This window comes from Melitaea cinxia, chromosome 20 (assembly GCF_905220565.1).
Source record: "Melitaea cinxia chromosome 20, ilMelCinx1.1, whole genome shotgun sequence".
Taxonomy (NCBI): Eukaryota; Metazoa; Arthropoda; class Insecta; order Lepidoptera; family Nymphalidae; genus Melitaea; species Melitaea cinxia.
Window position 1 is genome coordinate 9,258,116 of NC_059413.1, and position 144,179 is coordinate 9,402,294.

General features: G+C 33.3%; 2 protein-coding genes across 2 annotated transcripts; one reads left to right on the forward strand and one right to left on the reverse strand.

Moving 5' to 3' along the window:
* The first annotated feature begins 4,427 nt into the window (after positions 1–4,427).
* LOC123663472 (unconventional myosin-XVIIIa-like) lies at positions 4,428–111,887 on the forward strand. The gene is made up of 21 exons (XM_045598151.1): positions 4,428–4,436; positions 6,494–6,673; positions 15,611–16,828; positions 17,037–17,174; positions 88,979–89,161; positions 90,339–90,518; positions 91,601–91,725; positions 94,592–94,729; positions 94,992–95,135; positions 95,633–95,862; positions 96,388–96,535; positions 97,216–97,326; positions 97,696–97,825; positions 98,371–98,467; positions 100,136–100,259; positions 100,682–100,829; positions 102,003–102,103; positions 103,960–104,102; positions 109,718–109,893; positions 110,981–111,066; positions 111,484–111,887. The coding sequence occupies exons 2-21, from the start codon at positions 6,506–6,508 to the stop codon at positions 111,716–111,718; spliced, it is 4,023 nt and encodes a 1,340-aa protein (XP_045454107.1). The 5' UTR covers positions 4,428–4,436; positions 6,494–6,505; the 3' UTR covers positions 111,719–111,887.
* Positions 29,967–32,698, reverse strand: LOC123663473. Its single transcript, XM_045598152.1, has 3 exons — positions 32,436–32,698; positions 31,248–31,513; positions 29,967–31,157 (listed from the first exon to the last, which is right to left on the reverse strand). Exons 1-3 carry the CDS (start codon positions 32,596–32,598, stop codon positions 30,693–30,695), a joined length of 894 nt encoding a protein of 297 aa, XP_045454108.1. The 5' UTR covers positions 32,599–32,698; the 3' UTR covers positions 29,967–30,692.
* Positions 111,888–144,179: the final 32,292 nt, after the last annotated feature.

A 144,179-nucleotide genomic window follows, 5' to 3' on the forward strand; every position in this document is an offset into this window, starting at 1 on the left:
CCTCCATCGAGTGACGATAACCGTAATCAAGAGTCGCCACTGTCACCTAAATCGAGCGACAGCAGCTCATGCTACTCAGTCAAACTCTACGTAAAAGGGGAAAGTAGACAAACTACGCTCTAAACTTAAGATGTTTGAAGAACTTTACAATAATCTCAGTCATAACTAATCACTACACATAAATACCACAGCCATGTACCATCGACGTTATCACAACCAAAACTATAGACGTACTCTACTTCCACAACAAGTTACAACCAAGCTTTCAGAAATCTCCGAGTGAATACCTCTAACACCACGGCTCTCTAGCCGAAGAGCAAACACATTACTCTCTCACAACGGTCTCCATAGACCACGATCTCCGCCAGAGTTAAACGCACATCGCACACCCACGGACTACGACTACGAGATAACTACTGGTACGGTCAAACACATTACGGTCGATAAAGTCATTCACTCAAGTTTCTTAAGCTTCATTATCAACAAAATCTTAAATTACATCAATTTCGCCTGGTACATGACCTACTGGTATTTTCCCTAACCTATCGTCAGTAAATTTGTAGGTACGTTCTAATTTTGTCTGATTGACCTCTTCGTTTTGAATTAAGACCAAGTCACCAATGTCAAACTTTAAAATTTTAGCCTTAATTTTTTTAAATCTAATTTGTGGTAACTCGCACTCGTTTCTATGTTCCTAGCCACTTACTCTGCTATAAAAAGCAAAGAGAACCTATCTGGCACCGCGTTAGAGTTCATTTCTTCACTAGTAGTATAGGACTCACAAACAGAAACCGACTGGGGCAAATGATGTTAGCTTCTATTAGCTCTCTAATCTTAGAACGCACTATCTACCTTTCATCTGGACTGAGCCTGTAAGACGTTAAACAGTACGGTAAACATTACGATTCGTATCATGAAATCTTATTATTAGTTTACTAGATGTGACACGCGTGTGGGGTAAACAATCAATAAAAGCGTGAACAAATTCCTTAAGCAAGGACAGCAGAGATTCATTACTCAGAATACCTATGTCGATATCGTCAAGATTGTACAAGAGTCCCGGTTCGTAAGTACAGGTAGCAACAGATTTTTATTTTGCGATATTAAAAAAAACGACTCAGTAATGCTAATTGTACACCTTGTTTTGAAATTTCTCGACCAATGATTACGTCATATTTGAAACAATCATCGGGCAATCACATGAAGTAGAATCGTTAAACGACTACCACTAATCAACACGTCACAAAGGACTTGTTCAGTACAATCTTCATTAGCATAACCTACAGCCTGTAAATGAATAATCGCCCTATGAAGTTACGGCCAACAGTTTGTCTAACAAGATAACATTCGGCACTGGAATCAAAATAAAAATAGTACGACTCACAAGATTGTTGTAATTTTACACAAACGCCTACCACTGTACAGACATCCACGCGTCGCTCTGCTACAGCGCCGCCGGGATCGCCGCGACGCTGAAACTCATCACGACGCTCACGACCGTTGTGACAACCACGGCTATTGCGGCGACACTCACGAATGGGGTTGCGACTACCGCGGGGGCTCGATACTACGATCACGCTCACAATCTGACATTGTAACTGAATCGAAACAAAAACAGAATCGTAAAATCAATCGCTACACAATTACCTACGTATCGCGTATTAAAACAAAACTAAATTCAACAAATAACCGGTAAATCGAATAACGTAATCGAACACTGAACAAAAACCACTTACACACCGATAAGAATACAACAAAACGACCGAAAAGAACTAAAATATCGATGTACCCACCAATCACCACAAAATATTGCAACTAACTCGCACACTCGCTAAAAACAGATGTATTGTCAGGGGGTAGGCCTATAACTTCATATATTTTCTGAATAATAGCTTCCATACCGGAAGCGAAGAGAGACATTTGTTCGTTCAATGTAACTAACTAAATTAATTAAATTTTGAAAGTGGGGTTGGATCTGATCCCGCTTCTGATGTCAGAGATTAAGAAGAAGGAGGTATACTTTTCGGCTTGAAGGTATATTTCTCTTTCTCATCGTATCAGAGTACTCACTCAGTCTACTGTGGGCATAAGTGGGTAATGTAGACACAAGTAAACACAATTAATGATATCACCAAATTATTATAACACAGGAATCAGTTAACAGAAAGGTAACGCAGTACGGAAGGCGGGTAGTTATTAGTTAAGGGGGCGAAGACTAACTTCTTAGCATTCGATGGATTCACGGTTCACCGTGCGGGTACCGAGTCCATCGTGTGGCAGAGGGAGTAACTCAGAGCAGTGCCTAGGACTTGCGACCCAGGTGTAGGTTTAAGGAGATCTCCTTTGGGATACGTATCAACGCTCACCTTCACTGCTCGAGTTATCCGCCATAATATGTAACAATTAATTCGTATGCACAAATTAATTATCGAATGAGTCTAGGTTAAGGTACTAGCAGGATACAACTAGGGTATCGTGCCAAGCCAGAGCCAAGACTGCCTTAGCCGAGGTAACACCGTTCGTTTTATACACGTCAGAACAATTCGAGTAATATAATAAATGAGGGTAGGTGACTATCGAACGATGTGCTAGGTGGCGCGTCGATCACCCCACTACTCTAACGGCTAATAATTGACAACTGACATAATCTGAATACACCCAAGTCAAACACTTGACGTTCCGTATTCATACTCTGCGACATATATATAAATATATTTAATGTATATTGTTTTCTAATGTTTACGCGAATTTTACTCATTTAATAAAATCTTATCTATCTCTATCTCGGATACTTTACAGCAACCATGGTCACGGGGGGCCTCCCGTGACCATGGTTGCTGTAAAGTATCCGAAACGTCGGGAATCAAAAGTTAACAATAAACCGCGATAAAATCCGAAAAAAGTGTTTTATTAAATATTTAATGTATGTTCGGAGATAACTTCGTCGTTTAAGAACCGATTTTGATAATGCTTTTTTTGTTGGAAAGGAGATATCATAAGTGTGGTACCGTGATTAGGAACCCAGGATCTGATGATGGGATCCCAGAGAAATCGAGGGAAACCCTCGAAAATCCGCATAACTTTTTACTGGGTGTACCGATTTTGATAATTTCTAATTTAATCGAAAGCCGATGTTTATCATGTGGTCACATTTAAATTTCATCGAGATCTGATTACATCTTTTGGAGTAATTTTTGATAATGCGTATTTACTTGACTATTTTTTCGTCTACCTACGTTATACTTATTACTTGTCGATGTAATTGAAATCGGTTCTTTTTTCGTTTGCCAGCAAACACATTTATAAATAATATAATTCTAGAACATAAAAATTTATATAATAATGAGAATTAGCAAATTTATTAAACATAAATAATAATTATTGTAAAATAATTATTTATTATGTTTGTAGGAATAAGTAGACATCACTATATATCTTTAATCTTATGCACCTGGATGCAAAACAATAACGACTAAGGTGACTCATACTGTGTGTCAACTTAATACAATTTCTCTTGAAAATAAAGACCCTATCCCTCTCAATTACAAGTATGACTTGTTACACAAAGGAATTATGTTTGTCCGAGTCATTAGAAACAAGGTCTGCGTATATCGTGCCTCATCAAATGCGTTTGGCGTCGTCGAGTCTGGAACGCGCGCTATCCAGGTCGATGCCCAGTGACCGTAATATGCTTCACAATTATCATACAAGACACGTACATCTATAAAAGTATTTATCCAGTACCTATAAAGGCATTTTAACTGATGTAACGTGGTGGAGTGAATGTTCCATTTATAGTTCAAACATAAGGAGTGCACATGTCTTATCAGCTGCAGTTAAGACAAATAATGAATGTATAAATTGTTTAGGGTTTTACGTGAATTTAATAAAACTATACGTACAATGCATATGTACACACAAATAATACAACAGTATCTTAAACCGCAGGAAAAAAAACAATACTTTCGAATGTCTGCCAATATCAGGAGTCCATATAGCTCGTCAGGCTATTCATCCACGGAAAGTTGCACTTACGTCAGAAGAAAGGACTCCAAAACAGAAACTGTTGACGTCGGTATTACTAAACGTACCATTGTTTGGAAAAACATATGTTAAGAGCTTGTATTACAAGTTACATTCGCTTGAATATTTTTTGTAGATGATCTCAAAGCTTGCATAGTAAGTAACATACGATTGTAATACAATGTATATTGGTCATTTGCATTCACGGTTGTATTCGTTCAATTCAAAGCACATAGAATTGTAGAATGCGAAGACAGTTATTTTACTTCAGTATGGCTTCGGAGTAATAACGGTTCATCTATTGTGATAGTTTTTGATAAGTTTGATTTGAGTTTATTTAGTGAGTTTTTTATTGGTTATTTAGTTTCCGATAATTCGGCATTATTGCAGAGGCCATGGTCACTGGTCCAACGGTACGGTTTTTTATATTTACATAAATCACATACAAATACAAATAAAGTAAGCAACTTTTAATGCCTGTGTTTTAGGAAACGGTCGGCTCATAAAAATACATTTTTTCCTTTTGTGTATATATAATACCCGGATTCGGTGCTGAAGCCCACGACCCCCGGAGCAGAAAGCAGGGTCACGGCAAGTTACATAATAGGGGCAGTCAAGCATTGTTTCATTACTGTTGTAAGAAGCTACTACACTCAGCGGCACATACTGGGCAGCAACTTTTTGCAGTTCCTTCAAAGTTTTATGTGAATTTTTAATTTCTTTACTAAACCTGTCAACCGATTTGTAATTTAGTCCATTAAGTCTTGGATTACCTTCTGGAATGTTTTGCCACTCCTAAACAGCAGCAGTTTTTAGCTCTTTTATGTTTGTAGGAGATACGACTCCGAATCCGTTTTTTGAGGCTGTACCATACATTCGATCAGTTTCAGGTCAGAATCCCAAGATGGACACGGTAATCGCTGAATATTGTCTTTATCAAAGTAACCGGCAACAACTCTCGCGGCAGTTACACAAGATACGTAGATGGTACGATAGAAATGATACATGTTACTAGGACGCTTAATGCATACTTTTAAGCGTTCATCGAAATCGAACATCTCTGTACGAGCGTTGAAACCAATACCACACCAGACCATTATCGAGCGACCCACGTAGCTCTCTGTTTCAACCTCAAAACATTCAGCAAACCTTTCAGCGCGCCATCTATGTACACGATGATGTCCATTAAGACCTCGCAAAGCAGTAAAATTGATTCTTCAGAGAGAGAACTACCTTCCATAGTTCCGAAGTCCCATTTGAATTTTCTTGAGCAAACCTAAGTCTCGCTATTTGTAAGCCACGGTCAATTCTGGGTCTTGAACTGGTTAAAATAATCTCAGGTCCCTTTCTGCTAACCTTTTTCTTAAGGTTCTTAGGCTCACACTTATGTTTCGTACTTCTAACAAGCTGCTACGATCCTCAGAAAACGTAGCGGACCGATTTTGAAGTTTGAAAATTCGTTTTAACGATTATGTCTCTCTGATGTACTTCTTCTGCGACTTTCGGTGACCTTCTTGTGACCAATGCGACGCTGGCACGCTGACCCAGCACCCGCAAGTATCACAGACATGGCTGTTCCAACTGCATCCAATGGCATTTTTTAATGTCAACGAAGTCACGGCAGCCTAACACCTTGACTTTAATCAAAGAAATGGTATCGCAGCACTTTAAAATAATGTTATCATTCTTGCAGAGCGTGCAGCTAGTCTATGTCGAATTTTGACCAAATTCGTTATTGTTGAATAAAACCTACAAAAGTAGTAGTTTTAGATGAGTGGACGATTACTTGTGCCTCTGAGTGTATTATGCTTACTACTAAATGCTTGCTGTACATTTGCGAGCAAAATCAATCATGCATGTATATAAATAGTCGGTCACCTTGAACTTTTTGATACAGGTTTGAAGCAATTGCCATTTGGCCTTCGTCATTCTTGTCCCGTTTCGTATTCCATCTACGATTTAGATTGTGACTCAGCGTTTAGTAGTAAATTGACTAAATATTTAAATCTTTACACGGTTAAATCAGAACGTAATTATTTTTCGTTTTTCTAATTTACACTTTAAATAGCGCTAAGATTAGCGCACTTGAGAAATTACGTAAATCGGTAGAAGGTGGTTAGAGGTTTAATTCAGCGTTAGAACCCTTATTACAACTTCTTTGTTTATCTTTAAAAACTGTAATACGCTAGATATTAAATACCTGTATCTTTTGGAAGATTGTAAGATATGTACATTAAATATCAATGAAGCATTATTATTTATTATTTATTTATTTATTTATTTCAATCATAACTTACAACTATCATTACAGGTACTACCCAATTCGATAGTGAAGCAAACATAAATTAACTTAAATAACAAATAACATATATCTGATTTAGTTCCAATTTTTCTTAGGAGGGGAGTCTAGTACTAGATTGTTAGTCGGCTGTTATAGATGAAATAATTAATTTAGTTTTTTTTGTTCCAGTTCAAACTCATCATGTTTAACTTCATTAAAAAGTCCGCCGTATTAACCGGTGACTCTGGTGGTTATGAGGAAAGAGATGGCGAAAAAGAAAGAAGAAAAAAGGAGAAGAAGGAGAGAAAGGAGAGAGAGAAAAGGGAGCGAATAGCTGCCGGTCTCGAGGAACCACTTAGACTGGAAGAGGTATTATATACGTTTTTTTATTAAATATTACTAGTCAGAAATCATCCAAAACCTATATTTAGGTAAACTTATTGTTTTTAAATAATTCATAATTTAATATTTGTGATAAAGTTGAGTAACCTAATAATCACGTTTATAATTTACTCATAGAAGGTGACCGAAATATTGTACCAAGTTATGTTCCATTCTTAACAGTAACTTAGACTAGTTTTTTAGTGGAATGGTAAAAGAAATTTCTCGAAGTGTCTGGTGACGAAATCACGACCAAAAATTGGTAATAAATTAAGAAAGACTTTTGTACCTAAAACATGACGATATAATCGCAGAGCATTATTTTTTTTTTTTCAATTAGTCATGCAGTTTCTCAACATATTATAAAATTAATTTTTTCCAAATTTTGTATTCTACATGTCATTCTCTAAGTTGTAATTTGCCATTGACTTTGCCGGCGATGAAGCCCTTTCTTACTACAGCAGACTTTATTGCGTAGGGATTAACAGAACTGAAACCTTACAAAATACGTTCTTTCATTAGATAGCTCAAAAGAATTCGCATAAAGGTTATAGGTATGTACTATCATTATAAAAAGAAGAAAGATTTATTTGTTGTACGTCTGTGGTCGAATAACTCTGAATTTAATTACATAATTCATAATTTTTTCGCTAAGCTAAGCTATTAAATCAGTTATGTTATTCAGAAATAATTCATAAAATATACATATATGACATAAAATGATATGAAAATAATATAAAAAAATCGCTTTCATACGCTTTAAAAAATCCGCTTATTTCAAAATGTAACGCGAGTGAATTTATCATGATTGTCTTTTATCTATGAAAAAAATTGTAGGTAGGTACCGTGGACGAATTTCTTATATTATTTTAAGTATCTGTTAGTATTACAAGTATCCAATTCAAAATATGCTACTCTTTTTTAATAAAAAAATATATTTATAACAAAAAAAAAATCGGTTAAAAATTTTGCTGACGCAGACAACATCGAGGGCGACAGCTAGTAGTATACTGAAGGTTAACCAATTAAATGAATATTGGGGTCGTCTGTCACGAGTCTAAGGACTATAGTTTTTATTTTTATTAATTACTGACAACTGTAAAACTTCTAACATTAGATACGTTATGGACAAACTAGTTCTTTAAATGTTAACCAAGGCGTTCCACGGTTATTATGTTGCGGTTAGACAGCTACTTGTATGTTCTATAAAAATTTAAAAGTTTACAACGAAACTGTTTCAAGGCTTAAGTTGCAGAAAAATGTTATGTGCTTATTAAGTGTTATTATGAAGTTTTATGTAATCATATGTTTTATTTATATGACGATGGGTTGACGCACTGGTTACTACAACGGACTTTTATAAATATACCTCTAATATAATGTGTTTTACATACGCACATATAGACTACGGTCATCTCTTCCCAATATAAGCAAGTTAATGCTAGCGTTAAACATGACAGACGACTGATTTAGCTACATTTTTTTTGGTAAATAAATACATATACTTCTCCTAGACTCGGGGCGAGAATTGAATCCAACAACTAACCAGACAACCCTCAGAACAGAAAGTAGTCACTACACGTCATTCGATCTCTGCTTATGACAAATTAATGTTTGTGTCTTGCGTTTGTCGCGGTATGATCTTTGTTGTTGTTGTATGTTGTGTTTACTGACCCCTATCACAGGACTCTCATCCTGATAGACGCAGTTTAGTATGGAGCGTTTAAAACAGCTAAACATGTAAGATTACACAGAATTATGTTTACTAGAGACGATGGAGATAGTGCGTATTTTTTTTTTGCAGAAAACGTCGAAGAAAATAACCTGTCATGATTCAGTTGAGTTGCATTTGTAGTTAATGCACATACATTTATCTCGACTAGTCAAACATGTTGTATGCAACCATGGTCGTTCTTATCTACACGAGTCTGTCACTTTAGCTTAAGATATCTCTAAGCTTAATCACCATTCTTTGACAGTAAATTGCAATTATTAACTTTCATATTATAATGTAAAATGTCATGCTTTTATAAATGAATAACCGCATAGTACACACATAAGGCGATAATTATTAATGCGATACATTTGTAAAGATTTTTTTTTACATGTAACTATACTTTTAAGTATTTGGAATTAATTTACGATTGAATATATACGATTTTATTTTATTACCAAGATGTTTTAAATGTTTTCTCACAATTTTTACGGACCCCAGTAAGATGAAATCATTTACACACACGAAACAAATACCACGGAAAACATATCTATGGCGTACATAATCCGTTATTATAATAAAGTTAATAGAAACCGCAACTACTAGTACAACAACAATTTGTTGTGATCACTGCCTCAACCCGTGGGTAAATCATTAAAAAAAATTTAAACTCTTACTTAAGTGTCTACACATATAAGTTTAACTTAATTCAAGTAACATCGAACTTACTGTTACTTAACTGTCTATTGCAGTAACATCTTTAATTGACGTCGTTGAATGATTTTAGTTGCAGCTTACCTATGTATATTTTCTTCACATGCATTTCTACATCACAAAATTGTCAAGGTTTATTAGTCACGGTTAGTAATAAAATTGTTGAAATCAGTTGCTATTGCAATAATATTTTGCTACTAACGCAAATTGTCAAATCATGACAGAAACAGTGTGATCAATTCTCGAATTATCCTTTATGTTTTTAATAGTCAACATTTGTATTCTCTATGTCAAGTTCCTTGCACATAAATTAAGAAAAATCTTTTATATCTTCGTCTTCGTAATAGCTTTCAATATTGTATATGAGATGTACTAGATCATAGACACTTAAGAGATGTCAACAGTTTGTCCTTTAAGTTGTTTATATAATTATTCAATAAATGAAACCACAAAATTTCATATTTCATGTGCAATCTATATCTATACAAATAAATAAAATTGAAGTGTCTGTTTGTAATATTAAAATAACCCCTTTTTACTAAATGCATATGGATGTATAGACGGCTATACCTAAATAACATTTTTTACATATTTTGTCTGTCTGTCTGTCTGTTTGTTTGTTTGTACCGGCTAATCTCTGAAACGGCTGGACCGATTTTGACGAGACAATCACTGGTAGGTAGCTGAAGTAATAAGGAGTAACTTAGGCTACTTTTATTTTAGATTTTTTTAACTCTAACACTGAATAATAACAATGTCTTTGAAATTCTACGCGAACGAAGTCGCGGGCACAGCTAGTTAAAAATAAATTTAGTTTATTATTTACTATCGATATGTATATATATATATATATATATATATTATGTATCTTAATATATTATATAAATCTCGTGTCACAATGTTTGTCCTCAATGGACTCCTAAACTACTTAACCGATTTTAGTCAAATTTGCACACCGTGTGCAGTTTGATCCAACTTAAAAGATAGGCTATATTTTATTTTGATATATTATGTTATTATTATATTTCAGAAAAAAATAAGGTGATACGAAGTTCGCCAAGTCAGCAAGTATATATATATATATATTGCACTCTTTAATTTATTTTTAAGCTTTCCTTTTATATATTAATTGTTGTTTGTTGCTTTGTGCAATAAAGCTACGAGTATTTATTATAATTATTGTTAAAGCTAGATAACAATGGTAATTCAAAAAACTAGATTTGTTAATAATTAGTTGTTACCGGCGGGCATTTTATAAATTATTAAGGTAATAATGTAAGTACACATCTTTGAAACTTCACATTCGCAGTTCTTATTTAAGTAATTCAGTTCCTATTATAGTTTATGCTCTCCTTATGTATTATACATTCTGTTCAAATTTTCAATTGTTAATAACATACTTTTATTCATTCACTCAAATTCAAATACTAATATAGTAATTTTTTATTAGACATACTCTGGATGTAACTTGGTGTTAATATAGATTTTTACGTATTAATACATGAATTAAATTTCATTCATTAACTTTAGTTTGATTTGAATTTGATTTATTTTATATTACCTATTTGTAAAATAAAGCTAATAATTTACATCGCCATCTCATAAATTACAGTGCATCAATGTTACGCAATCTAAAAGATTCAAGAGATTATTTGAGTGAGAACTTTCACAATTTTTGTTCGTGAAGTTAAATATTTAAACTAAACTTTCTTCTTGAAAGATAATAATCGTATTATTCATATTATAATATAATTTTATCTCACTTCACAGACACTCTCGGCTTGTTATGATTTTATTGTTTTTAGTTTATTGTGCGACAGTTATAATGTTATCGATGTTCACAATACAATAAACGTAGATAATATCGTTCTTACTTTTGCAGCGTTGCGAAACGCATAGGTCAGTTCATAAGGTTGCAAAATACCATCTACTGGTATTCAAATATTTGTTTAAGATGTTGTTAATCCGTGTACGGTATTGTTCTCGAGGTCTTTTTAAGGATGCGACGAATGTTTGTTACATTAATCTGTTGAAAACATTAAGGATATCTTCGTTAATACGAATTTCGAATGTCAACGAAATCCTTTTCTATTAATACTCCAATATCATAAATTTAATGCGTATCGTTTTCGTTGTCCGACTTCCTACGTTTTTTTAAGGGGCACGGGTTACTACAGGCAAACCCTACTTCCTACAATGAGAAATTTTGGTACGAAGATAACTGGAGATAAAGTTTAGCTTATAGGTTAATTTATATCCCAACATTACCATTTAATCGGAAATTACGCGATTGAAACCGTGTATTACATACCTATATTGAAATGTTTTTAATGGATTCACTTAGATGAAGTTAGATTAAAGACACTCTTGATTAAAATCAAATATTATTTTCAGTATAAATTGACGAAATCCTCGAAGTGCGATTGACCTTGATGTAGTTTTATTTAAGTAACGATTAAAGGCTTAATCAAATTTTAACGTAATACATTTAATCATTAAAGTGGATTTATCGAGTATTGATTTGCTTATACTGTAGATATTACAAGAGCGATCCTCTGTAACTGGATCAATAATATCTTTATTGGCAATCGATAATAATAATCTTATCGTTTGTCGAGTGATTAATTTAATCGGTCGAGTTGAGATGTGTTGATTTATTTTTAAACATACTTGTAACAACAATGTAGATAAAATTGAAGTGATTGTGATTGTATCGTCTCAGTACCGCAACGTGATCTAAGTGATAGATATATAAATAACGCTGTTTAGAAATGCCACTTAGCATAATTCTACTATTTAGCTTTATAGGATTAGGTGCGACTAATACCTGTACAATTGTATTCCAGTTAGTAAATCGTTTGTTTTAAGTATTATAAATGATATTTATTTTATTTATTTCTAAGTGACCCGACACATACGTCATGTCATGTGAATTGTCAAAAGCCAAATTAGTTAAGCCATTCTCGAGTTTTGCGATTCGATTATAATTTTTTCTTATACAGAAATACAGATATTTAAAATTTTCATTATTATTTGGTCCGGTTACTGCATACGAAAAACATGTTTAATTTTGTCGCAGTATCGTCACTTCCTGCCATTTAATTATTCTAACTCATTGATATAGTGTTCGGTTTCACCGGATATGTCGTGAACTCTCCAGCATATGGGACGGCTAGGTGAAAATTTTCAAGTACGAACATTCGAACAGAGTAGAACGTCGCTTAGACCGAATATAAAATCATCACATCAAAAATTTCTATCTAGCGGGTACATCGTTCCATAGCTTAATTGGCTAGAGCGCCGACCCGGTCAGACGGATATGCAGGTTCCATCCCCGCTGGAACGGTCGATTTTTGATATGATAGTAGAAAATGTTTAGAGTAGAACGTATTTCATGTACTCGAATTATTCTGCATGACCGGAGTGTCAATGTTGAAATATCTAGTCCATTTCCACTGCAACTAATCTTGTTTACAATATATAGGATTTTGTTTATTTAATTAAGATATATTTTCGTTCGATCCGTCGAATTTAATCAAGTGTTTCTTTTTTCCAATTTATTTTAATGATAGATGTGTGTTTTTATCTGCGGAAAGAAACCATTTAATATCCGATTATCTCAAAATACCATAATATGTTTTAAACATAGAGTCTGTTTAGGTCACTTAAAAGTTTTTTCTTTATATTTAGTGTCTCTTGCACTGTCTGTCCGGCTACAACACAACTGTCTATTACGACAGTATTTCTCATGTGGTTTGACTGAGAGAAACCCCTTGTAGTGATAAGTCCGCATTTGCTATAAATCTTACAAATTGATACATCAATAAATATATGTTATAAAAATTTAACTGATCGCTGTCTGTACATGGAAGATATATGAGAAAAAATATTCATCACTTCAGCCTATGGCAGTCCACTGCTGGACATAGGCCACCCCAAGTTCGAGCCAGACATCCCGGTTTTCCGCAATCCTCATCAAGCCTACACCGGCAATCTTACGTAGATCGTCGGTCCAACGGGGAAAATATTACTGGGAGCTTTATGAATGTTAATATGAAAACAATGATTGTTAGAATTTTTGTCTGTTTGTCTGTGCGTTTGTGCACGCTAATCTCAAAAATGGCTTATCCGATTTAGATGTGGTTTTTACTAATATATTGTGGTAAGCTTCACTTAAAATTGTGCGTTTGTTTCATGTCAATTGGTTAATTAATAAAGAAAAGTTATGCCAATTTAAAGAATCACGTTGAACATGTAAATACCCAAAATACGGAGGAAGTCCTGGGCACAGTTCGAATAGCATGTAAAATTAGTTTTTACGTAGTAAGGACTTTATTTATTAAAATGAGAGTTTTGCTGTAACATAGGTGCTACTTATTAACTTTCACTGTAAAGGATATTGCTGTATTAAAATATTGCAAAAATTATGTTTTATTAAAAACGAAACACATAAGAGAGGCAGGATATTTAACCATCATTGACTGCAACATAATAATTATAGTTTATATGTGTTGCAGTCAAAACTCTTAACCAGTCAAAAGCACTATTGACTAGCAAAATCAGTCAGAAGTACTTTTGACCGTTTGCCTTAGTCAATAATACTTTTGACTAAAATAACAGTTAAAAGTACTTTTGCCCAATGGAGCTGGTTAAAAGTACTTTTGACTAAATGATTCTGTCAAAAGTGGTTTTGATTGGTTGTATCAGTCAAAACTCTTAAAATGTTAAGGTGGTCGATAAAAATAACGACAAACGCACATATAAACTTTTATATTATTCATTATTAGTGGAGAACGTGCTGATATTAGAACAAAAATGAGTGACTACGTGTGATGGAAGATATGAAAGATAGTAATTTCAATGTGATGACAAAAGAAAAATTTGAAAAAATTGCAATGGATGTGGAAGACGCGAAATTTAATGAAAAGGAAACATCATGACAGTACAGTAGACTACGCTTTAACACATTGAAGTTTGTGGTATAAAAAAATTAGTTACAAACACAGAACCTGTCAAATATTTTTGCCGGCTGAGGAAATCTACGACATTATTGATACTGCTCATATTTCTATAGGGCATGGTGGTTGCGATAGACTTAAGAATGAAACGGTAAAAAAGTACGCTAATGTTACAAAAGAAATGATTAATATATATTTATCAATGTGCGAAGTATGCCAAAGGAAGAAAAGCAAGAAAAGTATGGGTCAGGTTTAGAAACCGATCCTGCACACTGAAATGAACTGCCGCTGCCTAGTCGATCTGATTGACATGCAGTCGCAAGAAGATCGCGGGCATAAATTTATTATGGTTTATCAGGATCATTTGACTAAATTTATTTACATCTAACGAGTTAATAGTGCTTTTGACTGACGCTTTTTTGCAGTTAAAACTACTTTTGACGGAGAGCGTCAGTCAAAAGTATTTTTAACCGCGAATTTGCAGTCAAAAGTACTAATAACCAATAATTTTCAGTCAAAACCACTTTTGACCAACTTGTCCAGTCAAAAGTACTTTTGACTGATTTCGCTAGTCAATAGTACTTTTGACTGGTTAAGAGTTCTGACTGCAACATATGCATTTAATTCTTTGCTCATTTGATTGGTCTAAACATATTCAGAACGCGTCAACACAAATTGTCAGTTCCCATTTACGGTTCAATGATGGTTAAATACTTTTGCGTTGTGTAACGCTGTACATTCACAATTAAAAAAAATATTTATAAAGCATGACTAAGAAAAAATTATACACAGACAAAATATGAAAAACTACTTAATTTGATCCACGAGTCTTCATCAGAAAATCTCATATTTGTCTTTATCAAAGATTCTCATTTCAATCTCTGATTAATTAATTCGTAAATGAAGAGGGAAAGTGATAATGTGACGAAAGTGAATAAATATTGACTTTCTGTCGGTGGTAAGGCGTCAAGTATAAATTACAAGATGCTCAACAATTACATTGTCAAAGGATTCGATTTGAATGAAGAAACCGGTTGGAAATTGTTTTATGACTGCACTTTCATTAGCAGCGTGTCCGCTGTTAGTTTGCTCATCTTTTGGAATGCGGCTTACTGCAACGACAGGATCTTGACTTGTTTCGACACTGTTTATAACGTTATCTGTTTTGGCGAAATATTTGAAGTTTAGTATAAAGAATGCTAATATTTGCTGTTTGCGTAGCCACTTGTTTATACTTTGATTCACACTTTTATATAATCTCTGTGTGACAGTGGCATAATATGAATTTATTTGTAAACTATTCTCTTTTATTAAACGACACTACTGTCAACTGTTACTGTCGCAGGTTTTTAATTTATGCTAATGTTTAAAAGCTGGCAGTTTGAGCGAATCTCGAGAATATCGATTGCATAAATTATTTTTGCCTTAGAAAGCTTGTTTGATGAGTAGGTTGTATGATATACTAGTAGTAATAATTCTAAATTATTAAAACAAAACGAGTCATAACAGTTGATAATATTTATTTATTTTTTTCTACAGGTTCGAAGATCTCTGAAATTAAGAGGACGGCGTAAAGAAAAAGAAAAACTTCCTTCCGGTATTACGGCAGACTATACCGCCTCACTCTTCGCACATCTCGAGCAGGATTCCAATTATTCCAACTATCCGCTCATCTCTACCTCGGGGTCTAATTCCAATTTAAGTGATGAAAATAATCACTTATCGCCAGGGTATCCATCTCACGGTTGGACAAAGAAAGAAGGAGTATTACAATCTGATAGTTCAGAGACATCTCTGAATTCTTTAAACAATCCTAACAATATAAATAGTAGTCCTCGTCAAGCACCAAATCTACCTCCAATACCACCGCGTCCACCAAAACGTGGAATTCTAAAAGGTACTCGTTTAAGTAATACTAGTTCTAACTCTCAAGAAAGCAATGTCCAAAGCTCTGATACGGTCGACTATATCAATGGTCAAGATCCAAACGTACTTGCTCGGAATACTCAACAAAATGAAGTCATCTCTTACGGGATTCCACCTTCAAAAAGCACTTCCTCGAGTGATGATATGCAACACGTACAAAATTTCACCAAAAAAGTCATTCATAGTCCCGTCGAAAATCAGTACAAAAATTATAAAAATAATACAAATTCATCGATAAAAACACAAGATGTTGATGAGACGCCAAAGACAAATGGAAATAGTTATCTAGGTGTTACCTCTACGTCACCTAGTGCCGATTCTTTAACGGATACAACAACAAACTCCTCATTTGCTACTCCTCCATTTTCTACCTCTCCTGTTGGTGAATCTCAAGGTTTTCATAGGTGGTCCAGAACTAGCACTTTTGACGACGTTTATTTGCCGTTGCCTTCTCTAATGCCTCTTCATCTACCCAAACCTAGAGTATTGACTATTCAACGTCAAAAGGCTCCTAGAAACGATTTCGGATTCAGTCTTCGCAGAGCTATGATTCAAGAAAGAGTTTTCATTGGTGATATGAAAGAATTAATTGGACACGAAGAAAATAGAATACCCAACGGTGATAACAAATACGTTGGTAATAATGTCATTAGCAAATTAACTTACAAGGCCGTGATTTTGGCTGAGCCAGGTTCGTATCCAGGAGCCAGCGAAACTGGACTATTACCAGGAGATAGACTTATCGAAGTTAACGGAGATAATGTTGACGGAAAAAGTAGAGAAGAAGTAATAGATCTCATCAAGAGTAGTCAAGACTCTGTGACTGTTAAGGTTGGTATTGTCTTTGTAACTCTATATGCCATTATATAGAAATAATTAAACAAAATATGATACACGTTTAAAGACCTCGAATCTGTACTTCGAAATTACAAAACATACCTTATAAACTTTGTTTGTGCTCTAATTAGTAAATAATAGATTTACAATTAAGAATTTAAGATTTAAATCTTAATTTTTAAATTTTAATAAATATTGACAGGTGCAACCAATAGCAGAGCTATCCGAACTATCTCGAAGACGCGCTGCAGATGGAGGAGTCGAAGTGGAACTATCTGACAGCAATGTTAGGGGCGGAACGCTGAGCCGGTCTGGGAGTAGGCGGTTCACCAGCACTCAGGTATTTTTACTTTCATTTTAATATTGAGGTCATCTATATTCATAACAGTAGGAACTTTACAAAGATAGACAACAATTACCTTATTTATGTTTTTTGAAAACATTTCATTAAGTTGGATAATTTCAGGGAAGTATTTTTTGGAAGATTTCGAAAAATTTGATTTTATTTATGTCGCTACGTAAACGCGTGCTTAACTCAATTTCGTAATGTTAAATAGACGTATAGACATTATCTCTCTAACTGCGAATTGTGAATGAATATTTTTGCTTTAATTTTTTACTGAATATAAAATTAAAAATTAAACATTAAAAATGTCAATCATTTAATTTGATTTTTAGCCATAGTGAGATTCATTTTCTATTCAAATTTAGTTATTTTTGGTACCATTCTGAATATAATTTCTGTATAGCATTAATCACTGTACATCAGTGATCGCTTCAGACGACAGTATATCATTACAAAGTACGCCCACTTATCGAATTGCATCCATCTATTGCATACGTTCACATTACCTTTTACTGACGACAACGGTTAATTTAAAAATAATAGTTTATTGTTTGATTTATACGTGTTACTTAGTGTTCCATATCTGATTTTCTTTAACATAAGCCTAAAGATGAAAAATATTATGATTTATGAACTTGAATTTTCTTTCTCGTCTTTTATATTTATTTAGTGAATAACTCTTTAAATTTGTGTCTAAAACTGTTGCGCGTAAAACTGTCACATCACGTTACCGTGTAAAAGCTAGAGTGAGTTATCGGTATCAGTTATCGCATAGCATCAATTACGTCAAAACAATTTCGAATAGCGTCGTCTGACATCAACCGCAAGAACATGGCTGACCGGTATTATGCGTATGGCAGTAACTATCCGAGTTTCCGATAATGTTCGTAACAGCGCGGTGCACCGCATACCGTTTGTATTACGAGCAAAAGGTTTTTTTGGGTCGACTAACTGGCCTAACTGCATCTTATCATATTTGAAATGATAAATAAAAAAAAAATCTGTCCTTTTTAATATTGCTCTGTATCAGGTTCGACTGGAAAAAAAGTCGATTAAAGCCCAGTTTCAGTTCAATTTCGAGCATATAAAATTAATTTTTTAAATGACAATTTAAAATGAAGCACTTTTTAAGCCTACTTGAAAGTAATTTTTGGTTTAATATGGAATGTTAGAAACTTAGAGATGTCAAAATGCATAGTTTTTTTGTTTTCATTTTATCCATTTTACTTTCAAATTTTGTCACCGCTTTTTAGTATCCTAAGCTCTAAATGCCAGTAAGTTATTAAGTTTTTTTTTTGTGTAAAAGTGTTAAACGAAAATAAATGTGTTTCACATAAAATTATTAATCTTTGTTCCATATAACTGGAAATGTAACCGCACGCCCTGTAAGCTAATCAATTCTCAGGCCATCATGTGTGACGCTATGATTAAATATCAGATACTTGTTTACCTTTTGTCATATTAATTACGGGTATATGATATTCTTAATGCAGCTGATACTTTTATAGGTCACTTTAAAATCTCGAGGTAGTTGTCAAACCCAAATCCTTTAGACTTTCAGATGGTTTACATGATTACATCTATGTGTTTTTTTTTCCTCTAAATTACTACTTTTTATAGTTTTTATATGTTTTTTATAATTTTAGAATCAGAAACTTAAATAAGTATTTCTACATATTACTTCTATGTCTTCCGGTTTTGTTTTAAGTATATTTAACCATAATTAATGAACTAGTTAACTTTAAAAGGATATTACAAATCACTTAAAAGTTCATTTTAATTATCTTCTTCTTCTTCTCTATAATATAAAAATGAATCGCTGAATGTGTTGCTAAGCGCAAAACTCGAGAACGGTTGGACCGATTTCGCTAATTCTTTTTTTAAAATATTCCTTGAAGTACGAGGATGGTTCTTACGGAGAGAAAAATTCAAAAAAATAAAAAAAATAAAAAAAAATTAAAGAATCGACTGTTAGGCGATACGAAGTTCGCCGGGTCAGCTAGTATTCTATAAATTCGAAATCACGAAATTCTGCCGTATTCTGTAACACACACTGTTGCCCCTTAGGCGATAATTACGATCCCCATTGCGATATTACCGCCATTCGTCAATAAGAATACGTTTGCGTGGGCTCGTTCGACCTCCCAAGTTAAACTTAATCTTCGTAAATCTTACTGCACGTGACATGACTAATCACTTTTTTTAATTAAAAAGTTTTATACATTTCAAAAAATGTACTAATAAAATTAAGTGAAAATTTTATTACTATATGGAAAAAATCGTTTAAATAATATATTTTTCGATAATTTGTTGCGAGGATAATTAATTGTAAATAATATGGAGGTCCATGAATTAACAGATATTTATTTTTTTTCGTTATATAAGAGATAATACCGGTATTTGTTAAAAAATTATAGTGGGTACCTTCTTTAAATTGTATTTTTCAGTGTTTCTGTTTGGAACATATTAAATACCTTCATAGTAGGTCTTCTTAAACCTGGGCGATAGATCGGGGTATGTATCGTCCTCATTGCACGGTCCTGAGGAGGGAGGCGACCTTAGTGTTCGAGGGAGCCTCTCAGGAGTTACGAATCGCGTCGAGCTTGAAAGGCAACCGCTAGCGGTATCGCGGAAGTGCAACTGCGTCCCTGTGATTCCGCCCAGGCGTGTCGAAGGAACACCCCAAAGGTTTTAGTCCGTGCGACTCGGACATACCCTCCAGCTCCCCCGGGCTGTAGGCATCCGTTAGGGATTTGCTCTGGGTAAAAAAAAGGTCTTCTTAAACCTTTAGTAATGCATCACGACATAACTCTCCATTTTACCACCGAGTGCCTTGTTAGATATGATACCAGAACTCCTGCGTTCGTAATGTTCTATTCAAACCGTGCCGTCCGCTAGGGTTGAAACACTTTATACCCTCGTATATTGTGAAACTTAAGCCTTAAACATAACCTGCTATACAACTAAATGCAGTGTATGCTATTTTACACCGATTCTTCTATCCAGTAAAGTTTGTAGTTGATTGTTCAGTTAAATTTAGCGGAAAGTCGGTTTCAAGGCGGCTATTCTTCAGAGTTTCTTTGAAAGGATTCTTGGTTTTTCATATTTGTATTATAGTGTCGCTAAATACCAAACTAATTGCTGCCTTTAAGGGAAAGATTATTGGCAAAGTATAGAATAAACTATTAAAAATATAATTTAAATAATTGCACCTTCACTTAACGCTTGGTCATAAAATATGGTAACAACTCATAAAGTAATAGAATACATTTTTGCAAATGTCTATAAAATTTCGTGTTTATTTCATCGAAACCGGTTCGTTGTTGAAAGCAATGCGGACGAACCGTTAGTTTCTTCTTTTTGCTTAAAAAATGTTAAATATTAATCACGATGCTCAAGGTGGAACAAAAAATGTGTTAATTCGTCAGCAAAAAGATGACCCGTACTGACTCTTTTCTTTTTTATTCAATATTAATCTAACATTAATTTGAGATTAACTTAATGATTAATTTAGTAAAATATTTAAACGAAATAAAAATAAATATAAATAGAACATAGACTTAGAAGTTAGAACGTCGTTGATGCGTGTAAGAATTCTTATGATTTGAGACCAGAATTGTGGATCATAAACATTTTCTATTGTACAAACTTGTTGATATGAGGTTGTCAAACGCGTTAAATTTAATTAAGTAATTTGTCGTTATATGTGCGTAGATGTTTAGTATTCATGTTTATATTATTTACTACATGATCCGATGAACTTTGAACTTGATCATCTACATATATTTGTGAAAAATATGGTCAAAATTTTATTCAAAATTTTTATCTACATTAAATGAAACACTTTCTGAACGGACGTATATATATTGGACAACCAAGTGACAATTTTTTTTCGTCAACTGTTTCACAGCTAGGAACATTTTGTATAGGAAAATAAAATTATCGTTTTTAGTATTTTCCGCTACTTATTAGGTATTTATGTTTATCACCGCTTAAACCTTCCCTGAACTTCCACAAATATTTAGAGATCAAAATTAAATAGCCAAATCGGTCTAGCCATTCTCGGCTTAAATTAAGTCGATAAGAGAGAGACGTCTTGTCAAATCAGAGCTAGATAGTGATCAAACTAATTTGGTGTTTTTTACAAACAGTTTTTTTTTTTTTTTTTTTTTTTTAAATCTTTATTTATTTATAGAGGGTTTATTCATACACTGAATATGTCACCCTCATAGGGGCTTATATTAAACTTATCTACGCTTTATTACTAGTTTGTACAAGTTATACATCATTACAGCCTCTGCTGACAATGGATTGCTCAAAATCACATTACACAGACCCAAATCGAACAAGTTAATATTATATTTAATATAAAAATCCCACCTCTCCGACTCAACGCGAACACATTCGATCAGAACATGGTGTACGTCTTCAATTACATTACATTCTAAACATTTTGGGGTTGGAGACTTGCCAACTAAATATGCAAAACCATTTAGGGGAATGTGTCCAGATCGGAGTCGGAGAGCCACAACAAGATTATTTCTATTAATTTTTATGCCTGTGAACCATGGTGTATGAGGAAGTGACGGTTGAATAGTTTTATACCATATGCCCTTACTGAGTGACCTAGCATCAAAGTATTGCTTCCAGCTATCAGTACATCTTCTTTTAACTAAACTAAATAACTCACTGAAATATGGAAGAACCGAATGTGTTATACCATCTGAACATGCTTCGTTTGCAAGCCGGTCTACTTCCTCATTTCCAGGTATTCCTACATGTGAGGGAATCCATTGAAGTTTTAAAACTTTACCTGTAGACTGAATAATTTGAATGGATTTAATAATTTCATAAGCGATAGGTGCGCCTCGACATATAGTTGTACATTTCAAAATATGTTGAAGGGCACTTTTTGAATCAGACAAAATTACATAATTTTTCGGTTCTAATGAATCAATATATGCTATTGCTTTTGCTATCGCTGTTAATTCCATATGCATGATCGACACAAACTCCGAATTTATTTTAAATTTAGCTGACATCCCTGTTTGCAAATCGAAAAAAGCCATACCAGATACATTTTTTCCTTTACATCCGTCCGTATAAATTTTATAATAGTTTTTATATTTAATATTAACATAATTTACACATATATCTTTTAACACACAGGCATTATAACTTTTCTTAGAATTATCCACTCCAGTAATATTAAATTCAATTATATTGGTTAAATTCACATTGATGACCCAAGTATCTAACGAGAAACATTCTAAATTTAAACTTCTACAGAAACTAATAGATTTATACTGGTCGTGTGTAATTGCTAATAAGGGTTTCTTTTTACGTCTCCAAGATCTAGTTTGACAAACATGGCTTAATTCATTTAACAGTAATGAAAAATTGTTTTGTAAAAATGACATATGTTTAAACCAATATTTTCCAGCAAGAAATTGTCTCCTTACACTCAAGGGTTGAAGGCAAAGCTCATATTCCATTACATGAATGGGTGTAGTTTTTATAAAACCACCAATAATCCGCATAAATTGATTTTGTATACGGTCTAATTTGTTCAATTGAGTATTGCTACTGTTTGCATATAAGAAACTGCCATAATCCAAACGACTACGTACCACCGATAAATAAAGACATCTCAAATATGTTTGATGTACACCCCAACCGGAACCTACTAACACTTTAAACATTTTAAATATATTACAACATTTCTCTTTTATTTCATTTATATGCCTATTCCAGAGTAACGAGCGATCTAACCATAATCCCAAATATTTAATACAATCAACTTGCTGGAGAACTAATCCATCGACATATATATTTGCTATTTCATTTCTATTTTTTGTACTAAAAACACAAATTTTAGATTTGCTTGAAGATACCCAAAGTCCTAACTGTAAAGCGGAATTAACGAATTTTTCAATTTCTATTTGGAGTTGTTGCGTACCTCTCTCAACGTTCTCACAAGTTATATATAATGCAAAGTCGTCTGCATATTGGGATATAGCTATAGGATTATTATAAAAAAAATTTACATAGTTCGAGGGTCGCAATATTAAAAAGTAAGGGCGAGAAAGGATCTCCTTGAGCTAAACCGTTACTGGATCTTCTACTAATAAACTCATTATCTATATTAATTTTTAATAATCTATCATTTAAAAAATTCCACAAATACCGACACATTCTACTACCCACGTTCAAGTTATCCATCTTTTTTAAGAGTACCGATATATTGATGTTGTTATACGCATCCTTTAAGTCCAAAAAACAACCTATAGTGCTTAATCTTCTCGAGAAACCGATTTGAATAGCAGTAACGAGTAAAGACAAATTATCTAACGCGGAGCGACATTTCCGAAAACCAGTAGTTGATGATAATAGAAAGTTATTTTTTTCTATGAACCACATTAATCTTTTTATTAAAATGGCATGAAAAATTTTGCATATACAGGATATCATCGATATCGGTCTCAGCGACGAATCAGAATTCGGGTTTCTATCTGGTTTCGGTATGGCCACTATAGTTATCTCTTTCCATTGTTTAGGTACGAACCCACTAGAATAAAATAAATTATACAATTTTAAAAGGATTAATTTCGCGTTTAATGGAAGTTTTTTGATCATGGAATAAGATATATTGTCACTGCCCGGGGTAGTGTCCTTATTTTTGATGCAACTGTTTAGTTCATGAAGGGAAATCTCTGTTTCTAAAATAGAATTATGTGACGAAAAACTTGGCATAGCAGGAGATACATAGTCGGGTGCAAGATTTTTAAGAAGATTAATTACTTTATCCCTATTAACGTAATTACTTGGCATTCTTTTGCCCTTAAACCATCTCAATTTATACCACATTTCACTTTGGTTGGACGACTCGCTTAAAGAATCACAAAATGTGTGCCAAGATTCGTCTCTCGCTTTGCGAAAAGATCTTTGCGCTTCGCGAACTTTATCTCTCAAATTATCCAGATTTCGAGGTATAGGATTACGTCTCAACTTGGCTAAGGCTAATCTACGTTCTGCCACCTTTTTAGAAAGGGCAGCATTCCAGTATGGCAGAGGACGAAACTTACTAGTAGGATTTAAACTCGTTTTTATGTAAGGTATAAATGGTCTGCTGCTATGTTTAAAAATTTTGTAAAATTATCGTAACATATTTGTAGATTTCCATTAAAATTAAAGTCCATAAACAATGATTCCACGAAATTTGTATACGACTCCCAATCTGCTATTTTATAGTTACGCCGATGAACAATACTAGGTAAAACATTTATTTCGGAAGAAATTTTTATCAATAGGTGATCACTACCTAACGTTTCATTTATAGTGTTCCAGATAAGTTTTAAAAATATGTCGGTTGAAGCTAGAGATATATCAGGAGCAGACTGTTGGAGCGCGCCATTGACTAAACGTATCCGAGTTGGGCTACCATCGTTCAAGGGAGTAAATGGATGATCAATAAGTGCCTCAAAAATTTGCGACCCTCTTGTATCGGTTTTATTGGACCAATTCGTATGGTGACCATTAAAGTCGCCAAGAATAAGAGACTTTTTATTCAATTTACAAAACAGGTTTTCCCACATTCGTTGTGTTGTACAAGCCGAAGGAGGACAATATACTGATATAACATTATTAATTACATCACAATTAAATAATTTTATACCGACCATCTCTATAGAAGAATCCAAATCGTTAAGAACCATTTGTTCTGCTTTAATTGACCTGTGTACAAACAATGCAACACCTCCATAAGAATCAGACCTATCAGCTCGAAAAATATTGTAATCCTTAAGTTTTAAAATTGTATTCGAATCAAGCCACGTTTCACTAACAGCAGCAATATGTTCCTTTTCCTGAACAAGGATATTTTGAAATGACAATATCTTAGATTTGATGCTTTGAGCATTCCATTGAATGATGTTTAGTTTTAGATTTCTACTGTTTTTATCCATTGTTATTTACAAAAAAATCATAAACTAGCTTAAATAAAGATCTTTCCGATATATATTCTGTAGCTAACAATATTAACCATTCCAAACAACATTTCACTGACATGTATATTTTTTCCTGAATAGATATTTCCTTAATAAATATAATATCTTTTAATCTAGTAAAAAGTTCTTTAAATTTTACTTTGTTATCTGGTTGTTGTTCCTTTTCAGTTTCCATTGAATCTAATAAAATGTCGCCTGTAAATTCACTTCTCTCACTTTCTATATTTCTTCTTTTTTTAGTTCTTGAGTGTTTCGTTTTGTTGACAGTATTGTTTTCAGGTAAAATAATCGTATCATCAATTCTATGAAAATCAGCTTCAACTTTAAGGATTTCAGCATAAGTCGGCGTGTCATGCGTTTCTTTGTTTTTTTCGTTGCTATTTGATGGGTTATTATCAAATAACCTTCTTTCCGTATTAGATTCATTTTTTTTCATCGAAAATTTAAAAAAGTCAAATTCAGGTTTAGGTTCCACTACATCAGGGGTTGGAGGTACATAGACAGTAAGAGCTTTTTTGTATGTACAATTATATTCTGCCATTAATTCCCTTAATTTCTTCTCCTTTAAAAAAACTGGACACCGTTTTGATAGGGCCATATGATCGCCTTGACAGTTGATGCATTTAAACACTGTCCTTTCGCAATTGGCATGCATACCACCACATTTAGGGCAAACAATTTTAGTGTATGGGCATCTTTTGGCCATATGACCTAATTTCCAGCATTTCGAGCACTGAGAAACAGGAAATACGTAAGGGTTTACTTTTATTTTTAAACCATCTACAGAAACAGAAGAAGGTAAATAGCTACCTCTAAAACCCAAACGAACACACTCACTCGGAATCCACCCACTTTCACTTGAAGATCCACGTCGCTTAAGACGAAGAACGGATACTATTTCGACGTTATTTTGGCATGACAAATTTTGCGCTATCTCATCTTCTGACAATTCTAAGTCAACATTCTTAATGACACCGTATGAAATATCTTTTTCCATTGCTTTGTATATTCTCCAACCTTTATCAATAAAAACTTTACAATTTTTAATTTTCTCAACATTAATTTCATTTAATACATCCAAACGTATTTTATAGGGACTAATGTGTTTAACGTTTTCTATGCCAATAATATTATTTTCTTTTAGTAATTTTGCTATCGCGAATTGTTTCGGTAGAATTTCTGAGCTAGTGATATATACTTCAATTTTATCGATCGAAGCTTTTGCCTTTTTTTTCTTTCTAATTACTGTAGACCATACCTCTCTTTCATCCTCTATTCTCATTCTCTTTTCTGCCCTTAAATTTATCTCCTCTGTATTCTCCGACAAATATTCCATAATTCCGTCTTCTTGGTATAAGTTCTCATCCATTATTGGTAGCAAATCATTTACTGGACTACTACAAATCTCCGTTGTATTGATCGTGTCATTCTCATTAGTAACGTTTGTGTCCGGATTCATTGTAAACAACTATTATTTATTATCGCCGCTACGCACCGGCCGCCAGGTAGAAAACCCGACGATGACCCGGACCGCACGGCGATAACTATTATTATTCAATTCGTTTGTAAACAATTTAAACAAAAACACGACTACTTCACACGAATACCGTGAAATGACTGTTACAAACAGTTTGTCTGCATGTTTTGGAAGAAATAGATATATGATACATGTTACATGTATGTTCGCCAAATAGGATTTAGAATAACTTGGTAATCATTTTCCTTCATCCTCGATTTCCTTAAAAAAAGGCCTTTTTGCAGAGTATTTACAGGTTTTTCAATAAACCGTTATTACAAGCAGAGATATAGTTATTTAAACTTCCCTTTAATTCACCTAAGTTAATCATAAAAAGAGCGAAACTTAAAATTAAGCATTAGAAATTCGTTGAATAACCTTTCCGAGGTAAATAGCAGTGAAACGATCGGCCAGCGAACTTCACGCTATCTAGATGATAGGCTGTCTAGACGCCACGCCCCCAAACGTAAACATCCCTATTTAACTATACTATTTCGGTGCATTTACTAGCTACAAACTCATTTTTAAAGCAAAACGTATTTAATTGTTATAATATCCGATTGTTAAAATAGACGTTATAGTTTTATGGGCTATTAAATCACGCTACGATTGATAAGAACGATGCAAGTAATCAAATAAAAAAAAAACTGAAGATACTATAGTAATGAAATAATAGTAATGAAATGTCTACAAAAATATGATTTGAATATTTTTGTGAGGATCCATACTAAAAGAAAAAAATTATTTCCCATGGTATTTAAGTACATATCTACTTAAAGTTATCATAATATGTTATTGTATATGCCATTCAGCTTAATTAAAAGCTAGGGTTCTTCTTTTTGGTTCCCTTCATATAACGTTGCGTGATGTATTGCAAAGGAAATCTTTGAAAATCTCCCCCTCGTACTTTTTGTCAAAAATAAAGAAAGGTAAAATGTACCGGTTTTAAAACAATGCTATGTAGTTTCATTTTCGTATGAGTGTGCAGTAATAACCGCAGAAATAATTTACATCAATGCGATTCAATGGTTAGCTAATCAGACTAGTTAGACTAGACTTATTATGAGATATTTTTGTATATAAGTTTAGCTGGTACGTAATATTATAATAACGTCATTTTAAGAATAAGGCGTTAGAAATAGTACTACGTATATTTAATCCGCTAGAAATAACAAGCATAAAATAATGTGTAGTAATATCACGATTGTGGCGCGGCGGTGGACTCTGCCCAGCACACCCTCGAGGTGTGCCCGAGATGGGCGGCGCTGCGTCGCGATCTAACGACAGTCCTCGGAGGGGACTTGTCACTGCCGAGCGTCATCACCGCGATGCTCGGTGACGACGAGTCCTGGAAGGCGATGGTCTTCTTCTGCGAGACAGTAATGTCTCAGAAGGAGAATGACGAGCGGATGAGAGAGGAGGCCGCCGACGAGGCCTCCGTCCGCAGGCGACGAACGAGGGTGCGTAGGAGGTGCTACTTAATGCGCCTCCAGTAGCGCCCCTGTGCCCGTGTCGGGCCGGGTTGCTAGACATGGCGTCGTCGAGATTGTTCAGAGGTGAGCCGGACAGCCCCCATGGAGAAGTCTGGCCTTTTCGCCAAAGCCAGCCTGTCGCTGGAGGGATCCTGTAGCCTGTAGATCCGGGACCCTTCAATTATAGCGGCTGAAGACTCCCGCAGGGGTTTGGTCGGTATTGCACCCCCAAGTGCACATACGGTCTAGGACTGCCTACCCGGGCGTCCTGGATATCACCCGTAAATGGGTTCCCCTGCGATACAAAAAAAAGGCTTGTAGCTAATAATGATTTGTGATTTTTGTTATTAGAAAATACATTTCTGACTAATGTAGCCTGTGTTTTGCTGTTGTGGCAATGGTTTTTATCAAGATAAAAAGCATGGATTATATTTAGATAAACTAGAATAGTATTACAGTTGGATCTGTCAGCCTGCTGAGTGAATTAGCAGGTTAACAAATGAAGCACTTAAAAACGTAGCTTTTTTAGATATTAAACCTTTTTGATCGAACCTTTCGATTAAAATTCACATGTAATTGGTCTAACTCCGTTCAAAATGTTCACGTAAAACATTATGTATAAAATATTTTTCCAATGATTCGTCAGTTTCGTCCCATGAAAATAGTAATGTCCAATATGCCCCATGACATTACAATAGTCCTGAGGGGTCGCCAATGGAATCTTAATTAATAATTCCATAGCTTCCATAGCTTAATTGGCTAGAGCGCCGACACGGTACGTCGGAGACGCGGGTTCGAACCCCGCTGGAGCGGTCAATTTTTGATATGATATTCAAAATCTTAATTAATATTGATGTTTACTCCCCTCGTTACAAATTTTACTTTCTCAGCGAAAAGTCCTAGCAGTCTTGTTTATGTATGCTTTAAAGAAAATAAAAACATCTCATATATTTCTTTGCCATTTCTTAAATATTTATTTTCCTTCTAAATTTATTACTAAAATAAGTTAGATGTAAATTATCAAGAAAAAAATTCTGAATAATTCTTAAAGAATATACGAAACAAAAATATTTTTGAATGTTCAATATTTCAGACGTAATAAGATACTACTACTACTTTTAGACGCAGCGGTCACAGCACTGGATGTTGCGCTAACGGTCGCGGGTTCGATCCCCGCTTACGACAGACGTAATTCCGTCTGTTATAATATAATAGATGTTCGTCTTGGTCTGGGCGTTTGTGCATGTGTTTCTGGAATCCCGACACGGGAGAAAATTCTACTGGGGGTCGTTCTGTCCGAAGCGTTTATTTATATGTACTATAAATCTTACTTTATTATATTATGACTAACAGTACACGTGCGAATAATTCGCACTAAAAAAAATCACCGACCGTCAATCATGTTAACGTTGTTTCAAAATTAAAGCCGTCATATAATAATATATAATTTTATTAATAAATAATTTACAAAAACAAAATCAATAATAATTTTTTTAGTTGTGGATGCCGATAGAGCAAATAATTATCAATAAAATGATATATAATTTATATGGAATAATTGTGAGGTTTTTTCTAAAATGGGAGGCCAACATCTTAGCGTATTAATATATATATGATGATAATAAAATAAACCTTTATTATATATTGTTGTGTTGTAAAGAATTATACCAGCTTTTTGATACACAGTAAACAAAACATCCGTTTTCCTTCCTTAATTTATGACTAACGTACTGAATTGAGGGCAAGTGGCGCCAGACTTGTAAACGTGAGAAACTAAATAACTAAAATCCTATTTAGAATATTCTTTTAATAAGATTTATTTTCTTTATTCTTAACAATAGCAACAAATACACCGTAAACATGTATACTTTTCTTATTATTACCTTCTATTATTAAATGACGATTAAAACATAGGTGATCGCTTAGTATATATCACTGTGTTAATATAAACTCAAATTTATAAACAATAATGCAATTTTATCAATAGATAATTTGATTTCGTAACAACAAAGTTTATGTATATGTTGTCATATGTTCAACAAGACTCAATATTATTCTAATTTAGAATTAGTTAATGATACACTACAATAATATTTACAAAGAACAGTATCTGACCTTTTTTAATAGAATTTATATATATGTAATAAATAGATTTGATTGGAATGACCATAAATAATTTAAAACAGTCAGTCAAAGAAGTTAAGACAAAAAACTTTGCAATATATAAATTAATATAAATTGGCACAACCCCATGAGGAACTGTTTCGCAGTTGTTGATAGTTTCTCTTTTACATAAATTACTGTAAAATTTAACAACAGCGGAAAACTGCCTCTACATTGGACCCGTTTCACTGGTTGGTCTTTCTCAATGTTTTTCAATCAAAATCAAATGCTTTTTATCCAAATGCAGAATATATGTATCTTTGGTTGATTTTTCTTAATAAAGATTACTGGTTATTGTTACAAATAAAACTATAATCTATTTTATTTTAATTACATACTTTGTATGACAAACATATCACATCGAAATGTTTTGTACATTTTTGTCGAAACTCTGCATTTCATATTTGGCAATGACATTACAGACTTCCATTTTGACTTTAGGAATTAAATTAGGTTGCAATTTTTTAACGCTAGCAGCCATGCTTCGGAAGAACACATCAATTTCGTTAGTGCTCTCTTTTAATACTTTTTCAATTAATTTATCTATGACCTGTGATCTTTGTTCAGTACTTTTAGTATCATCTACACATTTTATTATTCTAGGTTCACTCATTACTATAGGTTTAGGTAGTATTTTTATAGGTGGTATATTTCTCGGCAGTGGCACTGACTTTTTTCGTCCAGCATTTTTCCTCCCAATTTTTTTCGGTGGGGCACCTTCTATTTCGTTCTCTGTTTCTAAATGAAGTTTTTTAGGAACGATTTTTATTATTTGTGGTTTTGCATCTGTTTCCTGGTGTGGGCCATCGACAAGAGTAATCTGAAATATAAAAAAATATTTGCATAAGAAATTATTATTCATACAACATAATATTGTAAGTTTAAACTATAAAATATTTAATATATGTACCTCATAATACTCTTGATTATCTGTTATAACATTATTTTGTTCAGTGATAACTTGCTCCTCGCCTACAGTATCACTTTCATCAAGTATTATGTCCGTCTTCTCTGGTCCTGCATCCACTTCTGACGATACTGATTCTAATAGTGGCATACTGTCTAAAAATAGTAGTTTTTCAAATATTGGCACCTTTGATCTGTGTATTGTGCCCATTCTTTTGCTTCGTGTATAGCCATCTCGAAGACCTCTCCATCTTTTCTTACATTCTTCAACTGGAATACCAATATAGGGTAAAGCTTTAGATTAGGTAAAACCGAATTTCGGGACCGTGGGGGGAAGGGGGGGGGGAGAGGGTGAGGAACGCTACCCCTGGTACCACTGCCACACCTCGGAACCCCATGGTTATGGAGATATCCATGGTTAATGTTTCGAGGTTAGAAGAAGAACTGCCCTCCCTCCGCGCCTCCGCGGCACAAAAAAAAACACTCTAGGGGTAGGACAGACCAAGACCACGTGGACAGTGGGGTGCTCCGATTCGGTTTTGGGTATTTTTCGAATTTCTAAACCTATATTCTAGCACGCAATGTTACTAATTTTATTAGAATATTATGTCTGACGCGTTATTTTGTTTAAAAGTGTCGATTTGTCACACAATGCAAACAGTACGAGCTCAAAGGTATTATAATAGCTTTAAATTCTTCTTCTAACCTCAAAACTTTTACCATGGATATCTCCATAACCATGGGGTTTTGAGGTGTGACAGTGTTACCTTGTAAAGATTCCCCTACACCCTCCACCACCTCCACACCCAAAAACCCCATAATTCGGTTTTTCTAATTCAGTTTTACCTAATCTAGGTCTTAGCCCCAATATAGCATTGTAAATGAGAATACAATAAAAGATGATAAATAAAAAACTTATTTTGTATTTTTATATATATGGGTTCATCCTAGTAGATAAAGAATATATAGCAGTAAAAGAATTTAATACAATTAACAAAATTAATTTAAATCTATTTATCAAATAAAATGTTAATATATTTTACAAGTATAGTAAACAGATTTAAAATATAAAATGAGCTGATTCTGTGCTTTTAATTTTGTTTAAGTGTTCCTACAAAAATAATTTACGACTGCAAATCTGCAGTTAGTATCTGCAGCACAGGGTTAAGCAATATACAAGTTCCAACCTTACCTGGCTTAAACAGTTCTTTTGCTATTTCTTGCCAAGTCTTTTCACGTGTTAAAATGTTTTTCCGTGAGGGATCCAACCAACAGTACAAATGTCCATGTGGTTGCACTAATTCGATAAGTTTTTCATCCTCCTCTGTTGTCCATCCTGCAGCGTTTAATGGCATTTTCAATACTATAAATTGTAGCTTGCGTCACAAAATCAAAACAAAATGTCGCCTGCCTATCACAAGTGAAAATAGTCGCGCTGCGCAGCACGACGTCATAAACTACGCTAGGTAATTGCTATAGTTTCTCATGTTTCAATGTCCTCGTTTTCTGATTGGTCAATAGGTGTATTGACGTATTAAAACATTTGTCGATCTCAGAGCCATCTGTCGTAGAACTTCTGAAGCTATTATTGGTTACTGCCCTCTAGTGTGGTATTGCTGTAACAACTTATTACTAATCTTTTCTTGCTAAAGTAATACTATTAGACAATAGATGTCGCTTGACTTCAACTGCTTTATTTATCATAATGCTTACAGTTAAAAAACTATGTTAGACCAGTGACAGACTGGTGAAAATTCCAAATAAAAAACGATGATATATATATAGGAAGTTATTGTAAACTATTGTGTTGAAACAGGGATTCCAAAATTTTCATAAAATTTTTATCTGTTTCCTCAGTGTTCCTGTTCCAGTTCCTGTTGTCATCCAGATAGCCCAGATAGATCTTTCTGGAATCCAAATAGCCCAGATAAAAACAGATAAAAATGTATAAGGGGTAAAATTTGGAACCGAGTTATTTTATACAAAAAATTCTCAAGTTCGATCCGCTTATTTTTTGCCTGAATTTAACATCGATCCTTAAAATGAAAAATGAGCAAACAAACATAATTAACGAATCCGAAGGGTATTGATGTACCTCTAGTGAGACTCCTCGCTCGCTGTGCGTCCTACTTTCGAGGACCACTTCGGGTGCTTCCAGGTACAACCAGTGTTGTGTGAATACTGGTTAACTATCACTATGCTAGACAAACTGAAAATGTTGATAACGACTAAGATCCATTTATACCTATCCAAATTTATTTTGGGATCTATGTTTGTACTTTGTTGTCTGAAATTTATTTTGACGTTATTTCCGTGAGTAATAGCATAAAGTTGCCTAATGACAATATTGATCTATCGTATCTTCTCTTTGAACATCAAAGGTAGTTTAAAATGGTAAGATGATATTACACGATGATTTCATCATGATTGCTTGTACTAAATTTTAGTGTTTGAACTATTTTCATAATAAGTGTATGAAATGATAAAAAATGTTTCTTATACATACCTAACTACTTTTTTTTATTAAAATCAATGTTATAATTAAAGAAAGTCCGAATTCCATATTTTTGACTGACTTTAAAAAAAAGGTCTAAGTATCTTTTTCGATTTTTTGTTCTTGTTGAAGGGGAAGTATATAAAATTTATTTCAAAAGAGAGCCGATATAAACAGGTAATAATTTGATGACGAACTCTGGAGATATGGTAGAACTATGGTTGTCAGTAAATTTAATAGGACTTGTTGCAGCAACCTACTTTATCTTTGTAAGTAAATAAAAACAGACCGATTCCACAAAATTATATAAGTATATACCTTCTATAATATCAAAAAGTATATTTACATTTATGTAATTTTTTCTTATTTGCTTTATACATAATTATGCCTGTTAATTTACTATACGTTCCGCTGTATCGAATTTAGGGAAGTGATCAATGACGTGTGTTTCCGTTGCAAAGCTATACTTTTTGTTAGTACCTAATACCCAAACTTTAACAGAGTTGTAACTTACTCAAAAATCACTATATTTTTAATGACTGAAGATAAATTATTGTATGATTAGTATAGAGAAACTAGACTACTTCTAAAGCATTCTTTTGTTTCAACTATTTGTTAATTAAATGCGCCTCGCAATTATACCCGCGTAATTTCCGATTCCATAGACAGATATTGGGATTAAAAGTAGCCTAGTGTAAAGTAGCTTATGTTAGTTTCGTTCTTTTTTATATTGTTTGAAAGTTTATTTATTTACACTTTTTTGTACCCCACGACAAAAAGTAACACAAAAATAATAAAGTTCTATTAGTTGCAATAGGCGGCCTCATCGCTAAAGTAGCGATTTCTTCCAGGCAACCTTTGGGCAGAGGACTAGAATCGATTGTTAGTGGGGATAGGGGCGCAAAATATGTACTATCAGACCTAAACATAAGTACGTATTATATATATTCTTACATACACATATACATACAAATACACCTACATAAATAGATACATATACACACGTATACAAATACCTACATAAACACATAATTATATCAAAAGAAAAATACATAAAATAATATAAATAATAAAAAATAAAAATAAAATATTATGATGACAAGTACATTGCCTTGGTTAACCTCTTGAGTGATTCCAATGTTTGAGCTCGTCGTATAGATAACGGCAACGAATTCCAAAGGCGACAGGCTTCAACAGTGAAAGATTTAGAGTAAAAGGATGAAGAATGATTTGGAATCTTTAGGATGAGGTTATTATCACAGCGGAGAGATCTTATAGCTAGTTTGCTATAATATAAGATCGCTCGTTGTACTACTACTGAACTGCACTAAATCATCCGTAAACATATCACTGCTGAGTAAAGGTTCTATTGCAGGTGATATACTTTATTAGTAGTGTATAATCAATTTGAATAAAATGGCCATTGAGAAGCTTCCTCGATCTCTCCTATTATTAACTGGAATAATTGTACGAAAGATTTTATCTTACAAGAGATTATAAAAGTATACGTCAAAATGTCAAGGCTTCGATTGACATTATAAATCTTTACAAATAAATAAAATTGGAGTGTTTATTTATAATATTAAAATAACCGGTTTTTACTAAATGCATATGGATTTATACACGGTACAGATACCAAAATAACATTTTTTACCATATTTGTCTGTCATTCTGTCTGTCTGTTCAGTCTAATCTCTGAAAAGGCTGGACCGATTTTGACGGGAATTTTACTGGCAGATAGCTGATGTAATAAGGAATAACTTAGGCTACTTTTATTTTAGTTTTTTTATAACTCTTAATTATTGAACAATAACTATTTTTTAAATGCCACACGGATGAAGTCGCGGGCACATATTTTTTTTTAAAGTAGACTATAAATAAGAATTGAATTCATATCTAAGATTTTATTTTTGTGTTACCCACATTAGGAATTCTAAACATTTTTGAATATCATATCAAAAATTGACCGCTCCAGCGGGGTTCGAACCCGCGTCTCCGACGTACCGTGTCGGCGCTCTAGCCAATTAAGCTATGGAACGATACACCCGCTCGAGCGAAATTTTCGATATGATAATTTTAAATTACGGTTTAAGCGAACCGTGGCGCCGTCTATAGTGAGCTCTTTACAGAAACCCGTAACTATTCAAAGTTTCATATTACAATGAAAATCTTTGACAGGAGACGACACCGTGCTATTTTTAATATCTAAGATTTTATTTTTGTGTTACCCACATTAGGAATTCTAAACATTTTTGAATATCATATCAAAAATTGACCGCTCCAGCGGGGTTCACGCCACGCCAGCGCCACGGTTCGCTTAAACCGTAATTTAAAATTATCATATCGAAAATTTCGCTCGAGCGGGTGTATCGTTCCATAGCTTAATTGGCTAGAGCGCCGACACGGTACGTCGGAGACGCGGGTTCGAACCCCGCTGGAGCGGTCAATTTTTGATATGATATTCAAAAATGTTTAGAATTCCTAATGTGGGTAACACAAAAATAAAATCTTAGATATTAAAAATAGCACGGTGTCGTCTCCTGTCAAAGATTTTCATTGTAATATGAAACTTTGAATAGTTACGGGTTTCTGTAAAGAGCTCACTATAGACGGCGCCACGGTTCGCTTAAACCGTAATTTAAAATTATCATATCGAAAATTTCGCTCGAGCGGGTGTATCGTTCCATAGCTTAATTGGCTAGAGCGCCGACACGGTACGTCGGAGACGCGGGTTCGAACCCCGCTGGAGCGGTCAATTTTTGATATGATATTCAAAAATTGAATTCATGTTTTAGCATCGCTTATTCATGTTTTAAGCTTCGCTCTGATTGGTATTTATAACTATATTTTTTTTTCCAAGTTAAATTTTTTCTATCGTTGATATCTGATATAATATACTGAATTATAACTAAAGTCTATTACTAAATATAAATTTAGTAATACAATAATATTTATTTATCCTTTATTGCACACTTACAATAAAAACATTAAAAAGAAAAGAGAAAAAAACATACTGAATAAAGTGCAAAGGCGGTCTTATCACTGACAGTGATTTCTTACATTCAATTCAACCCGTCTATAAAGGAAGCATTTGTAAAATATAACAGGCACGCGGTGTAATTTAAAACAATATACTATATATAACATTCATATGTACAATACACCAAAAACTATATTTACATATACATAAACGTACACACATACACCACACACATACATTACATATACATAGATATATATTTACATAATAATATGCGTAAAAAATAACTACATAGATATATAATACATTATCAATAAGAAGTTACGGCGTTCTTTTATTTTAAGCTAGTTAAGCTGTACTCGATAATCTGAGATAAGATCGTACTTTCTTAAGCCAAATATGAATCTGATGATCATGTTTTGAAGGCGTTCAAGTTTATTAAGGAGTGTTTCAGACAGGTCAGAATAGCAGATAATTAAGAATAGGGAAAAGAAGGGCGTGGGCAAGTGATATCTTTGTTTTTATGGGCAAGAAATTTTTTCACTTTCTCAATGTGCCGATTGCAGCATATATTTTGCGACTGATTTCAGCAACTTGAGGTTCCCAAGAAAGTGTGCTGTCTAGAATAAGGTCTAGATTTTTAATACTGCTATGAAATTCTAATTTCGAGCCACCAAAACAGACAGGAGGAAGATTGGAAACATTCACTTTGGATATTTGTATAGAATTACCTATTACGAAAATTTGCGACTTACTAGACTTTATCGACAGTCCATACGAATTAATTACCCATGTCGTTTTTGTCTCTCTATATTTATATTTATTTATATTGTGAATAAGTAAGAAACAGACAACAAATATTTGAACAGAATTACCAGTATTCTCAAGCGCGAATTCTAAATCGACACAGTAATTTATATCGGCTATACCGACATGAGAGCTGACAGATTAATCGGCGTTACCGTCGCTACCACAATTGTTTCAAATTGACCACCATTATCGTACAAGCGAAGCGGTTTGACTCCTTGACGTATTTATGTATTTTACAAACTATAAAGTGAATGCCGGCTGTTTAATTGAACCCAGGAACATAATGCTATCTTATCTTATAATTAATAATTTAAAAGGTTTTTTTTTAATGAGAAAATTATAAAAAAATGTTACTTATTAAAATGACAATTGGTAAAAGTAAGTTCAAAAGTGTGAGTAGTTTTTTAACCGACTTCCAAAAAAGGAGGAGGTTCTCAATTCGACTGTATATTTTTTTTTTTTTTTATGTATGTTACATCAGATCTTTTGACCGGGTGGACCGATTTCGACAAATTTTCTTTTAATCGAAAGATGGTGTGTGCCAATTGGTCCCATTTAAATTTATTTGAGATCTAACAACTACTTTTCGAGTTATATCTAATAATGCGTTTTTAGTTGATGCTTTTTTCGTCGACCTACGTTGTATTATACCGCATAACTTTCTACTGCATGTACCGATTTTGATAATTCTTTTTTTGTTGGAAAGGGGATATCCCTAGTTTGATACCATGATAAGGAAACCAGGATCTGATGATGGGGTCCCAGAGAAATCGAGGGAAACTCTCGAAAATCCGCAATAACTTTTTACTGGGTGTACCGATTTTGATAATTTTTAATTTAATCGAAAGCTAATATTTATCATATGGTCACATATAAATTTTATCGAGATCCGATTACTAGTTTTTGAGTAATCTTTGAAAACGCGTAGTTACTTGACGATTTTTTCGTCGATCTACGTTGTATTACTTGTCGATGTAATTGAAGTCGGTTTTTTTTCGTTTGCGAGCAAACACAATTATTTATTAATTGATCATGTTATAGAATTGAATCCTATCTAATATGATGCATTTTAATAGAAATCTTTTTTGAGTTAAATTTATTAAAAAAAAAAAAAAAAAACTATTAAAATGACCGTTGGAAAAAGCCAATTTAATTTTTTTTTATGTAAAATAATCAAACATTTTTTTTTATATAGCTGCAACAATTAGCGTTTAATAAATATACAAGGAAGTATCATTATAAATCTTAGATCGAATCAAAACGGAATAAAATCTCAAGACGCAGTAAACACTAAACACAAAACTGAGCAGTTCAAAATCGTATCGCGTTCTCTGCGCACGCGCACGTCGGTTTCCCGCGTTAAATCGAATCAAGAATTCCAACTCCGTAACTAAATACGAACTTGAAATGTGTGTGTTGTGAAAATATTGTGTTTTCTTTGGAACCTTGGTGCAAATCGACGATACTTTGTTGAAATTACTAATGTATGTCCGTTGTATTTAAGGTTTCTTAAATACAATACATAGTATCAGAGTTAAAAATTATTATTGTGTCATTTTGATTTGTTTTAACGAATTTAGTTTAAAAAAAGCGTTATTTAAAGTTCAGATAAACGGTTTTAAACGGAATAGTAAGCTTAGAATTAGAATAAAAACAACCTACGAGCATGATAGTCTTCAAATCACAACAAATCGCTTCCATATTTTATTTTCTTACCTTTGGTATGTTTTACCTTAACTGTGATAACAATGTTTTATAACGATGTAGTAATAGATAACTTATGTAATTCAAACAAGGATCATTCTTATCTCGCGCTGTGTAATCATCAAGATGATTCGGACGAGCTACATTAAACGTTAGTTAGTTTTAATGTCACCGACAAACAAAAAGCAATTACTCCATTGAAACATTGAATGTTAGAATGTCCAGAACGTAAGTTTGTTTCTATAAAAGGCACTGGAATTATCCGCGGCGACTGGTGACTATTTTAGTATCGCTTGTGGTATAGAGATGGGACGTTTGATCTTCCGGTGCAAGACGATATTGCAGATTGATTGCTTTTCCAAATTAGAATTTAGTGTCAGCTGACAATTTTATGTTGCTTCAGTTTATAACCGATTTTTTTTTCAAGCAGAATTAAGATTTCGAATCACCGGTAGCTTAATATTAATAAAAGTAAATTATTAAAGAATAATATGATCATAGTTTTTAAAATGACGACTCATAGGCCTACTTGAATAAAAAAAAAATGATTTTTTAGCTGTTATCTGTTATTATAACTAAAATAAAGTGATAAAATAGGGATACTAGTGATATAATATGATCATTTTTATAATCTTAAAATTCTCAATCAAAATTTACTTCTAAATGAAACCGATACTGGTTAATATCTGATATAATAATAATCAATACACGTGAATAAAATAATTCGATGTAGGTGATTATTATCGATTCGACTTAAAGCGGGTCGCCCATCCCTAATGATGGCAAATGTTACGTGTCTGAGGATGAATGCGTTGTATTAATGCTGCGGGAATTTCGATTGTCCTGTATTAAGTTTTAGTTTAGAACGCTTCGAACTCAATGCACTGTCTGCGGTATGTGATGGATACGACGTGTATTTATAAGTAAAATATAGACAAAGAAAACATTAATTGATTTTTGACTGATTCAGCCTATAACGTGCCACTGCTGGTCCTAGGCCTCTTTCTCTATTAAGAAGGATGATTTATGTTAAGGAAAGTGTAATTGTTTAATATGTGCACGTTAAGCTGTCGGTCCCGGTTGTTATCATGTACAACACCTGATAGCGATCGTTACTCATAGCAGGGAAAAATATCCGCCAACCCGCATTGGAGCAGCGTGGTGGATTAAGCTCTGATCCTTCTCCTTCACGGGGAAAGATGCCTATGCCCAGTAGTGGGATATTACAGGCTGAAGGGTATGTCGACGCTTTGGCGCAGCGGTCATAGCACGCGGGTTTGATCCCCGCTCACAACAGACATTTGTATTGGCCATATAGATGTTTTTTTTTTTTAATTTCTCGCTTGTTTGTGTGAAGTCGTTGTGGAAGAAAAAGTAAAAAAAAAATAGAAACAAAGAAAACAGATATGATGAAAGTAATTAATAAAAAAACGGGTGTGCTTTAGACCACATCCTTAGGAATAGGCGCGCAAAGCGTCTTAGATATACGTAACGTAGCTGGCTATGAGAGAAAGAAATGAGTAGTCACACCTCTCTCGACTTGCTCCATTCGCCTCGCCCGATCACACTTTTCATAACGCTCTCGTCACGCATTCACCAGCTTACTCCTCAAGTCAAGCGTGCGTAAAAAAGTTTTACTTCAAAATTGGTCAACGTCGGTAATTTTATTTTCTTTTTTTTTTGTTTGTTTGATGTCCAGATAAAACTATTCGATCTTTCTAATTGAATTGTATATCATTCGGCAAGCTGTGATAATTTCTATAATACCTGTAATTCTGTCGCAACTAACTGGTTAAGATAGTCGTTCAATTCGACAGCTAGCCCTTTCGTTCTACAACGACATTCAACTACACGCCTAGTTTTGTAGTCGAATCATTATGATATTTATAAGCTTTTAATATTATAATTAAATATAAACCCGCTGTGGCGCTTGTTTCATATAAATATTAATAGCTGGTGATTTTTGATCGTTCAAAGTTATTATTTTAATAGACTACAAAAATTGAGGAGAAGGTTCTTAATTCTACTGTATTTTTTTATGTATTTTACCTCATAATTATGCTGAAAATTCATTACCCGTGACTACAATTTAAGTCAGACGTGATTCGCCTCAAAAAGTTTTGAATTCGGTTTGCAAAGTGAATCCCGTAATTACTTTACATTGGAGTGAAAATATACAATACTTGAAAAGAAATTCAACCAGTTAGTAGAGCGTTGTCTAGATGTATTATGAACGCTGTATTAAACTTTGCGAATTAAAACTATATTAATTATTATATAGTATTTTTTATGTTGTTGTTTAATTGATAACTATTTATATACTAATTACGTTTACTGCAGCCGATGGATCGAAAAAAAACCAAAATGACTTAAAAAATACTTTAATTAATTAAAATAAAATTACAATTAAGAGAGGTGAAACCTATTCGATGCGAGAATTAGGAATGACAAAATTTTGTATAAAAATTAATAATGAAATTAAATTTAAAATATGACGAAATCGCTGCGTCGGCGGCTCGTGGCTGGACGGACGTTGCGACATGGGCTGCATCGGTTTTCCGTTGTTTATTGAATATGGATATTAAATGCATGCTCGGCATTTTCATGGATGAGCTTAGGGTACTGTATGATAGATAGTACGGTTCCGTACTTAACACCTCCACCCGCAGAACAGCAACTATTTTGTCAGCTTCAGAGAAAATGTTGCTGGAAGTTCATCTCGTCTCTTGATGCCTTTATCCACATCTTCATATACTGGTGTCTTAGGCGTTTGCTGCTTCTCTTCATTTTCTGATTTTAAGGGCCAACATCTATATTTTCGGCTTACTAATACAACGATAACTACTGATACACATAAAATTAAGATATAAAATGGTATCGTTGTATGGTATAAAACAATTGATTGTGTCTTGTCAATCTGTATAGGGGTTTCTAGTAACAATTTATCTTGGATGCTGTGAAGATCATCTAGACTAATCATCTTGGAACCGGTATGGGTATAGGTAGTCGTTTGGTTAATTTGGTTGTATGGGATCCTTGATAGCTTCAGCGGCTGGCCTTTTATCTCATCATTTTCGTTGATAACGGTGAATTCTTTAGTTCGCAACAGGCAGTTCATGGGAATAGTGGCCAAATAGCTTCCTTGTAGTATATTGAATTCTTTTCTCTCACAGGCTAACTGTACTTTCTCCGGCTTAGGTAATGAAATAACATAGTGTTGATCATCCAGTTTATCTATTGCTACAGCAGACAACATAACCTTCGTGAAGTGGCAGGTTTCCTTAAGATTTTGGTTGGTAATAAGCTCTTGAATGCAGTCTGGTTCTGTACGAATTTGATGACTTATTTTTTGGTCACAGAGATATAATATCCTGCTATACTTCGGGCATTCAGCCTCTATGTACACGAATGCTTTTTCGTTTGTTGCTATATAAGGAAAGGGAGGAATAAGGGCTAGTTGTTTTTCATTTGGAACGATGGATAGTTTGTACAAGTTATACCTGTCTATGTATATTATAGGAAATTTGTAAACTATAACTATTGTTCTATCATGATAGTATGAACCTGGTTTGATTAAGTCATAATATTCCCGTAATTCTAAATCAGGAATTTGCTCCTTACTGTATATAGTTATTAACTTATCTAGCATCGTTTTTAATACTCCTATATCTATCATAGAATGATGAGTGCTGGAGGCACGAATAAAAGCCATTATATTTTCTAATCTAATTATTTCTAGCACTAAATCCTCTACATTATTACTTATAATTCCTAATAATTGGGCAAACTGAGCAGACTGGACTAAACTGTTGTCTCTACGAGTATTTACTTCTATAAGAAATTCTAATGTGTTATTAATTTTTTCTTGATTTATAGTTAACTGATCTAAAATACCTTTATGTTGTAACATCCATTCTTTACTAAGACTAATATGACTATTGAATTCGGAAATAATTTTATTCTGGTTGTTTTGCAATATTTGAATAGCCTCATTATACTTTTGAGCATCAAGATAGTCTAAATTACCAGTAACACTTTTTATTAATGATCCAAGACTATCTACAAGACCTCTTTTAACTCTAATGGGTTCTAAAGATTTAACTTGACTTAGTACCTTGTTTAGCTTGTCTGTAAGATAATTAATCTGGTACTCGTAAAGAATGTAAGTTTCATTGTTCAGTCTGGTCTTAAAAGTGTTAAGTTGTGTCTGTACAGAATTTATCTTATCTTCAATATCAGTCAATTTTACATACTGTATAAAGGAGTGGTAATGTGATATTAGTCTGGTCGGTCCTAATTTGTAGGGCAAAAGTCCAGGTCCATCGGCTAAGCTCTCAAGTCTTATGGTTTGAGGATGCGTCACGTGTATTGTCAGCAGTAGCAGAATCCTGCAACAATCGGTTATTTTTAGGGGCGCGTTTTAGACGTGACTTAGCTACGGGGCCTCGCTTTTTTGACGTGTATATATGAATTGGTAAATCAGCTAAGACTGTGTCTTGTGTGTAGCGAGGTGCAGTTTTCTGACGAGAAGCAAAGGGATTTTTAATAAAAACTTGTTGTCCTGGAACATATTCTACTTCTGGTTCGCGAGATTTATTTCTATTTTCAATTAAGGCTGTTCTATTGCTCAGTGAGGACTCATTAATTATGTCATAAACCTGTTTCATTAGTTGTTTATGATTCTGAGCGTATTGTTGCAAAAGATGTTCGGTAAAATCTATGTCAACGGGATCTCTAGGATCGAAATGTCCGTTCAATAAATCAAAAGGTCTACACTTTGTAAAACTGTGAATAGTACTGTTGTATGCTATAATAGCGTATGGCATTAATCTAACTACTGGTTCATCTTTGTGTTGTAACTTAAGAATTCTTATGTGTTCTAATAGGGTCGAATGAAATCGTTCAATGTTACCGTTATCATTAGGGCTATGAGGTAAAGTTTTATGATGGATTATCTTATGGAGACGAATAAACTCTGAAAAAAGCTGATTAGTAAATTCCGTACCGTTATCGGTTATTATAGTGAAAGGTATTCCGTGGTGAGTACTGAAAAGTAATAATGCTTGTAAGATGCTAACAGCGGTTCCATCTCGTAAATGATACGCTTGACCGTATTTAGTAAAGACATCAATGAAGGTGACATATTTTTCGTTTTGAACTGTAAAGAGGTCCATGTGGATAATTTCAAATGGCTTGGTAGCAGGGGGTACTATATTAAATTGAGGTTTAATGGGATTTCTGTCGTATTTACTTTGACCACAAATAGTACATTCATTAATGTATTTAGTGATCTGCTCTCTCATTTTCGGCCAATAATATTTCTTAGACAGAGCGAGGTAACATTCGTTAATACCACGGTGGTTCGTTTTACCGTTATGATAATTCTGAATGATGTCTTGTTGTTGAAGATAATCTTTAACATTTTCGAGCTCAGTTTTACTTAATACGAGGTTAAGAGAGGAGCTTTTAAACTTTTCTTGTAAAATTGGTATTATCGAATACATTTCTAAGGGAGGATCTATCAATATAGCTGTTTTAACTTTCGGGTTAACGTATTCATTAATAGAATTGATAACATCGTTTTCTAAACTAGATTTCGACAACTGAATAGCTATCCGCGTATGGTTTTCAAATGGCTTAGTTATAATCGGTCGTCGTTTTACATCACTAACTACAGTAAAGTAAATTTGTCTGTGAAACTTGTTAAGGGGAACGTCAGTGATCGGGACTTCTAATATAGGTTGTTCATTACTAGTGTGTACGGTGTCAGTTGAAGAGCTTCTATGTTGAGATGGGGGTGTTTCTGATGGGTTATTAATCATTGACTCAAGCTCTCTAATACTATCCATTACCGATTTAATTTCGTCAGTTTCACTGATGTGAATTTGAACACGAGATAGAGCGTCTGCGTTGGTATTAAATTTACCTTTCTTATATATGACCGTAAAGTCGTATTCGCTCAGTCGAAGTCGCCATCTTGTTAGTCGTGAGTTAGGTTCTTTTAGATTCATCATCCACTGTAATGGTCTGTGATCAGTAACTATTTTAAATGTTCGGCCAAATAAATAAGGTCTAAAGTATTTCGTTGCCCATACTATTGCTAATAATTCTTTCTCTATTGTACTATAGTTGAGTTCGCTATCATTTAATGTACGAGACGCGTAACAAACAGGCTTGTCAGAACCTATGGGTCCCTGAGATAATACAGCTCCGATGGCTACATTTGAAGCGTCTGTGGTGAGATTGAACTCTTTGTTAAAGTCTGGATACTGAAGGATGGGGTCGTTAATTAAAAGAGTCTTACACTTATTAAAAGCTTCTATAAATTCTTGACTGTGGACTACCTTACTACCTTTTTTTAAACATAACGTGAGGGGCTTAGTAATACGGGCAAAGTCAGGGATGAATTTTCTGTAATAACCAAGAAGACCTAAGAATTGTTTTATTTCCTTGGGTGTACTAGGTATAGGGTATTTTTCAATAGCTAAGATTTTGTCAGGATTAGGTTTAACACCTTCTCCGCTAATAATATGACCGAGATAGGCGGTCTCAAGTTTTAAAAACTCGGACTTGTCCATCTGTATTTTAAAGTTGGATTCTTTAAGACGTTGAAAAACTTTTTCTAGGTTTTCCATATGTTCCTGAAGGGATGTACTGTAAACTATTATATCGTCCAAATAAACTAGACATATGTTATTTTGAAGACCTTTAAGGACATTGTCCATGACTCTTTGAAATGTAGATGGTGAATTTTTTAAACCCATTGGCATTCGAAGAAACTCGAAATGGCCATGTTCCACATTAAATGCGGTTTTAGAAATATCCTGAGGGTCCATTTCGACCTGATAGAATCCACTAGCAAGATCAAGGGTTGTAAAATATTGACACTTGCCTAACTTGTCAAGGACATCGCTAATATTCGGTATAGGATACTTGTCGTCTATTGTTTTTTCATTAAGTTTTCGAAAATCGACTACAAGACGCCATTTCTGTTTACCGGATGCATCTATTTTTTTAGGGACTACCCATATGGGTGAACTCCATGCAGAGTCTGATGGTCTAATTATACCTTGTTGTAACATTTTTGAGATTTGGTCTCTAACCTCTTGTCGGTGAATAAAAGGATATCGATAGCTTTTAGTATATACAGGAACTTCGTCCTTCGTTCGTATGCGATGTTTAATTTTGTTAGTAAAAGTTAATGGCTCCCCATCTATATAAAACACATCTGCATAACGAGCACAAAGTGTTAACAAGTTAGCCTTTTCTTCTTCATTAAGATGATCGGTACGTAATCGCGACAATACTTCATTTACTCGGTTTGATTTTCCTAATGGTTTGCAATTAAAATTGAATATCTCAGCGTAAGCGGGTTGATCTAATGAAAATATGATGTCGTTAGGTGAAGGATTTTCTATTTCTACAAATCCGCGACTACCGGTAACAGTTGTAAGACATTCGTGAATAATGCAATTACATAGAACTTGTTCGTTAATAAAAACTTCGCCATCCGGGGCGTTAATGGGTATTTTTACTAATTTTGAACTTCTACCTGGGATAATATCTTCGTATAAATTAACGTTACGGGAATTGTAAACCTTAATAAAGTTTGTTGCATTTCGTGTAATTAATTTGAAATCTTTTAAATCTATTTTAGCTTGCCACTCAGATAATAAATCTAACCCTATTAAACCATCGAAATAATCATGAAAACGATAAACGAATAACTTTATATTATTATCTTCATTGAATTCGTTAAAACAGGGCAGTGTTGCGGAATAATCATTTCTACTAATACCATGTACGTTTGTAACTTCGAAGGGGTCATAATTTAAAGGATAATTAGGATAAAAATTTTGTACGGCCTCGGGGCTAATAAACGATTGGTTAGCACCTGTATCTATCAAGAACTTTAAAGGTGGCTGTGAGATTTCAATATAGGGCAACTGTCGTTGAGTCTGTAAATTAACGTCTATCCTTGCTCTTTTGATTTTTTGTCTACTTGAAAATCCTGAGGTTGGGATTCACCGCTAGGGCCTGGCTGAGATTCTAACTCATTTACTATTTCATTGTCATAACTATCGTTACAGTAAGTCGGGTTGGCAGCATAATCATAGGGGTTGAAGTAGTCATTCGGGTCTGTATAATAGTCATAGTCCGGATAGTCAGTATAGTATGAACAGTCGGGTGAATAAAATTCATTTAGATTGACCTCGCGTGTTTTAAAATAATTAGTTGGTGGTGGGTTCCCAGATTTACGCCAATCATGACCTGACATCATAGGCTTAGGAGTATAATGTTGAACTCCACTCATTGGTTTCGCATTAAAATTTTGTGGTGGATTTGATCGGGGTGGTAAGCGAAACACATTACTTTGGGGGTTGTAATTCGGTGGTGGTGCGCGAAACATTTGTTGGGTTCGACTAGGGAAACGATTTTGTTGACTATTGAACTTAAAAGCTTGGGGCTGTGCGATAGGAGAGTTAAATCTAAAACCTTGGGGTTCCGGCTGGTAATAACGCGGTCCTACTGGAACGGGCCAGTTAGGTACGGGTCGCATAGCGCTGGGCGTATTTAATACTATGTTATGTGACGTAGCTTTAGACGTATTCTGAGTATTATGCTTAGGAAGATCATTACGCTGCTGTAAATAAATTACATTTAGTTCTTCTTGAACGAATTCTAAAGCCTTTTCAATAGTTTCCGGGCGCATGCAACGGATACGTGAACCTAGGGGTTCTTTTAAACCTCGTACGAAGGCCTGCATTGTAACCTTTTTATAAAGTGTCCGCTTAGCTTCAATTGTCGTCTGTAAGCTCTCATGTAACGTTACGTATGTCATTATAGTGCTGAACAAGGTTTGACATTGATCATAAAATTCCTGAGGGGATTTATTACCCTGCGTAGCTAAAGAGAGGTCATTGTACAAAGCCGTTTCATCTCTTTGATCCGAAAAATTATTAATTAATGCTGATCTTATACCAGTCCAAGTGTCAGGGATGCCGTTGGAATTAATAGTTGACGCGGCGGACCCTGTTATTTTATTTAGTATACCGTTTAAGAGACATAAATTACTTAATTCACTACCTGGCTCGGCACTCGCATATTGCAAAACTATTTGATCACATATATTTATGAACCTAGTTAATATATTCGGGTTACCATCGAACTCTGGCACCAGGCGTAAGGCCTTAAAAATAACGTCGGGATCGTATGACATGTTTGAATTATATGAAATATTTAAATTAAAATCTAATTTACTGTCTATATTTCTATAACTATCTACTATATAACGGCGAGCCTGACGGGATGCAGGTTCCCGGGGACAAGGCTTTTCGTGATGAAAAATCTTGAGGATAAAATGACTTAGGATAGAAGGAAGCAACACGAGAAAGATTCAAGTGTACTTACATATGTTTCATCTCTGGCTCTTTTTCGTGAATCGATGCTTGGATTCTCCACTCAGCTTGGCAGCTCCGTAGATTCTGGATACTCGTAGCGTGACTTGACAGCCTCCCGGGCGACTCGCGAACGCGAATATCGATATGAGAAAATTCTAATGCTCGCGAACCGGCCCGCGAGTATCCTACCGACTGCGCCAATTACGTTTACTGCAGCCGATGGATCGAAAAAAAACCAAAATGACTTAAAAAATACTTTAATTAATTAAAATAAAATTACAATTAAGAGAGGTGAAACCTATTCGATGCGAGAATTAGGAATGACAAAATTTTGTATAAAAATTAATAATGAAATTAAATTTAAAATATGACGAAATCGCTGCGTCGGCGGCTCGTGGCTGGACGGACGTTGCGACATGGGCTGCATCGGTTTTCCGTTGTTTATTGAATATGGATATTAAATGCATGCTCGGCATTTTCATGGATGAGCTTAGGGTACTGTATGATAGATAGTACGGTTCCGTACTTAACATACTTAATTTTAACACTAAATGAAACATATGAAATTGTATGAATTTTCTTTAAGGAAAAAAAAGTATAAGTGTCGTGATTAATAACCTACTAGTTCTTGTAACTTTAAATCCTACATTACACTTTTTTTTAATATATTTATTTCTCAAATTAGTACATATGACTTTATAAAGCAAATACGGTGAAAATGTCAAAGGCAATTGAGAACTTAGCGATAGCGATTGTCGATTATTTATTTATTTTAAAATTTCACCGCACTCAACTATGACGGTACCACCCACGCTCTCATAGACTTGTACTTGTATTGCGTGCGTAACTTATTTGAACCCGTCTCTAGTACTGATTTGTTACCGATTATAATACGCCATTAAAAATAACACAGCTTTCTATAGTTCATATTTGAAGCTAATTAAATGTTGACGATTAAAGGACCGCCGATTGGACATTGTTATTGATAGCGATACTACATTGTTCTAATTAGTGTAAAGAGTTTAATTAAATATTTCAATCAGATTAGTTTGAATTAAATTCGTTATGATGTTTTGATATTTTAACAGTCTCTAACAAGGTTAGACTTGTGGATACCACAAAATAGTAATACCTATCGTTTTTGTAAATAAAACCAAAAAATCGTTTTGCTGATAATTTATATACATTAGAGTACAAACGATTAACGGTTCAATACTTTTGTTTTATCAATGATGATATTTTACCGACAGAGGTGTTATAATGTTTGCAATGACATCGATTTGTTCTTTACTTAAATATGTAACTCCTACATAATATCATTACATACTTGTATCTCGTTTGAGAATAAGCATCGCACGTACAGTTTGTTGCGTACAAGAACAGTGCGCGACTGAATGTAAAACGTGAGATTCATTAAGCAGAGATTTGCAAACGGCTTGTCTAATTCGTAAATATTTTAGTGAAATCAAGATAGTGTAAAGTAGCATGAGATGTTTGCGAAGTATACGTGAATACAACATTTTTGTTAGCCATGGTCTCGGCTTTTATCATTTTGAGTCCTGATTTCTGTATTAATCGTTATAAAAAATAACGAATGCTTTACTTCAGATCTATACTTTTTTTAAATTAAGGAAAATGTTTAGTATACACACAGTGTCTTTCTAGGGTACGTAACTTAATGCTGGGTGCATTCTAGGTAACAGCCAGCTTTTGTCTATAATGATATACACATTATTTTCTAAATGCACATATAAATAAATAAATAATTAATAAATATTACGGATTAACACTCAGATACGGAGCGTGAATCATACACACAATTCTGTATCAGAAAACAGTGTCAATTCAAATTAAGCCACTAGACTAGTCGTCTTATCTTATCTACATAGTAAGTTTTCTTAGCAAGAACTCTTAATAGTTTAAGTTCGAAAGAGTAGATAGAAACTTCCATTCATCTCCCCATTTATTATGAAATTCGCGTTTATATTATTTATTCGGAGTCGTATATCGTGTGGGAGGAGTGCGGGCGGCTTTGTTTTCACTTTCCGTAATCGACGTGTTAATTCGATTGATAGATAATGTATATTCGACATATTTCCGGTCCACCATTAGTGTGACTTATTGTTAGCTTAATATCGTTCCATTGGTTACTTATAGTCCACAAATAAACAGCAATAAAGATTTTGCTCCTGGTTCCTTTGAAGGACATATTTTTAGATAACTATCCATATTTCTTTCTACAGGTTAAGCCCACAGTTTCAATAACAAATTGATGTTTTAGTTTGTGCGTGTGTGTCGCTGTATATGACGAGAGACTCCGCATTAGACATTTTAATTTAAAACAAAGTTTGTTTTGGCTCTCTACAATCTGTCCAATTCCCTTTCCAAATACTATTTAACTAGAAACTTTATACGATTTCAACTTGCATTCCTAACTAAAAACAATTTAAACCTTCCAGTAAATCATACTTTATGCAAACTTATTATTTATTGTTACTTAGGATCTACCATTTTCCCCAGGTTGGCACATTTGTTAAGTATGAAAAAAACAAACTTTAAAAAAAGGTATGTCAAATTAAAAGCGCCTAGCGTGTTATATTATTTTTTTCAATCGAAAAGATTCTTCATTTATTTGTTATATCAATGCAAATAGAGAAATCAAAATTTCTCATTTATAAGACTAAACCAGATTACTTAACATTTCGCTATTGCAATTCCTTATATAGCTAATTTCATCTCAAACACTGCTCGAACAACTCAAACACTGATCACTTTTTAACCGACTTCAAAAAAGGAGGATATTCTCAATTCGATGTATGTAGATATATAATTGTCACCTCAGAACTTTCTCCCTCAGACTGGGTGAATGATTTCGATGTTTTTTTTTTTTAAATCGAAAGCTGGTGCTTGTCATGTGGTCCCTTTTAAATCATATATATATAATTATGGCTATTTACGTGACTATTTTTCATTTACCTACGTTGTTATTACCTGTCGATGTACCTAATTGCAGTCGGGTTTTTTTCGTTTTACATTATATCGTCTAAATTTTTACAAGAAAATATTAAACAATTTTTTTTGTTTTGTTTTTTGTCCGTTAATTTTCAACCACCTCCGACCGACGGTCGCTCTGGTGTAATGGTGCGTTTGCCGTGATGGCAACGCCTAAACATCGACGGTCGCGGGTTCGATTCTCGCTCGGAATGGATATTTGTGTTATACAAGTATTTCTTCCTTTTCGGTTGTTATTCCTTGTGGGTCTCCCCACCGTGCCTTATGCTCGGTCCCGATTGTTGTCATGTACCTATACCTGAAAGCGATTGTTACTCATAGTATATAATGCATAATATATCCGCCAACCCGCATTGGAGCTGCGTGGTAGATTAAACACTGCTACTTCTCCTACATAGGGAAAGAGGCGTATGCCCAGCAGTGGATATTACAGGTTGAAGCATAGCGTTGATTTTAAAAATGAAAATATCTACAATTGACATCTTTGCGTTGACAATTAAAAAAAATATACCTCAAATGTGTTGAGCCCTTCTCAAGTGGATGACCTTCTAAATTTGTGGTAAATCACGTTTACCTTTATTACTATTATATATTTATTTCATAATTTTAAAACCTCCACGAATGTCGTCTATCAATATAACTTAATATTTCAGTATTGCGTGTACTTATATAATTTAAGGTCAACTTAGCTTTAATTGATAAATGTACGTAAAATCAATAAATAGATAGTCAATCAACAAATTGACATTAAATATATGTGTAATTATGTTCATGTTTGATCGTTTTACGATCGTTAAATCGGGTTATTATAAGCTATATTAATGTTAGGTTGAAATGGATTTGCCTTAAAAACTTATAATTATATAATTTGTATTACTAACCCAATAAAATTACGATATGTATACGTTATATGTCAAAAACATAATATATAAAAACGTGTTTTTCATGAAATATTAATTGAAATAATTTTTTGATAGCATAGTCAATTATTTCTATAAATTATAACTGGTGGTTCTTTTTGTTCTTAATTTGATCCAAAAAACATGGTAAAGTGGTCTATTTTTAATTGATCTAGTCTGTAACATCCCGCTGCTGCATAGACTTCTTTTTCAATGTACTTACGACAAGTCCGACTTAGTGTTATTTTATTGTTTTCATTTTCCCTTTCCTGATTGTATCATTGGAAAATAATTGTTCCTTTAAATTTTATCTATTCATATTTAATGACGTATTAAAATTACTTTTTATTTCCTGAGTGCTTACATTGTTAAAATGCAAATTAAAATTATCTCTCGACCGCTTATCGGGCATATCGAGCGGGGATTTTGATTAATTAGTAGTATTTTTTGAGTTTATTTGTTGGCTTCAAGTGTATATGTCAACCAGACACAGTAGCATTTTTTTTAATTATGTTTAAAGTTATTATTCCTATAAATCTGTAATCTATTTCTGCACGAAGTATCTGTTTTAATGTAAAATAGCTCTCATCATTGAAACTATTAGCCGCGTCTCGCGAAGGTGTTTGCATATTGTCTTTAACATCACGATCCCGTAACTTGCTGGAATACTAATTGCTACTATTTGTAAGTCAGTCTCGACCGGACTATTGTTTCTGAGAAATTTACGCGTTAATATTACTAACATTTTTTTTTACGCATTCAAGGTGTTTTATAATAGTTTTTTTATTGATTTAAAAATTGATTCATTCATTGATATAGCTTCTATACTATAGTGAAAGTCTATAAAAATGTTTCAACCACAACAATATGAAGCAAAATGATAGAATAAGTTTGTATAACAATATACATTTAAAAATACTTATTTCATCGTGGTGCGTTACAATAAATATTAATTCTAAATTTGACCAACATATTGTATTCAAAATCGGGATAAAAAAATTGTCTCTTATGCAAATATGTCGCAAACGAATCGCAAACAAGTTGCGAAATTGAATAAAATCACATATATTATCATGACTTGAATACAAAACACACAATTAACCTTTAAGTATTTAGACTACTCACTATCACTTCAGCCTATCGCAGTCCACTGTTGGACATAGGTCTCCCCAAGTTCGTGCCAAACATCCCGATTTTCTGCAACCCTCATCCAGCCACGACCGCCAATAAAATAAGCTCTGTAAAGAACTCACTATAGACGGCGCCACGGTTCGCTTAAACCGAAAATAAAAATCATCATATCAAGAATTTCGCTCTGGCGGGTACATCGTTCCATAGCTTAATTGGCTAGAGCGCCGACACGGTCAGTCGGAGACGCGGGTTCGAATCCCGCTGGAGCGGTCAATTTTTGATATGATATTTAAAAAAAAATATTTGACTGATAAAGTAGTTTGATTTTGAGAAAGAAAAATATGTCAACCTTTCTATCTGCTGGGTATCGTTATACGTAAGATATATCTTTAAACCCTAAGTAGTGAAACAGGTCCGATTTTTTTTTAACGTTATTATCATATTTTGTCTGTCATTTGAATGGAATTAGCATATTTAAGCACACAATTTTTAGTTTTATAATATTACAATACATGTCACGCGATGAGAAAATATAATCAATATTTCTGGTTCAAGTGTATAATGATACATGGAATATCCATAAGATATTTTAAATGTAAACTATTAACCGTAAACCACTTTAGCTATCACTAAGATCGTTTCATTCAGTATTAAAAACCTTTGCGTGAGCATGAAATTTCGATGCGCGTAATAAAGTTAAGTGCGTGCAAGCCAACAGCCATTGGATTGAGTGCGTTCACTATAAAGTCGCCTGTTTTATGACAGCGTTTTAATAAACTTAGATGCACTCGTAGATTTAATGGTACGATTTTAAAATATGAAAGTGTATACTTGAAGCGTCTTCGGTGCGACAAAGCCAGCCCCGCGGTCACCAACCCACCGTGGTGACTATGGGCAACACACATGACATTCACGCCATTTCAGGTGCGAAATTGTGGAGGCCAATTTGTCCGGCTGTGGATTGCGATAGGCTGAAGTGATAATTGAAGTTTTCAGTTTTAATAACTATGGAAAAGTCTTCTAAATAAATGATTATTATTGATTATTATTATATGTATATATAACAAAAGTGAAACTTTTGAAAATTCGTCGAAAGAAAGGCCGTTGCTATTTGTTCTATTGACGATGATCACGGTCTCGTGAAACAAGCCGTAAGCGCCATGCAAAAAGCGTCGCTTACGCGTTTTGAGCAGTAATGTATTCTATCTCATTCTCTCCTATACAATTTGTGTTTTTATTTCTTTATCGTGACGTATTTCCGTTTCATCGAGTCAATCACACAATTAATCTCGAGAAGTTTTACTTCAAAAAGTAAAGATTAGCGACTACCTACTTAGTCTGGTAAATAATTGTCTTTGTATATTGTCATTATACATACACCTACAATTATTTTTCTCTCTTTCACGTTCTAAGATTATTAATCAGAAATTCAAAAGGAAACATTTTCCATCTAATCAGTCTATTGTTCATAGAAATTTAAACAAATAAATAAATCAGTAGCAATCTTTTACGTCCGGCTGAAACACTTATAATAATAAAACATACATCCGTAGATTCTGAGTATTCTACAAAGTGACCGTGGAGTATAAATCGCGTCAACACGTTGTTTATTAATACTCCCGGCTTGACTCGTTAATTGAGTCGTGTTTGTTTACAAGATATTTATATAACGACGTGACGACTGCGATATTACTGTTTGTTTAGTCGTTACATGATATAATTTACCTTGGGTATATTTCGCTTTTTATGTAAAAGTTTTCGGAGATAAATGGCGATGTGAATGAGTGACGTTTTTTTCTGGTTAACACGTTAAACGTCGCCTTGATTTTTTAGTTTTTCTGTTTGGGTCATGGGGGACACCATATCGCAATTGTTCCGTTGGTTACGCGGGGGACAACACATGACCACGAGCTATATATTGTATGGCAAAATAAGTAAGATCTTTAAAATTGGGCATGGTATTGCAATAGAAACTTATAATAAAAATTTTGTAAACAAGGACTTAAGCTGGCCCGGCCCTATTGACTAAACAAGTGAGGTCCAACTGGTGTCCCCCATGGCGTTCAACGTATTAATCCGGTAATAACTTAGAGTAATGTAGTAAAAAAAGTTAGTTTTAAAATGAGAATTTTCAGACAAGCTATTTTGGTTTATGCTTATAATAATCTCTTCACATTTAAAAGTACCCAGTTAAATGAAATTATGTATCGTGAATCCGACAAGATACGACAATAAAAATATATACAGCCCATACAAAATGTTATAACTATCAAATCTACGATAACTAACAACAGCCAATTGCATCTGCCTTCCATCATATAGCTATTTAACGTAATTATTTACTCCTTTGATCGAGATGTCTTTGATAAGATTATAATCAAAACGATATTTGCATCCGATAAGTCGTAGTGTCTAAGCTCCTAAGGTTAAATCACGTTAGTATAAGTATAATCTCTTTCCAACTGTTAATGTTTAGTTATCGCTGACTTGATTTCAATTAAGAGGAGAAATCATTTTTATTAACATCGTGTATAGTTAATTAACAGATAAAGATCGTTCGCTTGTTGATGTTAAATTTGATTTTATCATTTCTAACTACAAATAAGTTTTACTTAGTTTTTGACTGCTTACATTACTTAACCTTATTAGAAAAGCTACTAAGAGTTCCGGTAAGTTAAACTATAAGTTTTCACGAATCTTAATGATATTATGGCTAATCATTTTAATAATCGATTCAAGGTTAGTTTAGAGTTTTAGTTATTGTCGGTAGTTGAGAATTTTACTTTTTCGTCTCATTCTGCCTGTACTATTTTACTATATTTTTTATTTTTTTATTCTTATTTCAGTTAAATGTTTAACGTACAGTATAAACTTTTTTTCACTTGACATTTTTTTTTATAAATAATTAAAAAGCATAATTAAATCTTATACTTATAGTTGTTTCATAATCGGGTTTATAAATCAAATACTAAAATAAGACAAAGGAAATATCTACTGAGAAACCCGTCGATAATGAATATCGATATTGCCTGGGGTTTTACAATCCGTTAAAAATAAGAATCAACGAATTTCTTAGAATCAAGTTCCTTTTTGTAGTGTCACGAATACATATTTTATGACTCACAGTTTGAAAGAAAAATCAATTACATAAATATCTTAAATGGTTACCTACTACTTAATAGTTACCTACTAGTTATTATGTATTTTTTTAAAACTACAATAATATTAACGTGTCTCAAAAACACGAAAGTCTTCTCGTTGAAGTTCTAATACCATGTAAGTCATATTTGGCGGGTTTTACATTTTGGTACCATTCGATAAAAAAATAAATAAAAGACGTGTAGTTTTAGCTAAGTCGAAACAAGAATCGACCAATAAAAAAATGTAAAATAAAGAACAAAATAATAATTAATGTTAAATCTATATAATACAACTGTACACGTTATCGCCTTATTAAAAAGTTGGTAGTTTTGACATTCATGGTTTTGAACGACGATATGTGATTATACCTATTATTGAGTAGATAAAGAGAAGTTTCAAATCATCATCATCACTTCAGTCTGTGGCAGTCCACTGCTGGACGTAGGCCTCCCCAAGTTCGCGCCAGACATCCCGGTTTTCCGCAATCCTCATCCAGCCCACACCGGCAATCTTACGTAGATCGTCGGTCCAACGGGCCGGAGGACGTCCCACACTGCGTTTGACAAGACGCGGTCTCCACTCCAGGACCGGTCTAACCCAACGGCCATCGGTCCTGCGACACAGATGACTAGCCCACTGCCACTTCAACTTGCTAATTCTGTGGGCTATGTCGGTTATTTTCTTTCTCTCGCGGATAGTCTCATTTCTAATCCTATCTTTGAGAAAAACCCCAAACCACCAGTCCCTTCGTCAGTGTCCACGTCTCGGCTTCGTATGTTAACACAGGCAAGTTTCAAATAAAAGTATCAAAATAAAAAGTAATAAAAATATTAAAAAGAAAGGAAGTAGCGTGTAACACCGGATAATACTGTAACAACTTCTCATATGTTTTTTGAAGTTATGTTAAAGTAGTTTAATGAAAGATCCATCGAGAGATCAAAGTAAACAATTTTTGTGATGCCGTGTCTGCGACGATAATTATGTAATATATTTTTATGATCGCTGGATTTATCTCATGATCGAAATAAGCATAACTAACTGCTATATTTTCACTATACAAGCAGTTAATATTTGAAACCATATCTGGAATCATTCTAGGCGTCCTTTGGTTTAGTGGTTACAGAAACTGGCTGATACTTCAGCGGTCACTGGATCGATCCCCACACATTACAAATGTTTGTGTAATTGTGTATCCTATATAGATGTTTGTTGTGGTCTGGGCGTTTGCACTTGTGTGTTGTGTATGTTTCGAAACATAGGATTCACAATCCAGGTGGGGTGGGTGGGGGGCTAATTATTAGGCAATAGTAATAAATATATTATTAAAGATTAAAAAAATACTATTTGAATGCCATAAACTGAACCTCAAGCGCGCAAAACCGCACACATATGCCAGTATTATTAATATAACATATACTATTATACATACATAATTACATACATGTACTCCTACGAGTAGTTACGACTCTTTGTAATCAACGAACAATGACGATTAATCTGCGATTTCACAAAACAGCCCGTTAAAGTTTTTGTATAGGTTTTTGTGTATAATCCAACAACACGTAAATATTCTTGTATCTATAACAAACTGGTCGTCCTACATGATTTCAATATGTACTTGTTTTTATTAAGCCTATCTAGCAGTTAGGTAATTTAGTATCGGTATCGTTAAGATTTTATTTATAAAATATTTAATGTAATTGTTATTGGTCTTTAAATTCATTTAGAACCGTCTATAATACACCGATAGATTTTCGGTTTAAAACAGGTTATATCCAAATAATAATCCAATCCAAGTAATCTTGATATTTATGACTTTTGGTGAAGGCAAAGATGAACTAAGGTAGCCCGACTGGGGTTAATTAAATATTACTGTCAAGCAGTATTGTGTTCAAATATTACTGTCAAGCAGTATTGTGTTCAAGAGTGACTAAGGTGACCAGAGCTCATGGGGGTGTATATCAGGTGAACCGTACGCTTGCTTGTGGACCTAGTTGTACCTATAAAAAAAAAGATCAAAACTGTATTTTGATTACATATTAAAAACACTGTTTCACACTTTTAACTAAAAAATAAATGAAATGTATAAAATGAGCCGTTACAATTTAATTATGATTATGTATACATACGATCGAGTAATGAAGCATTTACAAAATATCCAAACTCGTTTCGATCACCCACTGACTCGTAATGGACAGGTTGAAAAAAATGTTACGCGTTTGTTTTTTAATGGTAGGAATTAAGAAAATTTCAAAATACGACCTTTATTTTTTAAATTAATATACTTTTTAAATAACGTTTAAACTTGAAATTATTTTTCTATCGTCTTCGTCTTAAATTACGTAGTTATGTAATCGGTAGATAGCTGGAGTCTTTACCTGTTTTACATGGCAATAGGTTTTGATTTTTAAAGCAATCTGTAATAATAAAACATGCTTATAATTACGGACATATTTGAATTTACTCATAACCATTTTCACTAAAAAAATAGCCTTTTAGTTTTTTAATCACATTATAAAGAAAGTCTAGCACGTGAAGGTTTCTCTATGTAAGATTTAAGAAGTTTTCTAATATTTTTAACGTGTACATCCAACCTTCATTTTTAACTTATTTTTTATCGTTATAAAGACCACAGTAATATAATTGTTTTAATATGGTATGTAGAATTTCTATAAGTTACAGTTCTGAAGATTCTATCGATCGATCTAAAAACCCTATGGAAACAAGTTGATTTAACAACGAAACTGCAAATCTCAGTAATATTACGGTTTCTCTACGACTCTTTGGTTGGGCACCGTTCCCAAAGGGTGCCAACCGGATGCTAAGCAAATAATATATAAACCAAATATGATGCTTTAGCACAAGGTATTGCCTAGATGATCGTGGCAGCAAAATCCTCTCATGTCTTTTATGAGCTTTACAGATATTATCGTGGTGTGTTGTTGTGCGCGATCCTGACAAAGATTATTCTAATGGAACGTTTATATATTATTTATGAAACATTACTGACAGTTTCTATAAGCTAGTTAAATAGCTAACAAATCATCAGATACCGCTGTCAGCATTAATCAACATTTAATTATGATCGGATTGCGAACGATTCTTCCTTAAGGCTTAACAATTTATCGTCTGTTACTTTCAAATGATATACTAGCTTGTTTTATACTCAATTTTACAAAATTATTTGAGCGAAAGTTAAAATATTTAAAAATTAATTTTGTTTTTAACTAGCTGTGCCCGCGGTTTAGTCCGCGTGGAATAGTGACTTTGGACAGCATTTTTGGATACATCTATTGGTTTATTTTGGACATCAGAATAGCTCTAATATTTTGTCTCTTATCGCAAACTTGTAAAACGTTCATATAAACCTTACATATTTCTATACAAACTTTCATCTTCTATTCCTTATTGTTATTTTACACCCTTGAGAGTAAAATTTTTACAAACTTTGAATGTCATATTTATTTCTATTGAATCAACGGCTTAAAAAATAAGTTTGAAGCTTCTAGTTCTAAAAAAGGACGATACTCCCATACAACTTTTCATCCCCATATTTCAACCCCTAAAACCCCTATTTTCGTGTTGAAAAGTAGCCTATGTCCTTTCTCAGGCTCTAGACTATCTATGTACCAAATTTCATTTAAATCGGTTCAGTAGTTTTGGCGTGAAAGCGCGACAGATAGACAGACATCTACTTTCGCATTAATAATATTAGTAAGGATAAAAAAAAAACGCTGGTTTTCTCTTGGGCTTAAATTTTCATAAATTCTAATGTAAAAATTAATTGCAATAGCACAGAAAGTTAGTGATGTATTAAACATTACTGAAATGTGACGTTGTTTGTGATAAAGCGACGTGGAATATACGACTGTGTGGGTATTAATCAAGTCTGTTATCAAGTTCGTTGGTATTTCGTAACAGTGGACAGGATAATGTCGGAAGATTAGTGTACGTCGAACACGAGTCACGAACGATTAGAGCAACAGTGGATAGACTGGCGGCTGTTGCTGCTTGCAAAACACTTAAATATCAAGCCTCTAAATATTTAGTTGAAACATTCACGTCCAAAATTAACGGGCGTTGGTCATCAGAATGCCTCAGATAGTTTGCTTACTATATTACCACAGATATCAATAAGTATAAATGGAATAAGAATTTGCACATTCCAAAAATATGCTAAACATAAACATCGTAATATGTTAAGCATGTATATTCAATGTGACAGTGATATACGTAGAAAACTTAATACATAAAATTTTATAACAGAAGTGTAATAATGAATTAAACATGAAAATGGAATTTTAAAAGAAAATTTGATTGATGACAATGATATTTTTACATCCATAATGAGGTTTTTATACTGATCATAATAGTGACATCTACTGACTATCTTGTTACATTAAAAAAGCAAAGCCAGAGAATTCGTTTCCTACTTTGTTTAAAACAATTTTTAGGATCTGTGTCCATATTTGATGATTTTTTTTTTTTTTTTTTTTGTTGGTTCAGACATTGTTTTTCGAAAGCCGATTATAAGTTAAAACTGTGAAACATCGTGGCTCAGTAGTAAAGTAAGTTACCTTTCGATTAATGTTTAACTACGGAGTGATTACTTCCCATATAAGTATAGGTAGGCGAAGGGTCAGATGTTTATGATAAAAATTTGGACCGATGCCTTTATGTGAAATAAATGTACCCTTCGAAAGGGTTTATAACTGGGGGCCGTCGGAGTTACTGACATTTTGTCACAACTGCACCAGAACGGTCGTTAATTTAAAATATTGTCTATTAATGTACTTATATCGTGATCTGACAAGATCGGTCTGTAAATCATAAATCCAGGCGCAATTTGCTATGAAAACGAAAGGTATTTTGCATGTTCGTACATTGGCGATATTACGCAACGACAATTTCAATATTATCGAATAGGTGGGATCTGTGTCGTTAGATCAATTTGCATGAGACGTTGACCAACGGTCGTGTGTTTAAGCGATATGTACACATACGTACTACCTTAAACATTTCGCAAATCGGATCAATCGAATTTGAGCTCTTATAAGTTAGCAATAGAGTAAGATTTCATTTAATCTGTTACAAATATTAACTGTCAGTGCAGAAATAGATCAATTTGAGATGAAACGATAAAACAATCTGAGATGTAAAAAGTATTCCTTACTTTCTTGTCTTCTGAAACATTTATTTATTAATAATGCAAAACCAACATGTAAATAGCAAAACTCAATATATCAATCCATATAGAAGATGAGGCGGAGCTTAATCCATCACGCAGCTCCACTGCGGGTTGGCAGACAAACTCGATATTCATATACGTTTTCAAAGTTTTTGTTTTTGTTGCTATAAGATCATCATCATCATCACTTCAGCCTGTCAAAGTCCACTGCTGGACATAGGCCTTCACAAGTGCGCGCCAAAAATGACGTGAACTCGTGTGTTTTGCCCATAGTCACCACGCTGGGCAGGCGGGTTGGTGACCGCAGGGCTGGCTTTGTCGCACCGAAGACGCTGCTACCCGTCTTCGACCTGTGTATTTCAAAGCCAGCAGTTAGATGGTTATCCCGCCATCGGTCGGTTTTTTAAGTTCCAAGGTGGTTGTGGAACTGTGTTATCCCTTAGTCGCCTCTGTGATATCATTCGATAATCTCTGAGAGTGGACATATGGCGTTTAAGATAAAATCAGTAAATGTAGCTCTTCTCTAAATAAAAGTAGTTGTAGCGTTTAAACTTTGCTCATATAATAACCATTGTTTCGAGAAATATTAAATATTTGATTTTAAGACAAATATTAGCTGTCGTGTTTCTATAAAATTATTCTTACGTTACATTTTGACATTCATCTTCAAAGTAATAATAAAAACTGTTTATATTTTTATGACACTTTAAAGATTATTCTCAATAACTTATGAAATAATATTAGTTATTTTTGTTAAAACTAAACTGCAATATGTCGGAAAGAAAGTGGGACCTCATTCCCACGATCGGATCTGAGTAAGTGCTGATAACGATAGTCCAAATATTGACACAGTGATAAATGAATTAACAGAGACTCGGACGAGAGCAGTATACCTTAAAAGTAACTTTACTAGACATGAATTTAAAAATATAAAACATTATTTAGAGTAAAATATATCAAATACGAAATAAGGCAACTAATGTGATTTAAAAAAAATGGTTTTCAATATTTTCACAATCTAAAATCTGTGTACCATGTCATGTTAAGACATTCTGACTATTAATACTTCATAAAAATAAATCGGCAAATAATTTAGTTACGAGCTCGCACACGTAATACTCGTTTGCATACTTACCTGTTTACAATCTACATACAAGTTTAGCAAACCTTTATTCGCAAAAAAAGACAATATCGATCTGTAACTAATGAGTATTCGTACCTGAAGATGTATGCACAAATAAATAGTAAAAATCCAGGCGCTTTGTTCGGCGAGTAAGCAAGATTTTAGAAAATTAACTTAGCTGAAAATTTTATTTCAAACAAAACGTAATTTGATTGTTACTTAATGTTGAATGGGTCGCTTAACTGAATGTAAGACGGTATAACTGTGGAGGTAGACGTTTTGTCACCGTAATCCGACGTTGACACAAATTATACCATGAATTTTTAATATGCAACTGATTAGCTAAGTGCTCCACAGCATCGTGTCTAACAGCGATACATATTAAACATAATAAAATATTTCTTTATTTGGATAATTTATGATATCTTGTAAACATTTTTGTATTCGTGTCCATTGTAATTAATGATAAACTAATATATGAATATCCAAAAAAAGTCGTAAACCTATATCTATAGTAAGAAGATGCGTATTTAGAGTTTTATTGACTTATTATAATTTTTAAATTGTATCACCTTTTACCAACGAAAACGTTTTTTTTTATGCGATGATATTAAAATTCAAATGTCTTTATATCACACAGTTAAATATTTTAAACAGTATCATAAAGCTATTGATAGAGTATTTTAATTATAAGCTATTAATAAAATAAAGATGAAAATTTAAAACCCAAATTTAATTGTTAGTATCTCGGTTTGCACCAATTTTATACGCATAACAAATATAATAGTGGGCAATAAAAACTAAATATGTTCGGCTTACTGTTCGTATAAAGAGGGAACGAAACAATGTTTCACATTCAAGGACCATTCGAGCAGTCCCTCAGGTGCGGTGATGATTTATCACCTAGTGGCACCAAAACTCTAGCGGCACTTGCAAAGATTCACAAACATTGCACGGGAAAATCTCACGCTCACGGATGTGTGGACCACAAACAAAATCCTCTCGACAAGTCTGACTCTAATACAAGTTTGCAATCGAAAAAGTATTTTCGAACTGATTGCTTTATTGAAATAAAGGAAGATCTTAAGAATGATGGACATATTAAGAATAACGGATCAATCGCCAAGAGTTTCAGTAATAGTACCAGCTCATACGAAGGCCACAGTGACACTGATTCTGAAATCTTTAAGTATCGTATGGAGCATAAGTCAACAGATCCCTGCGAAAGATTGTTTTCGCAAAATACTAAAGCTTCTTTAATGAAAACCGCTCGCATGCGATATGCTGACGACAGTACTCTATCGAATCAAGATGAAATAGATGGAGATCGCTTTAAAAATACTTTTTCCAGAACCTCTTCCAGAGGGAGCTTTAGAGATAGAAAGTCGGCCGTGGTAACAATTGAAGAAGTAAAGTCCGATGGGATCAAGAGCTCTGACGATTTGAGTAATGCCGATTTAATAGAAGAGAAGAAAAAGTCTCAAATGCAAAGTAAAAACACAGTTATACGCAAGGGATCACCAGGAAATGTAAACGTTAGAAATGGCACAAACGGAACGAAACCTCCGTGGCGTGGTGCGAGCAAAAATGGGAGTACAAATGAGCCATTCATCCGATCGCCATCGCTGCGAGGGAGCATTAGGAAAAAGAAGAATGATGGTATACCGTGGCGGAGATTATATGAACTTTCACTATGGAGAAAATGTGGAGTGAACTTTGCCTCAAATGGCGCAGATTCGGAGCGTGCCCTCTTAAGGCCCTGGAGCGAGCTGTCTTCTCAACCGTTGCCACCGTACGAGGTAAGTCAGCCATCAATTAGGCATACCCGCTAGCTATATTCGCGATTTGATATTATGTTGTACTTATTTGGTACAATTTGATTAGCCTTCTTATCGACGCAGGGCGCACGATCTTGAATTGACGATCTTATCATTATGGGGAGAGGCAGTCACGCTGTCGATACGAAGTTTATAATGTTAATTGTATTTTATTGTACAATCGTAAGAAGATAAAAGCTTTTGATTACTTCCCAAGAGGCTGTTTTGAAATAGTTCTCCAATCTTATCTTACCACCCATAGCGATAACGCACCTCTATTTGCTTCGACTATCTGTAGATAATCAGAAGTAACCTTTACTATAATTTGTCTGGCTTACACGGTTCCATGTTAAACAAATTAAAATGTTAAACCGACTAAAAATATTAAAATAATTTATTTTAAAATAAATCTTTTAGCAATACCTATAAATTAGGTAAACGATAAAAAAAGGATACGAGGTAGATTAATTTTTTGTTTGTAGAATACGAATGGCTAATCAACAACTGTTTCACATATACAAATATGTGATCTAATGTGCATCGAATGTGTAACCATGTAATCGTGTGTTTTAATGGATCTTTGGCTGAACAGCAGAATCGCAGTCAACTAAATCATAATAATTAGAATTAAAATTTAAATGCATTTATTAAACAAGTCTATAGTAAATTTTAAGTATGTAAATGTATTAGAACCTCGTACATTACTAAATCGCGCTAATGTCGCAGTTTGTTACAAGGCGTTCTTACATAACCGGTGTCAGAGACACGAATACAAATGAACTGCAGATGAAACATGCTCCTGGCGATGAGAAAACTTTGCGTAGGCTTGCGACTTGATTGTCTGCTTGACTCATACAGGGAATTGGTACCTATTAACCATTTTAGTTATTCTTAAATACCTTATACAGTAGTAAATGTTCTTTTTTGTCTGAGATATCTTGGAATTTTCTCTGCCTTATGTGAAATTTTTGATATGATGATTTTATATTCGGTCTAAGCGACCGTGGCGCCGTCTATAGTGAGTTCTTTAGAGAAACCCGTAACTATTCAAAGTTTCATATTACAATGAAAATCTTTGACAGGAGACGACACCATGCTATTTTTAATTTGTATGATTTTATTTTTGTGTTATTCACATTTCACACATTAGGGAATTCTAAACCTTTTTTTTCGATCTAGTAGGTACATCGTTCCATAGCTTAATTGGCTAGAGCACCGACACGGTCAGTCGGAGATGCAGGTTCGATTCCCGCTGGAACGGTCGATTTTTGATATGATATAAAAAAATGTTTAATCATACATACGTATGAATCATACATCATGTATGTGAAGAAAAATGCTTATATTATATTATATTGCCATATTCAATTGTTTTAGGTATTGGCAACATGAATATTATTTGATAAAAGCGTAGTCCAATTACAATGAATGCATAACGATCTCGTTATGAGAATATATTCACATTGTAATCAATCAAACTGGATACAAGACGAATCAGAGGCCTGCATAGTGGCACTGACTTATAATTGAATTGCTTACGCTGTGGCTACACTGATGCGAACACTTAACATCTACTGTCCCAACAATTAAATGTTGCGTGAATTGATTGCTGTACTAGAATTCAGCGTTTTATAACAATAACGCTACTACTAGGGCTACACTAGTTCAGTTTTGAACTTACAGTAACGAAATAATTGAGATGTAAGAATTCACCCTTTAAGGATCCTGTGATTACAGAAGCTCCTCTAAAATTATGCGTCTAATAATGCCATGCCATAATTCCCAGATCAAAGGTTTTCTTAAATTATAGCGATAAGTTGTAGTTACACCTACGTGTTACATCGATTAATGTCATAATTAACGCTAATAGACAAGTGTAGACTTGGCATTAGCGGCATCAGAAAACAATGCAATGTCGTAACATCTCCGGTATGTTAATCTTTTGTATAATTTGTCTCCTACACCGAAATCTATTGCTAAATTTTAGGTACTTACCTTGGAAGTAACAGAATTTGTCGTTTGTACTTCGAAATCAAATAGTATAATTTAATTAAAGCCGTAATTATGAAGATTATTGTAACACGTTGTGCAAATTATTTGCTAACAAAAAGCATGATCCATGGCATTCATTCATTATATTTGAGCCGAGGAAGGTTTTCATAAAGGATTCCTCGAGTTCAACAGATCTCGATAATTACGATAACACTGGCTAATTTACTTTATTCTAAGGTCACAATTAATGTCGTGAATAATTTATCTCCTACACATACATGAAAATTATTTCTTGTTGCTAAACAATACAATATTGTAATGAAACATATTATGACGAGCTATTTGTGTTGTGTTTATTTGTTATGATTACATATATTAGAGATACTTACGTTTAACTTTGATTGTTACAGGTAAGCTTCTGATTTTTTTAAACAGTCAGTGGTGTAAGCAAGATTTTTGCTTGTAAGTAAATATTGTCTTGAAGTGGATTTGATTCTTAACAGAAGCAACAATACGCGCATGCATGTAACAAGTTTTTTTTTTTATTGATTTTAGGGACTTTTGTCCTACAAGGACATGCCAGTCCCATTATAACTTTTACAAAATAATCGGAACACGCACAAAAAACTTAAACAAAAATACCTCAATTACATAAATCAAACAAAGGATAATTTATAAAAATCAAAAATCATTCTAGCAGATTCTGATAAGGGATCCGCTAGAATACTTTGCACTGCCCCAACATCGAACATTTAACAAGTTATCAGATGTTATTTACAATAGAAGAATGTTTTACCATAATTTTATAATATTACATTTTCATAATTGTATTTAAGTAAATGTGTTAGAAGTACGTATTAGCTAAAATAATAGGTAAATTAATATATAATTATACTTCTAAAACTATAATATTTTAGAATGATTTTGGCTAAGTATTAAAAACAACTTATATGAAATAGAAACCAGAACGGACCAGTTAAATCCAGTTAAGCAGAATATTTGCTTATATTTTTCCGGCATATCAAACGGTGTTTAACGTTGCTCAATGGCACTCACCGATCCCTATCATTACAACCAGTTATAAACACCTCGACAGGAATCCAACGGGATCGTTTAAGTGCGACTCGGGTTGTAATTGTATGACAGTATAGCATCGAGCATGAACGCATTGATTTTAATTAAATGCTAGTTGCAGTTGTTGCAGAACTGATTAGATGGTGTCCGAGATGATCCGGTTGTGGTTTGTTTGGCACGTGATGTAATCGCAGTTAGATTTAAACGGCTTGTTCTACTTATATCAAACGTTATATGTGTATCGATGGATATAAAGAAATACTTCCAGGACCAAACAAAGTAATGATGAAATAATTATAGGATTTAAATTCACTCTTCTTATGCAGTTAATTGGCATCGACAACTTATACTCAGAAAATACTACAGTTCGTCGCCGTTCTTTCGTCGAAGACGTCGCCGTGACAAGTAAACACATTGTGTCATTGTTAAAAGCCGATTGTTAAAATCCGTTTACGCAATTAGAAAAATAAAAGGAATTAAACAATTAGTACTTCATCATTGCAGCCTATACAGTCCACTGCTGGACATAGGCCTCCACAAGTTTACGCCAAAAATAACGTGAACTCATGTGTTTTGCCCATAGTCACCACGCTGGGCAGGCGGGTTGGTGACCGCAGGGCTGGCTTTGTCGCACCGAAGACCCGTCTTCGGCCTGTGTATTTCAAAGCCAGCAGTTGGATGGTTATCCCGCCATCGGTCGGCTTCTTAAGTTCCAAGGTGGTTGTGGAACCTTGTTATCCCTTAGTCGCCTCTTACGACACCCACGGGAAGAGAGGGGGTGGCTAAATTCTTTAGTGCCGTAGCCACACAGCACAATTAGTACTTAGTTAGTACACAATTTATTTTGTAACTACGTCACAGTAAACCTAAATGTAGTACGCAACGCATAAACGGTCTTTTTCCCGCCAACGAGTCTTGTAATAGCAGTATGTATTGCTTATTGTTACGTACTGGGACACGAAAATTAAATGTAGCGATAAATATTAGTGACATCCTGCGGTATTTATTAAATTTATGAGCGATTGTCACTTACTGTCAATTCGTTTTGCAGTTGCTTCGTGGAAATATCACCTATTGTTTACGTGTTTTGTTTTCAATATACCGCTTGATTGAAAATCCTTGAACGTTAACATGTACATATATGTAATAGGTATATTGCGTAACTGCAGGTACGCAATTATTGCGTTATTATGGATTGAATAACGGTGATATTGAATATATTTCAAGGCTTAGATGAAATTAAAAGTTAAAGTATAGTCATACCTAGTAAAAATCTACCTCTATGATTACAGATTTGCAAATTATGTGTTATAGTAGGGAAAGCCCTTACACAACAGTGGGATGTTTATAGTGTTTTAGTTTAGTTCATGTATAATTTTATCAATTAATATAAATTATTACATGTTTAGTTTGCTTTCAATTGTAATCAAAATAAATCATTCCGTATGCAAGATCTGATTTGAACATTGGAATACTCTAAGATGAGTGGTAACATGAGTGAATCATTCACTTAATTTCGGAGTATTTCGAGTGCTTGTGCTGCATTATGTACGGTTCTTTAGAATGCAAATGGGCTTCTGTTTATTTTGAATTTGAGAGATAGTTGCGATTCCATCGATGTTTATTATTAACTTATAATACAAAAGTGTTTTGTTTCGTGTTTAGTAGGCACATGTTCCTGTTAAGTAATGGCGCTTAATAATAGTCTAATATTATATTAGTGCTAATTTTGTTTAAAATTCCATTATACGTCTGAGTATATGAGTATGTTTTATCAATTCAATTATGTCTACTGTCTTACTCCCGACAGTTGGCTATAGGATGGAAACTTGGACTAGATTATCTTCTATTGTAGATAATAGACACGTCAACGTATCACGCCAAATCCTAAACCTTCGCTGTAGTCTACTCAAGAAGCAACAATTAAGAAGAATGGTTTATATTAATGGCTATATTTCGTGATCTATTAGGTTAAGTTTTTTTTAAGTTGTTTTTTTTTATGTGAATCTTATCTGGATGTTTTAAAAAAACATGTAAAGGTGGGTATAGCAATCTATAATTTAAGTTTGTCGCTGTACATGCTACGGAGCATAAAAGTACTACAGCGCGCTGTCATCTCTATTATGGAATAGACTAACGCACGTTAACAGAGGAAATATTAAGTTGCATATAGGTAACAACGTGCAACATGCTTAGTACGAGTACGTAGTGCATCATTTCCTATTATATAAAAATACATCCTCATCAATAATTCATTCATTCACATTCATTCATTCACAGCGACTATTTCCGTCCTTCCGTATTTTATGTCCGAAACGGGGTACTATCTGGGGGTTTTCGACTATGGGCAGCTTTATAACAAAATACGTGTATGCAATACGTAGGTATATTTGATTACTTATATTTTTATTAATATTCGTCGCATTCAAGTTTATCAAAGAAACTAAAGGGTTGGCGTAATGGTCACCTTAACTTCTTATATAAGCGGTCGAGTTTCAATCCTGCTCGTGACGATTGTTTGTATTAGCCATATTTTTTTTTGTCGTGATCTACGCATTTGTGTGTATTGCTGTGTTGTGTTTGTTTCTGAGTCGCTAACAAACTATTCTCGCCCTAGTGGTGGCTACTATGTGTGACGCGGCTAATTGGTCTTTATTTAGATCTTCAATACGAAGAATTTCTAAAACATAAATCAGGTCATATTATATGCTTAATTTCTTCTCAACGCTCACTTTTTCTATAATTATAAGGATATTTATGTACAAAATTAAAGTAAATGCACTTAAAGTAACTTTAATCTTTAATGAAATCTAATCGTCACAAAATTCCTTAGATTTAAAAACTCCTGTGTTCAATAAAATGTTCTTTTTAAATGTTCGTGATTCTAAAAATGGCAGCGGTATGGTTTATGGTGTTGGAATGCTTGCACGTATGCGCTTCCTGCCTTAGCTTAATCTATATTCTTTACAAGTTCGAGCTCGTGCCGAGATTAACTAATAATAATGTACAATTTCAAACACAGCAAGATAGTAAAAATAAAGTGTCAAATTAATGTCAAAACGAATTGACTATTCGTATACCTATATATTGAAATATATTTTATAATTACAGTCGTATATAACCATATAATGTTTGATAATTTGGGTTATTGCATAAACAGCTGAGATAAAAGTATTTATTTATAAATATTCTGTGGGAAGTCATGGTGACCTTTTGATACATGTGAAGTTTTTTGATTTATTGTGCTAATACCATTACTTAAAGCTACATGTAATCTCTAGTAACATTATAGTTCTATGTTAAGAAATCTAAATAATAGTACTTATTTCACTCAAAAGCGACATACAATTGTTACCAAGTCATAAAATATCTGTTAAGATTTCGGTTTCTTTTTCACCGCCAAGACTACTGTTTAAACTACTGTTTGTTGTTTGTTTGTTGCCAGCAAAAGATTTAAAAAAAAACGATTATGCTTTAATTAGACCACACGACTGAAGTAAAAGTTACGAATCGTAACTCTTTCTATCTTCACTAACCTATATCCCCCTCTCAACTTCCGTCCGCCTCGCCCGATCACACTTTTCGTAATACTCTCATCACGCATACACCATTTTACTCCCCAATTCAACCGTACTTAAAGCAGTTTTACTTCAAAAATAAACTCCTATTTACATGTACAAGTAAAAAGACGTATGTAGTCCTGAAAATAGTGAATTAAATACGCATTATTAGGAATAACTCGACAGTTACTCGTGAGATGTCGATCAAATTTAAATGCAACCACACGACAAGCAATCAAATTCGATTAAAAAAGATTAAACAAAAATCGGTACTGCTAGTAAAAAGCTAACGAACATAAAAAATACAATCGAATTGAGAACCTCTCCTTTTTTGTAGTCGGTAAAAAATATATGGTAAAGTAGGTACAAACAAAAAAAAAAACTAAATCTGATAGCAAAAATTATATATTCTACGTTCAGCCTAAAGAGAAATTTTGTCGTATTTTCTTTGATAAGATCTACCGAAAACCGTCCCATAAAGAAGTTTAAGTTATAACGATTTCCTTTTTGAAATAGCTTTTAAAAGCGACCAAATGTAAATACTGTATAAACAAAATTCATATTAACATAAGTAGATAGACAAGATTCATCATTTTCATCTACTATTAAGATATACTGAGTTTAATTAGTAAGTAATAAATGTATTCGACTCAGATATAAATAATAAAAATTTAAGTTCTAATTTTATAATTTGTTTATTAACAAATTTTTAATTTAGAATTAAAACTCTTGTTTAATATTTGTGCTGGGCATTCATACGGTTTATCTTAGGTCCTAATTTATTTTGAATTCACGCTAATGATCTCTCTAGTTGTATGGTATAAAGGTATTTGTAATGAAGCGTTGCTTATTTGGGTATAGTTCACTTAATATTAGTGGTCTGAAAAAATATTTATTGTGACAATGTGTACGGCACACCACCATTATACTACGTATTATTAATTTTAAGGCACAACGTTACATTCAAAGCTTTAGTATTTTTTCCATTTGTCGTACACCGTTAAGGAAATTAGACAACTAACTAACATGGATATAACATATTTTGAATATTTTCAAAACTTAATGTCTCATTAGTGTATTTTTTTTGTATTTGTTTTGCAAAAGGAAATTTAATAATTTGCAAAACGTTTTTGAGTCAGCATTACAAGACGGTGGTAGCTTCTCACTCAGTTATCATTATTTTATTATTATTTTATGAACTTTCGTGAGTGAGATCCAATGGTGGCTTCTTAGATAAAGCATATTTAGTTTAATTATATTCAATCGGATTTGTATTTAAAAAATAGCTCAGTGCTATTTTTATGACATGGTTCACTTAAAACAATTAAGACATAATTGAACACCAGTTGATTTATGGCCAGTTTCAATACTCTATCTATCTCTAAATTTGCTTACTAGAGATAGAATTTTGACGTTAACTCCATATAAATTGTGTCAAAAATCTATCGCTAGTAAGCAAATTTAGAGATAGATAGAGTATTGAAACTGGCCATTAATGAATGCCATAACAAGTAACCAAGTTTCCATATGTATATATGTGCTCACTATGCGTCAGATTTCTAACGTTTTAACGACCTTGAAGAGAAATTTATACGAGTATGTTCCCTATAACTAGAATACTTATTGATAAAACTATAACATTTTTATTTGTACATGATATGGCAAAAAGTGGAACTACTAATACAAAGATTTTAGATCTACTATAGAAAATCTTTAATAAGAATTTCGGAAGAAAAGCAAACACAGAAAAATAGAGACAGACAGTTTATTACAACAAAGTAATATTGTAGGTCGATTCCTTTACTGGCTCGGTAGCTACGCAGGGAGTTACTGCTAAAAGTAAAAATCGATATTACAATCTCCAATCAAAAATATTTTTTTCACTATTAAATAACAATAATTGTGTTTGCTCGCAAACGAAAAAAAACGACTTCAATTACATCGACACGTAATACAATGTAAGTAGACGAAAAAAATTAACAAACGCACTAGTCGTCACTACGATTTTCGAGGGTTTCCCTGCATTTCTCTGAGATTCCATCATTAATATCCTGGTTCCAACCACGTACCACTCGTACTGGGATATCTCCTTCCCAACAAAAAATTAATTATCAAAATCAGTTCATAAACGTCGAATTGAGTAACCTCCTCCTTTTTTGAAGTCGGTTAAAAATGGATAAAAATAAACTAACTACTATTATTTATAAAAGTCTGACTCTATTAACGCCCAAAATAGTCACTTATTCAAATTTATTGTTGAATAAACTTTATAATTGTAATAAGTTGGCACCTTTCACTCAATAAAATTCTAAAAAAATAGCATCAATAATGACACAGTTGGTCACTTCATCATAGTTTACGACCATTCGTAAGTTCAATTGAAGAAAGAACAATATTTCACGCGACGGTGCTAAAACCCATATGTTCACTTTTCACCTTCATAAATAGATACGTAAGTTATGAAACGTAAACGTCTACATGTTTAGGCAATAATCTTATATTGATTCGGTTTCCGCAGGAGCAGCTGTGATGATGTAATTAGCGTACTGATATTAAATGTGTAGCTTTGCTCTCGACATCTCGACAGTTATTTCTCAAGGGTCACTCGTGCTGAGGTCGAGGTAGGAATTTACATCGTACAGAAACACAGTCGTAAAACTTTTGTGTAGACATAACGTTGTACATAATTTCATTTGACATATTCTTATATATAAAATTTATGTGTCATAATGCTAGTTACCATAATCCTCCGAGACGGCTGGACGATTTTTATGAAATTTTGTGTGCATATCAGGTAGGTCTAAGAATCGGACAACATCTATTTTTCATATCCCTAAGTTATAGGGGGGGGGGGGGGGTAAGGGATTAATAACATAAATGGCAAAACAACGTTTGCGGGGTCAGCTAGTTATTATATAAATATATTTTATGTGCTAAAAAGTATAATGAACATGTTTTGTAATTGGTCTTTACTGCTCATAAGTTAGAAGTAAAGTACAGAGCTGCATTTTATTGTAACATTCTGTAACTGACTTACTAATAGTCATGGTAGTAGACTACTAAAGATTTGCGATTTGCCATGCGAATTTGAAATTTTTCTTGATGCTAAGTGCCGACTTGAACTCCTCTAACCGTCCGTTACAGTTTCCATATTCTATCTTCTAGCCATCTCGACGCTGTGACAAGATTAATCGCTTACAATGTCTATCATAAAGATTAGTCTTGCGATCTGTAGGAATATATAAACACAATTATGTATTTTGAACAAGTATAAGCATACGTTAATGATCTTACTTTTCTCTTTAACTTTGCCGCAGTTATGCAAATAGAATGAATGATATATAAAGATGTGGTAGAGAAAAGACATTACAGTTATTCAACATAAAGGTATAATGAATTATTTTAGATTTGTCCGATTTCACGTTATTTTTGCTAGGTTTTTTAACCGACTTCAAAAAAGGAGGAGGTTACTCAATTCGACTGTATATAATTATTGTTTTTTTTAATGTATGTTCGGGGATAACCTTGTTGTTTATGAACCGATTTTGATAATTCTTTTTTTGTTAGAAAGAAGATATCCCTGGTGTGGTACCATGATAAGGAAACCAGGATCTGATGATGGGATCCTAGAAATCGAGGGAAACTCGAAAATCCGCATAACTTTTTACTGGGTGTACCGATTTTGATGATTTTTTATTTAATCGAAAGTCGATGCTTACCATGTCAAACTTAAATTTCATCGAGGTGTGATTACAACTTTTAGAGTAATCTTTGATAATGCGTATTTGCTTAACTATTTTTTCGTCTACCTACGTTGTATTACTGTCGATATAATTGAAGTCGGTTTTTCTTCGTTTGCCTGCAAACACAATTATTATATTATCACGTGGGAAGTATTTTATCATTGCGTTTGAGGTTTTTATAAATAGTATTAATTGAAACTGGCTGTTTTGTCTTTTGATAATATCTTACATGAGTCAAAAACATCCAATTCAAACATTTTGCTTTTGTTTTATATTTGCTATATCACTTTTGAAAGTGTCATTAATCTTTCGATAATGTCAAATGTATTTAAATATTTCTCCTAGCCTAAATAAGGCAAGTTTTACCGTCCAGATTCCTGATATGCGCAAGAACAGAAATCTGGTTGTAATTTAGTACTTGTGTCAACATTGTTGACTGTCAGCGTTTTGTATCCCCTGTTGAAATAATCAACTGGGCCACAGCTTGACAACGTTGTAATAAATGTCCCTTTCGATAAACGCTGAAACACGTCAGTGAATTGTTTTATCCCTCGGTGGTATCTTGTTTAACTTTCAAGTATTTCTTTAAAAAAAATTTTAACCGACTTCCAAAAAAGGAGGAGGTTCTCAATTCGACTGTATTTTTTTTTTTTTATGTATGTTACATCAGAACTTTTGACTGGCTGGAGCGATTTCGACAAATTTTCTTTTAATCGAAAGGTGGTGTGTACCAATTGGTCCCATTTAAATTTATTTGAGATCTAACAACTACTTTTCGAGCTATATCTAATAATGCGTTTTTACTTGACGCTTTTTTCGTTGACCTACGTTGTATTATACCGCATAACTTTCTACTGGAAATACCGATTTTGATAATTCTTTTTTTGTTGCAAAGGAGATATCCCTAGTTTGCGATCCCAGAGAAATTGATGGAAATTCTTGAAAATCCGCAATAACTTTTTACTGGGTGTACCGATTTTGATAATTCTTTTTTTGTTGGAAAGAAGATATCCTTAGTTTAGTACCATGATAAGGAAACCAGGATCTGATAATGGAATCCCAGAGAAATCGAGGGAACTTCTTGAAAATCCGCAATAACTTTTTACTGGGTGTACCGATTTTAATAATTTTTAATTTAATCGAAAGCTGATGTTTGTCATGTGGTAACATATAAATTTCATTGAGATCTGATAACTACTTTTTGAGTAATCTTTGATAACGCGCAGTTACTTGAGTATTTTTTCGTCGATCTACGTTCTATTACTCGTCGATGTAATTGAAGTCGGTTTTTTTTCGTTTGCGAGCAAACACAATTATTGCTTCTAGAAAAGCTTCAAGTTAAGGGGTTTTTCATTAAATACTTTCGCAAATAAGGTGTGCGTGGTCCTTTGCTTAAAGTGATGAGATATGACAAGGATTCCCCTTCCCTTTTTTATATGTATCTTCAAAAAAAAAAAATAACGGTATGCTATTTTTAATCATCACTTCAGCTTAATACAGTCCACTGATGGAAATAGGCCTCCACAAGTTCGTGCCAAAAATGGCGTGAACTCATGTGTTATGCCTATAGTTACCACGCTGGGCAGGCGGGTTGGTGACCGCAGGGCCGGCTTTGTTGCACCGACGTTATCCAGACGCTGCTACCCGTCTTCGGCATGTGTTTTTCAAAACCAGCAGTTGGCTGGTTATCCAGCCATCGGTCGACTTTTTAAGTTCCAAGGTGGTAGTGGAACTGTGTTATCCCTTAGTCGCCTTTTACGGCACCCACGGGAAGAGAGGAGGTGGCTATATTCTTACTGCCGTAACCACACAGCATATATTTTAAATCACTCACGCGAAATCATTTATGGAGAGAGGACTTAGCTTTTGTGACGCAATATTTTTTAGGGGATAAAGTGTAACTTATCGTTAGTGTGACAAGATAGGAGTGATCCAAAACGGAAAAGTTTTGCGTGACGTATTTTATGGACATTACAGTAAAATTTAAGGATAATATTATAACTGGGTATCATGTCGGTATTGAGTTCTATTTTTGGGATGAATTATTTTTTATACTCGATGTTATGAGTTTGTTATGTAAATTTTGATGGAAGATGACATCTCGAGCGTTTTAGAGGTCGGGTTATAGAGAACCGTTGCGTTTGACACAGTTCGTTCGCTTTGAACTCTTTCGTTTCTAATGTCGATATGACCCGATCGATGATTGGTCAAACTTTAATGCATTTCTTATTGTGATAAATTGTCTTGACCGTTGAGTATGGAATGTGAACTACGAGAAGAAACAATTAAAATGTTATATAAAAAATATTACTTTTTTTTTCTACAGAGACTTTTTTTAAATTATAATGTCATACATTATAATTTATGGCTAGAGTTCATATATTAATATATATAATATTATATTATATATTTTAATTTGAGCTAGTAACTAACATGTTCAAAACGTACCTACCTAAGAACTTATTTATTTCTATGTATTTAAGGTTCATTAAGGTTGAAATGACATAGAAACTAATTCTGAAGTTTTACGATCTCTAACAGAGTGTGAAAACTTATGAGAGTGTGTAAAATTTGTATTTGTTTGAAATGAGATAATTATCTTATCGTCGAATATAATTGTCATTTAAACTTAAAAAAAAATGTGTTTGCTCGCAAACAAAAAAAATCGACTTCAATTACATCGACAAGAAATGCAACGTAAGTAAACGAAATAATTGTGTTTGCTCGCAAACGAAAAAAAAACCGACTTCAATTACATCGACAAGTAATACAACGTAGATCGACGAAAAAATAGTCAAGCAACTACGCGTTATCAAAGATTACTCAAAAAGTAGTTATCAGATCTCGATAAAATTTATATGTGACCATAGCAAATTTAAGCCAGCAGATACTAAGATACCCCTGTTTATCACTAATGTACACAAGGATGTGTCGGAGGAGGATGTAGCTGAGTATATCTTCACCAGAACTGAAGAAAAAGTGGTTCCTATTAGGATTAAAATGGCTCGCGAACGTAATTACAGCGCTTTTAAAATATATGTAAGCAAAGTAAATTTACATATATATCTTGACAACACTATGTGGCCTATGGGAATATCTTTCAGGCGCTTCGTTCATATGACTGGCAAAAATGAAAGCCATCAACAACGATTGGCAGAGAGGCATCATATAGTAGAGAGCAGCAATGGATAGAAAGGGAAATGCGAAATTTATTTCATTTAATTGTAAATCTCTGAAAAGATCTTTAGATGGAATAAGAGATCTTTGTAATAAAGCGGACATCATAGCTCTGCAAGAGACGTGGCTCTTTCCTCATGAGTTGACAGAGCTAGAGGGGATTAATAAGGAGTTTGGCAGCACGGGAACATCTGCGATGGACGCCTCAGCAGGCCTCCTTACGGGCAGGCCTTACGGTGGCGTTGCTATCTTATGGAGAGAGAGTGCGTTTCGATCAGTGTCGGTTATAGATTGTGGTGATGCTCGCTTATCTGCAGTGAAAATACAAGCTAGTGGTATGTCTTTTATGTTATTTAGCGTTTATATGCCTACTGATTGTCCCGATAACCTGCATACTTTCACTCAGTGTTTAAGTTCAATCAGTGCGATTATTGAAGAAAACAGTGACTGTTCGGTAGTTTATATGTTAGGTGACTTCAATGCACATCCTAATGAACTGTTTTGTAGACATTTATTGGAATTTTGTGATGATCAGACGTGGACCTGTGTGGACCTTAATCTTATGAAAGCTGATGACACTTATACTTTCATTAGTGAGGCCCATGGTTGTGTGAGGTGGTTGGATCATTGCGTTGTCACGAATGCAGCGTTGTCCACAATAGTTAATGTACATGTCGAGTATGACGTGCAATGGTCTGATCATTTTCCACTTATAATAGATTGTGACTTGGACCTGGTGCCGTATAGGCACACGACGGTCTCTACAGGGGTATTCAGTGGGGTTGTATGGGGGGAACGTACTGACGAACAAGTCCGTAGATATAGTGAAATGTGTCATGAGCAACTACGAGAAATTGATATCCCGGGCGAAATGAGTCATTGTTACGATGGAACTTGTGCTAATGCTGAGCACAAATTATTAATAAGAAATATCTACCTAAGGCTGGTTACTATATTATCCGCTGCAGCAACAGCCACGTGTAAAGTGGTCAGGGTACGAAGGAGGGGTGGTTATGTTGCGGGTTGGAACAAATATGTTGCATATTACCACAGGGAGGCCAGGTTGAGGTTTTTGACCTGGGTGGAAGCGGGAAAACCGAATACGGGTCAAACATATGTTGATATGAAGGAAAGTAGGAAATTGTTTAAGCGGAAGCTGAAGTGGTGCCAAGATAGACAGGTTCAAATTAAAATGGATGCACTTGCTTCCCTCCACTCTGCTAACAATTTCAAACAGTTCTGGAAAGCGACGGGAAATATGAGCCAAAAGCCTGGCCTTCCTGTGTGCGTTGATGGTATTAGTGACAAACATATGATTGCTAATATGTTTAGTGGACATTTTAGGGTGTTACCGCAGCATAATACAGGTGTGTCTCGATCGTGTGGTGCTGGGAGCATTGGCAATCAGGTTAAGGTTAGGTTTACAGCGAGCGAGGTTAGTCGCGTTATCAGTGATATGAGTGGAGGTAAATCCCCTGGATACGATGGTCTCAGCATCGAGCATCTTAGGCACGCTGGGGTCTGCCTGCCACACGTTCTATCTCAGTTCTATAACCTTTGTCTTTGTCACGGCTACTTACCAGAGGAACTTACTAAAACTATAGTAGTTCCTATTATTAAGAACAGAACTGGGGATGTCTCGGATAGAAATAACTACCGTCCCATCTCACTTGCGAACATTATGGCCAAGGTGCTGGATGGCCTGCTTAATGACATTCTCATGAAACACATAAAGCTGCATGAAGCTCAGTTTGGTTTTCGAAGTGGGCTTTCTACTGAAAGTGCTATATTGTGTCTTAAGCAGGCTGTACAGTACTATACGGATAGGAAAACGCCGATATACGCGTGTTTTCTGGACTTGTCAAAAGCATTTGACACTGTCCTATATGATAAGCTTTGGGGCAAGCTGGGCAATGCGGGTGTACCGGTAGAAGTAGTATCGTTGTTTCAGGAATGGTATCGCTGCCAGCGGAACCAGGTGAGATGGGATGGAGCTCTATCCGAGCCATACGGTATGGAGTGCGGCGTCAGGCAGGGCGGACTGACCTCTCCTTTGTTATTCAACCTGTATATAAATGAACTTATCGGTGAGCTCAGCAGCACTCACACCGGTTGCTATGTCGACAACGTATGTGTCAATAATATTAGTTACGCGGACGATATGGTGCTGCTGGGACCAACGGTGGGTGCCATTCGCAGGTTATTGAATATTTGTGCATCATATGCGCTGGAGCATGGACTTGCATATAACGCTAAAAAAAGCAAAATACTCGTTTTCAAGGGTAAATCTAGTGTATACGTGCCAGTGTGTGTTCCTCCAATTACACTATGCGATGTAGAGCTGCAGCGGGTAAACAGTTTTAGGTATCTAGGGCACATTGTGACGGACAGTTTGACCGACGACGAGGATCTGGAACGTGAGCGTAGGACTCTGGCGGTCCGAGGGAATATGATAGCCCGTAGATTCGCTCGATGCTCCGTTCCAGTAAAAATAACTTTGTTTAAGGCATATTGCCAATCGTTGTACGCGAGCAGTCTATGGGTGAGTTATACCCGTCGGGCCGCCAGGGTCCTGCGTGTTCAATATAACAACATCTTTAGGATGCTACTGCGGCTGCCTCCACATTGCTCCGCGTCGCTTATGTTTGCCGAAGCTCATACGGATGGATATGAGGCACTAATTCGAAAAAAGGTTGGGTCATTATTAAGACGGCTGAGAGACAGCAGCAATGGCATCCTCAGGATGATTGCTTCACGCACGGATTGTCCGATTCAACATAGGTTGATGTGCGTAGTAATAGGAAAAAAATGACTTCTTGTTCTTTTATATATTTGACATTGCATTGCATGTTTCAAATAATTTCTGTATGTATTAAAAAAAAATATATATTTTTTTTTTTTTTGTTGTGTTAATTAGTTATTTAATTTAAGAGGTTGACTTATTATTGGCATTTCTAAATTATTGACTTGAATTTAATTTAATCGGTTATGAATATTATATATGTGTGTGTAATTTGATATAAATATCCTATGTTATTATTTTCCTATGTTTATTTTTGTTTTCTTTTGTTTCTTCATTAATTATGTTTGTATAATGCTGTTTGATTGTATGGACTTTGTCTGAAATAAAATTATTATTATTATTATTATTATTATATATGATAAACATCAGCTTTCAATTAAATTAAAAATTATCAAAATCGGTACACCCAGTAAAAAGTTATTGCGGATTTTCAAGAGTTTCCCTCGATTTCTCTGGGATCCCATTATCAGATCCTGGTTTCCTAATCACGGTATCAAACTAGGGATATCCCCTTTCCAACAAAAAAAGAATTATCAAAATCAGTACATGCAGTAGAAAGTTATGCGGTATAATACAACGTAGGTCGACGAAAAAAGCGTCAAGTAAAAACGCATTATTAGATATAACTCGAAAAGTAGTTGTTAGATTTCAAATAAATTTAAATGGGACCAATTGGCACACACCACCTTTCGATTAAAATAAAATTTGTCGAAATCGGTCTACCCGGTCAAAAGTTCTGATGTAACATACATAAAAAAAAAAAAAAAAAAAAAAAAAATACAGTCGAATTGAGAACCTCCTCCTTTTTTGGAAGTCGGTTAAAAAATTAACAAATGCACTAGTCGTCACTATGATTTTCGAGGGTTTCCCTTGATTTCACTGGGATTCCATCATCAAATTTCGGTATTCTTATCATGGTACCACTCTTGGGATATCTCTTTTCCAAAAATATTTATTTTTAATGACGTTTATAGTAAATTTCTTAATATCGCTATATTATCATAATTGTGTTTGCAGGCAAACGAAGAAAAACCGACTTCAATTATATCGACAAGTAAAACAATGTAGGTAGACGAAAAAATAGTCAAGTAAATACGCATTATCAAAGATTACTCCAAAAGCTGTAATCAGATCTCGATGAAATTTAAATGTGACCACATGATAAACATCGGCTTTCGATTAAATTAAAAATCATTACAATCAGTACACCCAGTAAAAAGTTATGCGGATTTTTGAGAGTTTCCCTCGATTTCTCTGGGATCCCATCATCAGATCCTGATTTCCTTATCATAGTACCAAACTAGGGATATCTTATATCCAACAAAAAAAGAATTATTAAAATCGGTTCATAAACGACAGAGTTATCCCCGAACATAAATAAAAAAAATTAAAAAAATACGGTCGAATTGACTAACCTCTTCCTTTTTTTGAAGTCAATTAAAAACAGTATATCGTAACTAATAATAAAGTAGGAATGAGTTCCTAATGTTATTAACCAACTTATCAATATAATAATTGAGATATGTCACAACATGAAATATTTTGCTACAAATCCGAAGCAACCCTGGACTGGGGAAATACTTCAAATTACTTAGATACAGCGAAATAATAGATGCTACTGTCAAGTAGTGTTGATGTGAGAAAGGTAGCCAGCGCTACTAACGTAGGTCGGGGATAGGGGGTAAATACAAAAATTCGCTTAAATGCTTCTAGTCTTGCAACAATCCATACAGGACCAGCTTGCACCGTACGCTTATTTGCCACCTCAGTAATAAATAAAAATCAAGCTAAAATATTGTTTATTTCAGTAACTTGAGACATTTTTGTTTAGCTAGCGATATGAGTTATCTTGCTTTCTAACTTCTTCAAATATTCAATATTCCGGATAAGTAACGGCTTATTTCCCTCGGTTTAAAAAGAATACTTTTTAACCCATTTAAAAATGTAATTTTAAATTTTAAAATGTAACTGCGTTTGCGATAAGATTCAACTGTGCTCAGTAGGTCAAATCCACAGCCATTGGCCTGAAACACCTGCTAAGTAAAGCTAAACAAAGTCGTTAATCTTCCCTACTTGTATATATTATCTTTAAACATACGCATTTACGAGTTAGTCATAAACTAGAAACGGTTTGGTTCCAAAAAATATGGAATCGTTGTAATGAAACAAATAATATTACTCCAATTGAAGAAAAAACCTGTGAAAAGTACCTTGGCCTAAGATTAGATAACCAGTTTAGTTTTAATAACCATATAGATCATATTAAACAAAATGTCCTCTTTGATCATATGCTTAAAAATATCTCTCAGTGCATTCCTCAAACATTACCCCCTTCTATATACAACTCATTGGTTAAGTCGCATTTGTTATATTTGATTGAATGAGTATGGGGTAATTCCTCCAAAACAAAATTACAAGAGTTTCAAAGAAAACAAAATTAAATAAAAAAAATACTATTTCGAAATCCATATTACACATCTACAACTAAAATTTATAAAGAAACTAAAATGATGAACCTACGGCAACTTTATATATATATTATTCCTGTATTTTGATTAAAAAAAATTGTCAGTAAATCTATGCGTTCAAATTTGTCCTTTATAAAACGTATCACGAAGCGCAGCAATCCACGAGCCAGCTCATTGGTTCTGCCTAAGACTAGGACGAAATTTGCCAAAAGGGATATCACATTCGAAGGAGCACAATTTTACAACAAATTACTATGTCTAATAAAAGATGTAAGCTCAATTAACGAATTTAAATCTCGACTTTCGCAATATATTCTCAATGACACTATCATTAGAAAAAACCATTTAAAGTATTCGTTAACTGAGCACTAGGATTTATATGACAACGATATGTATGTTTTGCTTTTATTCTAGTGTGTTGTTCTCATGTAAGTGACATTGTCTTTTTGAGAATAAAGTTCTTTAACCTCAATATTCGAGAATTGTTAGTCTTTTGTAGATGTTGCTTTAATCATTTTAGCGCGTGGATATATAATATATGCCTGAATTTTGAAATTTGTAACTTCTATTTGTGTGATATTAATTCGCATAACTTCGGTCATGCAATACGTGTTGTTACAGACATATAATGCGATTCAATGCATAAAAATAAGATTAGGCTGTTTCACTTTTCAATTCGATGTAGTCTTCATTGGACTAAGTTGACTAGCCCGTTGTTGCACTTTGTAGTGACCCTGCTCGCCGTTTCGGTGGCTTTTTTTTATCACTAGGTCGGCAATCAAGCGTACGGCTCACCTGATGGTAAAAGATTACCGTAGCTTATAGACGCCTGCAACACCAGAAGCATCGCAAGCGCGTTGCCGACTAAATCCCCAATCCCCGTCAGGAGCTCTGGTCACCTTACTCACCAACAGAAACACAATACTGCTTGAAAACAGTATTATTTAACTGTGATCTTCTAAAGGTCGAAAGTCGAAAGGTCTTCGTAAGGTCGAGGTACTACCCCAGTCGGGCTGCTCCATATTTTGAGCAGGAAATTCCTGCTGTGTCCTACCTCAATTGAGGCTGTAGGCTCGATTCACACCCTGAGTCTGGGTGTAATTTGTACATTTATTTGTATCTGTATTATTATTTTATGTAAGTTTATAAATAAAAAAGTATCTATATCAGTCGGCTGTTACCTATAACAAGCAATAGTTGCTTACTTTAGGAACAGACGACCATTTTATTTATTACTAGCCGACCCGTGCCCACTTCGTCGGGCGTTAATTATTATTGTATTAACCAAATAACATACTTTAAAGAACAAATTTTATAGAACTTAAATAAATAATATGTTGCTCCAATGCCATCTATCAAAAATCGAGATAACGTCGTCGATAGACTAAAAGAAGACTAAATTAATAATGTCGAAAGACTAATAAATTGTTTTCTAATAGCGATAGACGGCGCTAGTTTATTTGCCATTTTGGTATTATATTTTAATATTTTTCTTATTTACTGAATTTTTTGTTCAATTACAATAAAATATAGCCTATGTCACTCCAGAATAGTGTAGCTTTCTGTTAGTGAAAGAACTTTCACGATCGGATCAGTATTTGCGAAGATTACCCCCTACATACAAACAAAGTTATAAACTTTACATCTTTATAATATTAGTATAGACTAGACTAGCTGTACACTGCGCGCGTTGCTACGTTTTTAGCGAAATCAGAAACCTCAGAGCTCATGCACAACACTATGCTGAATATCATGATATGATATTCTATAAAAGACATACAGACAAACATTCATTTTTATATATATAGATCCTATCCTACTAATTATATGAATACTTAAGTGTATTAGGGGTGGATGGAAGTTTGTTACGCTTTCATGCATAAACTACTTTACTGATTTTATTAAAACTAGTGGTCGCCCAGTGATCGAAATACGACCATAATTAATTTAAATTATACGTTGAAATATTATTAAGGTACTGTTGTCAAAGACCATACTTCTGTAATAATAGAGTATATATGCGTGTGTGTGTCAAATACATGGTAGTGGGTGTTATGTTTTTTTTACTGTCTAATTTAATTTATTTTTAATACATAATAAAAAAAAATATTAAATAAGGTATCATCTGAATATCTAGTAAATAACTAGTAGTGTTAATAAGGGCCTGTTTCACCAGATGCCGTTACGCTATTCGAGCTATGGCGGTAAAAAGGAGTACAAAGCTTTAACCTCACGTATTAATATATAGATTTGGTACGTAGACAACTGGAGATCCAGACTAACACGCTGTCTACTTTTTATTCCGACATTCCCCCGGGATATTACGCGGGTAAAACCACGTGGCGCAGCTAGCTAATTTATACTCTGTAAAACAAGTACTATGAGTATATAATTGAGTTTAACAAGATTTACTCGATGTACGCGTAGGTTTTCAATAGGCGATATGCTAAAAACCGCTTCCTGGTGCGCATGCGCGGCCCGTGTGGGTGATACCTATGTACCAGTCGCAGGCACTGCGTACCAAGACACTTAATATAGGCATCCATTTGAATAAACAATGTCTATTATCGCAATTTTAAGTGCAATATGTAATTGGTTTAAAGATTTGTACTTGAGAATAATATGGAAAATTATATTCTTTGAAGTAACAGTTTCCAATGAAGAACAAATTGAAACGGAAGACATTCTTTATGGGAACACAAAAAAACAAGACAAAATGTAAACCCTTGAAAAAGGCAGGTATGCTTTAAAGATTGAATTTGATTAAACTATTGAATATTGCAAATAAAAAAGAAATGTGAAACAATATATTAGATACCTATATCTCACGATTAGTCAAAGGTCTAATTGAGGCACATGCCTATATGACGACTAAAACCTAATAGTAATTTTAGTGCTTAGATATCGCATCGTAATAGGTTTGGCTGAAACATTGCAAAGTTTTAAATCTATCAATTTTATCTAATGTAAGATGATTAGGTTACTTAGACTTATTAACTTATCAGTATATGTATTTCAATGAATAATCTATATATAAATTGATTGCTGTTCATTTGTCTCGCTAAAACTCAGGAATGGCTGGACTAATTTGGCTTATTTTGATCTTCATATATTTGTGAAAGTTCAGAGAAGGTTTAAACGATGATAAACGTAAGTAATAATCAACGGAAAATTCTAAAAACGACAATTTAATTTTCCGATAGAAAATGTTTGTAGCTGTGAATCGTTTGATCTCTTTTGTAGACAACTATTATCACTCGGTTATCAAATAGTTATAGGTGCGCTCAGAAACTCTTTTGTCCATATTTTTCACAAATATTTATCGATTAATACATTGCAAATATATATTCATTAGGTACAAAGGGCGGCCTTATCGCTAAATAGCGATCTCTTCCAGGCAACCTTAAGGCAAAGGAAATGGTCTAGCGTCAGCATAGGTGTACCAGTTACAACAAATTTATAGTAAATATTCAAATAATTAAACATATACATACATAAATACATACATACATACATGCTGATATATATTTAATTATGTATTATATATTATTTTAAAATATTTTAGCCTGAAACTACGTGTTTAACTAATAAAATAATTAAATTTCGACCATTGCCATCATTCCTTTGAATGATGGAACCTTCCAAAGCGATGCTTGAAATCCTGTATTTTAGCTTAAAAATGTAAACGGTAATATAATATACAAATACAATTAACAATGTTACAATATTTAGAAATGTTTTGATTATTTTAATTGTATGTTCTTATTAAATACTTCCTCATTATTTAATGCTGATTTAAATATCCTGTTTTCCCTACTATGGAGTTACTAATGTGAAATTAAAAACCACCTTTAATGGTTAGGTTGTTACACTATATGCAAATACTTCATGTTACATGTATTAACATACATTCTGTTTTATAAATCTGTGGATAGTGGAATTGTTTTCATTATTAAAAATAACCCTTTGCGGTATGTATATTTTTAGAGTCACGGTTAAAGATAAGATAAAGATTATTTTATGAATTCTTAAATTTACCGACGACAACCGCTGTGGTGTAATGGCGCGTGTGCCGTGTTCGCAGCGCCTAAACACCGGTTCGATTCCCGCTCGAAGTGGATATTTGTGCTTATACAAATATTTATTTGCGGTCTGGTTGTTACGTCTTGTGGGTCTCCCCACCGTGCCGCAGAGAGCACATTATACTGTTGGTCCCGGTTGTTATCATGTACACCTGATAGCGGTCGTTACTCCATAGTAGGAAATATAACCGCCAACCCGCATTGGAGCAACGTGGTCGATTAAGCTTTCTCCTACACGGGAAAGAGTCCCATACCCAGTAGCAATATTACAGGCTGAAGCGTAATGTAAATTTATATCTGCATCATTGCGTATGACCGCAATAATATTCATTGAATAACGGTGACAAACATTGTATTGATATGAGATGATATGATACCTTCCTGTGACTGTTTCCAACTTCTCAATATCAACGCTTCCCTTGTAGAGCAAGTTAATCGTCTAAATAATAAAATTTCGTAAAACTTTTTTAAAGTTAATACTAAATTGAAGTATATTAAAAGAAGTTTTAAAAGTGTACTGTATATGTGTACCTAAATACTTTTATACTTAATCATTGAAATACAACTTTACAAACAAATTTCAGTGAGTTTTTTTCCCAACTTAATTGTACTTATAAAAAAGTCGTTCGTTACTGTAGGGTCTCGTAAAATATTTTTAAATATTTTATGTAATAACTAGTATTAAAAGTTTTGAAATATCTCCATAAATTATAAATAAATTCGCGCATACTCAACAAGGTCGCAAAAACCAGTTTACCCGTGCAAAGGCATAAAATATCAAAGAATGTGTCGATATATTATTTTGATTGAAAAGTATAGCGCTAATTAGATATTCCAAAGAGTTTTTTATATATTTTCAATCGTGTATTCTTTTGGAGTACAATTTTATCTGTTGTCCTCTGCGAATCAACAATTCTCAAATATGTACTTGAGTTCTTGCACAAAATGTTCTAATATGATCTCTATGATCTTTATCTTACATGTTGACACAATGTATATTACTACTAAGATTCTTAATTATACAATAAATTATCCGGTAATCCGCCTTTTACGTCAACGGACTGATAAGATAATGTTTCAACTACTATTAAATGTGAAGTAAATTTGCTATAAATATCCAATTCTTTTCTTTTCAGGCGAAAACCGAGGAACAATTAGCCTGTGAAAAAGAATGGCTCCAAGCTGGTCATATGTGGCTTGCACACCGAGGTGGTTTCACCGCGGTGGTGAGGGAAGGAGACGCAGACGCAGGCAGGGCCAAGGTTCGAGTCCTCCAGACCGGAGAAGTGATCACCGTCGATGAAGATGATCTTGAAAAGGTATAGTGCGTAACAGATTAGTGGCTGGAATAAACAGTAATGTTATTTTTTTAACACACACAGACGGTCTACCATTTCTAAAGTTGGCAACTGATTGCTTGTATTTAAGGTAACAGCTGACTTTATTATTATAAAGACTGATCGCCAGATTTGTTTTTACCAATAATAAAGGACTAAAGATGACTCTTCAAATAGAAAAACTTTAAGTTCTCACAAAGTTTCCAAGTTATCACTTCCCAAAGGTGTGAAGGAAGAAAGGAATATTAATTCGTAGGCATTTATTGAAATAAATCAAAATATAATTTTCTGCTTTAAAAATTCCACCCTTAAGGAGCTCGAAAGGAAATATACAATATTTCTCATAAATTCTTCACTAGTCATTGTTATTAATAATACATTTTGTGAATGTAAAATAAAACGAGTTTTTTATTGTTCTACGATTCATAAGCGATATAAAATATCCTATTGTCCTTCAAAACATGTAAAAAATAAGAATTGCTACAAAGTAAATTTTAATAGGCGTTGGGTTGATAAATCAAGCGGAGACTCGGTATCTGTATTATCTACTTGATTTTTACATCATTCAACTAACAAACAAAAATGAAATTCATTTATTTGTGATTAATACTAATGATTAAATTATAAGATGAATATTTGAGCAGCTATGAATCAAGATTTTAATATTATTACATAATAAGTACCTATGTGTATTTAAATTATTACGTAAAAAATAAATTGTGTATAGTACTCTTGTGGCAAATGAGAATTTTTTTTTTTTTTTTTTTTCTTTTTATTTGGGAAAACAAACAGTATTACAATGGGTATCAACAACATCAGTATATATACAAAAAGTACTTATCGTAATACCAACACCGTTTACCACGGATTACACGGAGAAATATATTCATACAGAGCATTGGTAATATGAATTTAAATCATTAAGAAAGAATCTGTAGCAATTGAAATAGCAAAAACATGATAGAACTTTATACCTGTACAAAATGCAGTGGCATTGAAAAAGTTTATTATTAAATATACAAATATATATTATGATTTACGACTTCTAGATGCCAATTTTTGGCTACTTTTGGCGTGAACTTGTGGAGGCCTGTGTCCAGTAGTGGACTGTGATAGGCTGAATTGATGATGATGAGATGCTAATATATGTTTTTATTAGGCTAATCCTCCTCAACTGGAGCGTTGCGAAGACATCGCTTCACTGCGCTGTCTGAACGAGTGCGGCGCTCTGCACGTTCTGCGGTCGCGCTATGCGGCCGCTTTGCCTCACGTGCGTGCTGGTCATGCGCTCCTGGTACTTGGACCGCCTAAGCGTACCACACCGGTCTATACGGAAAAGGTAAAAAAAAAAAACAATATCATCCCTAATGGAAGAAATCGCTTTGCGATAAGGCTACTTTTTGTACTTTTTTTGTTTTAGATTTTTTTTATGCTGTAAAATAATATAAAAAAATCGATAAAAATGTATAATGCATACATTACTATTTAATTTCTTATATTATAAAGGTAAATAATTGTATTTGATGTTTGTTATTCTTTCACGCAAAAATTTCGAAACTTATTGTTAAAATTTAAAGTAAGCTATGTAGATAGCTGGAGGTCAAGAATACTCAGACTAATTTTTATCCAGTTAATCCGCGATGGCGCAACGGTCACAGCCATGGATTGTACCTGAGCTGGCGGTTGCGGTTTCGATCCCCGCACATGACAAACACCTGTATGGCCAATACAAATGTATTTGCCATACAGGTGTTTGCCGTGGTCTGGGTGTTTGTGCAGTCCTTGTGGGTCACAGAAAAATTGTTGAATGGCATACCGACGCCGCGGCCTACCTCATAGTGTTAACGTTACATAGTTAACATAACGTAATTTACATATTTAATGAACCGAATATAGTGATATAGACAACATATAGTGTTAGCACACTAATAATTTAAAACTGATAATTTTTATATCAATATTCACAATAAATTTTATAATAAAATGTTCAATGTCATCTGACATAATAATAATAAACGAAGCAGAAAAAGCAAGAATATCATGATAAATGTTTTCCTAAATATAATTCTAAAACTAAAAATTAATAGGAAAAAAAGATGTAAAAGTTGTGCCATTCAAGTTAATAGAAATACGTTGATTAAGTTATAACATTTTAACTTTTTAATATTTGATAAATACTGTAAGCTTAAGACTATTAATTTAATGTACCAGCAACAACTGAAGAAATGTTTGGTGATAATTGTCATCAGAGTGTCCGGAGACCTACATTATACCTAAGCGGACCAGCGATGCTACCCTTTAATTTGAGATTAAACGCCTAATTGTTCTTCTTAACAGTAGAAGAAGCATGGAAGCAAAGCAGCTTGAGCTATGCAGGATAATTATATGTAATAAATATAATATAGTGTCATATTATTTTAGGTGGCGGCCATGTTCCGAGGCTGCCGCGCTGACGATATGCCACCTCATATTTTCGCCGCAGCTCAGTCAGCTCATCGTTGCATGTTGGCTTCCAGACGTGATCGTGCTATTGTGTTTCTAGGAAGGTAAGATTAAATTACTCTCTTATGAATTTGATTTTTATTTATTTATTTTTTGACAAAATTTTAACGTTACATTAGACGTGCTACTTTAAACTCGTATTGTTTATGATACTAAGATGATTTGTGTGTTTTTATGATTGAAGTTCTAGATCTTTAATCTTAGTAGCGAAGTTTTTTAAACTAATGATCTTCTTTTATAAATAGCAAAATGAATTTCTGACAACGAACCAGTTGACACCGATATTAAACAGGCGAAAATATACCCTTTATTTTTTTAAACATGTTTTTCTGTAGTATAACTATGACCGCAATTAGTATTCGCATAAGTGGAAGCTCATATTAATTGGGCCAAGGTTTTAGCGTTCAAATATAGAAATTACGATTTTTCTCAGCTAAGAGATTAGTTACATTGATTTTTCTCCCTCTGAAACCCAATTACAACCCAAAATTGCAACACACACGCAGCCTATCGCAGTCCACTGTTGGACATAGGCCTCCACAAGTTCGCGCCAAAAATGACATGATCTCATGTGTTTTGCCCATAGTCACCACGCTGGGCAGGCGGGTTGGTGACCGCAGGTCTGACTTTGTCGCACCGAAGACGCTGCTGCCCGTCTTCGGCCTATGTATTTCAAAGCCAGCAGCAGTTGGATGGTTATCCCGCCATCGGTCGGCTTTTTAAGTTCCAAGGTGGTAGAGAAGCCAAAATTGCAAATTTGATCGTAATATAAAATAAACGCTTTACACTCAATGGCCCCCAGTAGGATTTTCTTCTATGTCGGGTGACTGGAAACACAATACACAAGCACAAACGCCCAAACCAGGACAAACATCTATAAAGCCAATACAAATGTTTGCTGTGACCGCTGCGTCAACGCGTCCTTAAATGTGTATGCAAAATTAATCTTTTATTAATATGATAGGGCTTTTGTCTATTATACTCATAAGTCAAGAAGGAAGTTTAAATAAAACATTAAATAGCATTTTAATGTAAATACTTTAAATAGTAAATACTTAACATTCTTTCGCGTGTACGCATGCAATTCACGGCGCCACATTGAAACCTTATTAAGAAATAGGTTCATTGTTCATGGATTGATTAATTACTTATTTATACGTAATCCGTTTAAGATATCTTGTGTTTTTGTCTATAAATAACTGTTCTACATAGAATCGTATACTGTTTGTTGCATTGTTTATACTTCAAATTCTTAATAAATAAATATTATATTTTTGAATAAAGTGTGTATATGTTATCAAAAACTGTAAGGTTCTGTGTATGTTTTTTTTTCTATACCTCCGACATGGGGGTCGGAGCACGTTATTTGCTATTTACTCTTTCATACCAGTTCTCGCTTTCATGCCTCTCGTACTTTCATGCCACATACTTGTTCTTTCTTTCATTCATCTCTTTCTTACTCGGGGTTCCCCACTACTGTTTTGCTACTGCCTACTTCAGCTTGGCTACTTACTACTATATTTCTTAACTACGGGTAAATAATTGTACACGGTTTGCTTTTTTAAAATGGTTTTGGTTTTACAAGGCTGTTCTTTTTGTTGTTATTTTAATACAATATCATTTTTGCCCTGGTGTTGTTTATCATCTCCAGTCCAAACTGTTTGAATTTTGACTAGTTTTAAGTAACACTTTCACTTGTGAACTTATAACTATTAATTTATATTATTATTTGTACTTATTTGAATTCTTTGTAAAATTAATAACTCATTCCCTTTTCTAAGTAATTGTTTTAATAATAATTCTACGCTATTGACATTTAAAAAAAAATTAATAAGTGAATTAATGTTGCCGTTATTATTTTTATATCAAACAGTCTTAATGAAGTGCGCGCAATATTTCAGGCAGATATATTAGTTAGATACGCATCACTGAACATATTGATAGTGATTCAAATCATGCTTACGTTTATATATAATTTTATCACAGACACAGCAAAGCTTATGGTTATGTAAATGGTGACAGTATTGCCATAATTGCAGATTAGGAAATCACTTTAAATATATAAATAAATTATCGTTATTTTACAATCGAATCGACGAACTTGTTTTTTAAAAATCGAATTCGTTACATAAAATATTTAAATAACGTTTTCATAAAAGTTCAAGGTTGCAAATTGGTTTCGCCCGATTAGAAATTAAATGTCTGATTAAGTATTTGTTTACCTAAAGATATAACCGGATATGAAATTTAACATAATAACAACTTACGTAATTACGACTATCGTTCTAGTGTAATGGTGCGAGAAGTCGGATTAACAGCGGTGGTTATGTTATAAATCGTAGTAGTTTCTGATCTCAACCTGACCTATGTCCTTGTGGGGGTCGTCCTGCGTGCCTCAAAGAACACGTGAGCGAGTCGGTGGCGGTTGTGTCATACGCCTTAGCTCCTAATAGTCCATAGTTAAACTATCCGTCAACTCGCAATAGAGCCGCTTTTTTAAATTAAGCTCCGATTTTTAATATTCTTTTTAATCTATTTCTCCTACAAAGAAAAAGAAGCCTCTGCCCAGCAGTGACACGTTACTGGCAGGCAGAATCATTTAACCAATAAACTTTGTTTACGATATTTTAAGGTTCACTCATGACATCAGGTACCAGAATTTGTTTCTTATTGTACTCAGGAATGTCTCTAACATTATCGTATGATATAATAATACATCAACCTTTTTGAAACTTGAGTAATAATAAACTTCACTAATCTCCAAAGATGCTAGTCCAGTAATTACACAGATAGCTTAGTATTTTTTATGCAATTTAGTCATTATTTTAGATTTCATCATAAACACTTAGGTACATAAGACATTTTGCATATAGAAAATAAATAAATATTGAATTGACTGTTGTCCCTCAGGTCCGGTTCCGGCAAAACTTCAGCTATGCGGCACTGCGTCTGGTACTTAGCTAGCGCGTACCCGGCGCAGGGCTCCAAGCTAACGCCTGAACGATTGGACGCGGCTTTGGACGTCCTGCATTTGTTTGGGTCTAGTCGGTTTGTATATTCAATTCTATAATAGTATAGAATACCTCGTTGAAACATTGGTATTATGTTTGTGTATATTGCATTTCAAAATAACTCTGCTTACTGAATTAAATTATTTGTAATTTTATACTTTTGATTCATATTTTACTGAAAGTAAAAAAAAAAATAAGTTTTTTACTATTATAATTATAAATAATTAATGGGTTCTGTTTTGCTTAAAAAGCTATTTCTCTTTTTTTTATATTTATGCCATAAAACTGTCAATTTTCAGGACGGGTTCAAACCCTCACGCTTCGAGATTCGTTTCTTTAACGTCGCTGGACTTCGACGGAGGCGGTGCTCTGGTATCATCATCCGTTCAGATTCTTCTGCCAGATCTAAAACCAGATCAAACATCGCTGAGAGCATTACATACGTAAGTTTTAATCACATTTAGCCACTCTAAAAAAAATCTCAATGTCATAACAGCTTGACATATGACGTTTGTTTGACGTAAAAACGTCTTAAGACAAATTACAATATCAAATATTTAAGGTTTTTTTTACAAGGACTAATAAATCATCAAAGCAAATATTGTTCACGTCACTAAAGTTGTAGAAATAAAAGTTTCAGATTCCATCCAAAACGTACTATTCATTTCTTAAGTTTCAAATCGCATTTATGCAAATCTCTTCTGAAATAAGAGATCTTGACGTCACGTTGTTTGTCTGCGATGGACTCCTAAACTGCTTAATCGATTTTAATAAAATTTGCACACCGAGTGCAGTTTGATCCAACTTGAAAGATATGCTATATTTTATTTTGATATATGTAATTATTTTATTTAAGAAAAAAAAAAATAAGGCGATACGAAGTTCGCCAGGATACATGATAACATAACCAATTATTTATAGCAATTTTGTATTTGTCTAGGCTGTTCCATGGCTGCGATGGTCGTCTTCGCCGTGAGTTGCTCCTCGACCAAGCTCCAGTGAATGCTCCGAACCCATACGTCAGTTCTGTCGAAAAAGCGGACGCGCCAGCCGAATTCTCGGCTTTGAAGGAAGCCATGCAATTCCTGGCCGTAACCGAACAGGAACAAATGGCTATATGGAAGATTCTAGCTGCTATCTGTCATTTGGGATGGGCTGGTGTTGTTCGAGGTAGAAAATCAGTTATTTTTTTAAAGTTGTGACTCAAATATAAAGAGAATTTCGTTTTGTAAGTTAAAATGTGATTATGACATATTGTCTGCTTTCCTTATTAAAATGGTAAATCACTTAGACTAAACACGTCTTTTGACGGATTAAATAGTAATAAATTAGAAAGTCCTTCAAATAGATCAGATAAAGTAGGTCATTCAGGCAGATGTTTTTATTGTTACCTTTAACGTGTTAATTTATATGTTTTTGAATGTAACGCTACGCTAACGGTTACAGATATTTAATACTATAAGATAATACTACAGTTGTGTTAAGTTAGTGTGTTAATGTGTGCGCCTGTCCCGAGATCCGGGACCCTCCAATTAAAGCGGCTGAAGGCTCCCGCAGGGGTTTTGGTCGGTAGTGCACCCCCAAGTGCTAAGCCGACATACGGTCTAGGAATGCCTACCCGGGCATCCTGGATATCACCCGTAAATGGGTTACCCTGCGATATCAAAAAAAAAAAAATGTGTGCGCCTGTCCCAGCGACCGCGGGCTCGGGCGCGAGGTACCAGTTCGCGAGCACGGGCAGCGCGGCGCGCGCGGCGCGGCTGCTGGGCGTGGGCGCGGACGAGCTGGCGCGCGCCGCGCTCGCGCCCGCGCACCCGCCCGCCTCGCCGCAGCCCGCCGCCAGGTATCCCACTGCTGGGCGTATCCAACACGCTGCTCCAATGCGGGTTGGAAGATATATTGCCTACTACGAGTAACGATCGCTATCAGGTGTACATGATAATAACTGGGACCAACGGCTTAACGTGCTCTCCGAGGCACGCTGGGGAGACCCACGAGGACGAACAACCAGACGAGAAATAAATATTTGTATATACACAAATATCCACCCCGAGTTACCGCTCGGAGTATTCGAACCCGCGACCGTCGGTTTTTAGGCGCCGCCGACACGGATGTATCGTGCTCAAAATCTAGAGCGGCCCCATTGGAGAAGTACCTCAATAGCTGTGGTGAGTGAGATGGTCAGGGTTGTCCGTGGGTCGCGGATAGAGTCGCTCATACGCTTGGACGCTCCACTGTCTTGCGTACTTACATCGTGTACCTAGTCGTATGAAAAGGTTTATTTTTCATTTATACCGCTGTGCCACCGTTTTTGGATACGTATCCACGATAAGACGACAACTACGATAACTTCACTAAAGTTCACAATAATTCACTTTTTAAATTATCGACAAATCGACCACTTTTTTAAATTTAACTTTGATTTTTAATATGGAGAGTGTTAATTCTAATAATTTGCATTAGATTGTTTCCAAAAAAGTCATAGTAATGTGATATTTTAATAATTAAATTTTTTAATGACAGAACTCCATCACCGTCTAATGAAAAAGAGGCACCTGGATCGGACGCCCTCGACGCTTTCGTTGCAGGACTTTACAGCGAAACGTTCAACATTGTCTCCGGTTTAGTAAATAGGTAGGTAGAACTTAAAACATTAAATTGTGTTATTATGATTTTCGTGTATATATCTTTACGTACTACAACTGGGTTATTCTGATTTTTATGTATATAATATCTTTACGTGCTACAACACATTTTTGATGTTTTTCCATTCAAGAATCCATCCAGCATTCAACGCAAATTTTAATACTCTATAATAATATTCTATTTTAAAACCCGACCAGTAGTACAACTTCGACTAAGGGAATGTAGCAAATATCTTTCGTAAAAAAACTCATACGTCTGCTTTGTGAAAATAATACGAATGAGGAAAATTTTCCTTTCCCTATTCCCTTGCCTTATATTCATAAAACTGTAATATAACATAATAATATTTCGTTTTAGGAGTCTGTCAACGTCTGCCAGAACGTCTGCGTCTATCCTTCTTTTGGACAGCCCTGGAGCCGACAATCCAATGTGCGCGGGCCAGCAGAGCGGTGCGCCCCTATCAAAACTGTTGTCCAACTACTTACAGGCAAGTTAAATTTGTATTTTATCTACTGACGCCGTTATTTCAAAGGACAATCGATGTATTGATGGAAAGATAGAGGGTGCTGTTTTAACGACACGCTTATCCACATACGCTAAAGATGGCGTTCTAAAATTAATATATTCTTTTTTTAACTAAATGGAGATTGTATGGAACAGTCTATGGTTGAGTGAGAGATGATAATTGATGATAATAAATGAGACAACCAACAAAACATAGTTTATATAGAGCATTTTACTAGCTACAATTTTCTTTATTTATATCACTATATTATTTTAATTTTGTAACTGACCGACGACAACCGATGCCGTTCGTTGTTCTTATTTTTATAACAGAATTTTGTTGTAATTCCTAAGATGATATAAGAACGTTGACACCTCTCAAATAGCTAATAAACATGGCTCCCATATTTATTTATTTTTTATTTGTTGCCTCCACAGATGAAGACATTTAAAGTAACTAATTTGTTATGGTCTTTATTTTCATGTTTACATAGCTGACTATGTAACTAATGTTTTTATTGTATATAGGAGCGTCTTCAAGCAGTTTTTCACGAAGCAATGTTAGTGGCGCCGCGAGAGCGCTACGCTCAAGAGGGAATAACGCTCGATGATGGCTCTGAAGAAGGTAACACTAAGAACAAGTGGATTTATCGTATTTTATAGTAATTTTACATCTAATAAAACAACTTTAAAAGTGTTAACAGGAAATAAACTTTAAAAAGAATATTAATTAATTTACTGAAGCTTGGAAATTATATGATCGTTAGAAAAAAAGATACAAAGATAGCTGTTGTAGTTATTAATTTCTAATTATTGAGCAATAAATCTATACTATGAATATTAGTGTAGTGTGAGGCTCAACGTTAATTGATATTACTTTAATGAGATTATTATGTTATTATTAGATATAATTGCACCTGTTAAGGAGAACACGAAACTGTTATACTAACGACTTAAAATATATGATTGCTCTCGAACAGCAATCGTCACTCTTTTTCGGCCGAGGTATTATAGAATTACTTGCCGTCGGTCGGTTTGTCCACTTTTATATGTATTCGATCCATATTCATATCTGTTACATAATGGGTACATAGTGAGTCTCCCCACCGTGCCTCGGAGAGCACGTAAAGCTGTCGGTCCCGGTTGTTATCATGTACCGTAAAGCAGTTTATCTCTCCAAACCTTGGATCTAATAAGATGTAATGACAGAAACCTCCGCTACTCAAATACAAAAATATTATTATATCTTAACGCGCCGCCGACGACCGAATTCAAAACCAACGACCAAGATAAGATTTCCGTTCGTCGCAGAATAACGGAAAACGGAATCTTCCAAAACTATTTACCAATGAGATGGAAGATTTTTTTAAGACCCTGCGTAGAAAGGGGCGTGACAACAGTGCTAGCAGTGAATGCATTACTTACCTTTTTTTCGCCGACGATGTCATCATTATTGCGGAGACCTTCTAGGAGATAGGTGAAATGCTAACCGACCTAAATGAGAATCCTCCCAATAGCTCTATCTTAGTGTAACTGGGCATAGGCCTCTTTCTCCGTGTAGGAGAAGGATCGGGCCTTAGCTTGGCAGGCTTTAGCTTAGTTTAGCAGATAGAAATGAGAATCAGCTAGAAAATGGAAGTAACGACGTATCCCATATAATCCGCCAGATGAAGTGACAGTGGGTCGGTCGCTTGTGTCGGACTACCGGTAGTCGCTGTAACTGACTTATTCTGTAGTAAAGACCGAGTGCTGGCTATGCCAAGGTAATATGAGATATCCTGCGGCCCGCAGAAACGACTATCTGCGTAAGATAGCCGGCGCAGTCTGGATGAGGATTGTAGACAAAACCGGAATATATGGAACGAACTTTAGGAAAAGCCAAGCCTATGTCCCGCCGTGAACTGTGATAGATGGATGCGAAGCGAAATGATTTAATTACTAATTGTTACTGGTTGTCGATCAATATAACTAACAAATATAACAAAATACTAATACGAATCGAATGAATAAAAGTGAACAAACGCTTCCATTGCCATTTTATATCGAAAGATTACAGTTTAAATAAAATCTTAAGGCATTTATAATTATTTGATACATTTTGGTAAAGTTTCGCATTCTCTTGTTTTTCATTCAAATCAGTTTAGAACTGAAGATAGTTAGTTATCATATTTAAATTATTAATCGAACTGCGGGCCGCATAAAAACAGGCGAGCTGCATGCGGCCCTCAGACCGCATTTGACGACCATAGATGTAGAATATTAAGTATACTATTAAAGTTGTATTGTCTCATAGATTGGCTGTCGGAGACCGTCAACCCGGGACCTATGGTAGATTTGCTTGACAAAGCGCCGCAAAACACGATTGTACGTAGCTCCCAAGCTGATTTACGTGACTGCGATCGTAGAGGACTTTTATGGTAATTGTATATTCTTATACTTTTTTTATGTTTTCGACTTCAGTATTATCCAATTATTCCGTTTCATTACAAGTATCGATTTATATTATACAACTAAAAATATAACAAAAAGGCAGGGTTATACAATAAATAAATTTCTAAAATAAAATTAGCCTACGTTACTCATCCTACCTATACCTACGTTATTACATCAGCTATCTGCCAGTGAAAGTCCCGTCAAAATCGGTCCAGCCGTTACAGAGATTAGCCAGAACAAACAAAAAGACAGACAGATAAAAATTGTAAAAAATGTTATTTTGGTATATGTACCGTGTATACATCCACACGCATTTAGTAAAAAGCGGTTATTAGCAAGTGGTTATAATGTTACAAACAGACACACATTTTATTTATTTATTGATAAATTATTGAAACGTTCATAGGCTACTCGATGAAGAGTCGATGTACCCCGGCTCGTCGGACGACACGTTCCTGGAGCGCGTGCTAGCGCACTACGGCGCGCCGCACCACACGCAGTACCTCATCAAGAAGGCGCCGCACAACCGGCAGTTCGTGCTGCAGCACCTACAGGTATCCACTAGTGACGTCCGCAGGCGTTGACCGGGGCTCGATGTTCCACACGCACTACCTCATCAAGAAGGCGCCGCACAACCGGCAGTTCGTGCTGCAGCACCTACAGGTATCCACTAGTGACGTCCGCAGGCGTTGACCGGGGCTCGATGTTCCACACGCACTACCTCATCAAGAAGGCGCCGCACAACCGGCAGTTCGTGCTGCAGCACCTACAGGTACCCACTAGTGACGTCCGCAGGCGTTGACCGGGGCTCGATGTTCCACACGCACTACCTCATCAAGAAGGCGCCGCACAACCGGCAGTTCGTGCTGCAGCACCTACAGGTACTCACTAGTGACGTCCGCAGGCGTTGACCGGGACTCGATGTTCCACACGCACTACCTCATCAAGAAGGTGCCGCACAACCGGCAGTTCGTGCTGCAGCACCTACAGGTACCCACTAGTGACGTCCGCAGGCGTTGACCGGGGCTCGATGTTCCACACGCACTACCTCATCAAGAAGGCGCCGCACAACCGGCAGTTCGTGCTGCAGCACCTACAGGTACTCACTAGTGACGTCCGCAGGCGTTGACCGGGACTCGATGTTCCACACGCACTACCTCATCAAGAAGGTGCCGCACAACCGGCAGTTCGTGCTGCAGCACCTACAGGTACCCACTAGTGACGTCCGCAGGCGTTGACCGGGGCTCGATGTTCCACACGCACTACCTCATCAAGAAGGCGCCGCACAACCGGCAGTTCGTGCTGCAGCACCTACAGGTACTCACTAGTGACGTCCGCAGGCGTTGACCGGGACTCGATGTTCCACACGCACTACCTCATCAAGAAGGTGCCGCACAACCGGCAGTTCGTGCTGCAGCACCTACAGGTACCCACTAGTGACGTCCGCAGGCGTTGACCGGGGCTCGATGTTCCACACGCACTACCTCATCAAGAAGGCGCCGCACAACCGGCAGTTCGTGCTGCAGCACCTACAGGTACTCACTAGTGACGTCCGCAGGCGTTGACCGGGACTCGATGTTCCACACGCACTACCTCTTCAACTGCCAGTTCATGTAGTGCAGTTCAATGAATTTTTTTTTTATACAAATGACTATATTTTTTAATTTAACCATTTACAACGATACTGTTATTTGATTATAGGTTTTGACGTTTGTATTCTCTTGCAGGGAACTAATCCTGTGTTATATGACGTCACCGGTTGGGTGAAAGCGAGTCGAGAAAATCCTGTTATGAAGAGAGCTCACACACTCCTGCAGGAAAGCCAAAAGTATTATATGTTCCTTTTCTTTAATTTAAAATTAACATCTATGGGCTTTAAAATCCCCATGCCTTTCATCAAACATCATGCATTATAATACCACGGGTGATTTATTACTCGAACTACAAATCGACTACCTAGTAAAGTTAGGACGTGGTGCGCGCTAACGGTTTTTTCCCTTTTTTTTTGTTTATTTCTTCAAGTTTTCACTGTATCAATAAAAATAGATTATTACTAAGAATTATGACCGATATTGTTTTATTACTATAATAAGTGGAATTGATAGACATGATGCACAGACTCACAAAAGCAATTCATGCCTAGTAAAATAGCATTAATACTAAAAACTTTCGACTGGTAATCGATACACGACATTCTAAACGTTGAATGCAAAATGTTTATTTACTATTTCTTACTTGAGATCCAAGAAACCATCTACTACGGTGTCTCAACCTAAAAACCTTAAAAAATATTTGCGTAGAATCAAAGAAAAATGAATAACCACTCCGGGGCAACGAAAACATACCATTATTAGTTGTGATAAGCCGTTTAAATATGTACCACATCATGATCTATGATGTTGGGTTACGATTTAAATCAATATACTCACCGCAGATCATGACAGTTTATAGCTAACAGAACGATGTTCAGTACGAAAAATTCGTTTGTATTTATTAGTAATACAAATGCGCGTGTAATATGTACACGCCTAATGTAAACTCGATTAAACCCGTTACACGGACATATGATTAGCACGATATGAGTCGGCGACTGCAAAACCGATGTGTATATATGTATATGAGTGTGCTTTTGCATTTTATCATGTTAATGTTAAATGTAAGCATTGGACACTATACTTACTGCCTTATTTTTTTACTTTAGTACTTCTGTGCGCTGTCATTTCTCAACTTTATTGGGATATGTAAGAGATCTCTTTAGAGTTATTTTATTTAGTACTTAATTGCAAACATATCCGGAATGCAATGGAGACCTTATCACTAAAAGCAATTTCTTACAGCTTTTTCATACAGTAGTTGGAGTATAAAATACTCATAGTAATGAAAATGTAATTCTATAAAAAATTATAAACAAAAATTCGCCTTACCAACTTGCCAATTATAATTTAAAACTAGCTGACCCGGCAAACGTTCTGCCATACGGATAGGAACACTATAGGGTATTCCACTATATTTGAAAAAATACTTCATAATGTTGATTTTCCAATAAAAAGCCACAAAAAAATATATTTCAGCAAAGTAAGCACGCTTTCATGCCATAAAATTAAATTAGATCTTAAACCTTTTTTATTTCCGCGAAAACGCTATCAGCCATTTTGGTGACGTAATATGGTTAATAACAAAAGTCGTGTATGATGTATGTAAGACCGAACTCGTTCAATACGTCAAAAGTTCAATACCTTATACATATACTCTTTGTCGTTCAACGTTAACAGCTACAAATATTTGGTGTTTTGGTATAAAATAATGAATTACAATAGCTATCGTTTATAACTTTGTTATTGTCCGTATGACGTCATACCATGGCGGGTCGTGTTTTAGGTTACGTGATATACAGATTAAAATATACGACTTTTAATTTCAATATAATAAAACAATAATGTGCTTTGATGATTCCAAATCAGAATTTTTAAGTGTATTTTTACATAAATTTTAATTTTTATCAAATTTTATAATTTATTTTTCACTACCGAAAGTACCTTATTATAACACCGTGTATACATACATCCATATGCATTTAGTAAAAAGCGGTTATCTTAATATTATAAACAGTCACTCCAATTTGATTTATTTGTATATATGTATGTTTGTAAGAAGTCTCAGTGTAACTCTTTTCCCGGCGAGCAGCGAGGAGCTGTGCCGCGCGAGCACGTGGGCGCGCGGCGTGGGCGGCGCGGGCGCGTGGGCGGGCGGCGCCGGCTCGTGGGCGGGCGCGGCCGACGCCTCCACGCTGCGCCGCGCCTCCTCCATCCGCCGCACGCTCACCTCGGGTACGTGTCTCCTCTGCGCACTCCTTCGTGCTCCTCGTCTTGAATATCTTTTTTTTTAATGTCACTAGGTCGGCAAACAAGCGTACGGCTCACCTGATGGTAAGCGATTACCGTAACTTATATACACCTGCAACACCAGAAGCATCGCAAGCGCGTTGCCGACCCAATCCCCAATCCCCCCAGTTGCTCTGGTCACCTTACTCACCAACAGGAACACAATACTGCTTGAAAACAGTATTATTTTGCTGTGCTGCGTTTGTGTTGCTGCATATTTTGAGCAGGAGATTCCTGCTGTGCCCTACTTCGGTTAAATCTGCTACTTTTAAGCAAATATCGTACATCATTTTACTTATTTCGTACATAAATCTGTAACTGTAAACATTATAGGCTGCCCACTATTGATAAAACGAAGATTTCCGAAAAGCGAAAAAAAAGTGGCTATTTATTTCAATTCATGAAATCGACTCGTATACGCTGAGACGCGTTCTAACGGCCTATATACTGCCGTGCTTAGCTAAGAGCCAGTAACAAGTCGTCCATTAATCACATCACCTTCGAATGGGGGGAGAGGTTTCGGAAAAAATCACGAAATATCACAGGGGGGGGGAGCTTTAAAGAGATATCACGTGTCTTCTAAACCAAAAAAAAAAACAACCAACAAACACCCTGTAACCTTGATGTCTTTCTGGAAATTTGTATTGCGATGTCTAATTTTTCTAAATATAATCCAATTGTATTTCCATTTATAATAATATTCTGAAAATTTTTCAACATACTTTGTACAAAAGATATACATGATTTTAATCCTCTGTCCCGAAAACAATATCAGATCTCTCACCTCGGTGAACGTTGGTCGCGCAAACTTTCTATGGCTATAGAAGATACTCGTACATTGTGTCTCTCTGTTATTATGCCTTCCAAATGTAATAAAAAATTGTTGTACCGCTAGATAATTGTGGGCTATAAATATTTACTGTTTCGGAATTCGAATTTTATGTTCTAATAAATCGTGCATCTAAATTTATTACCTGGCGGAATTATAAGTTGTTTTTGATTGATTTTTGATTTATCATGCTAATAAAACTAAATTAGTACTTTATTACATTTTGAGAACTCAGACGATGTGAATGTTGTCTTGACGCCGTCGACTTTTTCACCGTTATCAAAGACTTTCACTACTCTAAATAAAGTTTTTATAAAATATATCAGATATATGTTTGTGTACATTTGCCAGAAACAAAGTAACGAATACATTTGATATAAAGGCTAAATAATGCCATTTATTGATGATATCTCAGCTTTATATTGTGTCTCTCACCGGACCCCGACACAGGTGTAAATCCTACTGGGCGGCATTGAGGTGTGAAACGTTGTTATTATTACAAAAATATGATGATAACAATATAGTATCGTAACTTAGCAATATCTTATAATGAAAATATATACTAAAGTGTCTGTCCTAATTTCGATTATAGCGGATATCACTCCATTTAATCGAGCCTCGTTTATACGTCGTTCCCTCAATACTGGTAAGAGGAAAATGATACAAAAAAGTTTTTGCTAGGAAATTAACTTCATTGCCATTGTTTTGTACGCTGTTCGTTACATATTTTTTATGATGACCATTATAGTAAAGCTCATTAAAATACTTTAATATGTGTAAGTTGTTACTGAGTTTTAGACGTATGTATACCCACTGCTTGATTTAGCTGCCTTATCATATCTTGCTAAAATTTATTTTAATCATTATTAAAAAAAGTAATGGTTAATTATATATTGAGTTATATCGTATATTCGTTATTTGATTGCTAAAAAACGAAATATATGAGTAGAAAAATAGGAAAACGTTTGTGGTATCGTTTTCTGTTTTTATAATAATAGTTACTTATTTGATTTCTCTTTTTTTTCTTTAATGTAGAACTGGCATCATTAGATTTTCATTTTCATTTATCGATAGATTTGCGGCTTAAAACAGTTTATATCAAAACAATATAAAATATTTAAATTTATATGTTTTTGTGAACGCAAAGATGAACTGAGGTAGGCACGGCAGGAAATATCCTGCTCAAAATCTGAAGCAGCCCGACTGGGGAACTTCGATTTTACAGATCATATCATCTATAAGCTACGGTAATCGGTTACCATCAGATGAACCGGACGCTTGTTTGCCGACCTAGTTCTAAAAAAAAAAGTAAATATTTACTACGGATAAATATCAAAATAAATATATCGCGGAAATGTATCTAAATTATGAGGACAACTTAGCTAGATGATTCATAGCTAACTTGTCCTTGCAGCTTAGGATGACAATTTCGATTTGGCCCATAAAAATAAAAATATATGATGACGAAGTTTTACATTTTCCTGTAAATAATAGTCCTTTCGCTGATTTAATAAAAAAATGATATTGATTATATAAAATACTAGCTGCTGCCCGCGACGTCGTCTGTGTGAACGCTATACAGCACCAAAAATACCTACGATTATACCTTTTAAAATCACATTCATTTACCCGTTTCTTCTTTACCTTTCATATCTACAGAAAACTCTCATAGATGGCGTTGCTTTTAAATTGTCTTGTCTACTTATATTCATTTAATTATGTTTATCGGCTTAGTTACTTATATTTCGTGATTTTTATAGTATGAAGCTAGTTTATAGCATGGTTATTAACATAATAACAACATTCAAATAGGCTTTGTTAGATTACACGTTGTTACAGAATGCGTTGAAGAAATAAAGTTTCACTGCTCGTTCCCCGTAGATGGTAGCGTGATAATTTGTTGCCTATATGTTGACCCGACTTCTTAATAATATTAGTGCCAAATTTGAAGTAAATCCATGCAGTACTGTTTGAGTTTATCCCGGATATACATACAAAATCCCGGATATACATACAAAATCCCGGATATAAGACAAAAATTCTAAAAACTATATTTTTGGCTTCGGTATCGATTGTAGATCACACCCCAAGTATTCTTTCAAAAAAATATTCAATGTACTGTTTTGACTTTCTACCATTTTATTATATGTATAGATTATATAAATAAAGTGGTTATCCTTTACAAATAATCAATGTAGATGGCGTTGCAATCGGGTACCTACTAAAATTTAAGACAATATCTGGCAAATCCACTGCCAAATGCTTTCTTACCAGCTGTGTGGTAATTTGTGCGAAGATATTAAATGTTTTTCAATTACTTATTTTTCAATTTGAACCAGTAGTTCCTGAAATTAACGCGTTCAAACAAACAAACTTTTCAGCTTTATAATATTACTATAGGATTAGGACTTACAAAACCAAGATGTTAGACACGGCGGGTATGAAACATCGCACGACGGTACTGCAGTCGATCAGATAACATCTAGCAAATCCACTAGCACACAAATACTTCACTCACTCACTTTAGCCTAATACAGTCTACTGCTGGACATAGGCCTCCACAAGTTCACACCAAAAATGGCTTATGTGCCTTGCCCATAGTCACCACGCTGGGCAGGCGGGTTGGTGACCGAAATACTTGCACAAATACTTATTAGGAATTAAAAAAATACTTTTCGTACCACTTGCTTAAAAAAAGTGACATTTTATGCCACAAAAAGCGAACATAACAATAGTCATTTTAATCTGTTAAATACAGGGAAAGAAAATTGTACTGAATTTCATTCATCCTCTGGGGGGAGAACGTGATTTAAATTTAGAATACTTACCGAAATTTATACTGAACGACATCTGTGTTTACATCATTGAGTTTGTATATAAAACATTATACATCTTTTTAAAAAAGGAATACGCATTTATTAAGCAGTTATGATTATTAAATAAAATTACGAAAACCGACGAGGCCGTATGAGCTTGATGCCTTTGCTTTTCCGACAAAAAAATATTAGTCTAGGAATTTGCCGCGTAGTTGTTTTCTTCAAATACATAAACGTTAAGTTTATTTTAATTTTTTTTTATAAATTAGTTAATGTTCTAAAAATATGTTACGATGTTAAATCAAAGCGACAGTGACAGTGAATTTTCGGATTTCATCAGTGCAATTGTCAATCTTTGCATTATACTATCTACAATGAAACCCAAGTTCCTCAGACGCAAGAACATAGAAATACTCAAATCAACTCATCAACAATAAATGTACCAAACAAAAATTTAACTCTCTCTATCAATAATTGGACCAATGTTTCGAATGTTAACTTTTACTTTTAATTATCATTATTTTTAATAAATGCTTATCTCATATTATTATTGTGTTAATTTTTTCGCAAATGTACGAAAAGTAGAGTATTTTGCCTCGGTGATAAAGCTGTCTTAGTCTTGGGGAGTCCTCGCTACACTCAGCCGGCCTAGCATGCATACAACGAGATATCTCTTGACGAGAGAGAAAGATAATGTCTACATCGAGTATTTTCTCGATTACCCTAACATGCGCACTACGAGAGACAAAATTCTCTTCCGAAGACTTCGCCTTGTCGAGTAGAGAAACATTATCAACCATAATCACAATTGAATATCATTCTTATTTCTTATGTCGTAAAGTTGAATTTACAAGGTTATTGACCAATTTCAAACGAGTGACACATGTTTTATTTAAAAATGTTCTCGGCCTTTTGGCTAAGATAAAAAGTGTATATCTAATTTAAAAAACTCTAATATGGAAAATAAAACGGCGTAAGTATATGAATTTAATTATATATGTAAAACAATATGCTCGTGTTGTGCTTTATATCTTGTCGCACATTAGATAATTGTAATTCTATCACGCATTGTTTGTTTGTTTTTTTTTTTTTTTTTTTTAATTTTTAAAATTTTTTGAATTTTTGAATTTTTTTTTTTTTTTTTTGATTATTGATTTTACTTTTATTCTATTTAATTTTATTTTTAGTTATTGATTTTTTTAATATAATTTTGTTTTGTTTTTTATTCTGAATGTTGTCTTGTCTTGTTGTACTAACCCAATATGGACTTATACTTTGGTCTAAAATAAAGTATTATTATTATTATTTAGAATAAGAAGCAACAGGGTGCAAATACGTTTTTTGTGTCATTATATGGCACACTTCACTCGACTTTTCGCATTTCCCGCTCTTCGTATACCGAAATTATATAATTATAATAGGGAAACGCCATGGTATACAAAAAATAGGCACCCGGTTTTATTTATTTTTTATTTATCGTCTTTCTCGTCGATAATATTGAAGACGAGAAGTTTCTCTTCCTAAAACGACAAAATTCGACAAAATTACGATGTCATGTTAGCTTCCGTAGAGATAAATATCACAGATCACTAAAATTTAATGATTATCTCTTCTTGACGTAACGAGAAGAGTATCGCGTGCACGCATGTTAGCTACTGTAGACATAGAGAGATAATACGAGAAAAGGGGTCGACAAAATTTTGTCGTGGCGTGCATGCTAGGCCTGCTTGACTCGTCTTAAATCCCTCGCTTCGCTCGTCTTAAATCCCTCGCTTCGCTCGTGATTTAAATTTTTAACACCCTCGCTACGCTCTGGAGTAAACCTCGAGTCCTTCGTTACGCTCGCGATTTAAATCGTCACCCGCGACAGAAGACTGCTTTATCCCCTTGGTTAATAATCTACTGTGACGTGTTAGGCACGGCGGGCATGAAGCGGCGCTCGACGGCGCTGCAGGCGAAGTTCGTGGCGGACGGCGTCGTGGACACGCTGCGGCGCTGCGGCGCGGGCGGCGTGCACTTCGTGTGCTGCGTGCTCGCGCGCCAGCCCGGCGAGCCCGCCGACGACGTCAACGTGCCGCTGCTGCGCTCTCAGGTTCGTCTTATTTACTTATACTCATTCGATTAGCCCGTTGGGTTGTGGCTTCGATGATCGCCCGAGTCTGGGTGTATATACGTATTATTTCAATGTATATTTATTTCAAAAAAAAAATATTTAGCTATATAAGCCGGCTGTTTCTTATAACACAAGCATTAAGTTGCTTATCTTAGGAACAGACGAGTATGTGTTAATGTTATAAGATATAATATTAAGATGTATATTTGACGTTTCCGAAGAAGTCTATGAAAATTCCAACGCTGGACAGTCTGCTCTTCGAGTAGGAAAGATTGGATCTTAATCCTTCACGTTGCTTGAATCTCCTAACTTTTTCTAACTCTGTAATTTTCGTTCAGATAGATAAAATTATTCAATGATTGTCGAATTCATTTGTTTAAATTCTAGAATATTCAAGAACTTTTTTTATAAATTTGGATAATAATAGATAATGATTGCAGATGTAAGCCCGTTACTTCTTATAAATATGTATATTATCTAGGCTATTAAGCTATTAGCATCAAAAAATAACATCAACATCATAACTTCAGCCTATCGCAGTCCACTGCACAAAGGGCTCCACAAGTTCGCGCCAAAAATGGCGTGAACTCATGTGTGTTGCCCATAGTCACCACGCTGGGCAGGGGGGTTGGTGACCGCAGGGCTGGCTTTGTCACCAAAGACGCTGCTGCCCGTCTTCGGCTTATGTATTTCAAAGCCAAAAGTTGGATGGCTATCCCGCCATCGGTCAGCTTTTTAAGTTCCAAGGTGTTAGTGGCACTGTGTTATCCCTTAGTCGCCTCTTGCGACACCCACGGGAAGGGAGGGGCTGCTACATACTTTACTGCCGTAACCACAAAGCAACAAATAAATAGAGATTATTTTAACAGAGATAGATCTGTGTAAACATCTTAGAGGCTTATGCTAGTTTGTGGTCGGCGTCTTTCCAAATGTCTTTTCCTTATTACTATTTCTCAAAATTTATCATATCTCAAAAATACATCTATCGCCTAAGTTGTTTTTGTATAGTTTAGTATATATTTGTAGGTTAACCTTTCTTTTTTCTTACCTAAATTACAATTTCCAGTTCCGCGGATTCCAATTACTCGACGCGGCCAGATTGTATAAACAAGGATTCCCTGAACATATGCCGCTCTCTGAGTTTGCTAGAAGGTAAGGGTAAATTATACTCATTTTATTTTTTTGATATTGAATGAATGAATGAATTGAAGAAAAATTTATGTTTTGAAATGTAATTAAAATATAAATTTTGTCAATAACTAAAGGTCAACTTTGTGTGTTGCTTAAACTGCCAATATATTAGAATAACAATTAATTTTTATATAATATTTTTAATAATGTTTTGATATACAAAGATTTTTAAATTGGGCCCTCGAGTCATAATTTGATGTTTATTCTAATTGTTAACGTCCAAGTCTCGATTTCTATATTCTCAAAACAATCAGTTTTGCTCAAGAACCGTTAAATTTCGTATACATACGTCATTTAACGGTTACATAAATTCGTGTGTCATGTTCTTTTATGTTTCAAAATTAGTCCTTCGAGCCTAATCACGATATTTTCAACCAGGTATCGCCTGTTGGCGACGTCAGATAGTGAAGATGCGGATAAGCAACAATCAGCTGCCATGTCGGATCGACAGGTCGTCGACGACATGCTGCTAGCTCTGGATCTGGACGTCACTAGCTACCGGCTCGGTTTGTCTCAGGTTAGTAAAATTTATTATTTGGTTTACAGGATTTGGCTTCGTTCTTCATTACCTGGACTTCATATCCGTTTTGAAAAGAGACAATTTTGTTTTTGATAGCTTTTTGTCTGCAGTAAAAAAAATTAAAGTGACCAAATAATCAATCCGATAATACTGTAAAGGAAATGTAAATGTTGTGAAATATTGAAGGAATTGAATAAAATACACAATCATATGTTTTGAAATTATTATAATGAAAGAAATATATTGAGACAAAATTTTTAAAATGTCAGTCAATAAAATTTAACTACATTTTACCTGAGTACAGAAATATATATGTTAAATTAAATTTCAAATACTAGAATTTTAGAAACTACAGAAAAATCATCTGTAAAAATGGTATGTGCAATTTATCGGTATAAACATTCATTAACCTAATATAACTAATTATTGTATTAACATACAAACTATACTTTCTCTATTAAAAATGTACATCTAAAATTCAACAAAAAAGTTTAAAACACAAAGTCTTCAGTGAGTTTAATTTGAAAGGCGTATATCATTATAACTTCATTTTGATAGCTAAATAATAGTCGGTGGCATACGTAATGGAAAATTTTGAAGCCACACAAAAATACTTAATAAATATGTGACTCATTACTTTGTTAAAATTGTTAGCGAGATCCGTTCACTTACATTTAATAATCGAGTCATTGCGATAACTGCACAATTATTGTTTTCGATCATTATACAATTACAAGATGACGCCAAATTGATTTTGACGCTAGTTTAATAATAATGCATAAAATACATTAATCAATAATTATACAATAATCACTAACTGATATCTGATATTTATTATTTTTAATCATCTGGTTTCTTAATATGCAGAACATAAATTAATCATATTATTTTATAATCTGCAAAAAATAAAATGTTAACAATGTATAATAATTAATTAAAATATTTTTTTTTTAATTTTTAGATAAATTATTTATTTTTTATTTTATTATGATTTGGCGTTGAAAAATACATACAACCCTAAATTTTCACCCTTCTACCACCAACACTTATTTTTAAATAGCGTTTAGCGGCATGACAACTTTTGCCGAGTCAGCTAGTTATCCTATAAAATATTTTAATGTATCTTCGAAATTTTTTGTTTTTATTATTTTATTTATAGTTAAATTTACAAAAATGTAATTAATTACGTAGTATGTTAACCGCGCGATGATATCCGCGATGACTGACAGTTAAAAAAAATCGCCGAATCTCGACGACTATCAATCATTTGAGAAATTCTGTCAGTCTTCCTGTCATTATATAATATTGAATGAAAGAAAGACATTTAAATGTCAATAACCTTCAATTTGTCAAAAAAAAAAAACGAATTTTATTCTTATACTGTTAAATAAATAAGCCATAATATTAATTTAATTATGACATAGTGTTCAAAATTCAGATATTAAATAGTAATTACTATAATGAAATGATTGAATATGTACACAAGAAGAACTTAGAATGCTATAATGTATAAGAAAATGTGGTCATTCCACAGGACTAATATTTAAACTAAAAGTCTGTAAACGCAGCATAAAAAAACAAATAAAGGTTTGTATGTAGATCAAAAAACTGATACATTTTTTTTTAAATATGGTTCTTAAAATTCGCACGGACGACCCACTTACATTTAAAACAGCTTAAATTATTGTTTTTATTATTTCCGAGATAAACTGTATAAAATTTCACAGAAGATTTACGACGTCATTAAGCTCGGGATAATATAATAAAATGTTTGTATAATTACAGTTACGAACTCACCGAACGAAGTCATTCATAATTCACTTTACGTATGTAGTGGGAACTTCATTTTCTTTTGTCTCTTTATTATTATTAAAAAAGACATTCAAAGATCTTAACAATTTTTTTAATAGTATACTACGAGCGAACGATTAGGCGAACTTCGTACAGCGTCAGAATTAAATAATGCGGCAAAGTTTAATTACTAAAAAAATACACAAAAATATTCTTCACGAAAAAAAACATAATATATTTGCCAATTTAAAGTTTCTGAACGCAGGCTGCCTTGACATTTGATAGGTAGTAACAGATTGTATGGGAATATAATATTGATGCTCTTACTACTTTTCTTGAAATGTATTCATATTTTCTCGCTTTTTAAACCTTCATTAGACTACTACAAATATTTTAAAACACAATTAGCCAAATCGTTCGAACCGTTATTGAGTTTTAATACGACTAACAAACGCCATTGCATTTTTAGAAATGTAGCTAAATTTTAGTTCTGTTAATTATAAGTAAATAAAATATTATGTGTAAATGTTATCACTTAAGCTAAGTTTTTTTTTTGCTTTGAAAAAAAAAACTAAATTTAATTTTGAACATTAAAATACTAAAATGCTAACTTCAAGCAGGTACTCTTTCGTACAATCACTTTGCAAAATTTCAAATCTTATGATAGTGCCTAGTCATGCCTACTTATGTAATTGTGATTTTTTTCAAGTAAAGTAAATAACATAAGTCATCGTTTGGAAGAAATGTAAAATTTTCGGATAACTGTGATTTAAATAAATTTTGAACAACCTTTTTGAAGTATACCTACTTAATGTTATGCGTGGTAAAAATAGCTTGCACATTTTTTAATATTTTTACTATTACGTTATATAGGTAACTACTAGAAAATTAAAGCGGTGTTATCTTCATAGATTTTTTTGATCTTTGAGCTAATATTTTTATGCTTTATTCTACTAATAAACTTCAAAATAAAATATTTTTATTTCTACAACCTATATTTTAGATTATGTAGATTTTGAATGGTAAACTTTTTTAGTGTATTTAAGAGTTTAATAATTACAAACAGATTAAGAAATCTATTCTCTTTCTAAAAAGTTGTAATTGAATAAAACTGTGTTTACAATGTTGTCGACGGCCAGAACCCTCGTTATCTTTCTAAAAAATTAGCCTCATTTACTGCTCTTGTACCAGTGAAAGTCCCAAAATTGGTCCAATCTTTTTTGTTCCAGCAGACAAACACGATATTTTGTAAACAAGCTATTATTTTAAAAATAAAATAACTATTTATTACACATAAAAATCGAATTACATCATAAAGCTAAGATGGAATATTTTATAACGTAAATAGCGAATGTTTTTATTTTTATTTTGACTCGTATTTAATGAACGTCATCATTGTGAAGCTGAAGATTCATTTTATTCACTGGAAACAATATAAGGCTTGCAGGCTACTTGTCTCTTAATTATTACAATAATTTTACAATAAATTAAAGAAGCGACAAAAGTTTGTTGACCTGTCCTGCGTGATATCTGTAATAATTACGTCGATGAAAGAACTCTACTCACATACGTAATTGAGACACTTATTTGTTTCAAATTACGCTCATTATATTGTTATGATCATAAAGGAAGAAGAAAATATAAGTTTAATTTTGAATAACTTTCACAACTCTAAGTATAACACTGTTGTACGTTATATTGAAATCAAATTGAAAAAAGGGAAAATTATTATTCATGCCTTATAATTTATTCTGTCTTACCGTTTCCGGCTTTGGCCGCGTAGATTACACAATTTTGGCTGTTACGTTTTTTGTAAAAAAAAAAGCCAATGACTTATTGAAAACGACAACGTATCATTCTCCTGTTAAAAGGATTCGTAGAATCAGTCATTTTTGAGTTCATCCTTGACAAAAAAAAAATCTTATTCTAATCTTAGTAAGTATACCTAGTTACAAGTTCCCTTAATCCTCTCAAAAACAAAACCACAAGAGACTTATTTATTACACAAAAGATGAAATGAATGTTGAAAAAAATAAAATATGAGATACAGTTAGTGACAGTAGTGATGAGAAAACCTTTCCATATTCACTAAAAGATACTTATAGAAAGAGAGAGATAGTGCATTCGAAGCTGTTACAAAAGCGAATGGAGATAAATGTTAACCTTTAGCTACCGACTTGATTTTTTTGAACACTAGTGCTGACGTCGGGTCTCAGAGACACAACATTGAGTTTTATAAAAAATTGTGTAATATACATACATCCAACTACAGGTTGTTGTGCGGCTGTTAATGTGGGGTCTACAAATGAATTTTTTTTTTATATAATCAACTTTATTTAACTTTTAAATTATATGACTTTTATACACTTACTTGGTCAATTTTTAACTAAAAAAAAAAACACTTTGCAAATTAAAAATATTTCAAAACTGGACACACAGGCCTCCACGAGTTCGCTCCAAAAATGGCGTGAACTCTTGTGTCAAAACTATCACATCTGAGGAACTATGAAATATTTACGTTATCTTAAACTTAAAGGTTATATTTATTCGAAAAAATAAGAAATGTTAGGCATACATTAAATCCAACAGACATGTTTTTTCTGCAAAAGTAGTACTTATATATAGATTTTGTATTTAGTTTAGATGAACAACATGTACATATTTTTATTGTTTTTTCTTCGTTGGCTTGATTTTGAACTGTATTTGGCATATCAGGACCGAGTATTCTGCCTATACTCATACGAAGTTCACAAATCAAACGTCAGTTGAACAACCTTCTCTTCATATGCTCTAATACTAGTTGTCGAGCTAATTGATTTATGAAAATTCCACGATCAGTGTTGTGGCTTAGGTATACATAATGTAAAATATGTGCATTGACTGAACTTATATCTAAATTATAAAAAAGTGTCAAAGGCTAAATAATTACGTCCACAACATTTACTAGACGCTGTTGTCTTTTGAATAAAACGTTGATTATCAATAGGCAAGCCACGTTTACCCACTGACGTAATAGGTACATCCATTCTTTAGATTATCCGTTTGATTCCTGAAAACAAATATTTTATTTTATTCGTTACTCAAACAAAAAACTAACGTTAGTAGCGACGTCGGGTCTGATAGGCTTCGTCATTATTTCAAACCGACATCACTTACTGAAATTGTATCAGCCAGAACTATGTACTTACACACTCAACGACGTCGGCGCAACTATACTCGCCGCTACTAACGAGCACGGGTCTCATTTGCATGGGAAAGGAGTAAATCTAGCAACTTGACAACCCTCCGCGGCCGCACATGCCCCACGCCAGTACTTAAATGTTAAGTTTAATATTTACTCGTTTTTAACCAGATTACCATAGTTATTGAATGTTTATATGATTTATATGTAAAATGTCTGATTTTAAAGAGGTCAATCCAGCTATCAAAAGCAAATTCGCATTATAATGACGACGAAATTTGTTTCAAATTTAAAGTCTGTCATGATACTATGATTTTAATTTATGATTTGTCTGACGTCCCATGCAGTTACGCTCTCGTTGACATTTGGACATTGATCGGTTACTATGAGTTTAAGCGTGATATTATTACCTAGCTTATGTTTCCTGTAATTTTCTTATATTTGAAAGGAGTTTTAAGAGTTTAAAAGACCATCAAACGATTTCTTCCTTTTATAATTTAAGAGTACATATTTATACTTAGATGTAAGGCTTATCTTTCAAAAATGTAACAATTAGAGACGAAAGGTTCTATGAAAATTTAAATTTCAATTACAAAAGCTATGATTAAAAACGATAAGATCATTGTTTTCTTTACTATGATTTATGTTTCGAACGCATGGGTAGTGAAAGTGATAATGATGTAACTTGGTCTATGACATTCCGCCAGTAGTTTGTATTTTGTGATTAAGAATGTTTTTACTTAAAGGTTCGTTAAACAAATATTAAGTATTTTGATTTGTGTGTATAAGGGAATGTACCGTGCCTGTTGTTGGTCGTTTTGAGTTCCCGATATTCAGGGTTTAAGTTTGCACCCATGGCAAATGGCCCTTGGAATAGTGCATGGTGTTGAAATATATGGCCCACGACAATTATACAAAGTTGTGTTTGTGGGTCTGAAGGTGCACTTATTCCTCAAGATATTTTGGATTGGTTCATTACTAAATTAATATTTGCTTATTTAAGATAAAATCCGATAGTATAAAATTTACCAATAAAGCTGTCAAAATCTTATGAGTTTAAATAATGCTTTGCTACTCGTAAATCCTGTATTATTACATAACAGTTACAATAAAAATATAACAAAAATCTATACAAATTCCATACAACGTTCTCTTTAGATTCGTTTTTTTTTTGTATTCGTTTTTATCTCACTTCATTCATTCCTTTTACTTCAAGTTAAAGCGTTAAATTACGTTGACAGAACGGTTTATAATCTATTACCAAACAGTGACGCGGCGAACCGAGTAACAGTCTGCTCGGTACGCTCCACGCGGTAGTCTTACGTAATTATACGTAACACTATTACGTCACCTAAATATCTCATTTCCGATCGAGTTGTCTCTTTCATTGTTTTGTTATAATTTATTTTTAAATGTTTCGCACGAGAGACCATTGTCTTGTGACCACAAGATTTTATATGACAACTTTTGTATTTCTAACATTTGTATTTCTAATATTTGTTTCAACATGTGTATTTCTAAGCTACAAACGCTACAAAGTTTTTACAAGAAATTAATTGAAAGTATAATTAGTACATTTTACATTTTATGTGAATAAATTACACTGCATATAGCACAGATTGATACGTAATACACTTTTTTTTATTTTACGATTAGTTATAAGTATGTGTAATATTATATGTAAAGACTTTCTATAATTTAATAATAATAATTCTTTAAAAATAAATCATTTAAAAATATTTTTATACTTATTTATATACTGGTTTTATTGTTACACTTTTTCTGTAATACTCAGCATATTATCCTCTTACTACTAGACATGAAATTTTAGGATCGTAGTAACCAATGTGTTAACGGGTCAACTTTGTTTTTAAAACCGTTCACCTTAATTCTTTACATGTTGACGTAACGCGTTATGTCATAGCGTCATTTCCGAACCTGCTTTCACGACAAAACAGACAATACGGAGGTATCGGTTTGTGACCCGATTTGAAAAAATATATTTTGCATAAACTTAAAGATATGTATGTACTTGTAGTTTTTGATAGTTAAGCTTAGGATTTTAATTATTGTATAAATATATAATATTTTTATAAACATTTTTGAATATCATATCAAAAATTGACCGCTCTAGCGGGGTTCGAACCCACGTCTCCGACTGACCGGGTCGGCGCTCTAGCCAATTAAGCTATGGAACGATGTACCCGCACATTTTGTAACGAATACACAAAAAGTATTCGCTTTTGTGCAATCATTCTAAAGTTATTCGTGTTAATACATTTTGGCGATACATACAAGGTGTAATTTTGTTTATTTTTCATTAACAACTAGCTACCCACCCGGACAGACTTCGTTCTGTCAAAAATTGGTAGTAAAAATTAATATTTTTTTTAAAGTATTAAAACCTTCATTGGGCCTTAAGGAACATACAAAAAATAAATTAACCGAGTTGGTCGAGCCATTTTCGAGTTATATATATATATATATATATATATATATATATATATATATATATATATATATATATATATATATGTGTATATATTATATACAAGTTTGAGCAATGGTAAATATTACGTCACAATAATCGTATATTCCATAGCGTTGTATCTGAATTTACATTCACATTCTTCACACATTTGTGTGAAGCATTGCAGTTACCTCGTTATATATGATTAGTGATATTGTTTGTAGTTTTCGTACGTTCAAAAATAATACTGCTGATGAAAGTACTGACAATACCGCTACATTAAAGATAAAATGGCGACCCAAACTATAGAGCCATTTCACAATTTTACGCTCTGCAAGTTTAGGTAAATTTGGTCGCATCGCGCGAGTCGTACGAGCCGCGCGATCTTTGTGCTAGTACGTATAGTGTGACAACCAAAAGACCATCGTGATCATTTTCTGATGTATAATAAAAATTATAACTATGGTATAAAATGTTTTTTACATAATTAATTTGTTAAAAATTTCAAGTATGTTATATAACAACAGTCAATAAATTTAAAATAAAATTAAAAAAATCAATTTTATGAAACAATTTTTTTAAATTGATTTAGTTTTTTCAGTTTACGAATGAATCTAATATTTACGATATGAATAAAAAAGCATTTAATGACATCGACACCGACAAACATATTAATTAACAAATAACAAGACAAACAGATTGAAATGCCTATTTGTATTGATAGTGTGAGAAAAGAAAATTAAATTATACATTTGTTTACAGAAATTATCATTATATTATTTTACAGTCATTTTCGTAATATGTTTATTTTATTTATATTTTATTATGAAAGTATCAAATGCGTTTTATCCGCTATAACAACAGGCGCTTGGCGCGTGTGAGCGAAAGAGACGGCTGCGCAGAATTTGGCGTGGACCTTACCTCTAAGAGCGCTAGCGCTCGACTGATTTACCGGGCTTGATGCGTGGCAATATATACTATCTTTTTATTATTTAATATAAAATGTATTAAAAATAATTACATCTTTTAATTATTTTTTTTTTTTTTTTGTATTCCTTAATGATGTAAGTTTACTTTGATGAAGATAGTTCGTTAAAATTTCTTAGTTTTCTAAGAGAAATATCGCTTTTAAAATTGTACTTATTTGGAAAATATTCGTAACTTTAAATTTTTTTTATCGTTTAATAGAGATACAAATGGAATAAAAATCTATGATAGTGGACAACAAAATTATATTCCACATATTATGATATTTTTTTAAAATGGTTTCAACGTAGAGGTTATTGAAAAGTAGGACTTCAAAGTATACATTGCGACCGTTTACCCAGGGAGGAGGCTGATGAAAAGGTTAATAATTTTATACACATAATATAAATCAAAATTCTGATCTGACTATGGACTACAACAAAGGTTGCTCTATTATATTTCAAGAATATAAATTACATTATTGCATCCAACACTGAGATTAACGACGTCAAAATATTACAATTTCGCGGATTGCTACCGATTTTTGTGAAATGGCTATTATAATTCAGAAATTCTGCAAACACAAATCTTTAACATAAAGTCTTAAACACAAAAATAGCCTTATTATATTTTTAGGTTTATGAATTATAAAATATTAGAACTTAATCATAATTTTGAAATGATTTTTTATAGTTCGATAAACCTAATTCATAATACATCATAATTATCAACTAGGTGCAAATTACGACACACGATAGCGGTAATACGACAAGAAAATAATTGTGAATTACATTTAACGAGTGCAGTAAACGTTAAACGATCAAGTATTATCGAGGCTGACGGGCTAAACTATAAAATAAGCTACCGATTTACTTAGAAGCGGGGCTTAGAGAAATTATTTGCTTATCATTTCGTTTATTCCTTCCTCCTATATTTAATGAACTGCTCGTTATACTCATGAACCAACATTTTTTTCGGTTAGTCGGTTTTTTTTTTAAAATATATATATAAAGTTATGTCCACAGGCTTATAGTGCCCGTGCTTTTGTTATTCCGATTTTTAGTTAACTAAAATAAATCGATTAGCTTGTTGGCGCAGCTAGCCGTGCTTTCTGCTTCTGGGGTTGAGGGTTCGATACCCATCACCGAGTCTGGGTGTTATATATTTATTTACATATGTGCTTATGAAAAAAGAAAATGCGTATATTGTTATACAGTCGACTGTTACCTAGAGGTAGCGCACGCTGCTTCATTATCTTAGGAACAGACGACTGTGTATGTATGTTAAAGATATAATTTTTGTAAATGTTAATTTAATGTTTAAAATTGAGCAGAATTAGTCGTTTTTTGAATAAATAATCCAGATTTTACAGGAATAATGCATTTGCAGATAAAATAATAATGTAAAAATATACTTTTATAAATGGTAAAGTAAACATTATTAAGATTCTATTTTATTTAATTTTTTCTCATCATCATCATCATCATCATTACAGCCTATATAGTCCACTGCTGGACATAGGCCTCCACAAGTTTACGCCAAAAATAACGTGAACTCATGTGTTTTGCCCATAGTCACCACGCTGGGCAGGCGGGTTGGTGACCGCAGGGCTGGCTTTGTCGCACCGAAGACGCCGCTGCCCGTCTTTGGCCTGTGTATTTCAAAGCCAGCAGTTGGATGGTTATCCCGCCATCGGTCGGCTTTTTAGTTCCAAGGTGGTAGCGGAACTGTGTTATCCCTTATTCGCCTCATACTACACCTCTTCTCAGCGGGGTCGACTGGGTAGGCGACCTAGCGTGGTGACTATGGGCAACACACATGAGTTCACGTCATTTTTGGATCGAATTTGTGGAGGCCTATGTACAGCAGTGAACTGTAATATCCTGAAATGATGATTGATTGATTGATTGATAAACTATTTATTCGACAAGGCTTAAATTGTTTGCTTGCTTTTGATGTATTTATTTTAATTTTGGAAAAAAAATGTCAATACGTAACTATAGCAGTTTGTCTTAGAAATATCGTATATATTCCATACCTACAGCACATCCGAACATTTTCAAGTACTGGAATTGACTGGATTGAGTGGTAGAGATTAGAAATTAAACTAAGACTTCTTCTACAGACTTATACATATTTAATAACTAGGCTTAATTAAAATCCATTTGAAGAAACTACGAATACAAAGCTCCAACTATACTGACGACATGGGAATTTTTTTTCGTAACAATAGGTATACCTATTGTTAACCAAAAAAAAAATCACATTCGTTAATATACAATTATATTAATAATTAACACTCGTTAATTAAAACATTATACGTCGCAAAGCATGAAAAAAAATTATGAACTATTAATTCCAAGTAATTATTTTTTAAAACAAGCTAATTTTATTTCAATTTTATTTTATTCAATTTCAACGGGCTATAATTTTAAGAATAATAAATAATTAGTTGGAGTTAATAATTTTTTTTTATTCGTAATTGAGCGAGTTTCTTAAAATTACTACGCAAATGTGATAAAATGTGCTAATTGTATGAGTTCATTATGATAATAATATAGTTAAAAATATTAAACTTTTAAATTATACGGAGTAGGCAAACTTAAAAGAAGACATTAATATTATTCTGTGAAATGTTAAAATGCAAACTATTTAATAATTTGACGATAGTCGTACAATAAAAATATCTTTAGTTTATATTTCGATTAAAAAAATCAATTTTGAACAAACGGACACAGTACACAGTAATTGAAAAGGGCTACTTTCACAGTGACTGTTCCGATTTTGTTAAATTAAACACTCAATCGATCCGTTCCTTCGTGATTAATCAAAATAGTTATTATCATTTGATGATGACGTATTCAAGTTTTGATACAGATTACTTTACGCACTCGATCATTGTTTATCTCATCGATTGTATCTCGCGTTACAGTATTGTAAATGATTGTTATTTGTTGTTTTTACAATTTAATTGAGTGAAAGTGTATTTGTTACATTTCGATTAATCGAAAAACGTTTTCGAATATAGTTTCGCATTTAATCTGTTCCGTGAATCGTTTAAGAGGCGATGTTAATTTTTAGGTTCAAGAAATATTGTTTGTATAAAGCTAAAGCATATTTTAATCAAGATTAACTTGCCTAATTAAATAACCATATATTCGAGTGGTTCAAAACCGATGATAATGAGGACAAAAAAAAAACTAAAGTGTTGAATCAAATTACCTCGTTGGTAATTTGTTTGAAATGGCCTAATGGCCACTTGACGGTAGTGGGCTTAAAAAAAACTATTAATATGTAATTTCCCAAGCGTTTAATCATTAAAACAAGTTCATTTAAAAAAATTATTTTGATTTATATTTGACGTTGGATTTGGTGATGGCGGCCTTTTAAAAATCATTGTTTGATGTCGAAATAACAATGATAGATTCATATTTAATAAAAAAAAGCAAAAAAACTCCTGGTGAGCTAAGAGACTTCTGTGATCGTATATCGGATATCTGATAAAAATTCTCAATCTGCCGATATGAATCTTAGACTTGATCACTTTTCAAAGATGTTCTACCTTTCTTTGACTAAGCATTTCAAGTCAAAAATGACCTGCCAGAAACTGTGGAACAATAAACAATCTCCTTAAGTTACTTCTAAATTATTTTTTTCCCTATTATTATTATTATTATTTTGATTGATTCATTTTATTTTACGGTATTTCTTATTTTCTAAAATACTAAATTTCCTAAATACTTTTATGTACTTAATTAAAAACCATTCAACAAAATTAAAAAAATCACGAACTAAAAATATATATAAAATTCAACTTTTTTTTTCAAATTGTGTTGCTTCTATACCTACTATCCGAAGGAACTTCGTTCCTACCTGGTGTCCCATGACACCACATAATTTTTTGGCTTCGTTCTTACACGAGATTTGTCTTCTATTGAACAATTGGCTCTTATATTTTTGTTTTTATATTTTCGTTATATATATTTTTTTCGTTTTTTTGATCGTAAAAACATAGAATAAAAGTAGCTTTGATCAAATTTCAAAGTGAAAGAGGTTCTATCGATAAATTTATTAGCAAAGTAAAGGTTTATAAAATTAATGTCTGATTAATGCAAACAAGTTATCTTTTTACCTCGTAAAATAACGTTAATTTACGTTTGTTCCTACATATGTCAGTTAAACTGTGCAGTAAATTAAAAACAATAAAATATTCGCAGTATCAGAGATTTTAAGTTGATGATTGATTATGATACAAAACTATTAAAATGTTATTGAAAGTAAGTAGGTACAGGAATACGACCAACCTGTGATTGCCGCGTTGCGATTAACTTTTCTGCATTGTAGTGTATATATATATATATATATATCCTTTGAATTTTGTTTTAATTAGAATATTGTTATTATCTTTATGTAATTTCAAATGTGAAGTAAAGTTTTAAATAAATAAATAAAATACAAATAAGTAAAACTGAATAGCTAAATATGCTCTAAGAACTATATGCTAAGAGTAAGCGCAAAGTTCTATGACAGCTGGAATAATTGGGCAATTTTTCTTTAACGTTTAATTAATAGTAACGTATACTTAATAGTATACTATTTCAGAAAATGTCTATTTTATTGCTACGTCATAATTGCGTTTGATAGCTCACAAGATGGAATAATATCTGGTAGGTCAGATGATTATTGTGCCATATAAATACGATTATGTACGCGAGCAACATAAGTTAAAAGGTCAAAATACCGTTTTATTTCCCCACGCCCATTGGGTTAACGATCTTATAATTATAATCTTATAACATCTAGCTAACATTCAGCCTGTAACATCCCACGGTTGGGCATGGGCCTCTTACTCCATGTAGAAGAAGGATTGGAGGTTTACCCACCACGCTGCTCCACTGCGGGTTGGCAGATATGTCCCCTACTATGAGTAACGATCGCTATCAGTTGCACATGATAACAACCGGGACCGACAGCTTAACGTGCTCTCCAAGGCACGGTGGGGTGACCCACAAGGATATACATCGGAACTGGAAAAAAATATTTGTACATATACTAATAATATCCATACGTGTTTTAGGCGACTACTCGCACTCCCACCAGTACAACAGAGCGGTTGTAAATAATGGTAATTTATGTATGGATAATGACAGACCTCAGCTATAAATAAACTTTCACGGGGACATTGAGTATATGTTTAATTATCGTTTTATACATTTGAATATTTGTATAGTAAAATTTTACCATAAACATAATATTTATAGATAATATTTGTAGAGAAATCAGCACGAAGCAATTATGATTCTGGTTGGAAATTATTGCATTTCGTCAATAGACTACTTTGTTTTTTATTTCGTTTAGTTTTAGACCATTTATTGAGTAAAATTATAGAACGAGTATGATTGTATATAATACAAAAAACTTCGTGATATCATAATCATCGTGTTAGTTACTATTTGTGTATACTATAATCTATTTGTGTAAAATAAGCAGTGGTCGACCAGTGGTCGAAATTCGACCATAATTAAAAATTTAAATAAATAAAACCACAACATAATGAAAATAAAAACCTTTTTTTAATTTTCAATTTGACTACAGACTTTGACAATCAACAAAAGAAAATACGTGTGTGTATGAAATACGTAGTGCGTGTAATAATTTTTTTATTGATTAATATATTTTTATGCATAATTAAAATATAATATTAGCATTCTGCACTCCTTCTCTATATAAACTATAAGTGTACGAAATTTCTAGTTTTTGTTTTCACGTATTTATTTATAGAAATAACCTATATTGGCGTTCAAAAATGAAAAATGCTGTGAGTAGCAACTGCAGGCAATACCTAAGAAGCTTAGTAGTTGTTTAGTATTTTAAATATATTTAATATTGTACGCCATTACTTCTGGAACTTGTTTTTTTTTAATGTCTCAGTATTTAGGCTTTTGTGTCAATAATAAGATCGGATAACAGTATAATCTCGCCACTCTGGTCGACATGGCGTTTGTGGTGGACGAAGATAGACAAAGAGGTTTTCGTGTCGTTTTTATTGTTCTAGTTATATAGTAATGTAATGAAATTTTAATTCCCCTCTCATAATATATGCAGCATCACAATATATGTATTCAAAAATCTTGGTTCAGGTTGCTTCAAAAAAACGTACTCAAATACAATAATTGGTAATTTAATTTTTATTCGACAAAATTATGAGTTGGACCGGCGATCACGTAAGATTGCCGGTGTTGGCTGGATGAGAATTGCGGAAAACCAGGATGTGTGACGTAAACTTGGGGAGGCCCATGTCCAACAGTGGACTGCAATAGGCTGAACTGATGATGATGATGATGATGAAATTATGAGTAACTTTTTTGTACAAAGCTTCATAATATCTTTGTTATATTGTCTTATATTATCTGCTTAGATAGACTGTATAAAAGATAATTATATAAAGTACTATCTTCTGCCCACGACTCCATCCGCGTGGAACAGTTTTTTTTAGGCTAACTGGGGAAGCTCTCAAAACATTCTTCATTGGCGCTCCGCTCCTATTGGTCTTAGCATGCATCATATAGCCTATAAGCCTTCCTCGATAAATGGACTATCTAATACTGAAAGATTTTTTTAATCGGACCAGTAGATCCTGAGATTAGCGCGTTCAAACAAACAAACAAACAAACAAGCTCTTCAGCTTTATAATTAGTACAATACAATACAAATATACTTTATTGTACAACCAAAAACAATACAAATAACATAAAAGAAAAAGAAACAAGCGAGAAATAATAATAATAATAATAACAAAAAAGGGATGTACAAAAGGCGGTCTTATCGCTAAAGAGCGATCTCTTCCAGACAACCTTTAGAAAAAGGACATGAATAAGAATAAAGCGGCATAGAGGTGTACTTTAAAATAATATATGTAAACACATATAATTATATAACTATATATACACTTGAATAGATATAATTACAGGCATGAAACTACATATAAGAGTACATACATATACATACATACATACACAGATTCATACATACATACAATATAAACAACTAATAGATATAGTATAGATAAGCATATAGAACAAGTACACAATTATAATACTTAATTAAGGCGTTACAATATCACGATCGCTCTATCGACACGCGAAGTCGTGTGAACTATGCAAATGTATTAATATACAAAATTACATAACAATGAACAATTGTAATAGGTTTAATTTTAACCATGTAATTACCTCGCCTGCAAGATTGCATATTATTTTACTTCTTTCGTCTTCGGAAATCCATAATATCATGTTAAATAATTTGTTTTTGCTAGTTGTATATTTAAATATTGATATATTTTTGCCTTGAGTCAAAATATCAAATATAAATTATATAGTGTTGAAATATCAATTTAGTTTAATTAAATATATTATAGTTTGTATATATATTGTTGCTGACGTAACGGACTGATCAGACGAACATTATGTAATATATAAAATTCTCGCGTCGCGGTGTTTGTAGTTAAACTCCTCCGAAACGGCTTGACCGATTCTTATGAAATTTTGTGTGCATATTGGGTAGGTCTGAGAATCGAACAACATCTATTTTTCATACCCCTAAATGTTAAGGGTAGTCCACCCTTTAATTTATTTTTTATTTTTAGATACTTTTTTTAATGATATAACATTAAAAAATACATACAACCTTAAATTTTCAACCCTCTACGATCAACCCCTATTTTTAAATAGCGTTTAGCGGCAAGGCAACGATTGCCGAGTCAGCTAGTCTAATATATAAAATTCTCGTGTCTCGGTTTTTGTAGTTAAACTCCTCCGAAACGGCTTGACCGATTGTCATGAAATTTTGTGTGCATATCGGATACGTCTGAGAATCGAACAACATCTGTTTTTCATATCCCTAAGTTATGGGGGGGGGGGGTTAAGAGGGTTAGTAAAACAGTATGTAATTTTGTGTGCATATCGGGTAGGTCTGAGAATCGGCCAACATCTATTTTTCATGCCCCAAAGTTATAAGCTACGACAAGGTTAATAAAATATATGACAAAACAACGTTAGCGGGGTCAGCTAGTATGTAAATATATATATGTGTCTGTGTATAAATACATGTGTATGTATTTATACTCTCAATTTTTCAAATAGGTTAAGGTTTATTACAGTTTAAGGTTTAAAAAAAAATGTTTCGTTCACACCAATTTCGCAAAAATAACTTGCATATAAAACGACATAACATGAAACTTAACAAAAACAAAATCACATGAAGCGTACGATTCATAAAAGGCGGCTTAATCATATCTAATAACGTAACGACAATGATTTTCAAAGATGTAACGACAAAAGAAACAATTTTGTTGTAAAACCGCCCATCGTGTAGGTATTTTTAACCGACTTCCAAAAAAGGAGGAGGTTCTCAATTCGACTGTATTTTTTTTTTTTTTATGTATGTTACATCAGAACTTTTGACCGGGGAGACCGATTTCGACAAATTTTGTTTTAATCGAAAGGTGGTGTCTGCCAATTGGTCCCATTTCAATTTATTTGAGATCTAACAACTACTTTTCGAGTTTTATGTTGAAAAGGGGATATCCCTAGTTTGGTACCATGATAAGGAAACCAGGATCTGATGATGGAATCCCAGAGAAATCGAGGGAAACTCTCGAAAATTCGCAATAACTTTTTACTGGGTATACCGATTTTGATAATTTTTAATTTAATCAAAAGCTGATGTTTATCATGTGGTTACATTTAAATTTTATCGAGATCTGATAACTACTTTTTGAGTAATCTTTGATAACGCGTAGTTACTTGACTATTTTTTCGTCGATCTACGTTGTAACTCTCTTCGATGTAAATGAAGTCGGTTTTTTTTTCGTTTGTGAGCAAACACAATTATTATTTGATATTGAACTTAGAACCGGCCAGAAACCGGTTTACATTTTAAATAAAAAAGTATAAAATTGTTAGGTCAGATATGACGTGCCTGTTATTGAATTTGTATACATAATTGTAAGTATAATTAACAAATGAAGGTCATTTAATTAAACATTGTAAACAAAATAATGTAACAATTTCATGATCAATCTCTAGCAATATCAAATATAATTTTCCTTGTCTAAATAATGTTGACAGCTTTTTTTGTTGTAACCATTAAAATCGTTTGCGTTAGTTTAAAATTTAGTTCTTAATATAATAATAATTTAATTTTTGCATTTTATTTTATTTTTCGTTGGTTTAACTTTTTTTATGCGTGATGTCATTTAATACGGTCTAGCATAATCAATACGTATAATAAAATGGTAGGAAAGTCAAAACTGTACATTGAATCTTTTTTTAAAAGAATACTTGGGGTGTGATCTACAATCGATACCGAAGCCAAAAATATACTTTTTAGAATTTTTGTCTGTCTGTTTGTCTGTATGTATGTCCGGGATAAACTCAAAAAGTACCGCATGGATTTACTTCAAATTTGGCACGAATATTATTAAGAAGTCGGGTCAACATATAGGCTACATATTATCATGCTATCACCCACCGGGAACGAGCAGTGAACCTTTATTTCCTCAACGCATTCTGTAACAACGTGTAATCTAACGAGGCATATTTGAATGTTGTCGTTATTATGTTAATAACCATGCTATATAAGCTAGCTTCACACTATAAAAATCACGTAATATAATTAACTAAGCCGATAAACATAATTAAATGAATATAAGTGGACAATTTTAAAGTAGCGCCATCTATGAGAGTTTTCTGTAGATATGAAATGTAAAGAAGAAATGGGTAAATGAATGTGATTTTAAAAGGTATAATCGTAGGTATTTTTGGTTCTGTATAGCGTTCACGCAGACGACGTCACGGGCAGCAGCTAGTATAAAAATATAAACTGCATTAAATGTTAAAGTCCTGTATGAAATCCCTTTTTTTCACACATCTACTGTCCTTTTTTATCCAAAATTTTATTGAGATTGTACTCTCACAGTAACAGCACTACGCAAACTCCTACTTCGATATTTAATCCAACGGGACATTGTCAGAAACTTCTTTTCGCTTTTAATATAAAGTAAAATCTCGCCTAACCAAATATATGTATGGTATGTAACATAGTATATATAGTTAGGTTATAAAATCAGTTTGCAAAGAAAATACATAAATTGTCAGAGAAACAATTTAATAAAAATTCACGATCGATGTCTAGGTCTAATAACTTTTATTTTTTTTAAACAAAATAAATAAATTTTTGACCGACTTAATTGTTGAATATTTCGCAACTGTGGCTGTTAAAAGATTATTATATTTTTATTACATCAAGCTTATCGAGGTATTTTAATAATAAATCTGGTTTACAGAATGTTTTCATTATTAACTGTTAACGTTAAATCATTTTGAGAATTTGAATTAATAATTTTATAATTTTAATCAGTACACGTAGAGAGATATACTTACGTATTTCTATAAAAAAAAGTCTAGTTTCAATCTTAAAAGCATATGTATGTTATACGATGTTCCATTATGGATTCTTGGAAATGAGAATACTAATCGGCCAAGATTTAAATTTTATTTATCTCCTGATAGCATAGCACTTAGTTCATTAAAATAATTCAAATTAGAAAGTTGTTCCTGCGTAAATAGATTTCATTTAAGATAGATTATAGATTTTTATGTTTTTTTTTTTGTTTAAAGTACATTTTTTTCGATAGGAAATTAAATATAACTGTATTTTTTGATAAACAACTATTTTAAAAATTTTACAGAAATAAGAAATGCGGAAGTCTGGAAGAAATGGCTAAATAGCCATAAGTCCGCCCATTGTACTTCACAGTCTGTAAATATTTTTTAAATGTGTTTATTGTTTAAAATGTAGTTGTGGTGTACAATAAAATAAATAAATAAATAAAAATAATAAAGATATATTAAAATTGTAATAATTACGTTAAATTTCGTATCGCCATATTTTTTTTGTGAATATATCGATTTTTATTATTATTATTCTTTTAATATCATTCTTGTCCTGTCAATATTGGCCTCAAAAAAAATTATTTAATTTTTTGCAGTTATTCGAAAGTTATGCTCGTACTTTTCGATGATTAATTTTTATTTATACAGATTTGCATATTGAAACATAACTTTTTTTAAAAGAACAATAACTAATTGGCTAAGTACACTCGTAAAGGTCAACGTTTTTCCGAGAAGATGTTTCAAAGTCGAAATATCAAATAACTTTTGTCTTCGACCGTTTTATCAAGCATTCATTTATAATTAAATATGAAACGATTAAACCTTTTTAAGATGCCAAATATAATACTCGTAGAAATTTTTACGATATGCAGGATCAATTTATGAGCAAGTCGAGCATAATTATGACATATGAAATAAAATTTAATGAGATATAATTTTAAGATGCTTTCTGTATTTATAAAGTACAAAGGTGAGTGATGATCGCACAAGTTCATGACAGATATGTTAACAACACGAATTTACGTATAAAGATCCGCATCTTTATCATTACAAAATCTATGTTATTTTCTGTTCTAGTGCAACTGATTCCGCACCCCAATTGGTTTGTTTAGTCACCATTTTTTTTCTATTCTTTTCATATATCTCAAAGTTATCGGAATATAATTTAAATGCTTACGATATAAAATTAAATTGGACTTCCCGCAATTAAAATTATTTATAATTTTAAGAATACGCTAAAAATATTTAAAATAGCAATGAATTTGTAAGAAAACCTTAACACAATAATGGAATAAGCTTATTTATTCGCTACTTTTATTTAGAACGCGTGATTATATGTGAGTATTCTATATATAACGACGACCAGAAGATGACACTGAAGTAACATTTTAATAGAATATCATGAATATCAGATTTTAATTAGTAGAATCCCAAGACTGTCTAAAAGGAACATTACGGAGTCATTGAACAAGTTTTGTTATATAAGAAAATACCGGAATCGTTACTCAGACATTGCAGTCTACGATGTTTAGGAAATTGACCTTCGAAACTTACATCATCTTCATTAGAATAAAAGCCATTTAAAACTTCTTTACCTAATATACATATAAAAAATCAAACAAAAAATACGTGTGTACGTTTTTAACTTCATTTTCATAATATGAAGAACTGAGATATTTACTTTTCCACATAATGTTAAGTCATTAATAGTATGCTTTTTTTTCTTTTGAAGAAAATGTGATTTATCCATATGTTAATTGAATAACTTAGTTACGTGATCGAGTTGCCTGCGCCCGCGCCGTCGACGCCAGTCTCCGACCGTAACGCGACTCGCGCGCACTTTCGCTATCAAACACCGCGTACTTCCGCTCACCCTTTGTACCTTTTTACGTGGTTAAAGAAAATTTCCAAAAAAAAAGACGTATATTTTATTCCTAATAAATATGACAGTAACCGTATTATAAACACTTGTTGAAAGTTTTTGGATTTTTCTAAAACTATTTTGGTGTTTTACGATTTTTAAACTGATTAAGAGCAGTTTTATACTTATATTTTATGTGAAATCTATTTCTTTAAACAGTGACAATAAAGCAAATAAAATAAAATATAAACAGTTGGAAACTGACGCATATTCAATAAAAATATAATTTTGAGCTGGTGACATTTTCAAAAATAATTAAGCTACAACGATAGTGATAAACGAATCAAGTTGTATCAGTGTGGTGTCATAACATTAAAAGGGATTATGTTGGTGATCCTTGCGTTCATTGGCGTACGGTTCGCCCTTCATGTGTCAAGGCAAAGCGGGCGCGCACTCGCCGATGAGTGCTACACTAGGAAGTAAATACCTTATACTATGTCTACGTATATTTATAAATAAATGTGCATATATGGAAAGAATAAATGACCAATAATAATTTCAATAATCAGAGCTAAACAATTCTATTCTTATATTTTATTGTGCATTTTTTCTTAACAGAAAAATGTCTGCAGGTCTTTCCTCCTGCAGTCCTTTTTTTACTTCATAAATTTTCACAGCAGCCTTCTTATTAAAAATGGTCATTTCATCTTATCACAATCGATGCCATACGTGTTTCATGATAATTTTATTAGTTTATTTATTTTTTTTGATGATTTTTTCTCTTAGAAATAAACCTTAAGAAACAAAAAATATGATTAAGAGTGATAAAAATAAACAAAATATTTGAAAATCATAGAATAAAATGCTTTTTATTTTTATTTTATAATACGGTACATGTGGTTGTTGCATTTGTTACATTGTGTTTACACGTTTCGAAAGGATATATTTTTAAAGTCACGTTTCTTCGCGACTTAAAAATGTGAGAGTTAAAACTGTCTGTATAATACGATACGATATAATAGTACGAATTAAAAGTTAGTTTTGCATTGAACAGTTTACTTATCAGAAAATATTATAAAAAACTACATTTTAAAGAAGCAGAAAACCAAAGATGGATTTCACCAACGTTTATCAAAGACAGAACCCAACGTAAAATCAATCGAATTCGTACCAAAAACAAGAAAAGCAAAATCACGCAAGACAATTAATACATCAATAAAGCTACGCTTATTAGTGCCATGACAAATTAATTTTTTTATTTCAATTATATCGGGAATTATATTGTATATTCGTGCACGAATGTACAATAATTCTCCATCGCTACGAAACTGAGTTTAAAAATCAATTTCTTAACTTTTTGTATGAACCGCTTTTTTTGAATGTTTAACGATCATTCGAGAAATTTCGTTCTGTAAACTACGTTTATGAAAAAATCTTGGTAAAAGATATCAGTATTCATCTAGACCGATTTTGTGTATCTGAAATATATTTTTACCTCATTGTATAGAGTTACAAATAAAAGAAATTCTTTTGTAAAAAACGCAATGAGTTTTGTTTTTATACTGGGAAAAATTCACATACGGATAGGTATAATGTTTCAGCGTTCCATGAATTTGAAAATAAATTTGAAAAGAAAGAGAGAGAGAATACACAGCTTCAAAACTGCATTCATCGGTTCATGCAAAAAAAAACATAATTTATTCTTAAAAGAATTTTAAGAACGTTCAATTTCATTTACTTGTATTTTTTTCTACACAAAACACCGTGGGTATTTTTAAGTCTTCAAAATAAATTCATTTTAGTACTTGATATTATAATATCGCGTAAACGTTGCGTGCGCCGCTGTCCTTCACCCCACAGCCGTAATGCCAGGTTCGTGATAGCACTCATAGTCAGAATCACAGCGCAAATTGTAGCTTTGATAATTTTATTGTTCTTCAATAACTTGACCATCCCAGTTCCAAATTTTAAATATTTAGTTATAATAAGGGCAGGCATTTTTATGTACACTTCGAATTTTAAAACATTTTATTATTATTATATTAATATGTACATACGACATAATACGACATAATTTTTTTTTTTTTGTACAGTTTTTTTTTTATTTAAAAAGATATTTCGTATCTTTTATGATAACGAGTTAATAAATCAATTATTTCATTCTAAAAAAAAGCTTTAAATTTTCCACTGACAGAATTATTAAGTGATTTTTAACTATATAATGTCTTTCTTCATACCATTATGATATATTTAATTAATATAATGCCAGTTTAAATAAAGTTTCATATTGTACACTGACAATACACTCTAATATTGAATGTTGATACGTAAGTCATTAGCTTTAAATAGGGATTTTATGTTCTACGTGCAAGATGATTCGTTTAGCACCATTTAAGATGGGTATTTTTTACACGTGCTATTTTTATAACTATCAGTAAAACGATTGTACGTGTTAATATATGAGAATATAAAATATAAAGTACTTAGAAGAATCACATTGTATATTTTTTTTAGCGTTTTTTATTTGTGTGCAAGTATGTTAATGTATAATTGTGTTTATAATTCAATTTTTCTCACTTTTTTTTTTTTAGATCTTGGTTTATTATATCCGTCCTAAAATATTATAATTAACGTTTATTTAGAATTAACTGAACTTTGAAACTACTAAACCGTTTTTAACTTTTATCATTATTTGGAAACTACAACCACCGGAAATGACAGATTTTGGAACATCGCGATATCGCGCAGGCGATCGTAGTAACGGAACAGTAGCCATTAATGTCAACACTAATAAATAATAATAGTCAGACAAACGAGGTTTCTAATAAATCCAATAATAATCGTTTATATACAAGATAACATTTCAATTTTTTTTTAAATTACGACTTTCTTGGGGAGGCCTTTTTTTATCAACACGTTAACGTTTTTTAATTAAATTAATTTAAATTGCTCCAGATATTTTTTTTACGGTAAAAGTGATTGTTGTTCTTATGTTAACTCGAATTGTACAAAAATAGTCTTAATGCGAAGTGAAAGTGATCGAAGTAATTTAAATTTATTTTTCAATATACTCTTCTCAGAACCGTTAATCATATATATTTTATTTAATTATTATTCTGTCTGAATCAGTTCAACGAGCATACACTTGGAATTAGCAGTGATTGCAGTTACATTTGCAATGAAAATAGCAGATGTAATCCACCCAATGGCTACTTTGCTAACTTACCTTAGGAATAAGCGATCGAGAATTTTTTTTTTTTTTTATATCACTAGGTCGGCAAACAAGCGTACGGCTCACCTGATGGTAAGCGATTACCGTAGCTTATAGACGCCTGCAACACCAGAAGCATCGCAAGCGCGTTGCCGACCCCAATCCCCAACCCCCCCAGGAATAGAAAGGAAGGAGAATAGAAATATTTTTAACATGCACGATGTTAAAAATATTTATTTATTAATATTTATATTTATATTGGAACTTCCAGGCGTATATATTGTGTTTTAGTGTCTTATAAATCATTTAATTAATAAATAAAAACACACTTCACGAATTCGAGGAGTAGGTATGATATTAACTGTGAAGCAACTTCGGAAACGCGAACAACACAAACAGAGGTCAGACTAAACTACTACTACTAAGGTCTAATAAACATATATGTATGTGACCTCTCCAAATATTTGCGATGAACACGCTACGAACCCGAAGCTTTTAAATGCTACTTATTTAACAGAGTGGCTAAGTAAGTATACTTAGCCACTCTGCCGTCAATGAAGTATTTTTGTAGAAATAAATGACAACGGTAAATAATGCTGATCGTATCCTTGGATCGCGTTATTCCCTATACGGTCTTTTATTTATTTTGAGATTTCAATACAGACGTCGAATATTGCCAGATTAAAAATCTCAATTTATTAACTATGGTTATTAACTATGCAATGTTTGTTTCTTAGTTTACTCAAAAGTGATTTAGTTTTTACTATATACTTTTAATGGAAATCTTATATAAGAATATAAAAAAAAAAATTAAAAATTCCATAAAATTTAAATGAAATCGTTAAGATTAAACGCGCTTTTGGCGCTTTATAGAAGTTTTTATTACTTGCCGAATAGAGCTGATTACTTTTTTGATAGGCCAATCCTGATGTCCTAATTTTTTTTATATGCAAAACCAGTTAAATGTCTATGCACTTAGTCATCCTCCCCTTCAAATAAAAGTGACCGAAGATTTCTAACTCTCCTTTTAATGCCTCATTTTACATATTACTTGATCTACGATCTACGATTTAATAGTGTTAAAAATATTTCTTAATTACGCAAGTATGTGTTGCCCTTTCCATACTTTTTGTTGGTACGTGAAGTTAGAAAATCGATGTGTAGAAAAAGTTTTTATGCATCTCTATAAATGTGTGGGGCCCGTTTCACCGGTTGCTTATAAAAATATCTGACGTAGAACGATATCCTTTGATTCCGTTGAGGTGAAACTGACCTTAAGGTCCTTTTTACCTCCGCTTATAAACCCTATCAGTAGCTTATGTGCGAGATAAGCTTTATCGGCAGTTGATGAAACAGGTATTATTATTATGAAAAATAACAACTTAATGTGAAAACCCTAAAAAAACTTTAAATAATTTCTCTTAGTGCTTGTTGTTCTAATCTAAGCAATCTAAATACCGCTTGATAGCGTGAGAAACCTTAATATATTATTTTCACGGTTGCTATTGATGCCGGAACTTCCTCACAGTTCTTGTATTATAAAAAAGATACCTATAATTTTAGTTAGACATGCAGAAAAACAAAAAATTATAGAATTAAAAATATGTCGATAATTTAAAAAATATAGTATAATAAATATAACTTTTTGTATGCAACCTTATGATGCAAATAAACATACAATTGCTAAATCCGAAATAAACTTGCAATCAAAGTGTAACCTGCATACAGGTAATGTTTATGTGTCAAGTCGCATGCCAGTAAAATAATAAACGAATTGGCAAGTCTGTAGGTATCGCGCACCTTTAGAAATCCCGAAGGCATGCCGGATGTACAAGCTACTGGTGAATTTTATTGCATCTATAATTTCGGTTTTATATCATGTAAACACTAGTTTTCTGTGGTCATTTAGTGGAACAAAATTCGTCCAATAATGGACCAGTTTTTCTTGTTTGTATGGTTTACCAAAAATGAGATAAAGTGAACGTCGAAGGATGTATAGCAATCAGAGACAATCGGGTCAAGGTGAATACATTCATATACGTATAATATGTCTTTTTACGAAACTGACTGCTGTAAATCTAATATATAAAATTCTCGTGTCGCAGTGTTTGTAGTTAAACTCTTCCGAAACGGCTTGACCGATTCTCATGAAATTTTGTGTGCATATTGGGTAGGTCTGAGAATCGAACTAGATGTTGTTTTTTCATCCCCCTAAATGTTAAGGGTAGTCCACCCCTAATTTTTTTTTAATTTTTAGTTAAATTATTTTTTATTAAATTATGATTTGGTGTTAAAAAAATACGTACAACCCTAAATTTTCACCCTTCTACCACCAACCCCTATTTTTAAATTGCGTTTAGCGGCAAGACAACGTTTGTCGAGTCAGCTATTGTTTATATAATATAACGTACCTTTCCACCCACAACTTCGCCCACGTGGATTTTGAGTGTTCCGTTTTCTCTCGATAAAATATAGCCTGTGTTACCCACTGTTAATGTAGATTTTTTGGTAAAAAAACGTTTAAAATCGGTTCAATACTTTTTTTTTAAATAATCAACTACGAACAAAAAATGAAATCTTTCCTCGATATAATATTAGTGTAGACATACATAGGATTATTCCTAATTTTTTTCTGATATTACTCGCAAAAAATTTCATATTAATAAAATATGAATTCGTTTTTATCACGTTATAATAACAGCTGGAGAGATTGACTCTTGGCATGTCTACCTGATATAAAGTAATAAAATATACTTTTATGTATAGAAGAATAATGATCATTAGTATAACTTTGTCATTAATCAATAAAACAACTATGTTTCAAAAAGGTCAAATTACACTAATAACACGCTAATAGCAAGTTTCTCTCCCGAAGATTTTAATGATACTGGTACATTATGCCTACTGAGAAGTTTTTGTATTTAGGTCTTCCATGAGTAATGAAAAAAGACTTTTGATTAATTGTTGAAAATTAACGGTAAATAATTTTAAATATCTTGATAAATCTAATGGTTCGTTCTAAGATGATAAGATTTTGAAAATTTGACTTTTTGGCTACTTAATTAAAAATATTATTTTTTTTTTCTCCTTTGTGCAATCATTGCTGGTGACTCCTGGCTATAAGCTGTATTAGCTTTGATTCGTAGCACGTTGCGAATAAAAACAGGAATATGTAATGACGTTTATCGCTTAATGCGCTTCATATGGTTAGCACTAGTTATTCAACTCTCTTTCAACCACTCATATTAACACGTGTTTACTTTCACAAAAAAAAAGATTGTAATAAATTATACTACCCCGTATTAAAATTGTATATGCTATGCGTTTACCGTTTTATAGCTATATGCTTATATCTAATTCTACTGCTTTGTTAATAAAATGCTCCGTTTTTGTTTTATTATGACTGTAAATAAGTTTGTGGTTATGTGAAGGACTTTCCGATGTACACTACAAGGTTTAATAACACTTGAAATTATGCATAATATCCTACCTAACATTTAATCTTGTTTAATTAACCGCCTCTTACAAAAAATCTGGTACAAAAAAGTTTATTTTTCTTAAAGATAAAATGTTATTATTTATTTTACACTTAATAAATATGTAAGTAAGAAATATAAAATGTTACATAAAACGTCGAATTTAATATATAAAAAATAATATCAGCTAAATATAATATCATATTGATTTTTTTGTTTTAATACTTATGTTTGCTTGCAAACGAAAACAGAACCATCACACATCCAAAATACAGTAGAATTGAGAACCTCCTCTTTTGTTAAAAATCAATTGATAAGTAAAAAAACCTGCTAATTAAAGAAAAAAAACCGGTACGAAACCGGAAAGAAAATGGTCACAATAAACATAACACTTCACTAGTCGTTACTGGAAGTTAAACGAAAAATTGTAAAGCGTTACTAACTTCCTGTCATGCGTGTCATCAGTAACGCAAGATGTTACTGACTACGGTTTCATAAATTCTTTTGTTTTAATGTATTGTATTGAAGATACTATTAAAATATATACCTACTTATTTTTCAACCGACTTCCAAAAAAGGCGGAGGTTCTCAATTCGACTGGATTTTTTTATATATATGTTACCTCAGAACTTTTGGACGTCTCATAATTGAAGTCCTTTTTTTCGTTTGCGAGCAAACAATTATATCTGAAAGCTGTTGATTGTCACGTTAAGTAGTGTACGAGTTATCAATGTTATCATTAATTATCTATATTGTATATACTCTAAGTTTTTTCCAACTAAATATACAAAATTTTTGTGCCATATCGAAAAATAAGATAATTTTGCATCCCGGTGTTATTCTCGGGGACACCGGTACACTCAGCCGAAAACGGGACGTCTGGTTACTTGTAAAAGAACCGAGATAATATTCTTTTTTTGAGAGTATCCGTTTCGTGTACTGCGCAAAAGTTACGCGAAAATCATGTATGACTTGATCGCCATAAATAGTTCTAAAAAAAGTCAGCGATAGTATATGTCTACCTTTTGGGTTTGACTAATTAAGTATAACCTTTTTTATGAGATTCAAGTTTAATCTAAAATAATGCATTAATTATGAAGATGGTTTTATAGACTGCATATAAATCCTTATATAAATAAATACGTTATTCATCACAATTATTTTTAGAAGATATGAGATATCACAGTTTTAAAATTACTCGGCAACAAAGTATTGTTCACCAAAAATTTAAAGGTGATTTTCTGGATTTGCATTATTGTTAGGCAGGTATATGAATCCTTACGAATGAAAAATAATTCATCCACACATCAAATTCATGAAATTAAACTTTGGTTTTTGTAGAATTTAATTTGGACACATAATTTAGGAGATAATGTAAAATAAAATGAAACGATGGCGCCGCGTCTTTTGTGTTACTCTAAAAGTACCTAATGGTTTAAAAATACTTTGATTTGTTTTTTCCTTCAAATAAACGCGGGTGAAACCGCAGGGCACAACGAGCTATGTATAATATTATGTGAATACCTTTAACCTGTAAGAAATAGCTTTTAGGGACAAGGCCGAAATTGCACATTCGTTGTAGATATATCTATTAAAATGCTGTTTTTATATCCATGCAATAGTTTTTATATTAAATAAAATAATTTCATTAAATAGTACAAAATGTTAATTTGATAAAAAATTCATAAACATAAAAAGTTTATAATATGTGATGTAAAACGTGTAGTTATACGTTTTAGAAAATGAGTATCAAAAACCATGTTAAAACGTTTCAAAAATAACCTTTATATCGTAATTATCTTATCTACATAGACAACTTTCTCCGAATATTAAATAAAAATAAATTAATAAAAACTAAGTAGTTAGATTTTAGTAATATTATATTTGTAACGGTCGCCTTTGCAATACTAAATTATCTATAATTTTTTACAAGGCGTGTATTTTCTCAGAATATAATATAATTTGCATAAACAACTACATATTATTGTAAAACTACTTTGAAGTACGTAGTTGCTTATTGCTTGTTAAAATATTTCAGCGCGGATATTTCACGAAATTACAGACGGTTAAACTATGGTAATTAGACATTCCAGTTTGACATCTTGATGCACGAACTAGTCTCAAATTCTTTAAGTTCTCTATGTCTACCAACTGATCCTTATCGCGAAAGAGAAACTGCTGATACGAGCTTTGTGCCTAAATTTTTTAAAAGTATAACATTTTACTTCTCAATACAATGTTTTTTTTCTCTGTGTATATGTTTTTTTTTTTTTTGTTACCAAGTTATTAATTTGTTGATATATTTATTAATGTTCGTGGATGTGTATCTATTTAGGTATGTGTAAATATTTATAATTATATATTCTTTGTCATAGTTTATGAATCAATCAGAAGTTTTTAGATGGGACCAATATCTTAGACAGATAAATGATAAGATGACTCTATCAAAGCAATAATCATATAGAAGCACTTCTGTTTAAACAATGACTGTGAAATTCTGTAATGAATTTTTCATTATTAATTTTAGCTCTATAAGTAGGTATAAAGGTTTTTGATTATTTTAAATACATTACGTAAAAATAATGTAAATACAATGTAAACACTGATACTGTTAGTCATTCGATGATTCTACTCATATACATCGATAGCATTACAGAACGTTATTTTATTACTTTTTAATACTTTTTCTAAATTAAAAAGGTGCAAAAGCGGCCTTATCACTCACTAATAGCGGTCTCTTACAGACAACCCACAAAAATAGAGAATTTTTTTTTAAATAAACACTAAAGTACGAAACTTTATTATTTACACTACAACTACTAATTATACACAGTATTCGTAAATAAAGTCTTGTGAATTTTTTTACCAACACTAAATGTCTAGGGTTGAAATATAAATATTAGCGTTCTCTAAGATTCTCATTACTAGTTGTAATTTTGAATTGCAGCCAAGAAAGGAATCGGTCGTAAGCATATAATGAATATTATGTAGAAATAAATATTAATATTTCAATAGTGTTTTAAGTACATTAATATAAACGCATTATATTTAAAAACATGATTTATCCCTTTTTATATTATTATTACCAATTGGTAATTAATGTAATAATAAATATATTTTTTCCACGCCCTTTAATAAACTTTTTTTTTATTTGGTTGATGAGATTTTTTTGGTGCTATATATACTGTTACAAGGTTTATAAAGATTTGTTTGATAGCCAACGAGTGTTGCTAATTTTAACATCAATAAAATATTGATATTGTATGAAACTCGTAAACCATCCATTATATTTCCAACTTCAATACATCGATAGCATTACAAAACATTATTTCAGTACTACTAATGTTATTTGCGAACATTTTAATGTCTCTAGTTAAAATATAAATATTTGTATAATCTAAGATTCACAATAATAGTTGTAATTTTGAATTGAAAGCAAGCAAGGGAACGAGTCGTAAACATGCGGTGTAGAAATAAATGATCATATTTCAATGGTGCATATTATTAAAAGACGGTAAATTATATGCTACGAACAGACGGTGGCCGTAAAATAATGAAATGTGTTTCTCTTACAACTGACCATTGAAACCGTGATCAAACAAAAGCTAACTAAAAGCTAACTGTCACTAACTTAATACTCAACACGATTGTTGGTGCAGCTATATGATCATTATGTTTATGTACTGCAAGCTACCCAACGTAAAACAAAAAGTAATGATCCCTACGATTATCTTTAACGAAGACAATATGACGCTGACTTGAATATTCCATTATTATAAATGCTGGATACGTTATTGTCTTCAACAATGGCTAGCCAATTTAATCAGTTGAACTATCGATACATTTGAAGCTCTAAATGAGATCTCACTTTGATGCCACAGGCCGTAAATAACATAACACTATTTCATATCACATTTATATGACTCGTTCATTTTTTATACGTCTCGATGCCAGATATAATTGAACAACGCTTATGTAACTTGAATGTTGAATCGACAAACGATATTAAATAATGATTTGCATAACTGCGGAGCTGAAATGATTTCGATTTGTATTCTTCAGTTATTGACTTTTAGTTACCTCTCATATTTCACATTCTGTTGTTCCTTTACAGGGTAGTACTATGATCTAACTGTTCTGCATACCTCTGTTCTCATTTCAAATTTTGCTTTCTCCCTCACGTCTCAATCGGCCTTGCATCACTACGATGCTCGACATACCAAACAGCAACACTAAATTTCTCTTGCACTCTTTTTCGCTATATGATTCATCGCTCTGGAACAAACTTCCTGAATAAATCCAACTTAGTCCCTCTATGTATACTTTTATAAAAAAGCTGGAACAACGCCTCACTCAAATTAATCAATACATATAAAAAAAAATCTAACGGATCGCTGTCTATACATGGAAGATATATGAGAAAAAATATTATTGGGAACTTTATCAACGCAAATAGCACCCAAAACAACTAATCTCAGAAACGGCTTATCCGATTTAGATGTGGTTTTCACTAATATATTATGATGATGTGTTGTTATGTTGTTTTTTTTTTTTGAGTTGTGTAATAAAGTTGAAATAAATAAATAACTAAGCTTCACTTAACATTTAGTGTTTGTTTCACGTCAATCGGTTCATAAATAAAAAAAGTTATGCCAATTTAGAGAATCACGTTAAACATGTAAATACCCAAACGTCGCAGGCACAGCTAGTCCGTAATAATTTTTTTATCCATATATATATATATATATATATATATATATATATATATATATATATATATATATATAATAGTGGTGTGTAATCGTATAAATGTGTAGTGTGTATTGTATGATGTTATAAATATCTTTTAATTAGCTACGTATTTTAATGTATATGTGTATTATCTACATCACTGCACTTTACTTTTTTGTCTTATCAGTCTGAAAAGGGCTTTCTTAAATCAAAATTGTTATTATAAAGCGTAAATAATTTAGTGTCATGAATGTTGCACCTCGTACTATTCCTTACCAAATGGGTTTATTAGTTTGAAGATTTCTACACGGACTCGAGATTCATTTGTATTATTGACTTCATATTAATTCGACTTTATTCGAAACTTCGTCGATACATTAGGCATTTTTAAAAAAAAATTCAACTACACTTAC

Bases quoted from the DNA above. Each gene is read 5' to 3' on its own strand.
- LOC123663472 (XM_045598151.1), top strand. From the start codon at position 6,506: ATGTTTAACTTCATTAAAAAGTCCGCCGTATTAACCGGTGACTCTGGT. The intron at 89,162-90,338 runs GTATAGTGCGTA...TGTTTTTATTAG, and splicing joins ATGAAGATGATCTTGAAAAG to GCTAATCCTCCTCAACTGGA. The intron at 94,730-94,991 runs GTTTGTATATTC...GTCAATTTTCAG, and splicing joins CATTTGTTTGGGTCTAGTCG to GACGGGTTCAAACCCTCACG.
- LOC123663473 (XM_045598152.1), bottom strand. From the start codon at position 32,598: ATGCCATTAAACGCTGCAGGATGGACAACAGAGGAGGATGAAAAACTT. The intron at 31,514-32,435 runs GTAAGGTTGGAA...TTGGTATTCCAG, and splicing joins AAAAGAACTGTTTAAGCCAG to TTGAAGAATGTAAGAAAAGA. The intron at 31,158-31,247 runs GTACATATATTA...TTTATATTTCAG, and splicing joins ATAATCAAGAGTATTATGAG to ATTACTCTTGTCGATGGCCC.